The sequence below is a fragment of the Neolamprologus brichardi genome, chromosome 20 (assembly GCF_056152115.1).
Source record: "Neolamprologus brichardi isolate AB-2024 chromosome 20, ASM5615211v1, whole genome shotgun sequence".
Lineage (NCBI taxonomy): Eukaryota > Metazoa > Chordata > Actinopteri > Cichliformes > Cichlidae > Neolamprologus > Neolamprologus brichardi.
The window spans coordinates 3,728,375-3,850,000 of NC_142123.1; the positions used below are offsets into that span (position 1 = coordinate 3,728,375).

At 41.0% G+C, this 121,626-nt stretch overlaps 2 protein-coding genes across 3 annotated transcripts; one reads left to right on the plus strand and one right to left on the minus strand.

The window, feature by feature from the left end:
* Positions 1-382: 382 nt before the first annotated feature.
* cpne5a (copine Va) lies at positions 383-88,759 on the plus strand. 2 transcript variants are annotated; one of them, XM_087833717.1, is made up of 21 exons: positions 383-882; positions 13,636-13,676; positions 14,513-14,559; positions 22,462-22,565; positions 23,668-23,707; positions 24,640-24,654; positions 24,815-24,891; positions 42,402-42,465; positions 46,839-46,942; positions 47,221-47,325; positions 49,560-49,601; positions 49,754-49,829; positions 52,896-52,949; positions 53,497-53,558; positions 69,631-69,677; positions 72,833-73,014; positions 76,542-76,669; positions 79,990-80,092; positions 83,018-83,075; positions 83,326-83,399; positions 87,072-88,759. In XM_087833717.1, the coding sequence occupies exons 1-21, from the start codon at positions 773-775 to the stop codon at positions 87,255-87,257; spliced, it is 1,719 nt and encodes a 572-aa protein (XP_087689843.1). In that variant the 5' UTR covers positions 383-772; the 3' UTR covers positions 87,258-88,759. The 2 variants fall into 2 exon arrangements, with proteins under 2 accessions (XP_087689843.1, XP_087689844.1); XM_087833718.1 differs by lacking the exon at positions 24,640-24,654.
* Positions 88,760-110,590: 21,831 nt separating this feature from the next.
* Positions 110,591-115,632, minus strand: dclre1b (DNA cross-link repair 1B). The gene is made up of 4 exons (XM_006785580.2): positions 114,999-115,632; positions 113,464-113,629; positions 113,158-113,340; positions 110,591-112,446 (listed from the first exon to the last, which is right to left on the minus strand). Exons 1-4 carry the CDS (start codon positions 115,194-115,196, stop codon positions 111,233-111,235), a joined length of 1,761 nt encoding a protein of 586 aa, XP_006785643.2. The 5' UTR covers positions 115,197-115,632; the 3' UTR covers positions 110,591-111,232.
* Positions 115,633-121,626: the final 5,994 nt, after the last annotated feature.

Sequence of the window (121,626 nt, forward strand, 5' to 3'; positions counted from 1 at the left end):
TTGTTTTTATGAAGATAAATGAGGAAAGAGGCTGTGATTGAAGCTGCGGGAGTTTGAGGAGCTGTCCAGATGCTGAAGGAGCAACAAACAGCCTTCCAGTGAGAAATAAAAGCTGGTATCTCTGAAGGAACCCGTGTCCTTTTAACACTTGTCTTTGAACGTTTTACTTGGGTTTAATTTTCAAGCAGGGGTTTCATTTTTAGAACAGCCAAACAACCAAACACTCGAAACAAAAGGGAAATTTCACTCAATATATATATATCTATATCTCTCTATATATAGAATTCGAGGCTATTTGCGCCCTCCGGTGCTTATTTATTTTCTGTTACTCTATTTAAAAAGCAATCTGGACCAGAATAAAAGGCGTCCGCCACATATCTACAGCTCGAATCTGCAACGAGTGAGAGTGTAGTCGCAGCCCCGCGTGTAGGAGAATGCAGACAGAGGGGAGGAGTTCACGTCTTTTACTTTTCAAAGCTCCTCTGGCAGAAGAGCTCAGTCTTTGCCTGGAAAACCGCGGAGTTTGGCGCTGAGGCGTCCCGGGCACGTGACCCCCCCCCCCTTCAGCCAGATTAATCGCTTCACCGCTGCAGCCCCCGATTAAACTTTCCATGCTGTTGCCCGTCCGACGGACAGCACTTTGGAGGTTTGTGTGGACCGTGTTTGTTCCCGCTCGCTTGCCCGTCCGCCGCGCTCCGGCTCTCCACCCTCGGCTGTCCAGGTTCAAAGGGGCTCACGCGGCCAGTGGAGCTGGCCCGGGTCTCCAGCACGCATGGAGGGAGACGTTATGGACAAAGTGGAGGCCACGGCAACGGTCCGCGACTTCGACCCCATCAGCGGAAGCATCCCGGCCACCAAAGTGGAGATAACCGTGTCCTGCAGGTGAGTCCATCGCGGTGCTGATGCTGCCCCGTCTGCGTCAGGTTTGGGAAGCTTAGCGCGTCTTTTGGCTACATTTTTTCGTGAGAAGCACTTAAATTGGTAATTTTTTCATTTTCTTTTCATTTTTAAGGCGTCATTTACCTTTTTGATGTTTTTACTTTGTTATTTATTGTTTTTTTTTTTCATTTTTAATAACGCTGCTTAATATTCCCCCATTAAAAAGAAGCATAAACATGCTAAACAACAAAAAACTTTCCAGCCCACCAATAAACCCACAAGTAAAAAATATTTTTAAGCAGTTAAAAAAATATATCATTAGAAATTCACCCAGCGACTAATTAGAACTGCAGTGATGTCCTCCCCCGGTTACAGTGAGCGAAAGATGCTGCGATAGAAACCAGAGCGATGCAAACTTTTACGCATATTCCGCCCTAAGATTCGCACTTTGGTGTCTTATTTCCATAAATCAGGTCGGGTACGACGCTGTGTGCTGTGCACGCGCCCAGTCGCGTGCCTCGGGAGATGCCGAGCGTCGTGAAGTTATTATTGGCGTGCCCGAGAGGTTTCCCCCGAGGCAGCGTGTCATGTGTCAGCCTCTGCAACTGCTTGTCAGGCTCCCCCGAAACGACTGTAGTTTGTCACCGAGACGTAAAGATGAACACTAAACCGTTTTTTTCCTCCCAGCAGCCTTCAGCTGAATCCCAAAGCAGATGCAGCGGGAAAAATACCACTGATGTGACATTAGCCTGCTCGACTGGGTAGGGTGGGGCAGCGCTGGTTGCAGGTATACGCACAGTGTGTACAGTATGATGCTGAGACATATGAGAGCCTAAGCGTGCAGGAGGTGCAATTTCAATGAGAGCTGCTCATAAAATGTGATGTGAATCTGTGTTTCAATGGCCTCCCTCCAGCTTTCATTTTGCCCTGTTTCACAGTATTTAGCTCTTTTCACCTCCCGGCTACATGCATCGTTATGTGCATGTAAATGAAGTAAATAAAACCACAAGGGAGAGATTTATCAGCCAAACACCCCGCTGCCATTGTTTTCTTCCCTCGTCTGCAATATTTACTCAGTGAGTTGCCCGGAAGGAGAATTGACTGTCGATCTCGTTTAAAACTGTGATTTTTAATTTGAAATAGGCTTTGTAATCTTACCTTTGCGAGTTCAACAAACAGCTTAACAAAACCAACAAAGCCGTTAGCATGTAGCTGACCTTTTGTGACATTCTGGATATTAATTAGCCAGATTTCAAAAACGTGTCAGCTGACCTTTATTGGGCGGACAGGTGACGAGATGATGATTGATTTTTGTTTGAGGATGATGAGCCGCATGAAGCCCCGTGGGAGCATTCTGCTGTAGCCCTTGTTTATGCAACAAAAATAGTCAACTGTGTAAAACTGTGGTAAATTCGAGTGTGTGGGAAGATTGCGTTTGAGGCAGACATGGAGCTTAGGGTGGGTTTTATCCAGTGTGGGGCGTTTGGTACAGTAGCAGCTGGACTTGTGTTGCTTCCCTCTTGGAGCACGCTGTTGTTTTTTCCCTGCAGACATCCGAGCTCTAAGCCAGGGCTCTGTTGATGCCCCCAGGCTCTGTTGATCTGCCCTTGTCGTTAATTTCTCTCCAAACACTAGCTCTTGGACTCAGTTTGATGGAGAAGGAAAATTTATTCCTGCTTTCACTGGGGCCTTGAAGCATCGTCTGCTTTAGATGCAAAGGCTTCAGTTGCTGTCTGTTCTTCTTTGTGACTTGCGGGGATTGCTGCAGTCTGACCTCTGACAGCTGCTTCAGTGGACATCTCAAAAGTTGAACTCATGCAGAATACACACCAATGCACGCAGCTATTCTATCCACTTATCAGGAAGTGTATATTTTATCTATCCAGTGCAAGCAAACAGAAACAATTGGTGTTATATGAGGGGAGAAGCCCGGGCTCCACAACTCTGTGTAATTGATTTAGCAAGCCTGAGAGCTCTGAGATTGCAGCGCACATGGAATTGAACTGTGCCGTGCAGCCCTACAGGCATTCTCATAACCCTCTGCCAATATTGCAGCAAGCCCGTCTGACAAACTAGAGGGACTCAGGCAGACAACCGCTTATCAAAACAAGTGCATATCACCGTGATAGCACATTGTTCCCCGTCTATGGCTCTGATTGGCTTTGCTCACAGGTCAACCAGTGAGCCATACCCCGAGCATCTGCTTCTTAGCTGCGAGGACTGCACTTTAACTCAGTGATAAGATGGCTCTTCAAACTCAAGTAGCCTCTTTTCCTACATTTGCCTTTTATCAAACACAGTCAAGTGAATACATTTTACTGGATTAGGACCAGTTGTCCCCTGGTGCTTTTACAAGTTGACCCCTCCAAGTCTTATGTGACAGTAATAAATGTGTTGATTAGCTAATATTAAAGCAGCTCTGGTGAATGTTTTGTAAGTTGTTCGTGTGGTTTGCTTTAATTATGAGCAAAGGAGTAAATGTGAATCCTCGTGGACTGCAGAATGTGCCCTCTCTATATCTCAGCTTAGCAGGCTGTCTCAGAGTTTCCATGTACAATGACTTTAGGGAAACTGGGGCTTTAACTTTTAGGAATGAATGCTGGAAGAAATTTGCACACAGACAAAAAAAGCAAATAAAATCACCCCCCTAAAGGCTTGACACGCTGAACTTTATTTATGGAAGATTTTTTACTCCCAGTTTCTCGTTTGCTCATCAGAATGTGCATATAAATCCAGTAATGATTTGTAAATGTTGTGTTTACCCTTTACGCTTATGTGACCGTAACAAGGGAGAGGAATCGTTCTGATAAGCTCGACAAGCCTGACAAAGGTTTACAACAGTTATCAGAACACAGCGATGGAGGGGTGGTGGTGGGGATCCTGCTTCTGAATGATTACTGTTTTGGCTTCGCATTTTTTTATATAGTTAGAAATGACTGAATAATAAAACTATTTTGTTAAAACAAAAAAAAATGCACTTGTGAGTAGACAATTTTACTGCGCACTGTTTATGTGCAGCAAGGATGCTTGAGTGGTATCAAGGTCAGTTTTTAAAATACTTAATCAAAAGTTTCTTGCTATAAACTGAACATTTGGCTTCGTCTGTTATGCTTATATGAAAGCAAGTTGTGTAACAAAGTTGCACGAATGAGGGCTTTCATGTGGCTGTTTCAGAGGTGTAAACTCCTTTTTCTGATTGTTTTAGCAGCACAATAGACCAATGACATCACCAAACAGAAGGACAAATGTTTATTATTTATTTCCTTGCAATTTGCCAACATAGGCCCATTCTAGAAATTTACTGCTCCTCTTCGGCTTGTCAACGCACACCCAGGTAGGTGATTACAAGTAAAACTGGGTGACAGAGCTGCCTTCCCTTTCCACTGTGCTCCACCTCCCACCTGCCAGCTTGAACACAAACTTTATCAGCCCCCTTCACCTATTTCACAAAGACACCGAAAGCTCGTCCATCCCCTTTTGTTCCCTGCTGTTGCTTTAGTGCCTCCCTGTAACCATTCATTTGCTGTCATAGATTCGTTAGAGTAGCAATGCCTTCAATCGATGCATTCCATAGCTGGTGGGAGGGGGGGGTAACTCATCCGTGCCACTCATCACCCGAGGGATTCATTACCTGTTGAAACACACAGGGGCCACATGACTTCCAGCAGTCTTGCGACAAACCTGTGCAGGAGGGGTTCCCCTGGCGCACGGGGCCACTGATTGCTGTCCCCGCGAGGTCAGTCTGAAGACTTGAGGCATGTCTCTGGATCTGGTCTCTTCCCGAGACAATCATTGCGGCAGAGGCGTAATGAAATCATCAGGACGATTAGGATGTTTGGTGTCACTGCTCGATGCAGCAAGAGCTACTGCTCGAGCAGAGCAATTTGGACTCGAGCTGTGTAACCAACCGTTCGTTTATTTGAATGTGTTGGCATGGTGTGTAACTTCGCTGCTGTTGTTATGTTAATAGCTCTTATAGCTGCTACTCTCACTCAGTCTCGGATACCCATTTAGTAAAAGCTGTGACCTGGTTTTTCTGGTTGAATCATGCTTTTGTTTTGCTCTGGCAGGCAGCGAGTTTGAACTGAACCAGTTTGCATTGTGTAAGAACATAAAATATTAATAAAAGATCTCTCTGAGTAAGAGAGAAATTTCAATTTGCAGCGTTTTCCTTGTGCTTTTCATATTGTGATCTGGGTTAAGACTGACCTGAGGCGAGCTTGCAGCTTTTATCTTACTGGATGGCTTGTGTTTGTGGATGATGTGTCACATCTGTTTTGGTGATCAAGGCTAAACGACACCAGGGTGCCAAGAGGAGGCAGATTTTAATTTTTTTTTGCTTTTTTGTGGATGTTACATTGCAGCAGACGAGTCTCACAGGCCGATGAAGCGGATAATTATGCATGAACCCCTGACATAGTGAAAATGAATTTGGATCCCAGACACTTGGCTCGTGGTGGTGTCGGTGTTATTAATATATTCTCATTTGGGATGTATGACAGCAGAGGGGGATCCCGTGGAAGCACAATTGCAGTGCCATGCCAGAGGTTTATGACACTCTGCATGTTGCCTGCCTCATGTGAAAGTGTTGATTGGAATGACAGGAGAAGTCAAGAGTGTGTTGTAGCAATAAGAGATCAAAGCAGTCCCCAGTGGCTCGGAAATATCAAGCTGCTTTTGTCACTATTTTCAGAAAAACTTAAGGGTCAGCAGAGTATGTTGGAGGATTTGTCGTGAGGGCGTATTTGACCTAATATCACAGCGTGTCTGGAAAATGAGAGCTGGTGACAGATTTGCACAGTGTGACAGGTTACTCGGTGGAGATTTCTCCACACTGCGTTGCATATGTGGAAGGTCTTTCACTCGTTGGCAGTCTTAGCTGAAGGGCTAAACGAGCTACTCAGTGTCAGCTTATTGTCGTCTCTGAGGATTTATTCTGTTTCTGCATTAGAGTGGACATGTTATTCAGAGTGGACATGTTATTCAGAGTGGACATGTTATTCAGTAGCCATAAGCCATAACATGTGTGAGAATGTGTGCTTTTGGTAGCTATGCATAATTTTGTGCGTGTTTCTGTTTTTTTTATTACAAATATATTTAGTATTCTAAATTGGGAAATGGATTATAAGTCAAATTTTTACACGTTACCAAGCCAATGATTATAAGCTTGTGGAGGAATTCAGTCAAATTTTTTTATTTTTATTTATTTTTTATTTTTTTGCCTGTCCCATTTGGTTCTTTAGCCGTCAGAATTGTTGTCTGAAGACCAACAAGGATACCCAATGGATTTATTTTGCCAAATGGATCATCGTGGCATTGCAGTATTGGTCCATTTGATCGACCTTTGTTGTTATTATTTATTTTATTTCATTTTCAGTTGTTACAGACGGGACAGACATGAGTGAGGGATAGGAAAGGGAGAAAGAAAGAGGAAGGAAAAGAAAAACAGAAGGGGAGAGGGACAGTGAGAAAGGGGGAAAAAATCTCCTGGATCACCTGTTGAGAGAAAAAGAAGAGAAAACAAGCAAAAAAACCCCCAAAGCAACATACTAAACACAACACCATCGCATTAATCTAGCTAAGTGTAAACAGCAGTAAATACTAAATATTGAATGTTGTTGTGCAGCACGTGCGTGTTTCTTTTTTTTAAATTACAAATATATTTAGTAATCTCTATTGGGAAATGGATTATCAGTCACATTTTTACACGCTACCAAGCAAATGATTATAAGCTTGTGGAGGAATTCAGTCAAATTTTCACTGAATTCTATGTTAGAAGCTTTCAAACGGAACATGTAAGGTTGTAGTTTTTAAGCAGATTGATTAGGCTGAACCCATGTTCAAAGCCATAGGAAGTAAAAAGTTCTACAACAAAGTAACAAAAAAATCAATTGTTAAAAGATGTTTAAAATTTCAATTTATAAAGTCTTGAAAACTTGGATATGGGCCAGTGCACACATCTCTGATTTGTTTAAATAGATCTGCTGCTGTGCTATTGACTGCTTTTCTTCCCCAGGTGGAGAGGCAACTAATGAATCAGAGTTTAGGTATAAAGAAAGATTTCGTTGGGAATAAGAATGGGGATCCCGGCTTCCTTCAGTCCAACCGGCCACATTTATGAACAGTGATGTCATAAAAACAGTAATAAGTGTGGATTGGATGAAAAAGTTGACTTACAGAGATGAGATAAGGTTTGCTTATACAGGGTCGAGCCCATCAGAGCTTTTCTTCTATTTCTTTGTCTTCTTTCGTTGCTCTTTTTAGCAGTCAACACAGCGGATCATCTCCCTCCATCGCACCCATTTCACCAGTATCCTCTTGTCACACCAACCATCTGTGTCCTCCTTCACTACACACATGAATCTCTTCAGAGGTTTTCCTCTTTTCCTCCTGCCCAGCAGCTTCATATTCAACACCCTTTGCTCAGTATATCCGCTATCCCTCTTGTGCTAATGTCCAAAGTACCCATCTCAGCTTCATCTCTTCAGCTTTGTCTTCAAGCTGCTCAACCTGAGCTGTCCCTCTGATGCACTCACTTCTTTTCCTGTCCATTCTGGCCACTCCCAGTAAATAAATCTTGAAGTCTGTAGCGCAACCTTTTGTCTTTTTGTTAGGGCCATATACAGTATTAGCAGTTTGCTGAACTATCAGCATAAACATTTATAACAGCTGATAAATGAAAAATAAAAGTAAGGAACAGTTGGGAGAAACACCCTTCAACCATGTTCCGACTTGTCATTGCACAGTATGTCCACCAGAGGACAGTCGGCAACTTAACCATCAGCTGATCCGAGTGCAGTTAGGCAGAGCATAAACAGGCAAATAACTACTCGCAATAAACGTTTTTTTGTCTGAAAGTAAAAATATATTGTGTGCTATATCGGTGGGTACTGGTCTATAAACCCTACACTGTTCGGTCTCTAATATGGACATGCTTATTACAGCGTTTATCTCATAAAATTAAATAGAGGAAGATATTTGTTGGGAAACATGGAACACTTATTTCCAACCCAGTCAATTAGTGTGTGTTTGTGTTTGAGTGCATAGGCGTGTGTCACAAGTTGGTCTTACATCTTTTTTTAGTTAGCATTAGTGTTTCTCATTTCATGCTCATTACGGTTTACCACCACCCACCTGCTGTGTGTTGCTTTCACCTATTGATGCTCAACATGTGTCCACCACCAATTACGCAGCCACATTTCGCTATTTCCACACTATAAGGTGCGCTCGCAGCTCTCTGATGCTTCGCTAACCTCAATTAGCGATATCATTTCTTTGTAAATGATCATCATCACTTTTCTTTTCACTCCACACTTGGCAGAATGCATGCAGAGTGTCTTCTCTCTGTTTAAACGATCAGTTGCCAAAATATGCATGAGCTGATTCTTTACTGTGCCCAGTGTGGTGCCTAGAATACAATTCAGAGTGCTTTATATTGCCATTTTGTAGCTGATTTGGATAGTGCATGCCTGCAGCTTGGTGCTTTTTTTGGATTGCCGCAAGTTCACACTAGACTCAGTGCAAAGAGCTCTGCCAAGAGTTATAAGCCCTATAATATCAGTCTGTGTTTCCCTCCCCTTCTTGTAAAATGAATCTTTCTCTGCACAAACCCTGGGCTGTCACAGTATGCAATTAGCAACATTATTATTCCCAGATCGGACATTAGCAACATGGCAAAAGCCAACCCGATACAGGGATTTGCAGCGTATGTGCTTTCTCATTTATTACACGAGCAGAAGAGCAGGTTTATGACTGAGATCCTGTCACTGCCTGTGAGATGGCTGCCCAGGGAGCGCTCTGCTGCAGGTACTGTCGACCTGGAGAGATTCGAGGCAGAAACTGAATAATTAAACAGATGGAGGACAAGAAGACACCTGGTGCCATCACAGTGAAAGACAGCAGATGTGCGTTTCACTAATAAGGAGACCAGATTGTGTGTCTAATGTAACAGAGGGGAGGTTTTAGAGCTCTCGACAAACGCAACATTACCCTGTATCGCTGATCGTGATTCCAAATACAGACGAAATGCAGCAAAACAAAGCCACACATACATTTTCATCTGCTGTGTTTTCATTTTTGTTTCTGCTTAAATCTCAGAGAAGGTTCTCCTTTGTGTGCATGCTGTCTGATGAGCTTTGCTATATGGTATGCTATACATAATTTTTGCGCTATAAAAAATGAATTACCCTTAAGGAAAAGCTGAATATTTCACTGTACATAATGGGATTCCTCTTCTTTGTAGCACTATATACATTCCCCTTTTTGTTCTCTGACCTTTTGACCCTTTACATCTGCTCAAGGGCATGTTAGACAGGAAATAGTCCCACGGACGCCATGATCCGTAATGGAAAAGGCGAGGTCTGTCGTCTGTCAAAAGAGAGAGAGAGCCATGAGGCAGAATAGAAGACTTGAAATGCAAACCATCCTTCTGTTTGACCTCTCGGATCTCTCCGCCGTCTCTAATGTATTATGGAGAGTTTTCTTCCTGTAAATCAGTCTTACTTGACTTTCAGGCTCTCATTTGTCATGTCCTCGTAAAAACCAATGAGGCAGCAGCTCATTGGCCAGTTAGATTCAGGACAATTTTAAACCACTTTCCACTGAATTAGATACCATTTCTCCAACTTGCCAATTAGGACTTTGACAACTTTAAGGAAGCAGAGGAGACTAAAGGGACTGGTGACAATAAGGCACTGTGGGCACGGGAATTAAATTCTACATTTCTTAGTTTAATAATCAGCCCCTTGGACCATGGAGTTACTAAAATATCTCCAGGGATCTGACTGAGAGGGAGCGTTTTCCTAATATATTCTTTTTTAATTAGAGTTCAGCAGCCACCCATGCTTTAGAGGTCAAATCTCCTTCACACTGGGCATTCAGTGAAACCATTTATCAACTACAGCGCCTTTTGACACATTTATACCAGCAGAGAGAGTTTGCAGATTTGATTTAAGAGCTCGTGCATTTCTGGGCCGATGCTAATTCAGCGTTTACAGAAATTCCTGGTTGTGGCTTATTGTATTTATCAACTGAAGTGTGCATAACCAATAACTATGAGCTTAATTCACTGCCGAATAAACAAACATCACTTTGTGAGGGATGATTAGGCGGAGAAAAGAAAGCTATTAAGATTATATTCTGCTTTTTTTTTCTCCAGCGAAATTGAATTTATTCTTGTTAAACATCTAATAATGCACTGCTGACTCTTACTTCAGGCGCACTAAAATATGAAAAGCTTAAGTAAGAAAGGAGAGATTATTGCAATCAAAGTTTTAATGAAGGTGACGGGATCAAGAGCAATAGAGAAAAAAGGAGAGTTTGCTGTTTTCGTTACATGCTTTTTAAATGAGATGGCCACAGCGATCACAAAAGCGCCGCGATCTGAAAGCAGGCGGATACATGAAATGGTGTGAATGAAAAATAGCTGTATCTAATTACTTTTGTCCTACTTTCAATGAACTTCATCTTCATCAACAAACTTTTCCTACATCGGCTTGCGGGATAATGATCTTCTCTTATCCCACTGAGATTTGCAAAGAGAAGGAGTTAACTTTTGAAATAGGCAGCGTTACTTCAGTGAAAGCAGACGGATTATCTGAGATGTTAATACCCGTCCTACGGCACTGATGCGCACACTCTGGCCATGCGCACATTAAGCTCCTGGATTAATTTGTACAGGCGTATAAATCTGTATACTAATCATTTCTTTCTGGAATAAAAATGTTTGGCAAAAACAAATTAAGGCTTAGCCAGGTAAACGAAGGCTTGTGCTCTACAGGAACATGGAGCAAAACTAAAAGAGGATGTCATGTTTTCCACTCTTGTCTGCTCTGAGAGCAGGGATAAGGTGATGGACAAGCTAATTGTTTGAGGGTAATGGATGCCAGACAGTAACAGGTGGATACAAAGAGGCGGTTAGTCATGGATGGCTTTGTTACTTCCAATGATAATTGCACTGACAATCGTCCAACTGTAGTCAGGTCAGCCCAAGGCTAATACCCAATAACACCGCATCTGTCATTTCCCCACGTTTCCCTGTCACAGAAGATTTTGTGTCCAGGAACGGGGAATTACATGTACACGAACGATGCCCTGCTGCTTGGATTCAGTCCTGAACTCTCATCTATATTCATTGAAATTCTGCTGTCCCCTGAAGGGAAGAGGACTTTTCTGAATTGCGATCAAGTTATTTAGCGGCACAAGCTTTTGCACTTTACAGATATGCTAATGAGATCCCTGAAAACATTGGGAACACGTCTTCCATCTAAAATGGTAAATGATGATAGCGTTGCTTTATGTTGTAAAGGTGATGCCTACCTTATTAGAATTTGCACAGAGGGAACATATTAAGGGAAAACGTTCAGGGTTTTAGCTTAAAATAAGGATGACATGAATGATATTATTGCTGATTGCACCTCTTATCTGGATTGAGTCAATAAGCCAATCAGGGTGCGTGGCTGCTTGAAAAGGTGCCAGATGATGATGATCGGTGTTAGCAAACTGGATAGGTCTTTCACGAAAGCGTGAATGCTTTATTTAGAGAGTTTAGCGTGTGCAAAATGCTACAGGCCACCAGATAGTGATGGACTCATTCAGTCTAATGATATTGGTTTGAATGGTTAAATAAATTCTCATATGTAGTCTGTAGCTTGTTGGTTGCTGGCCCGAGTCACTTGGACACCTTACATTCACTCTGTTGCTGCGACAGAGCTGCTAGCTTGTTAATTGCCACACTATCTCCTCTGCGTTGTCGTGTACATATGAGGAAAGCTGGGTGCTGTGCTCAGTGTCAATAAAGGCTGCTCATTGGTTTGTACAGAAGCTGTGATCATGAATATTTTGGTCAGTGCTGAGATCTGGATTATTTAACATGATTATCTATTAACTTTTAAAACATCGGGCATTATTTGAACTTTGAGCACAAATTGTGTTATTTTTGTCACGGTTCTGGGTCGGTTCGACGCAGCATTTTGAGTTTATTATGTTTTGGTTTATGTTTCGAATGATCGTTTTGTTCCTCTTGTGCTTTGTCGATTATTATTAGAATTCTATCTTTCTGTTTATTTGTGGTCAGGATTTGTTGTCTCGTGTATTGTTTGGGTTTCATGTATTATTTTCTGCCTCTCTGTGTTGAGTCCGTGTCTTTGAGTGATTCATGTTTCCTGTTTTATTGTGAAAGTCTTTGTCTTATGTTTGTGTGTGCAGCTTTGCTCCCCCTGTCTCGTCAGCCCTGATCTCTCCCAGCTGTGTCTCCCTCCTGTTGCCCATTTCCTCATTACCACCCTTTGTATATAAGCCCTGTGTTTTCCCGTGCTCGGTGTTGCGTCGTACCTTTGGATTATGCCTGTGTGTTCATGTTCAGTACCATTGTGCAGTTTCTGCCAGTGAATATAGCTGAGGTTTTTTCGAGTTACTATTCAGTGTTCGAGTCCTGCATTTGGATCCTCCTCTCCACCTGCCCGCACACAGAGCCCTGACAACTTTTTGTGTCAGCATCTACTTTTCAGATTACTTGGAGCCAAAATATTTCCAAGCAGCTGTTTTATCCTCTCCCATTGCTCAAAGACTCTTTTTGTCCTTCGGGTTTGAGCTGAGCTAAAAATGCCTGCTCTCTAGGGCTTTTTTGTATTATAGGAATGGGTGCAGGCACAATTGTGGAGGGGAAGATGCACAGGATTTCTAAAACAAGACAAAAAGGAGCAAATTATTGTGAAACTTGATTATCTTATTTTAATAATCTTTGAAAGTTAAAACTGTGATTGAGTGTACAATTAAATATATTACCCAGCCATAAATATGTCTAGTTTGAACTGTTTATCTGTTTCTTGAACGTTTTTTTTATGCCACTTGTTTTTTTTGCATCATTTTTAGATTTACAGTTATCTACTAAACTTACACGAATAAAAGAAATCTGACATTTAATGTATGGTATTCTATCTTCAGGTGTTTTAAAAAATGTTTTTGTTTAATACTCACATTTCTGCATTTTTTATTTAAGGATTACATATTCTTAAAAGTGGTTAGCACTGTTGCCGCACAGCAAGAAGGTCCTGAGTTCAATTCCAACGTCAGGCCGGGGTCTTTCTGTGTGGAGTTTGCATGTTCTCCCCGTGTTTGCGTGGGTTCCCTCCGGGTACTCCGGCTTCCTCCCACCGTCCAAAGACATGCAGCTTGTGGGGATAGGTTAATTGGAAAATCCAAATTACCACTAGGTGTGAATGTGGGAGTGAATGTGAGTGCGAATGGTTGTCTGTCCCTGTGTATTGGCCTTGCGACAGACTGGCGACCTGTCCAGGGTGTACCCCGCCTCTCGCCCTATGACAGCTGGGATAGGCTCCAGCGCCCCCCCCCCCCTGTGAAAAGGAGAAGCGGAAGTGAATGGATGGATATTCTTAAAAGGATTTGCAGTTTCTGAGTGCACTGTAGAGGCAGGCTGCTTTTATAGGTAGTGTCCATACTTTGAAAGGCACCTCTGCCTGTTACTCTTTCCACTGCACGTTATTGTGCTCACATGGAAATGATATCCCACGGGGCGGTGTGGTTTGTGTGAAGTTGAGTATGGTTGTTGAATTACCGTGCAATTATGTTGTAGCTCTTTGCATATGGCATTCAGTGATTTCCCAGCATGAAAGAAGAAGCATTTGTGTATTGTGTACAGCTGTTGCCCTGCAGTCTTAAATGGAAATTGCATATAAACACACACATGCAGGACTCTGTTTTCACATTTTGATGTGCAACTCTTTTCTTCTCTTACAGGAATCTGTTGGACCGAGACACTTTCTCCAAATCTGACCCTTGTAAGTTCTCAGCTTTTACGATGATAATTGCAGCTTAGATTTTCCTGCGGGAGATTTTGCTCGGAATATGGTTCGCTGACACCTCGTCTCCATTTACAAAGCTTCACTTTTTATTTTTGCTGAGCTTAACTTTGATTCAGTTTACTGCGCTGTTTCAAAGTGTTCCTTCAATAACTGCATATCATTTGCACAATAATGTGACAACCTTTCCTTGCTGAGAGCTAAAGTACCTTAATGCATGCAGGGTGTAAACGCCAGCCTTTGAATACAAATGGCTATCTTTTGGTGAGACACATGGGGAAACGCCATAAAGGCATTTTCTTTGATACTCCCTGCAGGATAGAGAATGGAGGGGGAGACATTTAACATAATAGGGAGGAGGTAAAAGCCCTTTGTGTAAATAAGCTACTGGGAAAATAGCACTGACACCCTGTTTTGTATTTGCCTGAAGCTGAACCTCGGTATATATGACAGGTCATGTGGTATTCACCCGCCTCAGCTTCATTTAAAGTCGCCAGATCTAATGGGAATCAGGAGAATCCCACAATGAAGAAATTGTGTTTTGATTGCATGGGTGTCGCTGTGTTCAGCGGCTCTCTATCTTGATTTTCTTTTTTGATTGTGGACAGCATACCTAGAACAATCAAGCTTGGCAGTTCATTATGTTGTCAGGGCGTGGCAAGATAATTAATCATGAATGTCAGCAAAGAAGGAACAAAACAAACACAATTTGAAGAGGCAGGATTCTTGATCGAGATTGTTTGGTGACGTATTCTTCTGTTTTGCATTTTTCCTCTCTCTTCGCTGCTATCTCATCCTTCTCCATCACTTCTCAGTGGTTGTGTTGTACACCCAGGGCGTAGAGACCAAACAGTGGAGAGAGGTAAGCGATCACGCCGTTTCCCTGTCAACACTACTCAATCAGTCCGTCTCTTTTCCGTGACATCTTACTCTGTTTATCCCGCTTATCCCCGTCCCCACCCTCCTCTGTCTCAAGGTAAATGCTGTGAGTGCCAATCACTTGCAATTGACTGACCTTGTAAATGCTGGTGCTCTGGTCAGCACTGTGTTAGCTGTGACTGATTAAGGTGGCAGCTACATGTATCATTAAAGATTTTCCTCTGTGTCGCTGTCCCCTCTGGCTTCCCCTCTGATCAAAGCAGACAGAGGTTGCAGTAAGACATTAGGCCCGTCTGGAATTGTTATGTGACACTGTAATCACAAATTAAAAGCATACACTGAAGCTGCAACTTAAATTAAATCATTATTTTCATCTAAGGCAGTCGAACTAGTCTCTTTGCTTACACATTGAAATCGATTGGGATTGAACGGTGAGTGGTGTGACTTCAGATTTAAAATGGGAAAGATCTGATACCCCAATAAAAGCAAAACATATGGTTTTGTTGAGTTTTTGCTTCCAAAAAGGCAAAAATGCGTTTCAGTTGTACCGCACAGATTGATAACTGGGATTTCAGGATTCACTGGACAAATTAGTGGCTAAACAGTTAACCCTTTAAAACCGGTCAGAGCAGCACGCTCTGTTTTGCATAACTATTTTTAAATCCCGGTAGCTCTGCAACCACGTGAGCTAGCGCAATACTTTTTTTTGCATATGAAACCGGAGGAGTTGTACTTACATCTTATGCCATCAGCTTGTCCTCGGTCACGGTTTTCTTCCACATATAACTTTGCAAAAACTGCATAAAAAGCGCTTGCAGCAACAAAAACATAATATTCCAGAAGCACGCTTTGCCGATCCGATCAGCTGTTCATAACACTTCCTACATTGGATTAGACGTCAGCGCGAACTATCGCATGTCCGCCATTACCTGCCCGAAACCGGAAGTGACATCATTTCGCGGAAATGTAGTTTTTTTTTTACCATCAGGGCCTCATGAGCCTATACTGGTGTTTTTAAAAGTTATCTTTGACTTTATGACTTTCTGTGTCGTTTCTGGGATGCTTAGGACTCATATTGCACTGCTGGAAATAGTTTATTTTGATGCATATGCTGCTTTTTTGCAAATTTGCATTATAATATTTATTTTCGTTTTTCCTGCAGTGTATAAAAATTGGTGTATTTCAAAAATAAAACTATGAAGACACTCAAAATAAATTTCCTGTGGTGGGAAACTATTTTGTGCAACTTTTTTGTATTTACAGTTTTGAGGGATAAGCCTCTTAAATTTCTCTAACTAGAAATATATGTTAAAAAAACAAAAACGATTTTCAATTTTTTTGTAGTTTATTGCACTTTTTTACAATTTATGTAATTACTATACACTTAATGCAGACATATTATTAAAATTTAGGCTGTAATGGTTGTATTGATGTATAGCAACTTGAAATGTTCCCAAAAATGGCTCCACAGCATGTAAAAATATAATATAAGCTCTGGCGGACTTGGTTCTATGGTAGGTCTTAAAGGGTTAAAGTATCACCAAATTTTACTCTTTATTTCATAAAATATAACAGTATAAGCAGCAATGATCTCAGTTTGACTGTAAAACCTAAAGAATAATCTATACCTGTAGCCACTCTGCTTAGCTGCTGTGTGAACCTCAGTATAAATGGCTCCACTATTTTTACCTTGCTCTTTTTAGCTTAGAGAAACTACAAAGAAGAGATGTGAAATGAGTTCAGAGAAAAGGTCAAATGTTTATTTGAATCACAAATTACATCTTTTCACAAGTAGATTGGGAAATGCTCCATCAGCTCTGCATAGTTTGATTATATTGTCTAAAAATAAAAACAAAAACTGAAGTGAGAACAGAGGTAACACAAGCAGACCCAGAAAGATTACCAGCAGATTGGATAATATGAGTAAAATATGAGTACCACAAAGAACAGGTGAGAAATAACACGAGAAACCACCTCAGGGATCAACAAGAATTACCAGAAACAGTGTGGCAAACAGGCCATTTGAAAAAGCACTGTGGGCAAGGAGACAGGGTGATAAACCACCAAAAGCTCTTCCACTGCTCCAAAGCATACCATCTGCCTTTTTTAAATAATATTTTTCACTGTATGAATGACTCATCCAGGATCATAACCATAAAACACCCCCACAGGTGCCACGGACAAAATAAATTTAGCATTACTAAGAATTAGCCATTTGCAGGGTGAAAGATGGAGGAAATTTTCACTACATTCGAAACAGAAAATTGTCGATTCTATGCCCAAGTAGTCCTGTTCATTCATTACTGGTGGATCGCTAGAAAAATGGTGATGAGATGATGAGATGGTGCATTGCACCAGACATTTCCTCCACAGAGACATTGACGTTGGTGTTGCATTTTGAAGGAGGGGAAGTCGATATACAAGGTTGTAAAAGAAGTACAAACCTGGGCTCTACGCAGTGGCTGATCACAGTTTGAAGTGGATGTGAATGTCAGATTGTTGATCTCCAAAAGTGACAGATAATGTGTGACACAGACACCCCTTATCTGACTTCAGAGTGGTGCTGGCTTAGGGGGCTTCTGATGGTAGCAGACCATCTGACATGCAGTTTGGACAGATCATAAATCCTGCAGTGGCCCCCGTAGATGCAAGAAAATAAATCTTACCTTTGCATGACAACACACACACATACATTTGGTTTATATGTCTGAATACCAGACCTACCAAGTTTTAAAGAAACACATTGACATTTCAGCCTTTTTAAAGTAGAGCATTAGAAGGTCAATACTGCTCTTAATTGCCCGTCATCAACAATATTGCAGAAGTGGAAGCAGAGCAACTACGGACGAAAGTTTCGGCCTGTCTCAGCAATGCAAAGCCCCCAGCATCCAACATCACCATGGAGGAGAGAAAGGCACAACATTATCATCTTTCCGGCAGACAAGGGCAGGTGCACAGTATTGCTAAACCAGAAAGACTATCATGAAAAGATTTTGTCACTACTCAGTGATGAAAATACTTATGAGCCCCTGAAAAGAGACCCAGGAAGTGGCTACAGGAAGAGGGTGATAGACTGTCTGAAGCAGTTAGAACAAGACAAGGCTATTGACCGGACCTCATACCACAGGCTGTACCAGGGGAGTCTGCACCAAGTCTGTAAGGTTTACCGAAAATACATAAACAGGGTGCACCTTTAAGATTGTCTGCATGATCAACTCGGTCACCTATAACATCTCCAAGTTTCTGGCTTTGATCCTCAACCCGCTGGTGGGCAGCTCTGAACACCACATCCAGAACACGCTGGATTTTGTTGAGAAGGTGAGAGATGTCATTATGGAGGCAGATGAAACCATGGTCTCGTACGATGTTACATCTCTGTTCACTTGCATCCCAGTCACAGAATCGTTGGAGGTAGTTCGTAAGAGATTACAGGATGACACCAACCTCAGCAACAGGACCACTCTCAGCATCGACCAAGTGTGTTTGCTTTTGGAATTGTCTTCATTCCACCTACTTCACATACAGGGGTCAGTTCTACAGGCAGAAACATGGGTGTGCCATGGGCTCCCCAGTTTCACCTATCGTGACCAATTTGTACATGGAAGAAGTGGAAAAGAGGGCTTTGCTATCCTACCCTGGAACACCACCAAGCCATTGGTTCAGATATGTGGATGACACCTGGGTGAAAATCAAATCTCAGGATGTACTACATTTCACGGATCACATTAACTCGGTGGACCGACACATCAAATTCATCAGGGAGGATATGAAAAGTGGCAAGTTAGCCTTCTTAGACTGTGAGATTTCCATCAGTAATGGGGGACATCTAAAAGCTGACGTGTACCATAAACCTACACATACGGATCAGTATCTAAGGTTTGACTCTCATCATCCACTGGAGCACAAACTGGGCGTCATCAGGACGCTACAACACAGAGCGAACACCATCCCCACTGACACAGCGGCCAGGGAGGCAGAAGAACAGCACATCAAAAAGGCCCTGAGTAAATGTGGTTATCCCAGCTGGACTTTTGTTAAAGCTGGGAAGGCGCCAAAAGAAAGCTCCAGCCGATCCAGGAGAGAAGGACAACCGCTGCCCAAGCGAAAACCTGTAGTGATCCCATATGTGTCAGGAGTATCGGAGCAGTTGAGAAGCATTTTTTTCTAAACACCGGGTCTCTGTGGCTTTTAAACCCCAAAACACGGTGCGCCAAAATTGGTCCACCCCAAGGATCGGGTCCCCCGACACAAACAGAGTAACATAGTGTACGCTGTTAAGTGCAGGAGGATTGCCAGGATTTATACATCGGGTAAACCAAACAACCTCTGGCGAAGAGGATGTCACAACACAGAAGAGCTACCTCGTCAGGCCAGGACTCTGCAGTCTATTTACACCTACAGGCCAGTGGATTCTCTTTCAATGATGAGGATGTTCACATCCTGGACAGGGAGGAACGCTGGTTTGAGGGCGGAGTCAAGGAGGCCATTTACGTGAAAAGGGAAAGACCATCTCTGAATCGAGGAGGGGGCCTAAGGGTACATCTTTCGCCATCTTACAATGCTGTGATTGCAGCCATTCCCCAACTCTCTGTGAATGGTACTCATGGCCATTGATCAGTGGTCTTTGATCAGTGGGTTTTGGTCAGTGGTTGTTGATCAATGGTCATGAGAATTTGCATAATTATGATTAAGCTGAGACTGAAGAAGTCACTTGGATGAGTGACGAAACGTTTCTCCCACAAAACGCTACGTCCAGATGAACAGAATCAACTTTTGGAGATGCCGTCATCTTCAGCTCTCTCCCTTCTCCCTTCCCTTTTTTTGGTACTTCTATGCCGGAGTCTTAATGTTTCTTAGGGTTGTGATCGATTGCCGGCCAACCCTTTGACTCTGGAAAAAAGGTTGACTTTCATTCAAAGCCAGCAATGTTGGAAGAATCAGGTCAGGACACAGTCCAAAGTTGCCTTTATAACACCTAAGTGATTTCTCGCTACTTCTCGCTACTCGATACTCTTCGATTTAGGCAATGGTGCTGTCTGCACCGTGCATACACTTGTTTGCTGTAAATTCACTGGACAGCTACCTGCTCATGTTGATGCGTTTGAACATCAAACAGTTTTCATATTATGCTACAGGCACTTGCAATCTTATTGCCTTTGATACGGTTGCTTCGAACATGGAGACCTGGTCTGCGACTACTGCTGCCTTTAAGGTAGCTTTGGTGCATCCAGACGGCGATAAATACGGAGTTGGTCTGCTATGAGTTTGGGATCAAGTTGGCAATCGCATGCAATCTCTTTGTGATAATACCATGGTTACTCTGGTAAATCAGAAAAAAGCTGCTTATTGCTGTCTGTTTAATATATTTTGCCATTTATATACAAAGAAATTGACACTAAACAAAACCTCACCTATTTGAAACAGAGGTTTAGAAATTCCTCCACTAATAGTGACACAGGCACTCAGCAGCCTTGCTTTTATATACAAATATAACCAGAATACAGTTGAATTGAGTCTCTTATTGTAAAAAAAACTTAAAGGTAGCCCTCATTGGCATGGACTGACTCAGACTGATTGCAATGTGTTGGCAGTGTGTTTCCTAATGGCAAGGAGATCGACTTCCTGTTTTTACTCTACTGAGACTGAGCAATTTGGGAGGAGAAGCAGACTGGAGACTATTTACTGTCAACAGACATGCATTGCACATTTGCATTGCCAAGTGGATCTCAAAGAGAAGACGAAGAAGTCTGAGAAAGTTTTCTGCAGCCTTAACAACACTTGAGGTTGATGCTTGACAGTTTTTCCTCTTATGTCTCTGAACGAATGTCTGCCGGCCTTGACTCACAGAAAAGCAAGTCTTTGTACTGGTAGCAACACAGTAATATTCTGTTCCTAAGAAAGTACTTTTAACATTTTATCATGCAAATATGGATGAGCATCAAGTGTTGTGCTCATTCGTGATAAGCGTCCTACAGTTGTCACCTCGGGTTACAGTGCCCCACCTCGAGCGTACAAACTGCGGGTGCAGGCTGAATGCCTCTCCCTGAAGGAGATAGGCCTGTGTCTTCAGCTGCAGATGACAGCTGGCTTTGCGAGCAGCCGAGTCAAGCTGTGCAGAATTGATAAAGCGGAGTGCCTCTTTTGCCCCTCTGTCAGGTAATGTGTTTTTGTTCTCCTGGGAGTAAGTGTGGTTGGTAGCCAGTGTGCCACCAGCCATCTGTAATCCAATTACCCTTCTACGGGACAAGCTTCCCCATCAGCTGCTGGTCATCCACACACCAACATGAAAGCAGATGTTACACATGCATTGTGTTTTGCTTCCTAAGAAACCAGTGAGCTCTTAACTCACTTTTGGTCACAACATGAATCTGACAATCCATCATTTTCCTGCAGCATGACTTAAAGTCTTAATATCCAACTCCCTCATCAGTTATTACTCCAGGTGCCTGACAGATTTTCCCCTGTCTTGCACTTTCACTTACCTGAGCAGCTGACATAGTACAACCTGCATAAATTCCTTTCAAACTCCTTGACGTTAATCTTTTTACCAAGATAAATCTTCTAACGTTAGGGCTCACAATTTATTTCAGTACAGGGTTACTTAAGGGAAAGAAGTCACACTGCCAGCACCCGGATATCCCTGCAGGAAGGATCTTTTTTTTCTCTCTTGACAGTTAATTGTAGAGCTTTGCAACGTTGGCTTTACATGTACTTGCCAAGGTGGAGATAATGTGTGGAGTGGGAGATCTGTTATTTCCTCGGGTGGCTTTTTTAGCTGCTCTGGTGCTGATTCTTCTTCCTTTGTTATGTTTGGCGTGGCACCAAAGTGAATATGCTATAGCCCTCCCGCTGCCACATACACCTTCTGTCATTAAAAATAGGCTGCTGTTCGCTCGGGACAGATTTCACCTTCTTTGCGTTTGCTGGAGCAGAGCTCTCACATTTTTTGACAGGAAAAGCAGGAGAGGAGGTAGTGACACACACACACACATGCACACAGAGTAGTTAAACTTTTATAGACCTAGACACTCTTTTATACCTGATGGCAGGCTACACTTGAACAAACCCACACTCTTAGGCTGTCATAAGTTGCACACAATCCACCCCGACTGTCTTTGCATTAGCATCGGCGTCCATCCGTTCAACGTATTCTGCTCGCGTAGCGTGGCTTGTCTGCTTTCATGTTAGGACTCACTTTGAGTCTTAACCCCATTGGATGTAATCACAAAAGTGAGTCTGTAATCCCGCTGTTTCATCTCCTTAATAAGCCCTAACACTGCTATTATTAATTCACCGTGTCAGTTTATGGTTACTCTTTTTTACCGGCGATGTTTTATTTATGCAGCTCAACATCACTTCTCTGACTTTCTGACTGAATTATTCATGTCGGATAACAATTAATGCGTGTGTGCTCACGAGGAAGAGGGTGCAACTCTTTCCATTTTTGTTGATTTGTTTGTCAGCACATCACCTCATCACAGAGTCTTGCTGTGTAACACTGATGTAATGGTTTTTGGTGTCTGCCCTGGCAGCTTTACTTTTTCTTCCTTTTGCAGGAGTGTTGTTAGTTCCCCTTTGTAAAAGCAAATGTAAAAACGCCACTTGCCCTAGAAGTGGCTTTAGAGAAAGATGGAGGCGTGAATGTGGTATTAAAGAAAATTAGTGTAATTGGATTCAATAAAATGCCTTCTGCAAGCTTATGCATGCCCAGCACAATGTGAAAAGGTAAAGAAGAAGAAGATAGAACCTTCTGATTTTTTATTCCTGTTAATACTAATTCAGATGGCTGTTTGGTAGCATGATAGATAGGATGTTGTGAGGTAATAGAGCAGTAAATACAGATTCTCAAAGCTTCTTGTTCACGTCTACCTTGTCTTGTCTCTAGTTTGGGAGAACAGAGGTGATAGACAACACGCTAAACCCAGACTTTGTCAGGAAGTACATCCTGGACTACTTCTTCGAGGAGAAGCAGAATCTGCGCTTTGACGTGTGAGTTATTCTATTTGATCCATTTCGCTGAGGACACACACTGAGGTTTTTTTTTGTTATGCCACCCTCTTCTCCAGTTCTTCATTTATTTCCAACACAGCATCTTCTTAACATCCTCTCCCTTAGCGTGCTTCCTTGTCCCCCATCTATCTCATCATCCCCTCTCCCCTTTTTCCTGCCTGTCATTTTCTCTCAAAGTCACTCTTTTTCTATCTTCTCTTGCTCGTCATCAGCTTGAGTCTCTCCCAAGGAATTATTCATTGGTGCAGTGTCTCAGTAGTCATTCGTTGAGTGGAGATTGGTATAAGGTGATAAATATTTCATATAAAGTTTTATCCTTAATCTCCCCGCTGCTAAGAAAAGCAAATGTCTGAAAGCAAGTCCCATAAAACTCACAAAGGCCGCTGTCCTGGCGTTCCTCTGTTGAAAAGGCCTGACTAGTGAAAGGGTCAGGAAGGTGCAGCTTCATTTTGAGGTCTCTCAGAACAGAATCAGGATAATTTCTCCACCCCCCTTCTTCCTGCAGGATTGGAGATGTTCTTTCAAAAATCCATATCCGCCGAAGCATGAATTCCCTGGTGGACTTGTAGGATGTTTCCAGGACTGCATTGAAGGTCTCTGAGGAGTTTTAGACACTTAATGAATTAATTTGGTGCAAGACTGGGACAGTAAAGGAGGGACTGCACTCCCTCACAATCTGCGTTACTCATTTACATCTCTCTTTCATCACAGAGGTGGGAGGCAGGGCGTGCTCAGATTTAATTACTTTTCCATTAAGTTTGACTGGCAGATGCTCCAAACCTGCTCTCCTTTGGTGGATTGTTTCAGTACGTGCCCCCTGGCAGAGAGTGGAAATTACATTCATAAACTATAGAATGACTTCCTTAATTAACTGTCACATTACTGCTTACGTGTTTCTTCCCCCCTCCCCATTTTTTCTTTTTTTTTGGGCTAGGCGGCTCTCCCCCGGTGTGTGATCGACAGACAAAAAGTGTCCACGCCGCAGTCACTTTCCTTTAATTAGCACCAGCACAAAAAAAAATCTTCTGTTGTCATGCCCACGCGCTAACCTCTGCCTTTTGTGGTCTCTTTGTGCTTTCAGGTATGATATTGATTCTAAAAGTCCAGATCTGGCAAAGCACGTAAGTGAAAAACTTTTCTAAGAGTCGGGAGCTCAGCTTCACTTCATACACAACCCTTCAGTCGTCAGTGCATGTGATATTTAGGTTCTATGCAAACCAAAGTTTGTAGCATCTAAATGCTCAAATATATTCAGAAATAATGAGTGAATTGTGCTTCATCTGCCAAAATGTTGTTTGTTATTATTATGACTTTTTTTTTTAGCTAAAATGAGCTATATTATTCCTCTGGAGCGATAATAATCAAACTTTCATTTGCATCTGGCATAGACTCATTACTTTTTTTCTCTTTTAAATGAGAAATGAAGCATTGCACATCATTATCAAAGCTATTCAACACATTTCCCTGTGTGCGCCGTGGTGCTCTTTGCAGCTGCGAATTTTGATTTCCAAGACAGCCAATTTTTCTAAACAGTATCTATTTATTTTAAAATGGCAGGACTGTCTGAAAGGCGAGGTCCTTTGTTGTGCAGCATACATTCGAGAGAACAGCTCATTAAGGTGAATGTATGTTAGTGCCGCCTTTTATGCTGAAAGCTTTGATAGATAAACTCATACAATGCAGACACAAAACAATATATTTGCAGCACTTGGTTTGCATACTGCCAAAATGCTCATCATCAAATGTGTCACGTGACGCTTTGTTGTTGCGCTTTTGCATTGTATGATGTGTGTCTCCGTCACCTTCCTTCTTTTGCGCTCTTTCGCTCTCCTGTTCGCTTCCTGTGAGGCTCTGGGACTCTTTACCCTCTGCTGTTCTCATTCTGCCTCTCTGCTCTCTCGCATTTTCACTTTTGCTCTTCTTTCTCGCACTTTGTTGATGACAGTCTGGTATTTGAGTCATGTGTCTTCTGTTCCATGATATGCTCTGTTGTGTCACTGCTGCTGCCTGGTCTCTCTCTCTTCTTCCTCCTCCTCCTTCTTCACCCCGGAAGCCAACCGAATTTAACGTACGTGTCTGCCTCAGACGTCCTAATTAATAACTGTACAATGCTGACAATTATGCTAAACTCCTCACGGCCTCTCCTTGTTACCCCCCGTGATCCATTTGAATGTTCCCGTCCTACGTCTCTCTCTCGATCCCACTTTATGCCCTCCTCCCCATGGCAGGACTTCCTGGGACAGGTCTTCTGTACGCTGGGAGAGATCGTGGGCTCACCTGCCAGTCGCTTGGAGAAACCGCTCGGGTGAGTGGAGATTTCACAGTGTTCAGTTTGCAGAGTTGTGCGACAAGAATGGTAGGCTCTCAGTGTTTTTTAAATGGAAGTAGACAAAGAGCAGTTTTAATTTGGAAGTTTTCAGATACGAGATAATGAAAACTCAGTGCCACCTCTCAGCCTATTCAGTCACAGCATGGCTCTTCTGTTGGATTTCATCCATGCCAGCGAAGCTGCCATCTCCCTTCTAGAGCCATCTTTATTGTACATTACAGTGCGAGATTAGACCAATGTGCTTGGATGGGAATGGGTAATTGAACATGACCAGGGGCTTCCACAATACAATTACTGTCATTAGGGAGGTGATCTAGCTCTAAGAGTGGATTGAAGTCAGCAGGAGACACATGACACTATCAGCTCCTTAGTGTAAACTGGGAAATAAGAAAGCCTGAAGCACTTGGCACCCACAGACCTGTGTGCAGCTCTTTGAGTTATGTGTCTTTTTGAGAGTGCGAAGGAGGGTTTGACACACTGTGAAGCCTGTGGTGGTGTGTGAGACCATGAGTGCAAAATATATGCCTCTATGTGAAGTATGAGGCGGTGCTGGCCCCGGCAGCGGGGGGGTTTGTGAGAACAGCAGGGCTTTGGTGTCGACCACGAACTCAGCCAGGGACCGGGGGTTGGGGATTACAGAGCTCGGTGCCCTTCAGTGTTGAATAAGAGGATGAGCAGGATCAAGAGACAGTGTTCGCCAGTGTGCTGTAAACTAGGCTTCACACCTCACATCAGAGACAGGGAGGAGGATCAGGAGCCCCAGGCACACACGATGGAGAAAAGTATTGATTCCTCAACCTCAGCAGGGTACCTTGATCATTGCTGAGAGGGTGATGATGATCATAAGTTTGATGTTACAGTCCACAATTTATAAAATCAAGAAATGAGCCCCTGTGAAAACGTTCACTTGGGTTGCTATTAGCTGTCCCTGTCAAGTTTGGAAGTAACAATTCACGAAGCGCAAGAACAGTGAAGGTTTCTTTTGATTCTTTTCAACTCCATGACACTCAGTTAAGGGTGCAGTTTTCATCTGCCCTCTTTTTTTATTTGGATAGTTAAATAACGTGCATGAGAAACATAGTTTTTCTCCCCTCCTGTGATAGACGACATCCCAGAAGTTGTTTAATGGCTTTGTGCTCCATTTCCTTGTCATACATCCTAAAGTGACACTGTTTCTCTGCGCCATAGCTTTGAGGAACGGCTCCTGCAGGGACTGAGGAAATCTGTTAGTCATGCTTAAAGGAGCCCTCCCAAGGCACGCTGCATTCAATGACCTGCTTAAGAAGCACATCAGCACCCCTTTCCCTATTTTCCAGACTTCATCTTTCATTTATTCGTCTTCCTTCCATCTACCAGATTCTTTTCTTCTGGCTTGACCCCTTTTTTCTTCATCGTGTTCTTTATTCCTTTTGTTCTTCCCGACCTCTCCCTCTTTTTCTTTCTGCTCCAACCAGCACGCAAGCATAAATCAAAGCCTAAAACTTACCCAGAATTTTGATTTTAAATCTAAAGTCAATTCTAACTCCTCCGCCTCCCTTTTTAAAACTTTTTTAGGACCTAACTGTGTGTTTACAGATTCATATGCAATCAGCTTGGAAGATATGTGGCTTCAACTCTTTCCTCTACAGCTATACAATATACCAGTAGTATTTTCCTGGCTGGCAAGAGGATAGAGGCAAGCTATTTTGGCATTTTCACCCATGCTGACAGATAGTAGAGACAGATGGAAAATATGGATAGAGAGAGAACATTGACACTGGAGATGAGGAGCAAAGCTGGTTTGCCAGCCGTTGACATTTAGCCTCACTTTCCCAGTGTTTACATAGCTGAAAAACTATAGTCAGTCAGTTAGTATTCTGACAAAGATAGCAGGCTAATATACAGAGTGACCTCCTTAAAATGAGAAATATGAGATCTTATCTATAACTGAAAAAACTGCATATAGGTGCTTCACAGTTCAGTTAAATAAAATATAACATCACATCACATCCTTCCCTCCACTTGCCAAGGGTGCAAAACTCCCGCGAACACTTTTGGTTCCTTTCTCAGGGAGTGCTGCTAGCTTGAGAGACACACATATCTGAGCTAAGATTAGCACATTGATGCATGCTGCTTAAGTATAGAAAGAGAGTTTACAGAAAATCAAAATGCAAACACAGTAATATACCTTATGTGTCGTGTCCGTCATTCATGCTACTGCACACAGAGGTCCAACAACTCCTGTAAAGGCAATTGTATGGAACAGACCAGTGGTTCATTACAGACACAGTGGTACAAATACTTCCGTTTATAATCTGTTTTTAATGAGAGGCATGCATCAAAATTATTGGTGTAGGAAGAAATGTCAAGCTGAGTGACTGATGGGGTGAATGGCTTCTTTGAAAAAATAAACCCACATGGGTGCTGTGACACAGCTTTCTTCGCTTTGATTGTTTTTGTGTTGTTGTTGTTGTTGTTTTGCCTGCAGGAACAAATCACAATATAGTTGTGTAGGCACCATAATAATAGTGTTAATTTAAAAAAATAGCTGTAACCTTTCCTGTCAGTATGGTGAAATATACCACACACAGTACGTTTGTACAGCATATAAATGCAGCACAAGATTAGCATGCTAAACCCATTAGCCTACCCTTACTGTGCCCTTCTGCTGCATGCTTAAAGCTGGAAATGAAACATAAGGAAGAGTACGACTGCTGCGGGTGTGCCGATCAACCCACACAGGGAGGGAGGAAAGCTGGAAATATACAAAAATAACATATCAAAGGCATGCATGTGGAACTGAATAAATTGAGAGCTCACATAAAAGCTCACCTGACCTGTTTTCCTGTGGGAAAACCAACATCTTCAAAGGAATAATGATGTTTTTCCAGCACTGAATACAGAAGGATAACTGACAAAGAAAAAATAAACTTTACACCTTCTGATAGGTACAGTATATTGCACTTCTCATGCATTTCACACATGAATCTGTTCTGTGTTAGCTCCTCTTTCTAGCTGCAGTTATAAGGAAATGAATAAGCTCTCTATTCATTATAACTATTTAAGTAAAGACAGAGGTACTAAGTCAATTCAGTACTGTAACTCACTGTTTACATGTACTTACCATTAAAAGTTTAGCTTGAACTTGGCTCAATTATGACCGTCGAACTCTGACGATGTTCTTGATTTACCATAAATGTACTTATAGCCATGCTGCATACCTTTTAATGACTTTTTTTTTTGGCTAAACAGAGTGTGCATAAAAACATCAAAGTCAAAAGACAGGCAGAAATTACATTAAGTAATCCCATGGGAAGGGCTAAAAATATATCATTAAAAGAGAAAAGATGAAAGTGGAGTTAAACTGATAAATGTTCTCTTGAATTTTTACTTGTTTTGATGAAGATATAATTTGTTTTGAGCATCCTTTGATAAAAGAAAGTGTAGTACTTGATCAAAATCAAGAAGTTTGATCTCAGATTTGCTGATAATTAATTTGTTTTCTCTGCTGTGAGAACATGTGGCTTAATTAGTGCGGTGGCTAATGTGCCACACAACACATTCATGTCTAACCTGATTTGTGATGATAATAATTACAATTATTTGAAATAATCACCAATCATTCTCATATGGGAGGTGCAATGTCAAAGCTGTTATTGTTTTCCTCCCGTGAGTCAGAGTGTGTGCGTCATTGTGACGGTGCGGTAACTGGAGATACCTAGTTCGTTAGAAAACACCACAATGACAGTTTTACTTTGGCAGGCGTCTATGTGTCCGTTTGATTTTGGAAACAGGAAAGCATCTCAATCAGGACAGCTCAGCGTTTCTGCCCCCAGAGTTTTAATTACTGATGTTAAAGCAAATGCAACTCCTGTTCAGCAGCCTTGGGGACGAGTTCAGCGTTGCTTGTATTTGAGAGGCTCTACTATATCTGGACTCCAAAGATTCCTGGTTGGTATCAGCAGGCATCATGGTAGAGACAGGCAGGAAATGCAGAGCCCAGGAATGCCTGGAGGCATCAGAGTCCCAGCTGAAACACAAGCTTTTTGTGTTCGCGGTGGCATCTGGTCAGGCAAAGAACAAGTGCCATCAAAGAAGAGCGGAACAGCGTGATGGTGGACATGCAGCACCAGGTTACATGGATATGGTGGGAGCATACAGTGCAGAATGAGAGCTTGTTGACTGACAAAAACCCAAAAAGATCGACTCACATGCATATCCTCTTTGCTATGAAAGCAAGACCACATGCTAAAGACCATCACTGTCACCATCTCCAAAACCAAGAGCAAACATATCTGCCAGCAGAGACTTGGGAACTGCTACAATCTCAGCCTAAACCTGCAACGTGGCTGCTCACCTCTGGATCTGGAGAGATATAGAAACTTCAAAGAGGCCAGACACAGCACCTCTATCAGTCTCCTCCATGCAGTTGCTCCTATTAGAGCTCACAGTTCCCACATGGAGGAGGCAAATGAAAAAAAGAAATCCACATATCAGGAGCTGGTGGGGCTCTGCAGGAGGGGAGACTGGAAGGCATGCCGCAAGCTTATTGAAGTGGGGGGCAGAGGATTCACAGGTTGGTCACTGTGGAAGATCTACATGCTACTCCACATCACAGGGGCTGAGAAAACGTGAAAGAAAGAGCCTCCTGTTGGCTTTGGATTAGGAGGAATGTTCCATGCGTTAGTGCTGCTGGGACACAAGCCAGCGCCTCATCAACCCAGACTGGTTTGAGTGTATTTGATGTTGAATCACATCACTGAAGATATTCTAGGTCATGTTATTGCAAATGCAAAAAAAACTTCACCACAAATGTTAATCTGTCAATCAGTACCGACTGATCAAATTGCGTTTGTCACATGTTAAGTGATATCTGATCACAACAGCGCAGTGCAGATGTTGAAAGATAAGCAGTGAACGGAGAATATGTTTTTTTTAAATAAAGCTTAGTTCTGCTTTCATCAAATCAGCAATCCTTTAATTTACTGAGTTATCTCTCTGTCAAAACAAGTCAAAATTCAACATATCAAAACAACATTGTGTCAGTTCTCTAATTGAGTTTAGGACTGAACAGATAGTCAAGACAACAACAGCAATACACTGATGCAATCTAGCACAACAGCAATAAGATAAAAATCTTTCAAACTTCAAACTTTTCATATCTGTTGTGATCCGGTTTATGTTGTTTTATTTAATATTTAATAATATTGAATATTTTTTGTTTATTTTCAACAGGCTAATTTTCATCCGTAATCTCTGGTCAGATCTTAAAAACCAAGGTTTTTATTAGACTTATATTCCATCCTTCTGGTCACCGGGCATCAGTGCACGTTGGGGTGAAAAAACACTGCGCAGTTTTAAACTGTAACTGCAGTCCAACTTATCTCAGCGTGCTAAAAATCTCATCTTTGAGCAGAACTGTGTCACCTTGAAGTTCGATGAAGTTGTAGCTGATTATTATTTCACTGAAACAAATATGTTTGTAAGCAGTAGTCGTCGAGCCCCTTCTCTTAATTGCTTTGCAGTCTTATATGCACACAGGCTGTTTGCAATTATAAAAAAGGCAGATCGAGTGTTGAAATTGATAGTAATTTACTAAACAATGGGTCCTTGATTCACACAGAGATAGCCTCAAGCTGCATTACTCTCTCTGTGGGCTGCTCTGATCAGCAATAATGCTAAAAAGAGGACCAAACACTGAGGCAGACAATGTGAAAAATACTGGTAAAAGAACATAAAATAAAATAAAATAACAAAAATAAACAAAGAGATAAATAAACTTCAAAAATATCTAAAAACTGGTATCTAAAACAGTAAGTACTCTGCTCACCTCTTAATCTTTGAATTCACATGTTTTCTGTCCCATTGCCCAACGACTATAAAATCACGGCCCATTCAGTCTTCCTTTATAAACATTTATAAAGTGGAAGCGTTGGAACCATGTTAACCCTGCCATGAAGTGTCAGACCACATCAAGTTACAGAGAGGGTCTGTAACTTAACTCTGCGAAATCAATAATCTCCTCTCACATTAACATCAGCGCAATGACTGTGTGCCAGGCGCTTCATAGTACAGGTTTCCATGCCTGAGCAAGTCCTGTAGGTGTCCCAGTAATAATAATAATAATGGATTGGATTTATACAGCACTTTTCAAGGCACCCAAAGCACTTTACAATGCCACTATTCATTCACTCTTGCATTCACACACTGGTGGAGGCAAGCTGGGGGACAGAAGCGAGGCTGCCATATCGCGCCATCGGCCCCTCTGGCCATCACCAGTAGGGTAAAGTGTCTTGCCCAAGGACACAACGACCAGGACAGAGGATCGAACCGGCGACCTTCCGGTTACAGATACGCTTCCCAACCCCCTGAGCCACGGGGATTTTCATACTTGAACTTGAAATGGCTCCAACGCTCCAATAGCCAGCAGATATGTCTGTGAACCTCTGCTTGGCTCATCTGGTTTAGTGCTCTCTTTGTTGGAGGCGCCAATAAATAGCTTCCTATTCAGGTTGTCTCTGCATCCTAATGTCGTTATGACAATACGATCTCTGCTCGAGGGATGGATTGGGTGACGGGTCAGTTAGAGCGACAGATGAAATGGTTTCTAACAGGGTTCTTTTACATAAGCTAATTATGAAATGCAGCATTATATTGTATTCAAAGTTAACAGTTGAAATACTAAAAGATCAAATACGTAATGTCATGCCCGCAATATTATTTCAAACTGCTGTGTAAACTCGCAGAGTGCTATAACTTACCATAAATTTACTCAGGGAACGCTGAAACAAAAGGCATTACTTGTCTCATCTTGACTTCAGAGACTCACAGTTCTTTGAAAGTTGTTGGTTAATGTAGATGGCTGACGGCGGCGCTTCCTCTGAGATGAAATAAAATCACAGATTTAAATAATGAGTGGGAGTGAGAGAAGTTTATTTGTTAGTGAAACTGAAAATCCCTAATCCAATTATTCTTGACACTCTAGATGGGTACATGCAACCAGGTACAGTGTTTCTTTAACTTTTAGCCCCTTGTGTTTGTCTGTTTTACTTAATTGGGAGGTGAACTGTTCTAGACGGCTTATACTAATCAGCATTCTCTGCCTTGGAGCATCACACACAATTAGACCATTCTGCTGCCTTGCTAAATGCCAATTTGGGCTCTAAGGCTGAGCACTAACAAGAGTCCCTCTCTAATAATGCGTATTCCTGCTTAGATGTATAAAAACCCCAACTGTGCTGAGTGTACAAGAACCCTTTTTGTCCGATAAAACAGGGATTTATTAGATACCATTTTGCTTCCATAAGAAGCAAAAAGCCTCCCCTCTCTGCAGCGCAGCTCTCACAACAAACCGTTTGTTTGCCTTGCCTTCCCACTCATTCAGATAAATTGTCAGCTACATTGCTCTGTTTATGACTCTTCAAGGACTTTGGAAAATTTCTGCTTTGTGCCTCCGATGAAAGGAAACGGTTCATTTATATATATATATACTGTGCTTGTTATAAGTATTGTCTCTTAAAGCTCTGCAGGTAATAAGGCAATAGATTTTTGTCTTAACGCTACTAATCGAGGCCTCAAGTGCAAGCGCAGGCAAGGGCAGTGGAGGTTTTTACTCTTCCGATAAGCTTCGCTCATTTCTTTTGCAGTCAGAGCAGACGGTGTTAATTTCTGTTACGACCACAAGCTGTGTCTGCTGCAAAGGTGAGAGAGCAAACCGAAAGGCACTCTGTGTTGCTGATCTATCTATTCAGAGGCTGAAAACAATCTGTCGGTGCGCAGATTGCAATCAGAGGAGGTCAGGGCAACCCACTGCAACATCATATGAATTTCATTACATGTGCTCAGCGCTAGGTGAGGGGAGGGGGGGGCGAAAGGTGGCTCAACAGTAACACTGCAGGGAAAACAGAGGGCAGAATGAGCTGTGAGTTGATATTACCTACAGTCATGGTAAATAGAAAATACACCCTTAATAGTATGGTTTTAGTTATTGTGGAATAATAAGAGTAATCGACATATTTATTTTATGATTATTTATGTAACAAACTAAGTCAGAAGCAGGTGCTGCTAATTAAATTCACTTGTTTAATTGAAGGTCTGAAGCATTCAGGTGTGTGTTAACATGACTCCAACAGGAAAAGACGTCAGTAAAGGTCTTAAAGAAGCAATCGTTGCTGCCCATCAGCCTTGGAAGGTTTATAAGGGCATTTACAAAGAGATAAAGATTATTCACTAGTGGAAAATATTCAAGTCAATTATTATCCCTTCCATGAGTGGACATCCTAGAAATTTACCTCATGCAGTGCTCAGAAAAATTGCATTGAATTCAGTAGCTACATCAGGCCCCAGTTAGCATGTTATATGTCTCTAATTGAGTTTAAGTATAAGTTAATGACTTTAAAATTAACAACAAGTCTGGTTTGGGAGGGTTGCAGGAGAAAACCTCTTCTCTAAAATAAGAACATGGCAGCAGAGCTTAGGTTTGCAAAATATCATCTGAACAAACCACAAGGCTTCTGGTACAAAGTCCTATAGACAGATGAGACTGAAGTGGAGATGTCTGGCCACAATACGCAGTGACATGTATGGAGAAACCAAGCACAGCATTAACACTTTGTACCGACTGTAAAGCGTGTTGGTGGAGTGGTGATGATTTGAGCTTGTTTACCAAAGTATTCTAGAGTCAGATGTGAGGCAGTCTGACAGCTGGAGCTTGCCATAAATTGGGTCATACAACATGGCAATGGTCCCAAACACAGCAGCGAATCTATAACAGAAAAGGCGAAAAAGAAAAGAATCAAGATGTTGCAATGTCCAGACCGTAACCTGACCTTAAGAGAGCTGTGCATCCTCTAATGCGCACAGAGTGGGCCAGAATTTCTGCACAACAATGTGAAAGACTGATAAAGTCATACAGGAAATGATTACTTCAAGTTACTTAAAATTATCCCTGAAAAAATGATTCAATGCACTATTTGACCATGAGGTTTGCTTCGTTTTTTAATTGCGGCTTCTGCATTTTGGTTTAATTTTTGTTAAATAACTAATAACAGGGTGGAAACTGTCCTGTTTTGTGAAGTTGCATTTATCAAATCTTCAGACCTGGTTAGGATCAAATAATTTTTCATTATATCCTGATATGTAAAACCTTAGCACTGACAGATGGTGTACTTTCTTTTTTTCTGCCATGACAGTAGTTTAAAAGTGCAATAAAATGCATTCCAAGTATAAAAGCAATGGAAATTGGGAATCTTTCTTGGCGTTTCATATAGAGATGCTCTTTGCTTGCTAGGGGGAAATTGGAAATGACTCGTTATGCTCTCTTGAAGAGCTTCTGTTACTGGCAGAACACGGGGATTAGAGTGAGCTCGCCGACATGAACAGGTTTTGCCTTTAGACTGAGAGAGAAAGTTTCCGTCTGACTGACAGCTTCTTCTTCTCTTTTGCTGTCAAAACAAGCAATTTTTAGCTTGCAGGTGGTTGATGACAGCCTCATTTATTCAAAATCTCAATAAAGCAAAGATTGTTATAGTAATTAAAGCCTGCGCTGTTATTTATGCAATCAAAATGTCAACAACAATTTCATTACATCACTATACTCATAGAAGGGAATACAGTCTTAATTTAATCAAATTTCTTGTTTAATTAGTCACTACATAAATAACACGAGTAGCTCCATTGAGGGAGATTGTGGTGATGGTCATTACCCGTCAGTGGTACCCGGTGAATAACACGTGACTGGAGTAGTAATGGAACGAAGGATGGCAGGTTCGTGATAATGTTGTCTCGCACCATGCGCCTCGTTTCCATCGGTAAAAATGTAAACACATTCTTTCCTTGCGATGGTTTAATAATATCTATTAGACATTTTTCTGTGCCGCAGTTTTTGCCCTGTTTACCAGCTTTGTGCTCATTCTGACAGAGCCTCAAAAAGCTTAGCACAGGTAGCCTGTGGCTACCAGCCTTGAACACAAACAGCATCTCCTCCTGCAATACCTGTAGGAAGGAGCTCCTGTCTGAGAAATACAGCGGGTATTCCGGTGCCCTTTTGAATAAGCCGTTGCACTTTTCATCCTCTTAAAAAAATCTTGGGAAGGTGAAGGATTATGGATTCTTATCGGTATATGAAGATCAGAGGGATTAGTGGTATAATCCCATTTAAACCCACAAAGAGTTTTGGCAACCTTGGCTAATTCTGTTCAGCTATGATATGCCCACTGCCCCATATGGTTACAGTGGCACAAAGCCCGATTATCTGCCTTCCACCCATCTCTGCTAGCCTTCGACTCGACTGGAACTCGTTAGATTTGTTCATTTATATCAGTCCCCTTGTCATCCAGGCAGATTTACTCAATTCACTGACCTGGACAGTCGCAGTGAAATGCAGTTAAACCGATCCTTTTTTTCTTGCTGTGCTCGCCCCTAACCTTACTGAATAATTTGTTTTAAGTGATTAATTGCCATTTAGGTGTGAAATTGCAATATAACACTTCTTTGCACGATAGCAGTGCAGCCACTATGCGTCGCAGGAAAAAAAATATGCAGACCCACCCTGCAGAAACTGCAGTGTGAAAAAAACCGCTTTCTTCTTCTAGGACTCTCACTCATGTTGTTGAGCAGATAACCCTCTCTCACTCTCTTATGCGTGACACGTTGCGCTGTCGTTAAATATCAAGACCATCCCTCATCCTAATGACCTAATGTGAACGGCATCAACAATTGCTTCCTTCTCCCTCTTCGGACTTTAATCTCACCATCCTCCATCCACCCGACCTCCGCACAGATAGGTAATGGAGAATACAGGGATTGTGAATCACTATTTCATGACAGAAACTGCCTCTAGATGGGAAATTATAGAGGCCATACATTGAGCCTGAATATCCATATTATAATATGTCATGCCTAATAATCTCTGATGCTTGCGTTTTGGAGGAATAAATGCTTCGCATACATGGTTCCCTGGCAAATAGAGACACCCAGTGCTCTCATCGGTATTCTGCAGAACAGCAGTATCAAAAACTTTGGCCGAGTAATTGTAGTAATGTTGAAATATGCTGCTTGATCTCTCTCCATTCAGTTGATCAAACAGAGGTTCTGTCAAGGCAGCTGTAGCTAACCCTCTGTTTCAGAGCTAAGAGCATGACAGCACTTCTTGCCTCTGTTTCTTTCTGGGTAAAGGAAGCTGCTGTGCTTCAAGGCGCTATTTCATTTCTCTCTCTATTTGTTTCTCTTCATGAAGTTTTGTTTGATCCTGGGGGATTCTGTTGAAAAGGAGGAACAGCAGACATAATGCTTATCTAACTTTAAAAATTAGTCCTGCTGAGGTTTCAGCACTGGACTAGAATTTAGTTGGTCAGGCCCTTATGGCACTGTGTCTGCTGAGTGCCAAGGGAAGCCTGTAAGTGACTGGATGAATTATGGAGGACTAAGAATGGTGGAAAGGATCATCATACATACTTAGCATGCGGTTATTGCAGTCACTACTCACCTGTATTGCTATGCTGCAGGAATATTACCATATTGCATTAATCAGCCTTTTATATTAACAGGCTGCCAGCCTTCTCTGAACAAGTTGTCCACATTAAGACTTTCTGTAACTCAGAATTTAAATGCTGTTATTCCTTCTTTAAATTAGTTCTCTCTCTGCGTCATTCCCCATTGTTACAGTTTTGGTTACTAAGCCAACTATTTGACTTTTGCCATGTATCTAGAACAATCTCACCTCCAGGAATTACTGTAAAACAGAGCCATCTGTGTGCTAGAAAACATATTCAGGGCAATGCTGTGTATTGACATGCATATTCATGATAGTGTAACTTGAAACAATGAAGGTCTCAAATTGTTGCTGTGCTAAGCTGGGGATTGCCAGGCTGCGAAACATCACAAAATAGCTTCATCGTGTTGTACTGGACTCATTTAAAAATGTTACAAATGTGTTTTGCACTTACACGACCACCTTGATTAAATCCTGTTGGTTCCCGGCAGCTGACAGAATGTAGACTGTGTTCATTGCAGATTTACAGGAAAGAAGGACCACAGCCAAACATTTCACATAATTTCATCATCACAGCATTTTCCCCACTGAAAAACCATCAGTATATGAGTGCTGTGAGAATGAAGCCTCCTGATGCAGGACACTTTGCATCACCTGCAGTCACATCGCAGCACGGAGCAGAAAAATTTAGAGAAAAAAACCCCCAAAGTCACGTTTGACCGATAATTAGTCGGAACTGTATTTATCCATTCAGTGCTTGCTTGCTTGCTCTTCACGTTAACTAGTCATTGTCAGGGGAAATTGCAAACTCAATAATGCATACCTGATTTAAAAGACCATTGCCCTTTCGGTACCTGCTCTCTTCTCTGCTGCAGAGATTAGAGCAGGGTGGTGCATCTAAACGTGCCTGGAGCTGATACGTTACCAATTGCATATCTCATTTCCTGGTTTAATAGGAATATCTAACATTATTGTGACCTCAGGGAGATAATATGACCTGTGGAGCGTGCAGGGTTTACTGGCATCATTGGTTAGAGCTTTACTCGCTTTTCAGGGCGCCATGAAACTACACGGTGGTGACTTGGAGTAAAGCATCAATAATTCAAGGACAGTTAATTCACCCTGAGACGGGTCTCTGTTGACCTTAGAAAACTAAGCAGACCTGCTCCGTGAGAGTTCAGTTTTTCCTTTTGCCTCATGAAAGCAGATGCAGCAGCCACAGTTCAGGTACAGTACTGTATAAAACTCTCTCAGACCCTCATTTCTTTATATATTAGTACCCAGGAGCTGGACTTTTTTAAATGTAAAGAATTTTTAAAGTGGTCACGAGCAATAGTTGTCCAGGCTTGCTCAAGGTCTTTCAAAGTTGTTCTTTGAGCATTGGCTGCTTTTTCACTCATTTTCCATCTATTGCTTGTATCTGAGCACTTTTTTGACCTATGAATATTTCAAGCATGACAAAGGCGCCTAACTCAAGGGATGAACCAGTGTTGTCTTTACATCTTAGACAAATTGGCAAACAGACAATTTAAAATCTCATCTTTAGACACTTTGTTACTAACAGGCTTTTGTTCCTTTCTTTAGCTGAAAGGTGATTCCCAAAGAACCATTAGCTGAAAACTTTGCATATCTCTACTTTGCAGTGTCCTTATCTGTACCCAGTGTTGGGGAGTAACGGAATACATGTACCGCCGTTACGTATTTAAAATACAAAATATGAGTAACTGTATTCCGTTACAGTTACCGTTTAAAAAGGTGGTATTTAGAATACAGTTACTTTGTTGAAATAAATGGATTACACGGCGGTACTTTCCTGTTTCATATTGTGGCGGGTCAGGGCTGTTTGGGTTTTGTTTGACAGCTACGTTGTCGTTCCAGACGGCAGCGTTACGGTTGCCATGGTTACAGGGTGACGCTCTCTCTCTGCCTGTTTCCTGGGTGAGAGAGGCCTTTTTGTTGTTGTTGTGCTAAGCTAATAGGCAGAATGCTACCGGTATAGCTCTAAAGAATGTAGCATCATGGGCAGTGTAGTCCGTGCTGCAGGGAGAATGGACTGCCATACACGTTATGTGTCTGTGAGCGAGGGAGGGAGAAAAAGGAAAGGTACGAGCTGTCATCGAGCAAAAACGGGAGCTGGAAGCATGTAAATATAATAATAACCACTGCAGCCAAGAAGAGTGCCTGACGAGCCCAGCTGTAAGTAAGCTATTAAGACTCGACTGTACACCGTGTTCGTGTTTTCCTCCAAAAACAATAAGTTCCGTTGGAGCAGCCTTTCAACGCCTCTCTCTGTCTCTGCTAGCAAAGTTGACCCAGACAACAAAGTGAAGCTAGTTTTCGGCTATGAGCCCGACACAGAACCCACCGTATTAGCCAGAGGTCCCTTTACTACGGTTCGGAGCCGCGGACCTTCAGTAACAGTAATAAATCACAGCAATAGTACATTCACATAGTTGTAAACAGCATGTTAATATATTAAGTAATCCAAAGTATTCAGAATACGTTACTCTCATTGAGTAACGTAACGGAATACGTTACAGAATACATTTTGGGGCATGTATTCTGTATTCTGTAATGCAGACGTTCCCAAAGTGTGGGGCCCGCCCCCTAGGGGGGGCGCAGAGCCATTGCAGGGGGGGCGCAGCATGAAAAGGGGGAAAAAAACAACAACGCTTGGACACTGCTAGGACAGGCGCCCACACAAACGCAAAGCAGGAGATGAAGCATTGCTGAATATGTTTCCAAACCAACTTCATTCTAAGCCAAAGACTAGAAAATATGGTGAAGCATGTCTTCCCTTTGGTTTCACCTGCACAAGTGCCGAGGTAGGTCTCCCTGCAGGATTGGTTTTCCCTTAGTTGGGAGCAGCGCTGGGCTGTTTAAATCACGGACAAACAGTATCCTACATTCTTGATTTGTAGTTCACAAACACTTGTTGTAATGACTACTCCTGACATTTTGGAGATGTTAGCTCTTTATACAGTAAAGTTACAGTTACAGATACAAGGAAATAACATCAGGCTGATCCTGCCACAATTTGTTCCCCGGTTCAAATCACGGACAAACAGCATCCAACAGTTGTTTATGTTTTTGAACCCATTTTGCAGAGGGATTTTTTTTGATAGCAATGTTGAATATTATTACCTAGGAAAAAAAAACAACTACATGTAAAATAATTACACCGTGATGCCCCTGCCTTTCTAAATGGAGGGACAGTAACTGCATGTAAAACCTGCAGATAGTCAGATTAACAGTATTTCGTCTCTATCTGCCATTCTGCAATTCATCTCATGTAAACAATAACATGCACACAGCGTGACGTGAAAAAAGACACATACCTTTGACGTTGCATGAGGAACTCTGTATTCCTCATCCACACAAAAAAGGAGTTTTAAAAAATCTCCGTTCTCGGTGATTCGAAACGCCGTTTACATGTGGACGAAACAGCTGCATTTTCAAAAATACCCGTGTAGGTGTGGACGTAGTGTAAAAGACTTAGTAGTTTATTTTCTTACTACCTGTAATTTATTGCAGATTACTTGTATTTGCTTAATTGTTTACTAAATGTTTGAGGTGTGAAATAAACCGCAATGGAGCAAAATATGGGTGTGTGTGGTTGGAGGATGTGTTCGTGCGTGCGCGCGCGCGAGGGGGGGGGCGCGAACATTTTTCTTGTAAAACAAGGGGGGCCCAGCAAAAAAAGTTTGGGAACCACTGCTGTAATGGAATACATTTTAAAAGTAACCTTCCCAACACTGTCTGTACCTCAGATAAACAGCAAATCATATTCTTAGGAAATAAGAAAAATCTGGCAAAGACCTGAGAGGAACATTTCTAGTCTGAAATGTTCTTAGTGGAAGAGTGGCTAGATGTCCTTCAAGCACAAGAGAAGCCTGGAGAACTATTCCTCCACAGCATGACAACTGGTTTTATAGAGCTTTACTTCTTGTGATGCAGTCCTGGCAAACCTGATTGAGATGAATGGAAAACACCTCGTACCATACGTCCTAAAAACATTACAGAAATCTCCTATGCAGGCAGGCTCGGGTTCTCTGACATAATCCAGTTCTGAAAGTTCACTCAGGTTCGTGCTTGAGATTGATGTTATGAATAAAGGAACTTTTGCCATTATAGTCAAAGGCTGCCTCTTGCTTAGCAGTATGTATGTTGTAGTACTGATATTCAGATCAGCTATCACAGCTTGATGAACACGTCTGTCACAGCAAGTCTGACCTTCTAATGACTGGTCTCCAGCTAAGGCCACAGCAGGACACTCGTGTAATTTCCTTTTTTATCCAGAAGGATGATGGGAGCTGTAGCAGCTGGAATGCTATTGTATGATTGGAAAACAGACACGGTGTATTGCTCTGTGTTGGGTCGAATGGATTCTGCCTTCTTCTCACAGCTTCAGTGGATGCTGAGAGCTGGTTAGATTGGATATCAGGGGGAAAAAAAGTCATTTTGTTCTGCTTCAAAAAATACAGCCAAATAACATTTAGGACAAACTGTGACGCAGCGCTGTCTCTATTTTTGTTCGAATCAGCCACTGGATTGGCAGCTTAGTGAAGAGGTGATGTATGGAAACACAGACATGCAGAGAGTGCCTCTTGTGCTGCGATATGTCTTGATCATCTGCTGGAGCGTGAATCAGTGGTAAACAACTGCAGCTTTAAAGTCTCAATATGGCGCTGGCAATCGGGAATCGGAAGAGCTCGGCTTCTCAGCAGTCTGATATCACGCTGCTCTGAAAACTTGGGAGCCTATATTTATAACTTGTTTTTGATTCACTTAAGGTGGAGAAAAAGGAATAATGTGCTCATTAGAGCTGCCAAACTGTCATACTAAATTCTATATACTACTGAATTTAAAATACAATTGGACGTGAAAATAAGCCAGAAATGAAGCCTTATTGTACAATTCAAATTCAAATTTTATTTGTCACACACACACAACCATACACAGTATGACATGGGGGTGAAATGCTTGTAGCTGTACAATGCCCGCCCATTATATGACAGAAAAAAGTTTTACAGTATTTACAATTTACTACAAAATTTACAAATTAACTTAGGAATTTACAGTAAAAAAAATGCAAATAGCAGAAAGAGATTATCAAGATTATAAATTATAGGATTATAGGAAGAGTGTGGTGGTACGTGTGGTGATGTGATGTGTGGAGAGTCCAGTCCTACATCTGGTTCAGGGCCCGAATAGCCTGGGGGAAGAAGCTCCTCCTCATTCTCTCTGTTTTAGCCTTAAGGGAGCGGAAGCGCTTCCCAGACCTCAACAGTGAGAAGAGTCCATTGTTGGGATGGGAGAGGTCCATCATAATCTTCCTAGCTTTGGCCTTGCACCGCTTGGTGTAGATGGACAGCAGGTCAGGGAGCTCTGATTGAATGATGCGTTCGGCCGAGCGCACCACTCTTTGCAGATCTCGTCTGTCCTGCTTGGTGCTGTTCCCAAACCAGGTGCAGATGTTTGCCGTCAGGACGCTCTCGATGGTGCAGCAGTAGAATTTTAGAAACATAAATAGTTCTAATTATTGATACTTCTGTCTCTCAAAAAGGTTATTCTTCTATATATAGCTGGTTCCTTTAGGGGTTGCCACAGGAAATCATCTGCCTCTATCTCACCCTATCCCTAGTGTCCTGTTCTGCCACTCCAACCCTGTGCGTGTCCTCCTTCGCTACATCCATGAATCTTATCTGTGGTCTTTCCTCTTCTATCGCTCAGAAGGTGTGAAATCAAACTTGTAGAATAGAAAGACACAAGAAAGCATTTCAGCTCCACTTAGATGTTTCAACCCCTTTCCCAAAGATAACCGGACTCAGTGGAATTTACAAAAGAGGACGCTAGAACTGACAATTCTTGCTGTTTATTGGCATCATGGATTAGTATAGCAAAATGCAACACAATGCCTCTGATTGTTAACCTGCTAACATCTAAAAAATGGTCAAAATGGATCGCTGTGAAAGTTTTACTTGGATGAGAGAAGGATATGTGTTTGTTTTCACAGTGGTATACCCGGGAAGAAATGTGGAACTGTTATCTTGTCTGCGGAGGAGCTTGGAAACTGCCGAGTAAGTCCAAAAAGTTTTAACCATCATACTTTTTTTTTGTTTTTGTAACTGTTTACACTTTAAGTGTCAGAGTAAATGTTTTGCAGTGTTCACTTGTCTCATGTGAACTCGACCCTTAAAGCATCATTACGTCTGACTTTAAATGAGCGAATTGTTAAATTGTGACACGTCACTGTGAGATCGCCTGCGTTGCATGGAATTGCTCCATTATCCATGTTTAGCAATGTTCACGAGTCCGCTGAAGTGAAGTGGGATATTTAATATCCTTTACTCCAGCGAGATATATTGTGCCATAAGTGTCCTCATTAAACGAGCAGGATATGCCGTGTTACTTCGCAATTGCGTTTGCCATTTGGAACTTGTGTACATAGTGGATATGCTATGCGTTTGAATAGCTATTTAATGAGACCGCCTTCATTTCAATCACTAAAACAGGCACTTGCTCCTATGTAGTGTGCGTTAATCCATGAGTCTGCGTTAATAACCTGTGTCCACTAATGCCCATTGACTTTCTCTCCACACTGCTAAATGAAGATAGTAAATAATCACATTATACTGCTGCCAGTGGAGCAGGACTTATTGACCGGAACAACCGGCCTCCCTCAGAGGCTGAACAAAAAGGCTCTTGAGCTTCTCTGTAAATGTTTTATGATTCCCTAATACATGTAAGCAATGATTCGGTGGTTTCTAACTTCCTCACGTACTTGTTTAGCTTATAAAAGCACCTTGTTAAACAATCAGTGTACCTGACTAGGTGTTTTTTTTCTTATTGTTTATTCCCTGACAAATAAAGAGTCTCCTGTTAGAGTGAGACTGATAAGACATGCTGATAATGAAACCACCATGATAACCGTTACTGATTCTGCACTGCTGGATTGAAGTGTCAGTGCTCACAGTCATTGGAGGGCTGCTGTGAGTCATCAGGTGCATTGGATCTGCGAATGATAGGAGTTAGCATCATCAATGCAAAGCACCTCTTCAAGAGGCGATTCGGTAATATAAATGCAAATGATCGTTACTGGTACAAATGATGATTTCCCTTCTCCCAGACTCCATTAGAGAGACACCGACTAGACATGTCACCGCAGACCTGCCCTGTATACACAGAATTTAACCCCGAACAGAAACGTCTCAGGTTTGAGAAAAGAACAGGCAAATGAAAGCAACGACGTACTAAAAGCGTGACAGCGCTGTCGCCACACCTGCGAATTCTTACAGTCTGGATTGCCACCATCCATCTGCTTGTTGTTTATTCTATAATCCACCTGTGACCAATAAATGGAGGCAGCTGAGTTGCAGCATCGCCTGAGGTAAACACTGCAACTCTTGTTTGGGGAAAGTGAGACGAGCAGAGGGAGAATCGACTGGGGAAGTTCTGCAGGGACTGTGAATCGAGAACTGGGTTGGCTCTCACCTTCGTGGTGGATTTGCCAGGTATCATTAGACAGAGCAACAGCCTCTGCGTGGATCAAAGGCTTCCTCTTGGCTGTCGTTGCCTCTGGCACATAGGAGTGCAGAGCAGTGGCTGGCTCGCTTCACATCTTCCACACAGTCCAGCTCCAGCTCTGTCTGATTTAAATAAAAGTAAACCACACAACATTTAACATATGGAAGCAGCAAACCTCAGTCCTGGTTATCAGTTCGACTCACAATTGTTCACAAGGTGGCGATTTTGTTTATAAAACTTGACACCACAAGTTTTCTACAGAGAGGCTTTTTAGTCTGTACAAAACAGCCTCACGTCCTATGAATATGGAAAAAGTAATCAAGTAAATTAAATAAAATAAAATAAAAAACCTCTTGAATGAATTTAAACGAGCTCTGGTAACATTAAAACCCTGATTACACTAACATTTTTCATTTATCAAGCAAACGTTCATCACTTTATCACTGTAGTCGGAAAATTTCCTGTTCTTTTTTGAGCTTACGTAATGCTCATCCTTACATTGACAAAAATCCTTCACCTGAGGCTTACAGTCATAATAGACGAATGCCCGGATGAATGGAGTGATGCGCGAAGCTTATGATTCATTTTGTGATTCACTACAGTCTGCAATCCCAAGGATGTCATAAGCTTGTGTAACATGAATTCAGGCGCTGTGTGCATTGCTTTGTATCTCTTTGAATAGACCCACCCCACTCTCTGAAAGTGGCAGTGTGCATCGCTCTGCCACTTACCCCATGCGGTGATATCTTAGTAGAGCAGAGAAACGGGTAGGAGGATGTAGACTGAAGTCACTATTCCCCTGCTGCTCCTAAACCTCAGTGGCTGAAATGAGTGTTCTGCCTTTTCCTCGCTTAATGAGAGAACACTGCTAGGCTCCGATGTGGGTATGTGTTATCCATGCCTAATGAAGGCTTAGGGCACTGTGCTGCCATGATAGTGTAATTGTAGAAGCTGTGTCAGGGTTAAACAGGACAGTTATACTACGGATCTATTTTTTAAGGGCTTTTATATCTGACCTAAGCAAACTCTCCCAACATGATGTGTTAGTTTCAATGCACCAAACAGCACCTTGGAAAATTAAACGTTCTTGTGAAAAAACCACAGAGGGATAGCTTGACACACTGCAGGTAGAAAATGCAAAGATATTGCAGGCTGGATAGAAAAGTAGATAATAACCGAAAATGACAGTAGGAAATGAAAATGGATATATAGCAACCCATTCAGCTGCCAGCGCTGACTGTTTTAATCATAGCGTTACTCTTCACCTGCTTCAACATTTCCACCACAGTGAAAGGATTCAAACTGTGGTGTAATCAGATTAGCTCATTCTTTAAATTGTTCCAGCGCAACAATTTAATTCTTTTGCACTCTAAAGGAGTAACTGTATTATTTCAAATAGTTCAAAATAAGTTGTTTATTTAACATCGGACCTTGTTGAATACTCTTATTTAGTCCACTCTTCTTTTTAGCGAGCCCCTTGAACAATAGGCAGGTTGGAGTCCTGCATATACAGTTAAAAAAAGTACATAGCTTCCAGTGTGGAAATATGACGCCAGTGAAGTGTTATTCTATCTGAATGTCACTAAATAGAAATAGCTGTGGCTGCAAAGAGTCTTCTGGTCCTATAGAAGTCTATGAACATGATGTAGCCTCTGTAAATACTTTCCTGCTAAGTTTATGGACTCACTCAATCATTTTAGATCATACTGAATAGAAAATTAAGTCTATTATGAAAATCTTGGTCATACCGGGTTTTAAAATGTTAGATTATCTGCCGCATGAAACCCGCGCGCAGCTACGCCCACCTTTCATCCTCTTCTTTTATGCCATCTTTTGTACTGGCAGAAAATGAGGACAAGCATAATATCCCCCTCTTCAGGAGAAAACTGCAGGAGTTATTGTACTTTGAATTATATAGTAGCTCCGTGGTAGTGCTGTGTCCAAAGCAAAAAGTGATGTTTTTGGGGGTTAGCGAGAGGCAGGTCAGTGGCAGACCGTGTCCGACTGATGTGGGTCAAAGCAATCAATAGAGGCCCTGCACCATGCTGGTTTAGAGCTAACAGCGGCACTTCAAAACCTAAAAGCCCCGAAGACCAGCTGGGTAAAGACAGCTCCTCTTTTTGCTCCTTGAAAGCTTCAATGTCTTCTGGCATAAAACTTTAACAGACTCGAAGATGTGATAATAAGACCCCCGATTTACATATGTGGTACGTTTGGGGGGGTACAAAGCTGTTAAGAAGGTTTGAACATCATTCAGGTGAAGATGATGATTGAGATGCTGATGGAGAACACTTTGCAGAGCTTTTCTTCTGATGTGGACATTTACCTGTCCAGTGTGCCCATTATGCAGCGTCATTATTGTACTATATAGTGACCACAGGGAGCCAAACTGGAATCAAGAACATTATGGAGCATGCTCTTTGTCTTTGATGTGGCAGTACACATCGAAATGCTGCCTAAATGAGTATAATTATGATAATACCAGCCTTTCTAATGTATCATTAGCTGCACTCACACACCCCCACATGCTTTTGTACACAGGCCCCTCCCCTCTTTGTGTGCAGGGTGTTAGGATCCATTTATGTGCCTCTGTATGGTTACTCTTATTGTTATTTTATACAGCACAAGGTATTTTCATTTCCCGTGTCCCATCTACATTGTTATGCAGGTGTTGCATAATAAAGAAATGGTAATGAATGCATTTGCAGGTTTTTGAAACTAGAGCCCACTGTTTGGATTTGCTGTCCTCTTATTAAGATTCAGTCAGCACTTTGCTTTTAGTTGGTGCTTCAGTGCTTTTATATCCTGGCACACAGCATGTGGACACAAACATTGGGAGGCAAACACAGCCAGTAGCATGGATTTAAAGTGTCCTGTACTTTCCCGTCATTGCATTTCTCTGACTGGCTTCCTCCTTTGTCTGTAGGATTACGCCACCATGCAATTTTGTGCCAACAAACTGGATAAAAAGGACTTCTTTGGAAAGTCAGACCCCTTCATGGTCTTCTACAGAAGTAATGAGGATGGCACGTGAGTTTGTCTTTCGCATTTGCGCCTCTGTAAGTCTTCTGTTTTGGCGTATCAAAGCCGGGCTGGAGGGCACGAAGCTCCAAGAGGAAGGGGAGCAGGGTTGAGAAAATTGGAAATAAGATCGAGACCCCTTGAACTCAGCTGCATGCCGATGAATTCATGCAGACATGGTTTCAAGGCAAAGCAGTTTTCTGCTTCAGATGTGAGAAGATTTTATCACTGATTTTTTTAAGTGTTTGTTTATATTTTAGAGATGTTTGTTTGAACTGCATCTCCAGGTTCACTATCTGCCACAAGACCGAGGTGGTGAAGAACACACTGAACCCTGTGTGGGAGCCCTTCTCCATCCCTGTCAGAGCGCTCTGCAATGGAGACTATGACAGGTAGGTTGACTGATGATGTGCAGGTGAGTCTCAGGAAGACAAACAAATATTCCCACACACTCTGAGTTTGTTTTTCAAGGAGAAATTAAAGCGGTGCAGAGTTTTAATATGTGGTGTAGCTCTTACAAAGTGGATCAGGGCTATCAGATTTAGAGCAAATAGACAATTATTACAGGCCGACTAGCACTACATGCCACCTTGCCTGGCTCTTTATTGATTTCTCCACAATCACGAGAGCCTTTCAGAGCATTGCGGGGTTTCTGATTGGTTTCTCTGGTGGCAACTTCTAGCTTATCTGAATCTTTTCAGAGTGAAGGGCATTGCAGAATACCCGAGGAGCAGGAAGAGTTTTGGCAGGAAGATAAAATAACACGAGCGAAAAAAAAAGAGAGCGAGCGGAGAGGGAGAGCCGGTCTAAAGATGTTGACAGGTGGCTGGAACAACACAGGAGCCCTTCTATGTGTGTTTGTGTGCAGAAGCAGGAAAATGTTTAGACCCAGACAGCCGTGTGAGTGTGTAGAAGAACATGTCAAACCATGGCCTCCGCTACGCTGGGTGTCAGCGAAGGTTCGCTGCTTTCAATCCTGGCTCTGTTCACCTGCCCGGAGAAGCTAATTGGGTCAGACAGATGGAGCAGAAGCATGAAAGTATCCTGATTCCCTTTGAGGATTTTGATGACAAGAGAAATCTGCAGCCATTTAGGGTCTCTCGGCTTTTCTTTTAAAATATCTACAGTTTCCAAGATCTATGCAGGAGACCTGCTGCACGGCTGTTGCAATTTCTCAGTCTTTTCATTCAATACTTTTCAAATCATGACATTTTTATTTCTCTTTAAATTGTATAAGTAGAAATGGCCTGGTTTCTCCCCCACAGGCTTTTCTTTTGGACTCCAGTAAAATGCACAGACAGGCTGGTCTGTGCTGTATTTTCTGCACTACCGTCTTTCATTCTTGTTCCCTTTTCTCCTGCAAATACACAGCAAAATTTACAATATATTAATAATGATGTATCGACTATCTCTCTGCAGTCACATTTTTCACCCTCGCGAGAATCTGATAAATCTCCTGCAATCGTTTGTCTTCGATAGCGATCAGAAAGTGAAATCTCTCCCATTTCCACTCCAACACAACGCTGGTTTCAGAAACGAAAATGAAATTGATTCGAGGATCGAGCTGCCCCCAACTCTGCTGATTATAATGATGCTGAGTCATCACAGGCAAATCATCTGTCACAAGTGGCCCCGAGTGTCAAGAATCATTTGTTTTTTTCATACTAGTCGAGATTGCAAAGTTTTCTAACTCTGACTCTGAATGTCTGGTTGGTTTAGAGGGAGACAAGTGATGAGTTCATCACAGACCATTAGAGGAAATCTCCTTTCTTTGTGCAAAACACAATTTGGACATTTGTTAGCTGGGAAAAATAGTGCAGACACAATTAGTTCAGGTCAGGATAACAGAGTAGCCCGGATACTTATCCGCCTCTTGGATCCTCTGACAAGTGACTGACAGCAGCAGCTGATGGGAAGATGGGGGTGGCAAGCCACTAGTAGAAAAGACTAGAAAAGAGGCGGCATCTTCCTCATTCTGCCTATATTCTCTCAGGCTTGCTCATTTGTGTTTTCTCCTACCGACTTATTTTGAGAACTTGCAAAATATGCTATTTCCCAAGAGGTTATTTTTCTGTCTTATGCATGTGGGGAGAAAATGCTTCACCTAAGCTGTTGGTGTTGTCGCCCAGCTCTTTACTCTGTGAGATACACAAAAACAATTCATTTAAATATTTAATGCTAGTTTATTAATCCGCACCATATTTTGTTATACATAAATTAAGCAGACAGAAACCCAATAAGCTCTGTGAATTTGTATTATTGTCAGTCTTGCTTAAATGTTGGCAATTACTGAGACTGGCGCTTAATAATCAGCTAATACATTTTGAAAACCTAACATGACTCAGGCTGCCACGCAGTGTAGCTTCAAAGAGAAAACAAATGTTGTCACCATTAGATCTCCAGAAAGATGTTTGTGTCTTTTGCATGCAAAACACGGAGCATGCTCTCTTTGTTGGCTTTAATTCAGCTTTCACTAACAATTAATGAGCTTAAGTTGGTTTGTCACTTTCAGAATGCTCTTTTTAACATTTCTCCTCAAGAATATTAAGTTTGTAGCTCACGCAAGGCATTAATATGTTCACACAAGGAAACAAACACATTTTCTGCTCTTTGATGTGCTTCCTAGGACAATCAAGGTGGAGGTGTATGACTGGGACAGAGATGGGAGGTAACTGATACACAGAGGAGCGTGTGCACACACATGCACAAGATTTTCTGCACAAATTATAGTTACTTTTTTTCAGTACACATCGATGGTTATGTGCTTTTATCTTCCACCGGTCAAGGCTGTGATGACGCTTTTTGTCTCCTTTCCACCAGCCATGATTTCATCGGTGAATTCACCACGAGTTTCAAAGAGCTGTGTCGGGGTCAGAACCAGCTGAATGTGTATGAGGTGAGCGGAGATAAAATCGACCAATACCATCATCACCTTCAGAGCAGCGGACCTTTATGTAAAAGCTGCAAATGTTGACTGCTGTATGGGAGCTCGTTCGCTTTAAGCTGCTTCCAAGTAGAATGCAAATCACTTTCTGAAGCAGCCATTTAGTTGTGCTGGTCCACTATGGCAAACGCAGTTTCAAGTGAAATTCAGCACATGGAGCAGAATGTGACCGGCCAAAGCTACGTGTGAATTATTAATGAATGAACCTTGGAAGCACCTGTGCCAAAAAAACGATTCTGATGGCACAAAAAGAAACCTCGGCTTCGTTTGTGCATGCTGGTGTGAGAAACCCGCCTCAGTCTGAGAACAAATCAGCGTGCCCTTTATACTCAGCAAGGTCTTGTTTCATGACAGGAAGTTCTACAGGTCTCACTTGTTTGAGCAAAGTTGTGGCTGTTCAAGATTAACAACTAGCCTCGCCTGTTTGTCCTCACCCTGCCCGCTATTAAGCCTCTCAAAGGTTAAGTGGTGCCATAGATCGACTGGGGAAGAGTGCTTCTGCGGTGGGAATACAAATGGAAATGCGACAGAACTATGTTACTTATTCCTTCCTTTGGATCGCACTCAGAAAGTCTGAATAGGTCCCTGCTCATTAAAACAGTTGCCATATTACATTAGCCTCTGAATCAGTCATAGAAGCACTCTAAGAAAAGAACAAGGCCAGTAAAGGTAGAGAGTAAGGGAAAAGCTGATGAGTTAGGTTAGGAAAGACGGTGCCCTTTTACACTGCTGACACGGCATAAGGATGTGCATCCATTACCCTTCACCAAACCTTTCTATATATAAAGCGCAGGTAAGGTCAGAGACCTTAAAAAACTTTTGTGATGTGGACAAAAATGACATAACACCACCTTCTCATTATGGAGAAATAAAGAAATTCAGTATGTCACATGCCACATTTTTCAGCTCTTTGCATATTTTTGTATATTCAACGTGACGTGCAGAAAGCTCGTAGACATTAGACGACAGCAGGCTAATGCCAGTACAGGACGCTGTAACTGAATGTGATTCCTTTGTGATGTAATGTGAACCTTTGGCGGCTGAGTGATGGTCACAACGCTGTGAGGCATAATTTTTGGAAGATGAGTTCAGGGGGCGCTTTTAGAAAGTACAGAACCAGAAAGGAAGAGTAGAGAAGAGAGACTTTATTATTACTTTATTATCCTGCACAGCTTCCTCCAGGCTCATGCTTTGTGTTTGTGTGCAGACCTTTAGAATGAGCAGTGCAGATATTTGACCTTGTTTTTGGCTGCAAGCTCAAATGTAACTTTAATTGAATGCACTGAAGGCTGTAATCACTCTGCTCGCCTTGGATATCACTCATGTATTTCCCAATTTTTTGTTTTTAGTGAAGTCTATAGGTTTTTGCACAGTGTTGCACTCATGCCCTTGTAAACCACCACACAGGATTTGAAATGAAGCAGCCAATATCTAATTGAAGTGCAGCGTATAACCTCTAACCATACACCGGGTCACCAGAAAAGCAATCCAACTGTTTAGGAATTAGACTTTTTTTATTAGTCCCTCTATTTTCACAGCATATGTAGCTGGACAAAGTAATTTAATACAAAATGTCAGCTATATAAACATACCGAAGGCTACAGCCTATGCATATCAAAAAGTGCAATGTTTTCTCGCTTGAAATGCTCTGTCAGCCTCGCTCAGTCGCTGCTCATTAAGGGAGCGCTGCCTTTTTTCTTTTTGGCTAGTTTTGTGTTCAGTAAGTGAAAAACATGCTCACTTGGGATGGAATCAGGTGAAAGACTAGGTCATCTAAAAATATTTAATGTCTTTGCCAAAAAGCTCTTAAGCTGTTTTCACTGCGTGTTTCGGGTCATTGTCCACGTGCACTGTGAAGCGCTGTCTTGTCAGTTTTTCTTTATTTGGCTGAAACTGAGCAGAAAGTGCAGCTCTGTCGTCTCTGCTGCTTTTATCAGCAGTCACATCATCAATAAACACTAGTGACCCACTTCCACTGGCAGCCATGCATCCCCGTGCTAAAACACAGCCTCCACCATGTTTGACAGATGACGTGTTTTCCTTTAGATCACAAGCTGCTTCTTTCCTTGTCGGCGCTCTTAGTTAATTTTGGTTTCATCTGTCTCCAGAGACTTCTTGTTCCAGAGCTGGGCAAGATTTTCTAAGACATTTCCTAGCAAAGTGTAATCTGCTCTTTCTGTTCTTGAGTGCCACATGTGGTTTGCAGCTTGAGCTAAACCCTTTGTAGTTACATGAATGAAGACTTGTCGTGATTGCAGGCTCTGACACGCCTACTCCTGTTGAGGTGCTCTTGATTTGGCGAGAGGTTGTGAAAGGAATTCTGAGATCATTCAGTTTAAGTTATTTTTCATGGGCGTCCAGGCTTGAACTCACCAGCGCTTTCCTTCCTTTTAAGAATTAGCCAGATTGTTGTCTTGGCCACTCCTATATTTTCTGCTCTCTCTGATGGCTCGCCTTTGTTTTCTCAGACTAATTACCGAATGCAAATTTTGGAATCAACTGCATACCTTTTATCAGTTTCATTTACCAGTCAATTACTTTTGATGGCATGGGAATGGAGGGACTGCGCAGAAAAATTTGAAGCAATATTTTGAGCTTCATTTCCTTTCTTCCTCTGTGGTGGTACATAGAGGCAAAAGCACAAAAATCGTCACTATCCAAAAGCTTGGACCTGGCTGTATGCATCTGCCCCCACTGCACATAACTGTGCACTTGCACTCATTCTGTATGTGGTTATAAGCACCACAGCTGGCAGCATGCATGTGAAATTTACAGTAGACTGCTTATGCTTACAGAAATCCCTCTGAATTATCTGCACTTTGCTGGAAGGCATGATCAATGGTATCTCATTCTCACCTGCTACAGTTATTGGATTCACTCCCCATGCTCCATTACCCTTACAGACATAGAGTAGGAGGACAAAGATGTTTTTATTACTTGCCCAAGGGTGGATAAAAAGAATTGTGCTGCAAGTTTACATTATCATTATCCTTCGTTCCCATTCTACCTTCATACCAGGTGGTGAACGCCAAGAAGAAAATAAAGAAGAAGAGATACATCAACTCTGGGACGGTGAGTCTGAGATACTGTAAGAGCAAATCCTTGTGCACGCACACCCCTGCCTGCCTTCTCTTTTGTATTCAGCAAGAAGTTTCCACTAAGTGGATTGCATGAACTCTGTTAAATGTTTTTGTTCTATTCCCAGTCCCCGAGCTTATGATCCAGACAGTGAATTTAAGTAGACGGGAAAACATTCCCATGACCTCAAACGGGATGATTATTCAAGTCTGTAAAGCTAAATAAAAGAGACTCGTGTCTGTGTCCTTTCACTGAAGAATAGTGACAGAAGTTCATAAATGAGCGGCGGCTTTGCTGCAGCTCTTAGCGTATTCTGTGACTGTAATTAAAATTTGTGACTAGCTATCCATCAAGCTGATCATCCATCAGTCCACAGGCACACTGACGCTCAGTGATTGTAATTCTAAGGCGCTGCTTCGGCAACGCAATCATTTTGCATGGATAGGTCATTTTGAGAGGTCAGTGTTAATGTGTAGATTGGTAAATTTCGTTTAATTAAAAAGGACGAGTTAATCTTTCGGGGCCTTTTTTTCCCTCTCAGGTATCCTTGTTGTCATTCAGTGTAGAGTCAGAGCACACCTTCCTGGATTACATCAGAGGCGGGTGAGTCATGCATTTGTGTGCAAGTTACATTACTTTGTTTATGTACTCACGCTGTTTGTGTTTCACCTCTACGAGTGGCTCACAGAAACTATGACCACATAGTTTCATTTACTGCACATCTGCACTCAAAAATGAGATTTGCATACTGGAAGTTCACTGTTTGAATTTAATTGTGCACAATGATGGCTGTGCAGACTCCCCATTAGTATGAGTTTAACACATGTACAAGTAACATATTGCTTCCAGTAGTTCATCTGTCGAACGGACCTTTTAGTTCTCAAACACAGGTGTGACTAATTACATTGATTACCACTTGCATGCAGATAGAACAAAACCTTCATTAACATCATTAGAGACACCTGTGCTGTCCCACTTTGTCATGTCAAAATGAGTGCTGGGAAGAGGGGCTTTGGAAAATGTATTCATCATTTGGATTATTTGTTTATGAATTCCTAGACAAGCAATTGACTCTAATGATTCCTGTCAGAATATTTTATGCGTCCAAAATTTAATTTGACGGAGATTTTAAGTTTAAAAACAAATCTTGTTTTGCAGTTTATTACACATTTAAGTGTTAAGCACACTGATAACATAATATTAGCTAAGATATATAATTAGTTAATATAATAATTAGCGCTGTCAGTGTTAATCTCATTAAAATGAGGTTCACGCCATAACTGGGGCGATCGTGGCTCAAGAGTTGGGAGTTCGTCTTGTAATCGGAAGGTTGCCGGTTCAAACCCCGGCTCGGACAGTCTCGGTCATTGTGTCCTTGGGCAAGACACTTCACCTACCGCCTACTGGTGTTGGCCAGAAGGGCCGATGGCGCCATATGGCAGCCTCGCTTCTGTCAGTCTGCCCCAGGGCAGCTGTGGCTACAACTGTAGCTTGCCTCCACCAGTGTGTGAATGGGTGGATGACTGGGTGTGTAAAGCGCTTTGGGGTCCCTAGTGGGGACTAGTAAAAGCACTATACAAATACAGACCATTTACCATATAACTGCATTAACGTGGCAAATCTCCGTTAGCGAGTTACCGCAGATCGCCCCGTGCATGGGGCTGCACGGCATCAACACATTAGCACGGTTAGCTCGTTAATGGGCAGAGATTTGCCGCGTTAATGCAGTTATGGCGTTAACCTCATTTTAATGAGATTAATGCTGACAGCACTAATCATAATCATAATATCACTGTGACATCCATGCACAGCTGTTCTTGCATGGTGGTGAAATCTGCAGTGTTTAACCTCCTAAGACCCGAACTCTTCCACGGCATGCATTTTTAATTTCTCTTTGATATTTTGGCTAATTGGGGCCCGATGAATGTAAAAACAAATAATTACCAGATTTTTTCTTTTACCTTATTTTTGTTTTTAAGAAAAATGAGAGCCACATATGAGGATATTCGTTTAAAATTTTGATAGAACAGTAGCAGTATAATGTCCTCGTAAGTGGATATCAGGCCCTTGCAGAGCAAAATTGAGTATTTTGGTCTAAATAACCAAAAATGTGATGTCCACATATGTGGACGCCAGGTCCTAGGAGGTTAAAGATCATTCAGGTAACCACTGAACTAGAAAGCCATGGAAATAATGGAGTTAACTTTTGCTTGTTTGATCCAACGATAGCTTTATTTATTTTACTTTAACTACCAAGTACTGGATACCATCAGAGGTTGATCAGTACACTGGTCATTGCTGGATAATAAATTAAAGTAAACCCTATTATTATCAGGCCTTTCCAGCGAGCGGTTACCTGAATGTCTATAAACATTACAGATTTCACCACACTAACGCTTTAACTATGCATTAATGGTTGTGGGTGGGTGTCATTTCATGGGAATAAAACAGCAATACGATATTGCAGATGCTTGTATTGACAAGTAGGCTCAGTTTCAGGATTTTTATGCTAGCACTGATGCTATATTGTCAGTATAACACAGTACTTAATCATTATTATCATATGATCATTTACCACTCAATCCAGTATGTGAACACTTAACATCCATCCCAGTCTTTCCCATCCATCCATCACATTTCTCACTGTTAGCATACCAAGCCTGCCAAACACAACACGAACGCTTAATGCTACCCTTTAGCATCTGTGCAATAACCATAGGAGAGCCAGCACTCTGGCTGTTTGAGTGAGTCATCTGCTCAAGAAAAACAGCTGTTCTGTGTTCATGGTCATAGATAGTGGTGCTGCTGACTGCAAATAGTGATATGCTGAGCCTCAGCCTCTGTTTGCTTGTATTGTGTAACCACTGAATCAGGAGATGACAGTGGGATAGTGGTCTAGAGTGGTGTGGTGTGTGCAGAGCACCTGGGTTTGCTTGGACTTTTCTGATGTTTGCTCTCAGACATTTGCTGTCAAATGGAGGAAGAATAAAAGAAAAGAGGTCACAAAATAATTTAAATTCAAATTTATTTTCACCGTGCATAAATCTGGTAGAACAACAGTCAATAGTGAGTGTTAAAACTTTATACAGTGACAGCCATCGCTGTGACTAATACACGGAAATGAGTCAGGGCTGCGAGATTTAACACGGTAGTTTTAAAATGCATTACACTGCCTCCCCCTTTTTACTTTGTTTCCTGTTGTTGCTGCCCATGGCATAACAAGCACTCATCCATGTTTTCCTCAGTGTTATTGAGTGTGGTTACTGAGGTGCTTCTGATTTTTCACATAACAGCTCAAAGTGTGGCCCCGAAGGAAACGATCGTGTCCACAGCCACAACTCAGAGTGAATGAATATGAATGATTATGATAGAATATGGAGAAGATCTGAGGGCTTAATTAAGGGCGAACATCCTGTCACATATGGAAATGTTTCTCAGTGGCTGCCCTGGTTTTAGTTTTCTGCTGCTTTGCTGCTGGTGGCTGAGTGTCCCAGATCTGTCCCGTTGGTCTCTCTCCAGCTCTCCACAAACGGACACACATACTGTACCCTCACACACGGCACACATTCACTCACTGTCAAAACAGCAGTGTTTTCACCTTTTTCTACTTGTTCGACTCTGATCTAATTTGTCCTTGAGAAACCGAAGAAAAATGGAGGAAGAGGGGAAATGGGAAAACAATGAGGTTAGAAGTACTGATACGATAGATCAAACTATGTTGTGCTGTATTTACTCTCAGATTTTAGTTCTTCTGGGGTTTTTTTTTCTCTCATTTTTATGATGGGGCAACCTATCATCATTTTGGATTCACCAAACCAGATAAGCAATTATCCAAGTTCACAGCAACCTACTTATGAGAGCTGATACTTGGGGAACATGCACTGTCCTACTGCCTTTTTTCTAAACTGACATTTAGAATTTAAGGGGCCTGAAACCAAGCTGTGAGAGAGACTGCACTGACCTGTTTAAAATTGTGTGCATTTATTTATAAGTGTGCGTTGATTAATTAGTAGTAAACATGCTTATGTCTTGAAGTAAGATTAAAAAATGGTCTGTAAAGAATTTAGTGCACCATTGTTCTTGGATTTTGTCTTCATATACAGGAACTTGTGAATATGGACAGCTGTTTGATCCTCAGTGTCTCTGGTCTGCATGTGGAAATGCCCTTGAGCAAGAAGCTGAATCTTAATTGCTCTGATGCATCTATCAGTGTGTGTGTGTGTGTGTGTGTGTGTGTGTGCGCTAGATAAAGTGTTTAACTTGAATACAGTAGAATAAAAGTGCTTTAAGAGTGTGTGTGTTTGTAAATGGGAGAATGTGGCTTGTGTAAAAAGCACTTTGAGTGGTTAGGAATACTAGAAACCGCTTTATCAACCCCAAGCCATTTTCAAACTAAAGAGACGCTTTCTGTCAGACCTAAATATAGAGTAAAAGACACCACTCCAAAGATCTTCCATATAAGGGTTTAAAATGTCTATTTTTAGGTAGTTCCTTGTGATTTCCCTTTGTGCTTCCACGTTACACCTCCAACACCTCCTTCCAGCCCCCCCGCCCCGATGGCCAGCAGAGAACAGGGGTGTGTGAAGACTCCAAACCTCCCTCCTCTCGCTCATGTGTAGTGTTGCTGCGTGTTGTTCTGAGGTGCATTTAAAACACGGGAGAGCATGGTGCTGCTGCCAGAGAGCAGCAGGTGTTAGCACGGCCCCTCCCGAGAACCCTCAATGTCTACATGGATTTAAAATTGAGAGGTGGGCACCGGCGCCAGAGGTGGGGTTGAATACACAGACGTTAACGTGCCCACCCTCAAGGCCCTATGTGTTATGAGAGTGTGAGTAATGTGGATGTCTAAGTTGTGGAATAAAATTGAGGCACAGGTGGCCAGAAGGGGACAGGGGGGGGGAATGCCTCCCCCAAGGCCCTACTTGTGTGGGTGGGTGTGTTGGAGGGAGGCAGCTGGGGATGGGGAGGAAAAGAAGGGAGGAGCAAGATGCCCAGCTCCCCCGCTGACCCCAGTAGGCACCCTCGTCCTTCGGCACCCACCAAGGTAAGGGAGCCCAGGCCCATCCAGACCGGTGCCTACGGCAGCAGGACCGCCCAGCCCCACAAGACCCGGGGGAGCCCACCCGACCCCACCGCAGAGGAAACTGTATCCACCCTAACATTCAATCATCTCCCAGACTGCACAAGACAGTAGACACCCAGGTTAAGTTTATTCTCCACCTCTCCTGTGACTCTCCCCCACCTGCAGAGTGGACTCCTGCAAGGATGGAACAAACTCCCTGTCAATCGAAGAGCCCCCTAGTTGGCCGATGTGCCAGAGGCGGAGCCCCCGTGCACCCACCCTCCCACAACCTCGGCGACACACCAACAAGGACCGAAGCCCCCAAGGCCCAGCCAGAGCCCTAGCACGGAGGCGAAGCACCCCCGAACCCCAAGCCCCCACGCCTGCCCCAGATCCACTCAGGGGCAGCCAGGCTACCAGGCCAGTAACCTACGTCCGCCAGCACAGACCCTCCCCCAGGTCTGCTGCACGCAGCCACAAGGAGAACACCCTCTAAGAGCAACCAGAGCCACTAACCAGGTTATGACCACAACCCCTGAGTTAAGCCCTCCAGGGATAACGTCCCTAGGGATTCTCCAGACGCCCTAAGCCCGTCCCAACCTCCACATCAACCACAATGGCGAAGGCGGGACCAAACCACGACCCCCCCACCCCCGCTAGGTGATGGAGCCGATCATTCTGAATCTTGCACTCAGAATTATCCAGACACCACACACATTTATCCACGCTCTACAGCAATTTCGTACAGAACCTGCCCATATATCAAAACTCAGCGTTTCCCAGCTGCAGGTAATTGATCTGAACTGCCACAATGTTTCCAGAGAGGAGCACGTGCACAACACTTGTGCGTACACTGACTTATTTTGCTTGGCACATTACTTGCTCTGTCATCAGGTCTGATGGTTTGTGACCTGCTAATTTGTGTTGCTCTTGGTAGAATACCTGTCATTAGCAAGAACTGGCTGCATCTTTGTTTATAAATTAGCACAATGCTAGTAGATGACCCACACACCTTTTAAATCCCATTGGTGCATTTATTTTAGTTGCAACCTTACTCTGATTTGCTCTGTGTAAGAAATCTGGTGTTTGGACCCAAGAACACGAACATGTTTGTTTCTGTTACAGAGGATTTATTGAATGATTTGAAATCTATGCAAATCTTACTGGTGCTACTATGAATTGCATCCACCTAAATCTCTTTTCATTACGTTTTTAAAACATTGAGTTTTATTTCGAAGCTTGAAACAGCTTTTGATTCATCCTGTGGTAATTTTCACATAAAAGTCTTTCAGGCAGAAGTTAAAGAGATGATCCCATTAATTAATGTGACCCAGGCAATATGTGGAGTGGTACTTCATCTTTTCGTTATAACCTATTTAGAGACGTTAGAAGCCCATCGTGTCTGTGAGAAAGGCTGATGACAAAGGCTTCTGCTTTAAAAAGATGTGGCAGCTTTGAAAAAAACATGGGATCTCTGCAGGAAAATCTCTGCAGCATCTGTGCACTTATTTTTTCTCTTGAGGTTTTTTACATCATCATGAAAGACTTGCCTCTGTCCCTCCTGTTGTCTCCCCAGTGATTTCTTTGAGAAATACTGTTAACAATGGCGGTGCTTGTGTATTTAAATTCTCCTGGAAGAGTCGTCTAGAAGAAACTACTTAAAATACGACACTTAAATACAGGCTGCAGAAAGTCTCAGTATTTCGGTTTCATATCTTCTTCTCTAAGTCAAGGCTTTTGTCCCCTTTTTGTTTCTGTTCAGAATAAAGCTCTGCAAGTTGTCAGCAAGTTGTTTATGTGCCAAATCATCTGAGAGGTAGAGAGCAGATGTAAAGTATGTAGATGTATTCTGGATGTCATTAGACTCAGCTGTCAAAAATAATTTGAGAATGATAAATTGAAGTCAATATCCCACGTGTAACACAACATTAATTCTTACTTAGCATGTTAATGAATAATGTTGTACCCAAACCACTACTACTTTTTAATGCGTAGGATGGCAAGAATCCAGAAATGAACTCGTGTATTCCTTAACAGTTTTTATCAGTAAAACATTTAAGGTATTGCAAATTTTTGTTTTTAAGTTTATTAATTATTTCACTTATTGAATTTATCATCAGCAAAAAAAAAAAGAGTTGATAAACAACAAATTATAAAGCACTTTGTTTTAGTATTACATCTGAATTGTGCAGATTTTAACACCTATTGAAAGGTAAATACATTTGGTTAGAGACTGATGCACGACTAAAATTGTTGCAACTGTGTGCAGTGAACTTGCAATCTTGTTGCTTTTGAAATGTTCTGCAACCACTTGCCTGCAGTTGCTACCTTTAAACTGATTCTGATGCTTCTCTCAAGACAGCGATAAAATGGCAAAAATCAGGTTGTGGTAACCCAAGCAAAATCACATTAGTGCCTGGGAACCTTGCTATATACAACCTATACAACCTGGAAACCTATAATACAACAAGTTGCATAACCGTCTGAGTGCACTGCTCGTGTCAATTTCCACTCAATGATGCAGACTGACACAGGTTGATTGACACAGATGGCAATTATTTGCAAACCTTTGTCAAACTTTTTGAGAGTGATTGCAGTTAGAGCGCGATTGGAAATGGGCGACCTGTGCACTCACCTTGCAGTTGAAAGTTGTTGCTCAGAGCATGATGACATTGGATGTTTAACCTCTGGGCAACTTGTTGGTTGCTGTACCTACTTGCAAACAGTCACCAAATGCAAAAAAAAGTCATTGCAATCCCTGGTTAACCATCATTTTTTTCCTAGTTGCAAGAAGGCCGCTATTCTATTTTTAAGGCCCTTTCACATAGGAAGCAGCAAATTCTGCGCCAACCACTAGTTTGATCCAATAACTCAAAATTTGTGTTGAGTTCATAGTATGTCACTTTTTGCTGCTGCCCATGGCCTTCACACCTACTACAATATATATGCCATCTTCTTATCTGCACTTTTATAGGTTGCACAGATGTACGTCATTGTGGTGCAGGTGAATGCTCCCCGGCCTTGTGCCTATGCTGCACTTTGCTCAGAGCAGCAGGAAACCATTATTGCTCTGTGCAAGTCAGAGAAACAAGGAGTTTCAGCGCAGTGCATGTCACTTCCTATGTGACTGGGCCATAAAACAGCCTTAGTACAGTTTGATACAACATCAGTTTCCAAGAACTAGTAGTTTTTAGACTACTACTATAATCAGAGATATTTTGATACATATGGGAAAAGAGTGAGGAACAAGCCTTTGCTGTTCAAAAAGAAAATTGGCGACACATAAGGAAAGCCCAAGCTTGCTTTGAATAATTTGTTTTGGACAGGCAAATCAAAGATTGAGCTGTTCAGTCACAGTGACAGTAAACATGTTTGGCACAGACCAAGTAGCAGAATCTCTTAACCAGTGTGGCGCATGGTGATGAAAATGTTATAAGTTGGGATTGCTGCTTTGGGACTGGGCAGCCTGCAGCTTGATTAAACTATGTGCTCAGCATTATAGCAAAGAAAGCTCCAAGTTACTGTGAAGGCATACGTTTGAAAGGTGAAGTGTGCTGAATCCTAAAGACATTGTAAGTAAAAACTGAGCGTCACTGAAAGACCTGGTTAAGATGTAGAAAGGCCATATTTGAAACCCACTGAAATAAATAATTGAAACTGGGAGTTTTTGCAAGAAATCCCATAAACATCTTGCTGTGGAAGATTTTTTGCATGGATACTACAGAAGATCTCCTACAAGAAGTTACTTCTGTTAAAGGATGAAGTCGTAGCTTTTGAGGGCAGAGACTAGTATTACAATAAATCTATTAATATTGTTGTTGAATGAATGATTGAGGAGGTATTTTTCTTTGCTGTGCTCTGTTCAGTGCAAGATGCAATGAAAAACTGCACTTGATCTAAATTTGGCTTGTTCTGCCCTTTAAAACTGTCTCCTCGTGCAGTGATACACTGTTCCTGCTGCCCTATTTGGAACACTCATTGGAAGTCCTGTCAGTGCATCAGGCAGCATCTCTGATGGATACTGGATCACCTCCAGTGTGTTAAAATCCTAATCCTTCCACTTTAGTTACATTTTGGGGAAGAGGAAGAATATCTGGTGAGAAGTTGTGAGCACTGAAGTAAAACATGGTGTTGACAGTCTGACCCTGGGGACAGATTTTCAGTGCACAGCACCCCTGAGTGAGAGAAAGTGATGAGCATGCTCTAGGTCATGCTTCTGACAGAAGGCTGCTGTTTGTTCTCTGGGCAGTGGCAGTGCATCCTATTCTTATCACACTGATAATCATGAAGGTTGGCTAATCTCTTGCCTGCTGATGGAGATCCTTTCACACTTTAATACTGTGCTGCTCCTTCTCAGAAGTCAAGCGTCTTGCATGCTATGGTTGGGGGTGAAGTTTGTCTGAAACGTGACAAATAAGAATTTAAAGATGCCAGTCTTCAAGGAAAGTCCCCGTGGAAGTTCTCCAGTAGCAGTCTTTCTGTAAAATCATCTTCCCTGGCTAATTTCTTTTCTGCTCTCCCATATATATATATTTATAATATAAGTTTCCCATTGCAGATTTCCCAATGTTGACACAGGCTTTGATGTCTGCTCTTTGGGGTTTCTGCAAAACGCTCTGGTCCTGTTGTCAATCATGCGACACACGCTGCTGCCCGTGCTGTGCTGCTTTCAGACACAACAGGAACAGTCCTGGATATCCTTTATGTATAGACACAGTATAAGAGAGGTTTGCATGTCAAAATATCCCATCATAAAACAAATCTCCATAGGATCTATTTACTTTTCCACCCGACTGTCAAATTACCACAATCGTAAAAAATTGATCAAATAAGAAAAGGTGGATAAAAACTGGTGCTTTGAACAGACTGTCGATTTGAAGCAGATTGCATAGCAGACTGATGAAGAAAATAAATCAGAGCTGAAAGAAAAACAACGACCATGTTGCTTATCCATGATGGGAAAGATTAACTGTATCGTTGAAAATTGATACCTCACGATACACATGAAGAGACTGCCAGTTTGGAGGACTGGAAACAACTTAAGACAACTGCAAACACTTGTCATCACTAAGTTAGATGATATTTAGTTATATTATTTTGTCAAATGTGTGTCTCAAAATGTTTTGCATTAGCCATATTATGAAAATTAACTTCACTTATTTAGCCTCAACCTTTAAATGGGTGTTGAGAAACACTGGCAAACTGCTAATGGGGGTTTGGGAGCATTTGAAATGAGAAGTACACAGTTTGACAGCTACATTATGTGCACTTTTATGCTGTTTTATTTAATTACATAGCATGTGAAAAATAAAGATGCTTAGAGAAACAAGAGGTTAGCTGTGTGAGAACTAAGTCAGAAATGAGGTATATTTCCTACATATATTTAGTACAAAAACATTTTTACTGTGAACAAATACCACAGTTTTGTGATATTATGGAAAAATACAAATATGTAAAAGTTGAATAAGATTACATTGGAAAGTTACTGTGCATTATGCAAGTTTCTTCTAATCACTAGAAGAAACTTGCAAGATTTATTTTTGGCTTTATTTTTGTTTTGATGTGTTCTCGTTCGCAAGAACAAAAAAATGCAGTTCGTGGATTCAGGCACAGAACACTCTGTGTTTGTCCCGTGGATCGCTTAGCTTTGATTTGGCATCTGTACTTGCCTAGTGAAAGAGATTAGTTTTCTTCAACTGATGCAAAAGATTCTACTTGAACGCGTGCCAACACCGTCATTCAGACAGATGATGAGAAATGTGAGTAGGAGCCTGAGCAGCAGGCTGTATACAACAGATCTGATATCAGATTTGATATTTTAGATCGCTGCTATTGATTTCTCTCCTTTCATGTGTGTTTGCTTTGCTGGTCCGTTTCTAACAGGTGATAACTAGCACGGTGCATTTTGGATGATATGTGAGGCAGAGGGGGGAAAAAGCAATTTCTTTTCAAGACCCACCAATGCACTCTGACTGGTTTCGCAGTGAATTGGTTTTTCATTCATTTTCATTAACCTCCAGTTGTGGCAGAGATATAGTCAAATAGAGGTAATTATAGTCCAAAAGCCACATGCTGCTTTGAGAGGCTAATGAAAGATTTATATTCTTTTCATCACATATTGAAATGTTTCTTTTTAAATTAAATCTCTAGTGAGATTGGTCATATAAAGGCTGGTGGGAGCTTCTATTGTGTTGAGATCTTATTAAGGTTTAATAGTTTCATCCCAAAATATCCTGAGAAATTGATACTGGTTTTTTTTTTTTATTGGATTTAGGTTAGCTTTGTGGTCAGACTGCAAAATCGCACTGCACAGAAACATACAATTTCTTTTCGTCTGCTTCTTTTACTGGCCTTTGCTATTTGCTGACTTTTGAAAGAGAGGTGTTTCTCAGCTGTGACACTCAGTCTTCTGCAAGGTTATTTTTGTGATGCAGTGTTGTTTGTTATCTGTCAGCAGCTGCAACAGCATCGTGTTCTCTTTATGTGTATCTGCATGTGTTTGTCTGTCATGGCAAAATGTGGTCATGGACTATAAACTTCATCAAAGCACTTTCACATGATAACTAAACAAGATGTACTGATGCTAAACCCTTACAGATATTTCTGGTCTGCTAGGCTGTGCAGTCTGGTGATTTGTTGTGATCATACAGAAGTTTGAGTTTACAGTCACCAGAGACAGAACAGTTCACTTTGAATTCTTTAAATTTATGTATTACAAAGATATACGTTTTGTCCAGGGAATCGGCACAGCTAGAAACAGCAATGACAGTTTCCAGCAGTGTTAGTGCAGCTACTCTTTTCTACTGCCACATGCTGAATATTCATGGATATTCATGGGGTCTATGCTGTTTTCCAGTTTTACATTCACCCACTTAGCTTTGTAATTTTTTTTAGCTTGTTGCTCTTTTGAAAGTCCGGCTGAATGTCGTTCTCACAGTGTACAGCTATTGCTCGATAACCCCAATACTTTACAATCATGTCCCATGCAGTTTTTTAAGTTTCTAAATATGCAGTATATAGAGAAGTAGTGGGCTACCTAACATTACACCTTCTGGAGCTGTTCGGCTTTGGAAACCCATACCACAAAGCTCCCAGCACAGTTTTTCTGCTGATGTCAACGCCACAGGAGGTTTGGAACTCTGCAGCTATTGAGTCAGCAAAGTGTTGGCAACTTTTACACACTATGCATCTTGACAGTGGCGATCATGCTCTGTAACTTCGTAGCTAAGTTGCTGTGATTCCTAAATGCTTCCACTTTGCATTAATGCCACTTTCAGTTAAAGATGGTAAATGGCCTGTATTTGTATAGTGCTTTACTAGTCCCTAAGGACCCCAAAGCACTTTACACAACCAGTCATCCACCCATTCACACACTGGTGACGGCAGCTACATTGTAGCCACAGCCACCCTGGGGCGCACTGACAGAGGCAGGCTGCCGGACACTGGCGCCACCGGGCCCTCTGACCACCACCAGTAGGCAACAGGTGAAGTGTCTCGCCCAAGGACACAACGACCGAGACTGTCCAAGCCGGGGCTCGAACCGGCAACCTTCTGATTACAAGGCAAACTCCCAACTCTTGAGCCACAATTGCCCCAAGATCTAGGAGGAAGAAATTTTATAAACTGACTTGTTTTAGTGGTGGCATCCTGTTACAGTACTACGCTCGAATACAGTGAACTCTATCATTTACAAATGTCTGAGGTGCTTTTTAAAATCTAGCTTAGCACTGCTATAAATGGACAAAGTAATAAAGAAACCCCTGTCAATATAACAGTTAGACTGCATTATGTATTTATACTTTGCTAGTAAAATTGGAAAAAAGGGCAGCGGTTTATTGAAACATATGCAATAGAATGGAAATGCAGCATATAAGGCAAAAAACAGTAATTCTAAGAGCTTGAAAGTAAATATTTGGTATGACGTCCGCATATTCAAAGCTCTTATTTGGATGTTGGCTGCCTTTTGTTCCATTCTTTGTGAAGATGAACATACACTGCTTCAGTATTGTTGAGGTCCAGGCTCTGGGGAGGCCAATCCATGACTTAGTGTTCCACTGTGTATTTTTCAATCCAGGTATGGTGTTTGGGATCATTGTGATGCTGAAAAATTCATCTCTTGCCAGTCAGATGCTTTCCAGATGGTGTTGGATTAATACCATGGCTGGTGAAGCAAAACATAGTGGCGCTGATGGTGCTTTTTTACCTTCAACATCCATCAGTTTTGAAATGTTCCCCAACACCATTGGCTTAAATGTTTCCCAAAGGTTCTACCTCTCTCCTGACCCCCTTGGGAAAGTTTGAGCCAAGTATTTCAAATTTTGATTCATTAATTTCCAGTTCTTGTGTAATTTGGCATACTGCAGCTGTTTCCTCGCCATTTCCTTTGTTAACAATGGCTTCTTGATGTCCTGTGAACTAATTTCTGATGTGGATTCAGTGAATAGTAGGTGGATTAACGGAAAGGCCAGTTAATCCATGACAGGTCTTTGCTGGGTTTTTAAAAAGTTGTTAAGGACATGACTTTCAGATACTGTTCATCTGCAGTTGATAGGCTTTATTTAGTCGTGAACTTTTTCTTTTGCCCTCCACTCTTCCAGTTTCCTCATATTTGTTAAGGAAGCATTGCGCACAATGCTGAGATAGTTCTTTGGAAATCCCCTTGTTGGTACAAAAATACAATGTTATGAATGTCTAACTGTGTATATTTTACAGATTTAACGAATAAAATGGGGAAAAATGTGTTTTTGCAGCAGACTGCACATAACAAACCTGAGATAGGTGCCTTTTAATGCTTGAAATATTCACAGGTCAGTGTCAAGAGGCTTAACAGACAAAAAAGCATTCCTCTGAAAATGGTCAGGTATGAGAACTGGATTGAAAATTTATGAAAAAATAGCCAATATCCTGTCAAAAACCTTTGAGAATTTTTGCTCACGACCATTAAAAAAACATTATGAGAGAGTCTGGCTCATTGGAAGCAAAATATTAAAATAATCAGAGGTAGTGTAGGTGCACTAATGAGGTGGCAGTGGATTGTTAATCATCTTTACTGTTGTGGCAGTTTGTTCACTGGTGTAGTTTATGTTTCCAGAGCATACTGATGAGACTGTAAATTAACTGTAGGTACATTGTTTGTTCCCGGTTTTGCATTACATACAATAACCCACCCTGCTCAGATTGCTTAGTCTGCAGGCATTTCACATTATAGGCCCTTGCCATATGGTGTTTGTCTAACTGGAAGGGTAAAGTCAATATGACACCGATACATTTCTGCCTGTTTTATACTGTTGCAGTAATTCAAGGTGATCCACAAACTGTTTGGGGAACCGTCATTTTAGCTTGGAACAAAACTGAAAGGAGAGGAGACACTGAGTGGCAGAGTGAAAGGACAAACCGGTGCCAAGAGGGAATTGTCGGACTACCTGTGCTGAAAGATTTGTGTTGAATTAGATTGTATGAGGCCATTTAAAGGCTGATGTCAGATTTAAAAACGCCTGGTGAAATAGAGGAAATGGTGAGGGTACGTTAATTTGTCCACTGAGTGATACATTGCTCGAAGAGGAGCGTAAAAGTAAAAAAAAAAAAGACATGCAACCACACAACTGAGATACTTAGGTAATATTCATTTGGTCTTTTGTCTTATGTTTACGTTATGCTCTAAAGCTTCTGTGATCATAAGTTAACTAATTTGATATTTTGAGTTTACCTGTTTTGCATGACAGCACTAAGCTATAGCCCAAATGATGGCATAGACTTTGCTTTGCATTGTTCGTTATTTTATATAGGTATATGTTATATTGATTATATTTCTGCTCTTTCTGAGTTACCTGACCTCCGCTCCAGTCCTTCCTGGCTTGGCTGAAAGAGGAGGCTGAGGGTGGAGCTGGTTTAAATGCAGAAGCCAATAAAGTGGATTGGACCATCTATTGTGATCGTGCAGGGGGAATGGGGTTCTTCTTGAATGATGGTTAGCTGTTACCTCTTTAGTTTTCACCTTTGGTGTATATAATGGTTTATTCATTTGCTATATAACTGGAGCTGTTTCTCATTTGGGCAGGTCAGTTTGTTGAGTTATGTTTTTGTTAAGTGACTTTTGAGTAGCGTTCTGTTAAGTTAACCTCTTTTATGGGCCCACTTGGTTCTTAAAAACTTTATTTTTGTTATTTTGAATTTTTGTACTCATCTTGTCCTTTTTGGGGGTATAATAAAACCCATTTTTTTGAAGATTACATTTGTGCCTGTGTGTTCCTGGCTGCTTGGATCATGACAGACAGAAAAATTACCAGCTGTCAAGGACAAGGATAAAAATAACATCTCCGGATCAGCCATTGGTTGTTTGCCAAAACTGGCAATATTACAGCATCAGTCAACATGAATACATATTGATTTTTTTTGTCCCAAGAACATAGGCATGCAGTGCTGTCCAGAGGTTTTAGGTACTTTAAGGTGTTTTCTTCCTTCCTATACACAGTATCGATTTGGAGACATTTAGAGAGCACAAAACTGAACTATTCATTTACAAATATGATGCAAGGTAATGCTATGTGATGCAAAAAAAAAACACTTCAGAATTTGAACCATGTTGTGGGTTATTTTAGGTCAGAGTTCAGCAATTAATGTTTAAGTATGAAACTGTTCATAATGATCCGACAGACAATTTGAATAACATGCCCAGAGTCTACTGTCCTGTAGTATTAATGCTAACCCACCATCTAGCTTTTCTAGCCAAACATTCAAACTAACCACAGAAATCAGACTTTCAAATCGAGGCAACATGCCACCGCAACAATTCCCCTTTGTCAGCTGAATGCTCGGCTCAATGCTGATTAATGAGCTGAGGTCAGAGCCTCCCCAGGAGGACGGTGCCATTATCTACAATACTGTGCTCGTGGGAATTTCTGAATGGAGGTGAAGCTAGGAAAAGGCAATCAGTGTTAATCACAATGAAAGAGCACGCACTTTGATCTACGCCCTTCTTCCTTTCGCTCCCTTCGTTTCTCTCTCTCGGGAAATAAACAGATCCAGCAGAGACTAGTTAGGCCATGTTTAGTTTCTTTTCAAGGTTTTGGCTATCATTATGGGCTCATGAATAAAAAATAGTAGTTTTTGACTTCTTTTTTTTGGCTGTAGGTTGCTTTTTCAGCCTGGGTGCAGTGAATGAAACTGAGTTACTTTATTCAGATGCTTTGTTCATCCCCATATCTTTCCTGATGTTTCATTAAGCCAGCTGCAGCGACTCATTATGTGTTTGTACAAATCACTGGTGAAATGGCTGTGCTCTTATCAGGTTTTCTGCTTTTTATGGTCTTGTAGTTGTGCTGTTAAATCTTTAAGTAATGTAATCATTAAAAGGCTAGAACAGTCCTCTGGATGCAGTATAGCAATACATAATTTATGTATGTATCTCCTTCACTGTTTTAAAAATTAAACTAGTAAAGCCTGACTCCAGAAGATATATTGTCAACACTGTTTGTGGTTCAGTTTTGTCGCAGCTCTTCTCAAATAAGACCACAGAGGATGCTGAAACCTGCGAGAGCTTCATTAAACTGCAGCATCGAGTTTTCCTGCCTCGCTTTTGTTAATAGCATCCTTTCCCCTATTCATCTGTTTCAGGACTCAGATTCACTTCACAGTGGCCATTGATTTCACAGCATCAAATGGTGAGTGTTTCAACAACCATCGCCCTGCTCTGCCTCCATTTGTCATCTCATGTATAACTACAAGATTTGCTATTATTCAAAGAGCGGCTGGAGTTTCCTCTCTGCCTGTGATCTCCCTTTTTATTTCAAGGTGTTCACATGTCAGACACTATTAAGCGCTTCTGCCAGCCTGCAATATATAAAAAGAAAAATCATATTAGTGATAATTTAAAAAGATGGTAGCTGTAGTATATATACCAAAACATGTACAAATATAGAAATACACAAAATCGAACATCTTCAGTGGCCGGAGACCGTGGTATGAATAAAATTTGTGCGCTCGTGTACAATGAACTTGTGATCTTGTTGCCTGTGTGACGATTACTTCAAATGCAGCGACTGGGTTTGCAGCTGCTTGCAGTCAGTTGCCCTTTTTAAAGTGACTGGTGCATTAAGACAGCGATAAAGCGGCAATAAGCTGGAGTCAGTCGCTATCAGTATGAAACTGAAGGGGTTCAAGTTGTAATTACATGCAATGTTTATGATATTAATGTGATTAACTGTGATAAATCCAGAAAGGTTGCAAATGTGTCACCATCTGTTGCCGTTTACATACCCAGAAATTCACATTTACTGCTAACATTCAGTCAGAATCTCCGAACGCCACAGATTTGATACAGAAATTCAGAAATTTCACCACAAATAGTGACAAAATTACTTCAGGATGTTGATTTAACTGCAAAATGACATAGACGCTCTGCAGGTTGCTCTTATTTAGGAATACAACCAGAGTACAACCAGCTCAGTTGAGTTCCTGATGTGTCATAGACAGAGATGGGTAACGCGTTACTGTAATCTGATTACTTTTTTCAAGTAACGAGTAAAGTAAGGGATTTCTATTGCAAAAACGGTAAATAGATTACCGTTACTTTCCCGTAGGAACGCTGCGTTACTGCGTTACTAAAACTCTGATGGGTTTCGTGATTTTTTTGCGAGAATGTCTCATGACACTGACATAAGCGAGTGCGACGTTTGTGACAACAGCTGTGTGCAGATCAACAGTGGATCATATATCGAGTGCGGGAGAGAGTATGAGCGTGCAGCGTTTAAAGCGTGGAAGTACTGACCTTACTTTGAGTTTGATTCCATAAAAAGTGACAAAAACATTAGCATCCATTGTGCGTGGGAAGAAAACGTCTTTTTACACCGAAAAAAACCCCTAAACTTCCAAACAAGCTCCGAGTAGCTACGACGTAATGGGAAACTCACAGAGAAACTCGCGGATTCATCCACTGACCGCTGCGGCACACCTGCACCAGGGTAAACCTCTGCCTCCCCTACTCCTGCTTTACAGGTGAAAATAGAGCAACAGGACCACTAGTCTTTGATGTTATTTATTTTCTGCTGTGTTTTACTTGCATCTATTTGAAAGACTGAGTGTAAACACAAAAAAAATTTATTTTATGAGCTGGAATGTGCAGAAAATAGGTTTAAATGTTAAACTAATTTCTTCAAGTCAGAGAATGTTGCATATAATTTAATTTTTGCTTGATGCATAAAGTTAAAAGATTAAAACTAATAAAACAAGTTTTAAAAAAGAGATGTTTCCATTTGATTACATTTTGTATGATGGATTATGTAGAAAAAGTAAAATTGGCTGAAAGATCTATCGCTTTATCACCTATTCAGGTTGTAAATCGTGTTTTTAAAAAGTAACTAAGTAACTAAGTAATTAATTACTTTTGAAAATAAGTAATCAGTAAAGTAACAGGATTACTTTTTTTTGGGAAGTAATCAGTAATTAGTTACTGATTACTTTTTTCAAGTAACTTGACCAACACTGGTCATAGATGTCTTGTGGTGCAGACTGACCGCATTTTGAGAGCAATCTGTCCGTGTTATAAATTAGTTCAACTCAATTCACTTGAATGTTATTTATATACTGCCAATTCACATCAACAATTGTCTCGAAGTCCTTTTATATTCTAGGTCAAAGATCCTGCAATAATAGAGAGAAAATCCCAACAATAAGTTGTACCATGTTCATAAGTGATTAAACTTCTGTTAAAAACGCCACTAGGTTTGCAAGAAACCTTAGATCACTCACAATCCTCAAAGCATTATTGCCACAGGCTTAGGGGGCAATTGCCAACATCACTAAGAGGGTAAATTTCACTGGCTGACTGGCCAGGTTGCACTCCCAGGTGTGTTGAGTCAGGGTTTTCCCCTCCCAAGCAAGAGGTTTCCAGGATGTGGATTTGAGGCAACACAGCGTGTTGGTTAAATAGCAGTTTATGCGAAAGTAACTGCTCAATAAACAACATTTTCCACACATAGTTTTGAGAGATATTTGCAGAGAGTGAAGTTAAAATAACAAACAGTTGAAATTTTGGAAAGTCTGTCTGTTCCTGATTGCTTGGCCGCTTGCGTGCACAGCTGGGATTCTTAGTTTCTTGGGCTGGCTTTTCCCATAGTGCCTCACACATCCTATGGCCTTCACTGTCACCAGATGTCAGCATAACTAAATACCAAGGGTAGATTTTAAACCAACGTGCTTCACGGCACCATCTGCTCCACCATCGCTAACAAAATACCAAGGGAATATCTTTTGGAAGAGCAATTTTTCATCCCTCCAGTAGAACTAACACCAAGGCACACAGAAGACACTTTATACCAGTGTTTATTTTAATTAGTTATCTGTCTCTGCATCATGTTTAATGGCATTTAAGCTTTAAAATATAAAAGTAGATGACCAGTCAAGCACAGATGCCAAATCCTCTCAGCTGAAGCGTCTTTTTTAGTCAAACACAAGCATTTATTGTGTTTCTGACGAACACTCATTAAATCCATCTGGGATAAGTTGTAATAAAAATAAGAGATAAATATATTCAGTGGTATCATTAATCTGTTTAATAATATTATCCAGCTACTAAATCAGCAAACATATTAATTCTGTGAGATAATAAGGGCTCTTATTATCTGGCGGGAAGCCTTATAGTGCAAAATAAATAGACATCAAGTTTTACAGTTATTTTCAATAAGGCAGTCCTTTCCTCAAACCCAAATCTTTAGTTTAGCTTTAGTTTGCTCTTGTTTCCCCTGCCTCGGCTTGGCTGTCAGTTTCCTCTCAGTCTGATGGTCTGCATCAGTGACTCTGACTTCTCTCTTCTTAAAAGGAAATCCATCACAGTCCACTTCACTACACTACATGAACCCATACCAGATGAATGCCTATGCCATGGCCCTGAAGGCAGTTGGAGAGATCATCCAGGACTATGACAGTGATAAGATGTTCCCTGCCCTAGGATTCGGTGCTAAGCTGCCCCCTGATTGGAGGGTTTCCCACGAGTTTCCACTGGTGAGTAAACTACGGGATTATTTTAGACACTAATGTTATATTTCGGCATCTGGTTCATTGACTTAATCTGAATCAGAGGGAAGATGATTTTGGCCCTCCCACTGGAGGTGATCCCAGGGAGTGCTCATTTGTGTGTTTATTTTCTACGTGTGGGTAAGCATGTTGAATGTGCAGTGTAGATGTGTGCATTTTGAGATAAAAGCAGCTACATCTCTGACATGCGGAGCTCAGGCTGAATTCCATTTACCTTTTATAGTGCAAATTAGGTTCTGTAAGGCTGACGGCTTCTTAAATCAATTTAGCTTCACTCAGTAATGTGCTCTGGCTGCTGCATAGTACAGCCTAATGAGGACTGTGTCTACAGGGTAATGTCTGCATCACTCCATGTTTCCATTAAAACTTGTGAATTAAGATTCATCTCAGCATATAATTGAAGTCTCTCTTTTTTTCTTGCCATACTCATGTAAGTGGGTTTAAAAGTAAAGTTAAGTCTTGAGTGAAATGTTTCTTATACTGTGTATGTTTGCTTTGGACTGTGCCTTAATGGGCAAAGACGCTAACCTTTGAAGCTAAGTTGACAAAAAGATGTCTGTCGGCTAAAACCGTGTTTTCAAAATGCCATTCAGCCCTCAACTCCACACCAGTATTTTAGAAGTACCCGTGGTACTTAAGACCACATACAGTTTAGAGGTGGGAATCACCATACAACCCATGATACGATATTATCACAATACTTAACGCACGATACGATATTATTGTAATTTTTTAAAATATTTTGCAATATTCAGATTCTGTACATAAAGGTAAACTTTATCAATATTCATTTTATCTAATATCAAAGTCTCACACTCAGTCTTTCTCTCATTTCAGTTTTATTGTTGACAAACTGAACGGTTTGTATTACAGTCTAGTCCAACTTAACTGAACGCAACCATCTGGTACAATTATAGCTATTCTGAACTATGCAGTTTATGAAAACTATGCAGCCCCTTCAGCAACTGAAGAATTTGAAAGTAAATTAAAACAAAATATAATTTTACATTAAATAAAAAAGTTTTAAACTTAAAATAAAACATGTCTTAAATTAAAATAAGTAAACTGTCATGTTTATTGCTGCCAAAAACAAGTTAAACACATTTGGACAGTGAAGGAATGTCAGGATTCTTGCTCAGAAAAAGGATCAACATGCTCTGAAGTCAGAGCACAAAAACCTTTTTTGTAACAAAATATCGATTTCTGCTGTCCCTGTATCCATACATTATTAGCAAACAAAATATCACCATACTACACAGTATCGATTTTCCCCCCCACCCCTAATACAGTTACTGCATCACTATTGTTATAATATTATTTACAATATTGATTAGCTTTGACCAAATTACAACCTGAAGTTCCTCGACTCTCCATGCACAGTTATAAAGCAAGTGAGTCTTTTGATCTTGTTATTATTTCTACATTTCCAAACTCCAGAACATGCAAATCTAAAGAGCTATTGGCTTACAGTAAAGAGGGTTGCAAGATTGATCGTAAAAGACATGAAAGTAGCAGAAACCTGTGATGCTTCAGTGTCAACATGTTGTCCTGAGGTACAAACTACCAAGTGCACAGACAGAAAACATGCCCACCACTAAAATTACTTAGACTTAGATCCTCCCGCGCCGATCGGCGCATCGGGCGACAAGAGAACGCCATCGACTCGGTCTATCACGGCAGTTGTTGCTTCATCCCATGACAGTTCGACTGAACGTAAATCTTCAAGGAAAGTCCTCCTCCATGTTATTTTAGGTCTTCCTCGCCGTCTCTTTCCATTCTTTGGGTTCCACAGAACCGCGACACGGGCAGGTCTCGGGTCCGGTAGCCGAAGGATGTGACCGGCAAATCCACTAAAATAACATTCACAAATTTCATATTTGAGATTAGGCCAGGAAATGTATGAAGACAGAGTTTTTTAAAGGTTTTAGAACCGGTGAAATGAGAGTGCCTCTAGATGGAGAAGATGGATGTGCGTGGCTGGATCACTTATAGATATCAGACACCACTTCACCACTGGCGCCAGCACAGTGGTGAAGGTTCTGGTATGGACTGTGCTCATTAAGGATGAGCAAGTTGGAGCTTTTATACAACTCCCAGACCTTCTGCCAGCTATCGGAAGATACCACACAACACTGCAGCATTCAAGAGGGCGATGCATTTTATGTAGGACAATACTCAAGCATCAGAGCAGCTTAAGAGCTCAAGAATGACTGAATAATGACTTGTGAACCTGTCTCAGTGGTGAGCTTTACAGACAGTGCAGGGGAGTCTGTTTTCTTCTTCATTAAAAATTTATTGCAAAAATTGGAATAGCTGTTAGACCGCTGGTTATATTGGACACTGAATATTTTTAAAAGGCCTAAATGTTGTTTAATTAAATTTTCTGTTGCATTTGTTAAATTTGTAACATACAAACTTCCTTAAGCCTTTTCTTTGCTAAATATTTTTGATTTGTAGTTGAGTAAAATTGACTGAGAGCACTGCTTTTAAAAAATGTAATAAATGTAGTCCTAAATAAATAATTTTGTCTCTTAGCTGAGCACGCGGTGGATATGGTTCAGTTTGTGGCTATGATTGGCACAAAACACAACTTTAAATGAAGCTCTGTATGAATATTTGATTCTTTAATGTGTTAAGTAATTTTTTAACTACTTTTGTTTGTTTGAGGAAATCTGGCCATCCTGCCCATGCAGAAAAAGACATTTTAACCACTACCATTCACAATTAAAAGTTATGTTGTATTGTTTTAGTCATGAATGGTTTTCATACATGCACCGCTGACCGATGGGACCTGAAATGATCCTTAACCTGCTAGTCCCCTTCACATGAACTTTACTGTACAGCATAAAGATGTTTGATTTCACAGATGTGCAGGTAATGGTCTAGTAAATTGTTCTACTCGAGTAACCCTGGTGTCTAAATCAGAGTAATTTAAGTAGCATCACTCTGACGATTGGTGGCTTAAGCCCTCTTCTTCGGTTTCACCATCATCACACACTCAGCTTATTAAAACACTAGCAGCTCTTGCTGGATGTTTCCTAGAGGTTTTTTTTTAAGCAAGTTGTGTTTTTTAAAAATTATTTATAGTCTGTCTTGATATATTTATATTATATAAATAATTTTATGTTATTTTCTGTAGTGTTACCTTTATGTTAGTAAATCTCTGTAGCAGGGAGGGTAGAAAGTGGTGTCGCGATGTGGTTGCTGCTAAACTTAATACAAACACAGAGCTTTAAAACAGGTAAGCTAAGCTTTCCAGTCTGGTTTGGTCCAACATGCTGCTGCTTATAAGCATAGTGACCTTCCAGCTAGTAAACATACTGGAGTATTTAGCACATCCACTTGTATTCATCTGAAAATCGAATAAATCACTTTAACAGTTTAACACTTTAACACGAGATTAATTTTAACAGGTTAAATGCATTTTTGTTGATTGTTTGACTCGGCCATTGTTGTAGTTTTTGTACCATTTATGTCTTGTTGTTTTTCCTCAGAATGGCAACGTCGACAACCCGTACTGTAATGGTATGGAGGGGATTCTTGAAGCGTACCATCAAAGCCTTAAGACAGTTCAGCTATATGGACCCACCAACTTCGCTCCTGTTGTTAATCATGTGGCAAGGTACCAACGCAAACATCTGTCCCAGTGGATATATGACTGAGCGCAGTCGCCCTTTCTTTGAAAGTCAGTCTGTAAATAATCTTCAGCAGGCAGCCATGCCATCAGAGGCATTAGGACAGTGAGTGATGGTTTCTCTGTGAATTGAGTAGAAATAATGAAGGGAAAATAAACAATCAGCTGCCAGGCTAAGACAAATAGAAATGGTAATCAGGGATTTGTGGTGCCAGACGTTTATTTTGCAGACATATAACGTGATGAACGTGGGGAGGTAAGGCGGCGTCTCTGGGAGGGAACTTGTAAATGGTCATGCAGCCTTTCGTGACATGTATCGATGAGCCACGCTTAATGAGTTTTACTGTAAATGAGGCATGGCATTAATTCACCATTACAAACTCCTTGTCACTGCAAATAGAGTAAGTGCACAAAGTGAATTAAAAAGCTGTGTCTACAAACCGGCAGCAGTACATTAAACACACAGAAGACATAATGTGCTGTTTGCAGCTAAAAACAGTTGTGATATTACTATATTAAGTCCCACGTATATAACGTGTCCCTGTGACCTGTGTTTCATTACTCCACTCCCCCTCTGTCCCTAAATTAAGTGTATTTGTTAATATTTTCCCCATAAAGATTAATCTTGTAGTAGATTAATAGAGCTTATGCAAAAAGATTTATTCAATAAAACGACGCGCAAAATTTAAACTAACAAAATGTAACATATGTATCTATATATATATATATATATATATATATATATATATATATATATATATATATATGCCCTGCCCACCTCCTACAGCTGACAGAAGGTTAATCAAATCAAATCAAATCAAGATTTATTTATATAGCACATATTAAAACAACAGTGTTGACCATAGTGCTTCACAGTCAGTAAAAGCATGAGACAGTTAAAACAAACAATAAAAGAGGACAACAAACAATAGGTAACAACACAACAAGCTAGACCAGCCAACTAGACAGAATCAAAAGCCAAAGTAAAAAGTAAAAAGTTTTAAGACGTGGAGTAGTTCAGAAAGATAGCTGGGCGCTAAATTATTCATAATATTAAAAGTGAACAAAAGAATTTTAAAATCTATACGATACTTAACAGGGAGCCAATGTAGTTTGGCTAAAATGGGAGTTATGTGTTCATGGATTCTCGTACCTGTTAAAAGACGCGCAGCTGCATTTTGAATTAACTGAAGCCGGCAAAGAGAGGAGTGTTGGAGGCCCGAGTAGAGGGAGTTACAGTCGTCCAATCTGGATGTGATAAATGCGTGGATAAGCTTTTAAGGTCCTTTAAAGGAAGGAACGGCTTTGCTTTGGAAATCTGACGCAACTGGTAAAAGCTGTTTTTTACCACAGTGGACACCTGTTTCTCAAGTTTAAAAGAGCCATCCAGGAACACTCCGAGGTTTCTTACAGTGGGCGAGAGATGGCTAGCGAGAGGGCCTAGGGCATCAGCTAACTGGTCTAGTGGAGTGTGACTACCAAAGACTATGATTTCGGTCTTATTCTCGGTTAAAGGACTTCATATCCATCCTTACGTAATTACAAATTATTATAGTGCTAAAACAGAGCTTTTTCCTATCTGCTAGTAAGTAAATCATCTATATTTAATCAAAAAAATAAATCAAAATACAAATGTGATCAATGTATTAACAGAGAAATGTAGTCTGAGCAGTGAAAATGTGTAACTTGTTTTCATCTGAAGGGCTTTTATGTCAACTTTTGTTTCAGTATTAGTTTTGCAGGTTTCATGTAGATAATATTTGCTTTTCTCTCTCTTATTGGTTTGTATAATAACAGTTATAAACTGTGAAGAATCCTTTTCCCCAGTGATGTTGTAGAGTGGGAGGAGCTATTTCAAGCCTGGAATCATCCAGTCTTAGAGCTTAAAATCCTGTTATATGCCTCACTAACAACTGGCAGAAGCTAAAGATTAGGGTGTTGAGATAACTGAAAGCACAAACTGCAACTTAAATTAATTTAATTTAAAACCCACCAAAGAAAACATTCCCCTGCAGACCTTTATACATAAAAAAAAAGAATAAATAAAAGTCTCAGAAGGATGTCCAATTTAAAACTGATGATAACATAACTATTTGCATAACCAGGAAATGATCTAAACAATGCAGTTCATTTGAGTAGTTGTGTTTAATGTGCATGTTCAACTTTTCCATCCACCACAAGCAGAAAGCTGATAAATTATTGAAGTCAGGAAATGTTGGTAAAAGGGGGAAAGATGTTCATGCATGATGCATAATGTATAGTAAATGTACGATGTTGAGTTGTTAATGTTTTAGCCAGTTTAAGGATCTCATCTGTGTAGGAATCTACAAATTGAGTTTGACTCTGCTGTTAGTACTCTGCTAATACGCTCAACAGTCTCCAGTGAGTGTGGCCTACACTGTTGTAAGTCAGCTAAGGAAGACAAATGTAACTTTAATCGCTTTTGCTGTTGTCACAGTCAGGGCACGCTCTTTGATTAAACTGCCGGTGCCTCACAGTCAATTTGACCAAGCAGGATGCAAAGAGTGAAGCTTCACCTCTGACCTGTCCTTGGCTCTTGCAATGATCTGCCACATTTCTCCCTCTTTTTTTTTGCTCATCAAGTCTAGTAAGATGAATGCAAGGCAATCAATAATGTTCCAGAAGAATAAGACTGCTGCACTTGCATAAACAGTTTAATAAATTATTCATAGAGCAGCCAGCGATGGGCGATTGAATCTAGGCCACACTCACTGTGGTGTCTCTGATGGGTTTCGTAATAGTGTCTAGATAGACCTCTGAGACGTGAAGAGCTATGCAACATATTTTTCTTCTTTACGTGTCTATATTAAGCTCTTGTGTCGCACACTGTGCGGAGAGGGAGTTTGTTTCTGAGGAATATATTTTTTAATGTATTTTTTATCTCTCACACAGTTGTTTTCTGCTCCTCTAAGAGTTTCTCTCTGGTTGCTCCTGCATGCGCGCTTTTCAGAACTTTTTTTTTCCTAACATGAGCTGTTGTTCTTAAATCATTCTGTCACAGTCAGTTTCACGATCGTGGCTTAAGAGTTGGGAGTTCGTCTTGTAATCGGAAGGTTGCCGGTTCAAGCCCCGGCTTGGACAGTCTCGGTTGTTGTGTCCTTGGTGGTGTCCGGCAGCCTCACCTCTGTCAGTGCGCCCCAGGGTGGCTGTGGCTACAATGTAGCTTGTCTTCACCTGTGTGTGAATCGGTGGATGACTGATTGTGTAAAGCGCTTTGGGGTCCTTAGGGGCTACTAAAGTGCTTTACAAATACAGGCCATTTACCACTTACCATTTCTTGCACTCAGGTATGCAGCAGCAGTGCAGGACGGATCTCAGTACTTTGTCCTGCTCATCATCACCGATGGAGTGATTTCGGACATGGCTCAGACCAAGGAGGCCATAGTGAATGTAAGTGCTGATTTAACACTAGCCTGAGGATATTAACCTCTCTCCATTCTTCTCCACTCTGCGGGACATTGGTTTTGCAGGTGCTTTAAGCTTCCTGTGGCACTGTTCTCAGGCTTCCTGTTACTTTGAGGGTTTATAAGCCAGTAGCACTGGATTTGAGGATTTATGGGATGTTTTCTACCCCACTTCTTAGAGGCTCAGTTTGTCCAATATTTTTATTTCTTTCCGAGACCCTCAGGAGGCTCAGCTGAGATTCAACTTCTGTGCTACAGATGCATTGTCTGATCTGAGATCTGAGGCAACAGTTTTGCCATTTTATTTTAAAGTTTCATTGTGTTTGTTTTGTCCCATACTGCCTGCTGCATATTTCACGTGTCTTGGCAACGCTGCAGCTCACCTTTGGCTGGAATCTGCCCACAGAGGTAAGGCTGACGATCAGTCATCGTCGAGCGGGTAGAGCCTCACAGGAACACAGTGTTCAGACCCCCAGCAGACTGGGTTTAAAGGGAATTTGCGACTGTTAATCAAACCATTCGAACAGCCACACCTTCCTTTTAAGATCTTGTCTGCTGCTCTGCGCTCTGCTCAACCTGCCACATCCTGCTGCCACTGGACCTGACTTCACTCTCTTTGGATGGAAGAGCTTCATTAGGTATTCAGCCTTTGCCCTGGAACGATGAATCATAAACAAGTAGCTGTGTCCAACACTCATCTCTGCAATTTTTTTCTTTCTTCCAGGCTGTGCTGTGTCATGACAGCTAATTTAAAATACTGTACAGAGCAAATATTGACTGGTAATTTTACTGCTAATGGCCACACTGTATGGTACTGTATTTTAAACAGTTTAGCCTTCAGGGATTGATATCCACTTATCTGACAGAACAGCCTCAGAGGTAAATACAGTCTGCAACTCTTTTCCTTTGATGTTTTTCCCTGAAACTGAAAATTTCATTTTAATAAAATTGTAAAGCAGAGCCTGTTTTTAGCCCGAGAGGAACAGACATAAATTAATTTGTATGCGAAATTTAGATTATATCTGCAGTTGGGTGAGACTGACTCAGGAACCTCATAAAACCGTGGATATTTTCCTGTTAGGGAGATTAATTTGGGTCTTCATCTTCGAGCTTCGGTGAGATGGAGTGTTGTGGAAGTTTTCCACTTAAATAAAGCCTGCAGACGAGCAGTGAGCGGTAGCTATCATTCTTTTATCCAAACACACAAAGAACAGACAACCAAGCTTGATGGAGCCCCTGCATGTCCGCGGGACAGACGGTCAGCAGAGTTCTCACTGAGCCTAGCATGGCTCTCAGTTAAATACCTTCTCCAGGAACAAAAGGCAGTACACAGCTGTTTCACACCTTAAGGTTCACACTCCCTTGCTACCTCCCAGAGTCCTCAAAGAGACAAAAGACTGGTCCTGTGGAGTTCCTGTTTCCCCCAACATCCTTACTACACCCCCTCTTAACGTATGAGTGTCACACATGTTAAAATCCAGTGGCACCAAGGCATCATACAATAATGTGATTAATACATGAGTGAAAGAAATTCCTATACAGGAGCAACCTGATACAGAATACGTAACAGTGTTGGTACAGAATCAAATGAAAGCTACTGCAGAGGCAATGTACATATTTAGATTTTGTGGTAAAAGTTTTGTGAAGAATTAAATTCATGGGCATGATTGAAACATGGTGGCGCCATTCTTCCTGTCCCAAAATATTTCTGTAGTCCTTTATTGTTAAATGAAACTGCTGATATCAGAGCTTTATATTTATTGTGGTTCTCTGCAGTGAAAGTGAAGCATCAGAAAAACTGGAGGAGTGACACTTTACAGTACACGCAAAGTAACAAATGGTGTAAACTGAATAATGCAGCTCAAGCAACAGTATCAGCTCTGGCAAGTATATACCTGGGGGTTTTGGTCTGCTGGAAACTGGGAAAATAGAATATATAGGCTATTTTGTGCGAGAGCAAGAGGTCATGAGGAAAAACACTAGTGGAGGAAAGAAATAAATCAGGAATAGAGACTGAGGGAGAAAAACGGTAGAGACCATGAAAGGGGAGGTCCACCTCAGTCTATTTACTCCTATCTGTGACAGGCCTCTCCCCTTGAGAGGTTTTTCCAGGAAAGCTGACCTACTTTTGCCCCCGTGAATGCATTTCTACCACAAGCATATATCATTCATTCATTCGTGCCAGGGCTTTCACGTTCTGCACACCAATGCCATGGTCTGAATTCATGCAGTGCAGTAACCTCTACACCACAAACCGTGGAGAAGATGCCCCCTTTCATCTTGTAGATTTAGGATTTGTTTTGACTGTAGTTTAAATAGACACAACATGTGGAACTTTTCTGTTCTGATATTAAAGGCATTTGAATTATTTCTATAATCAAACTTGAATAAATGGTTTTATACTGAGTGGTGTTTGCAGGATTTCTGCAAACTGCAAGAACATTGCATAACCTTATGTTTTTTAACTACCCTGAGATTGTGATTGTGTGTATATTGGTTAGCTAACAAATTCTGTGCGTGCTGACAGTTGTATCCACCTTGAAGGCCCTGGTTTGAATAATGCATTTTGCGTTTTTCCCTTGGCTCCTTTGGGAACAAAACTATACAACACAGTGTGATGTGTAACATAGTCAAGACAACGTTCTTATGCTATTTCTAATTTATATTTGTCTTATTTTATCTTACCCATTATTATTTATGTCTTCTCTGGGGAACTGTGCATGTCGGTTCATACTGACTGTTTTAATGAGATGTGTGTTGGTGGATAAATAAACGAAATTGGAAATGTAACCCTTTCATGCTCTGCGAAAAACTTTGATGGCTTTGGTTCTTTTTTGTTTTTTTGAAAGAAAATATTGTATTCCTGGCATGTGACTGACAACTGACTGTTTCTTCTTCTTGTTTATGACAGGCAGCCAAACTCCCCATGTCTATCATCATTGTTGGAGTTGGCCAGGCTGAGTTTGATGGTGAGAATACTAACTCAACACAAAATATGTGGAAAGCACTTTGTTGCCTCTTCGGATTAGGGATGGTTTGTTTTATTAAACCAGCTCAGACTTTCTGCAATGAATAATAAACATTGTAAATGACTTCACAGAATGAAGACATATTTGCTCTGGAAAGTTTTCATGATGAACTAAAAAAAGAGTGTATACATAATTTTGATGCTGAGGTTTACTAGAGATTTGTTTAAAAGTCCATTTTTGTTCTCTGTAGCAATGGTTGAGCTGGATGGTGATGATGTCAGAATCTCCTCACGGGGGAAGGTGGCAGAGAGAGACATTGTACAGGTGAGACGTCTCGGCTTGTCACGGGAAGGAACAGCTCGTTTTCTATAGGCATAAAAACATTAGGCAACAGCGACCTTATTTTTTGTTTTTTATTCCAGTGCAAAATATCTCTTAAAGTATGGCATACATTTATCAATTTCAGTCATATTGGTGATCTCTTTATCTTCCAGCTGCTTTATTCATACATTCAATTCAATTCAATTCAATTTTATTTATATAGTGCCAAATCACAACAAAAGTCGCCTCAAGGCGCTTCATAGATACAGAGAAAAACCCAACAATCATATGACCCCCTATGAGCAAGCACTTTGGCGACAGTGGGAAGGAAAAACTCCCTTTTAACAGGAAGAAACCTCCAGCAGAACCAGGCTCAGGGAGGGGCGGGGCCATCTGCTGTGATTGGTTGGGGTGAGAGAAGGAAGAATCTAGAGGTTAATAACAGATATGATTCAATGCAGAGAAGTCCATTAATACATAGTGAGTGAGAAAGGTGACTGGAAAGGAAAAACATGGGAATCCCCCGGCAGCCTACGTGTATTGCAGCATAACTAAGGGAGGATTCAGGGTCACCTGGTCCAGCCCTAACTATATGCTTTAGCAAAAAGGAAAGTTTTAAGCCTAATCTTAAAAGTAGAGATAGTGTCTGTCTCCCGAATCCAAACTGGAAGCTGGTTCCACAGAAGAGGGGCCTGAAAACTGAAGGCTCTGCCTCCCATTCTACTTTTAAATACTCTAGGAACAACAAGTAGGCCTGCAGAGCGAGAGCGAAGGGCTCTAATAGGGTGATATGGTACTACAAGGTCATTAAGATAAGATGGGGCCTGATTATTTAAGACCTTGTATGTGAGGAGCAGGATTTTGAATTCAATTCTGGATTTAACAGGAAGCCAATGAAGGGAAGCCAAAACAGGAGAAATCTGCTCTCTCTTTCTAGTCCCTGTCAGTACTCTTGCTGCAGCATTTTGGATTAGCTGAAGGCTTTTCAGTGAGTTTTTTGGACATCCTGATAATAATGAATTGCAGTAGTCCAGCCTGGAAGTAATAAATGCATGAACTAGTTTTTCAGCATCACTCTGAGACAGGATATTTCTAACTTTAGAGATGTTGCACAAATGGAAGAAAGCAGTCTTACATATTTGTTTAATATGTGCATTGAAGGACATATCCTGGTCAAAAATGACTCCAAGGTTCCTCACAGTGTTACTGGAGGCCAAGGTGATACATACAGTCAGCATTTGTTTATGCACAGATGCAGGTACCGCTGCAGCATTTCAGGCAGGCTGAGTTCTGGACTTTGACTGGGTCATTGCTACATCTGGATTCTTTCTTTTTTAGCTATTCTCTTTATATTTGCTACTGTGATTGGGATCGTTGTCCTGTTGCATCACCTAGTTTTAGCCAGGTTTCATACTTTGGACAGATACCCTACATTTGAATATTTTGGTAGGAGTTCACGGTTCACTCTATGACCAAAAGGTGCCCAGGTCCTGTGGCTGCAAAACAAGCCTAAATTACCACAGTGCTCGACAGCTGGTATGAGGTTTTGTGCTGAAATGCTGTGATTGATTTTGTCCAGATGTGGTGTTGTGCATTATGATCTCATCTCTCATTGTTACAGCAATGTGATTTTTTCAGATGCAACACTTTCTCCTGGAAACCCTTCCAAACAAGCCATACTTATTCAGTCTTTTCATATTGTACTGTTATGAACATTAATGTTTAATATGCTAACTGAAGTCTGTAGAGTATTGCACAGTCTGAGCTTGAGGTGAATTTGCTGGAAATGTGTTAAAACACATGTGAATGCTTTAGACCAGCAACTTGCCAAAAGCTCTTATTTAATAGAGGTGCTCACACTGGCTGAGGATGATTCCAAGTGCATTTGATTAGCAGCACCTCGGTGCTCCTTAAGCTTAGCCTTAACTCCCATGGAAGCAGTAAGGGTGTCTTTCACAGCACATCTTCTAGTTGTGAGAAAACTTGATTTTTTTTCCACATGACTGTATGCACATCAATCTACCACTGTGGAGTCTTGCAATAACAGGACCATAAACTTAGCAGAAAATTGTTTGCAGAATTTATGAATTAACCGAAAACTAAATTTATTTTCTACGGAGCCCCGCAGGGGACATGAGAGAGAAAAAAATAAGACGGATTTTGCGAGACCTCGCAAAACTAACTCGGGATCTCGCAAAAGTTGAATTCCAACAATGGCGGCAGCTACTTAGTTGTAATATTACTCTTTCTGGGTCACAAAATACACTTTTAAGATATTTTGAGGCGTGAATGTAGTTGTGTAAACGTCAGATATCTGCTCGGTTTACACGACATCACATATTTGCAAAAGAGCTCCGACGTTTGCGGAAATCTGACACCCACTAGCTCGAAGCTAACGGGAGGTCGAGACCTACTACAGCCAGGAGGAACACCGCTTTCCCGGCACATCGTGCCTCGACCTCCCGGTCGGCTTCAAGCTGGTGGCCTCCGAAGAATGCGGCTAAAACTTTTGCGAGATCCCGAGTTTGTTATGCGAGATCTCGCAAAAGTCCGTCTTAATCTTTTTTTTTCTCCCATGTGCCCTTGTCGCTACCCGATCCGTACCGGAAACCCGATCGGTACCCCGCATGCGCGAAAGGTGTCTACTTCCGGTCGTAGCGTTTTACGATAGTTATGGGTCAGAGTATCGGTTAAGATGTTAAGAATAATAAGTATATCTTAAAATGTTTGCAATAATGAAGCATTTCAGTACAATGTAGACAAAAACGAAAAATAAAAAGATAGTTACGGATCGGGACTCCCCGATCCTTACTGCGCATGTGCAAAGTCGGACCGTACAAATCGGGTCTACCCGATCCGTACCGCGCATGTGCAGATGTTTTCTTCTTCTTCTGTTGGTTTAATGGCAGTGTACTCCCCAGTGTACGAGGATACTGCCACCTGCTGACCGAGCGAATGAACCCCATTGTAAAATGAATTGTCGTCATTACAAACGTGTGTTAAATTTGATTTAGTGATAGTCGAGTGTGTTTATGCTTGTCTGTGTTGAGAGGATTGACTGGAATAGTGATGATGATGTCCGCTATCACTGTCAATTGTCAGTAAACACTTAATCTGGCTGATGAATCTTCACGTGACACATTGCTAAATCAATATTATTAAGTCTGTAATTAGGCGCCATTCTTCTTATTTTATGGCGCTGTTGTTCAATCGGGGAAGGCTCTCTGTTGAGGAGAAAAGCATGACTTTGTTTGTATACGGATTATCCATTGTTTAAATGTCCCGGGCAGTCGAAAAGGAGGCAGAGCTGTTGAGAAATGCTAGGAGCTAACTGGGCGCTAACCGTATCATTCAAATATATTGAATGTCGCAATGTTGGCAAAGAGAGGAAGTGACGTAAGATTTGCGCATGCGGGGTACCGATCGGGTTTCCGGTACGGATCGGGTAGTGACAGCCCTGCGGGGCTCCGTAATTTTCTTATTGACCTACATGGCTTATAAAATTCTCTCTGTAATCAGAGGAGTCGCCCCCTTCTGGACATTACAAAGAATTTTCAAACCTTGGTGTTCCTTTGATTCATCATTTCAGTGAACCAGCCAGGAAACCAGGAAAACATTGCCAGTTTGATTCGGGGATTTTTAAAAGTAATGTGTTTCTTTCCCATGTCACAACAGTTTGTACCATTCAGAGACTACATGGACCGCACAGGTAACCACGTGCTGAGCATGGCTCGACTGGCTAAAGACGTACTGGCTGAGATCCCTGACCAGCTGATCTCCTACATGAAGAGCAGAGCCATTAAACCCAACCCTGTGCCAGTGTATTCGCCCAGTGATGAGCCGCCGACCAACCCCGTGTGAGCCCCTCCCCGCCCACACACACAAAGCTCTGCGTCGGGCAGAGCAAGGTTGAGATTGATGGGAACCCGTCTCCACCAACACTTCTTTGAAGCAAAAATGCTTTTGAGGCCCTTCCGTAAATATTAATCCAGCGTAACACAAAGATGATGAGACTCCATTGTGGTTTGGAGCGGTGAGACTGCAGAGGGGAACCTGCTATGATGAGGGAGCTTACTCTCTTTGAGTGCTTGAGGACCGGAGCGCTGAGAGACCGCTATGAAAGGAGCTTTCAGTTGTTCACTGTCTAACCTGACAAAATGGTGATGTAATGGATAGCAAGTGAGCCCATAAAGAGGGCCTGTTTGAAGGCATAAATATATTAGGATGTGCCAGTGTGTATCATGCTTGTGATACCTTTTGTAATCAATGTGTGTAAACTAGGAAATCATGTGTATAATAATTTATTTATTTATCGCAGGAATGATCTGTTCATTTTAGGGGGTATTAAAGTCATATTTCCCCAGAAGTTTTCCACCTTATATTTTGTGACCAGTATAATAAAAATGACCCCCATTTCTACTTTGATAAGGACTGTAATATAAGAGCATGTGACAAAACCCATTCAGCAGTTTATTAACCATGTTCACCTATGAATAATCTTTAATTGCAAGCTATAAAGTAGAGCTCCTCCTGCGAGCTGTTGCTATATAGATATTTTAGCACCATGTCTTATACATCTTTCTTATATTTATATTTACAGAATGCACTAAATATTGTCCAAATAAAAAGCACAAAGGCAATAGTGGTGATAAGCTAAAACAAAACCTCTTATTTTGAAAGGACTAGCCACAATGACAATAATGGAAAGGGCCCTGAATTTTTTTTGACAGTCTTTTTTTATTTTAAATAGGATTATCACTACTATTATACTGATATTTAAATTAACTTGTATCTATCATAAAAACAAGCACATACTCACTTTTCCATGTAGTATGCAAGGAAATGTAGATAAAACTATTCTCATGCTGCCATCATTTTCCATCTTGCTACTTCTTTCCATTATGTTTGTTGTGGTGACAGTTTAATATCTGAGATTTAGTTCAGTATTTTTAAAGGAGACTTCAAATACGATATACTTTTGAAAGACTGATGTCAACTAACAGCCATTTCTCTCCTCATTAAATTTGATTTGTTTGATTTTCCCCAGAATGAAGATTGAACAATCATAAATCTTGCAACAGAGTAAAAATATATTTAGGCACTGAGTGTTTTTTTAAGTGACTGCACAAAACAAAAACAGACCTTTTTTTTTTTTTTTTTAATTCCATCCTGTCTGCTGTCCTCTGTCTCTCGACTGTTCTTAGATCATTTTGTTTTATACTAATGCACAATGGCCCATTTTTATAACTCATCGGGATGCTATTTAAATGCTTAAAAACACAATTGCACAATTCTGTTTTAAGATTTAGTTTAAACTTGTTAATATATCTATATATATATATCTATATATCTATATCTATCTATCTATCTATCTATCTATCTATCTATCTATCTATCTATATATATATATATATATATATATATATATATATAGATACAGATATATAGATTTATATATATAGATATATATCTATATCTATCTTTATGGCGACTGTGTATAAATTGTGTAAAAAAAAAAAAAAAGACAGTTGTGGCCCAGTTGTGTACATCAAGTTATCCATATATAATGGCCATTTTCACATAGTCACTCGATATCTTGATCCAGATGTGCCTATTTATATGGAAACATATCCAAATTTAGTTACCCAGGTGTGATTCTGCCAGCATGTTTTAAGATGTACACACAGAAAATGTTGGAGATAATAAAACACTTGTGAGATTAGGACTATTTCAGCCAAAGGAGCTGGTACACACTGTCTCCGCCACTGCTCTGCACTTTTTTATACTTACAGCTCTTCACTAAGAATCTTTGAAGTAATAAATGCTACCAGTGTCATCGAGCCTTGTTGTACAATATTCAAAGTCAAGACTTGTTTACAATTCAGCTGTGGCATTTACATGGCCTCAAGGAAAAAGTAAACATTCATGGGTTTTATTAAGAAATTCCTTTCTGTTTTGTTAGCACATTATTCAGTGTTTCAAAATGACTTCACTCAATGAAACGGGAGAACTAACGTTTACAAAGATTTTTTTTGTGTTGTTCTCTGTGAATGTGAATCTCGGTTGTGTTTTCTTTTGTGTTCGGAGTTAAATGTGTTTGCATAATTCATGTTGCTTTAGAGTTTTTGTTTGTTGTTCTTTGACTCCCATGGCTGTGTTGCTCTCAGAGAGCAGAACGAGTCTGATGATACTGCAGAAAGTCAGTCCTGAGGTGCTGAACTCCTTCTGTCATGAGTCCAGCCCCATATTTGGGTTTCTTTCCTTTAAATGTTTTCATTAGTGATGACATTTCCCTCTCAGAAGACAAAGCAGGGTTTAATCTGCTCACCGATTTCTTGGTTCATCACATTTCAAATTAGGCTGAGTTACATAATGGTCAAAAATACCAGTATGCCTCTACAGAAAGCCATTTAACACGATGATAAAAAAATCTATAAAAGCGGAAAATGTCCCGATAAGTCTTTTTTTTCTTTTACAGAAGTTTTTGGGCATTTCTATAAATGTCAAATGATAAAATTCAGTGTATGGTTGAAAATATGGGAAAACAACCCCCGAAAATGAATACGGATATTGTTTGTTTTAAAATGCTACATACTGTGCTGTATTTTTCAGTGAATCTAAGGGAAATAATTTGTACTGAACACATTTATCATAAGATGAAGTATGAACTCAATAACTTAGAAATATCAGTAATATAAATACATGCAGGCCTGCACTGCTTTTTGAAATGCTTCATTCAGTATTTAATGATGACTCAAAAATATTGTACGTGACACACAAAACAAACGCTAAGCGAGAACAACCATCGCATTTGCAGGGAGACAATGAAAAAAGCATAATGTGAAAATCCAAAAAATTGGGATTTGTAATAAATCTTTAAAAAAATCTTTTAGATATTAGAAATGCTTTAATGCTTTATCGAAAGTTTCATTCAGATTGTCCCACTCATTAAGGAGGGAATAGGATACATGCAAACATAATACATACATATACTGTGCTCGTTAAACCTGAAACGCATGCAAATTTCCAAACTTTGTCTGTGCAGTTTTAAATAATAATTTAAAAAAGTAGCACTGAACGGTTTTATGCTGTTTTTCTGAGATAATAATAACAATTTCCCCCAGTGAAATCAGGAAACTTCAATCCTTAGTAATATAGGGAAAAAAGCTAAATAAATAATCAATAACACCTCTGACACCTCTGAATTTTATTGCTCAGTATAAACGATGTCTTTTGCAGCAACAGAATTATTCCGTTTCTCTTGGTGGAAATGGCTTTGTTTCTTTTTTCCCACTTCCTTTCAAATTCTGTTTGAGGCTGAACTCTAATTATGTACATAGGCCCCGCATAAAGAACATTCAGTGCCAACGTGTGTTCAGTAGTTGAACTTGGCCTCTTTAGAAAACGTGCATGTTTGTGCCAAAGTGGCAGGAAGTTTGGTAGTTTGCCATCATTTCACCTGATTAGTGCATCTGCCAGTGCGTCATTATCGTTACTTAGGATGTATTTGGAGATAAACAGCCACATCCAGCATGTTGCATCTATCGTTTCTTTCATTCTGTTCCTATGAGACACATACTGTATGGGTTCTTCTTGCCACTACTCCTGTTTTATCCCAGGTTGTTTACATACCTCTCTTGGTCTTTGACTTGCATGCTGAATATTTCCAAACCAGGTGTTGGACATGATATTGTCGTCATACTGTGGTTTGTGAAATGCTTTGTAATGGATTGCCTTAAGATTAATAAAATATTGACAACTTTGGCAGAATACCAGTTGGATTTTTAATGAATGAATGAGAAATTCTTTATTATTTAATGTATATTTGTGATTTTTTTCTAGATGAAATAATAACAATAATAACATCTGGCAGATGACTCTCTTCCAGACAGATTAAAGATGGTGATGAGCATGCGGTGTGAAAGATGCCTTGTATCTCTCCTTGTGGCAGTGGATCCAAAAAGGAGATTTCAAATGAGGGATTACTTGAGTAACTGCTCTGCTGCCTGTCTAAGCGGTGCAGAGAGGTGGTCAGGATTATACATGATTGATAACAGTTCGTTCAGTGACCTCCTCTCTACCACAACTTCAAAAGTGTGCAGTTTGCAGCCAGTCACAGCCTTCCGATCAGTTTATTCATTCTGTTGGTGTCTCCAGCGCCGATGCTGCTCCCCCATCAAAGTTCACTGTGCTTGCCACAAATGAGTGATAGAAAATCTCCATTATTTTGCTGCACACAGAAAAAGTAGCGCCTGTTCATCTCCTCTTTCTTTACAGCCTCTGTGTTAGTCTTCTGGTTCGGCCTGTTGTCAGTGTTCATGCCCAGATCAACCATTTCAAGGACACAAGTCACACAGCCGTCTTCTTTCTTCTGAAGTCAATTACAATCCCTCCGGTCTTATTTACATTCAGAAGCAGACGATTTCTCCTAGACCACACCCCACAAAATCATCCACTAGTGCTTTATACTTCTGACCCTGCTCATCACTAATACAGCCAACCGCTACAGAGAGGTCGGAGTATTTCTGTAGGTATCGTAACACAGATGGAAGGAAGACAGCACAGTTCTCATGCCTCACTCGAATAACTTGCACAGTGCAATAACTATTCCCAGTAAGTTGTGAACATAAATTGATATGCAGTCTAATGTTTTGAGTGAGGACTTTATAAACAGTTTGTTCATGACAGCTAAGTCCAGTATTCAATCTTTCAAAGTTATGTTTTCGTATACCTCAAACCACTGGCAGGCATGCCTGGAGGCCTAACGTTTTCCTGGATGTCAGCATGTAACTGTAACAAAAGTTCTTCAAATTTGATACAAACATTCACTTGGCCTCAAAGATGAACTGATTAGATTTTGGCTGTGAAAGTAACATTTATTTGAAGTGTATGGAGAGAATTTGATCCCATCTGGTGCACACGCTTATTTGGACTCAAGGATGAACTGATTAGAATTTGATAAGGAAAGCAGTAGAAGGTCACTGTGATCTCACAAATATGCTTTTGGTAGCAACTCTTAAATAAATGTTAAATATACAGATATTTTAACACTAATGTCTAATACAGGGATTAGTAAACTTTACTATCAGTAGAAACATGTATGCCTTTTTATTTAAGCTGTTGGTGAAATGTTTGTTTTGTCAAAAAAAAGTAAAACTGCTCTAACAAAAGAATTTACCAACTTTGAGAGAAAGTATATTTGATCCTCTTTCATTTTACGGTTACAAGGTATATTAAGTATAACTGAGCCTATCAACATTGCTAATAGATGTAACATTACTCTACAGTGGAGTATTAATGATTATTTAGTACTTCAGCTTTGCAGTTTTATTACAATGCCATTAACACCATGCTGTTGCTAAATATATAGAATCAGAGTGTCGATAGCTAAAACCGTTTTCTTCTTCTTATTATTACAAAACAAAATTGAGCAATCGTGAAGTGGAAAGAAAGTGGCCTGCAGCTTTATAGCTACTTTGAGTCCTACATGCATTCTTATAAATCAAACAAATAAAAAGCTTCAAATATAATAAGGGTAATGAAATTAATAAAGGTTTTATTTTGGCTAATGTGCAGAAAACACATCTGTCTATGCACAGTTAAATTCTCCAATTTTCTCCATGGCTTGTTTTTTAGGGATTTTGAGTCCATAGCTAAGGGGACTTCATGACTAACCATTTATGTGTATAGATTTAACAATTAAGGTTAAGTTTCTATTATTAATTATTTTATATTAATGTAGCTTTTTGCAAAGGGGAGCCTCTACAGATGAGCTAAAGAGCTGCAAGTAGCAGCTGGAGTTGTGGGTTTGAGAGACTAATATGTAGATGTTATGACATTTCATATCCAAAGTTCAAGTCTGCACAGACGGGGATGTCAGCTTGAACTTGGCTGGCTGGCAGATGTGATGCATGCAGCTGCTAAGAAAGAAAAAGTTCTTGTTGGCACCATCTCTAAAATATCTGCTCTTTCTGCTGAGCAGGTAGGTACTATAACTAGCTAGTCACCAAGGTTTCATGAAAATGGATCACATGCGATTGTAACATTTTCACTGACTTAAAGTTAAAGAAGTTAAAAGTGCTATAATCCCAAATAGCATCAGCAAAATATTGCAGTCTCTCAGGGATGGTCTATTTACAGTATACTGCTCAGCTCACAGCAGAGAAAGGGGGGGTGTCACAGGCCTAAAAATTGGTAAAACAGCGCATGTTGCCTCATGTTCTCTCACACTAATGATGTGAGAAACAGAAAAGTGAAGTTTAGACTCACTTATCATTCAAAGCTGTGCTGTGATCCCATGAGCATTTTGTTTTTATAGGAAATTATGAACAGGCATAAATACAGACACTGAGTTGGGGGGCACTAGTTTAGGTAGGTTAAGCATTAGGTTACTAATAGTGTTGGGAAGGTTACTTTTAAAATGTATTCCATTACAGATTACAGAATACATGCCCCAAAATGTATTCTGTAACGTATTCCGTTACGTTACTCAATGAGAGTAACGTATTCTGAATACTTTGGATTACTTAATATATTATCATGCTGTTTACAACTACATGAATGTACTATTGCTGTGATTTATTACTGTTACTGAAGGTCCGCGGCTCCGAACCGTAGTAAAGGGACCTCTGGCTAATACGGTGGGTTCTGTGTCGGGCTCATAGCCGAAAACTAGCTTTACTTTGTTGTCTGGGTCAACTTTGCTAGCGAGAGACAGAGAGAGGTGTTGAAAGGCTGCTGCAACGGAACTTATTGTTTCGGAGGAAAACACGAACACAGCGTACAGTCGAGTCTTAGAGCTATACCTGCAGCATTCTGCCTATTAGCTTAGCACAACAACAAAAAGGCCTCTCTCACCCAGGAAACGCAGCGAGAGAGCGTCACCCTGTAACCATGGCAACCGTAACGCTGGAACAACAGAACGTAGCTGTCAAACAAAACCCAAACAGTCCTGACCCGCCACACTATGAAACAGGAAAGTACCGCCGTGTAATCCATTTATTTCAACAAAGTAACTGTATTCTAAATACCACCTTTTTAAACGGTAACTGTAACGGAATACAGTTACTCATATTTTGTATTTTAAATACGTAACGGCGGTACATGTATTCCGTTACTCCCCAACACTGGTTACTAATACTAGCTGAGTGAAAAAATATTCATAATAGATAATGAATATATTTCAAGTGTATTTTGCTTGTGGCAACTTTATTAAATAACATCATGTAAAAATAATGAGTAGATGATGTTAGTAAATTTCAGTATGACTTTATACTAATATATAATAGGAAGGGGTGATTTGACAAGGCTAAGAGATTTATGCAAAAACTAAAACCAAGTGTGTATTTGTCATGCAGCCCAGAGTTTATTATACTGAATTTCATAATAATAAGCATCAAACTAATAAGTTATTATTATCTCTCAGTGTCTGCCTGTCTCAGTGTTCTTTGCTTTTCTAAGCAATCGTTTATTTGTGCTGCTTCACACTTGGCAGGTGTGTTCCTGCGAATACACAAGAAAGTGTTTGGAAGAGGAGTTCTCATATTTCAGCTAAAAGATTGCCCTAGGCTCCACTATGAGTGTGAGGAGATGGGTTTACACACACATACACGGAGGAGAAGAGAAACTGCTGTGACATGGACATGACAGGAAAAGAGTTACACTGATACACGCGGGCACCCCGCCGCGAGCGCTGGAACATTTCCTGGTGGTCTGAGGGTGACAGTGCCCTGCCATCAACAGTTAACCACTGTAAACTGTATATGTATAAACTTAAAATACATGTTCTTATGTTTGGTCCTGATTTGCTGCATTTTTATAATGCATTGCAGTACAGATTAAAAATGTAATTAGTCTATGGGTATTTATTAGAGAATATTTAGGCAATAATGTTAATTTCACTCAGATTGGCCCACAAAGTGAAATTTCTTAATATTTTCTGCTGCTCAAACTGACCTGAAATAGTTTCACTTTAGTCATTCTGGGTAAGTTATTTTCATGTTTGCATATGAACCCTGGAAGTGCATCGCCTCTGCAGGTGTGTGGCTATCTGGCCAGGCTAATATCTCCATCAGGAATTACTTTATTTTCTGTTTGTTCACTTGGGTGCCTAGTGATTGAACAAGTTACTTTACATGCCAAGAGTACTGTGCCTTAGGGCCTTGCAGTCAGGCCCATCTGATGTTGTTATATCCACTCTTAATGTGATATCTGGCTATGCTTCTGGATTATAGTGGCTTTTTAGAGCTCCGCTGAAAACAGCTGCCTGCTGTGGGAGAAAACAAAGCAATGAGAGCAGGGACAGCGAACCAAAAATATTGTGGCCTTGGCTACTGAAAATGAGATGAAACTCACAATAAAGCTGCAAAAAGGCAACAGGAGCTGCAGATTCTGGCTATATTTCTCTGTTGGTTCACATTAGGCCCCTTTTTAAATATATATTATGCAATTATACCTGTTTTAACTTAGCTCTTACATCAGAAACAACTTAGCAGATTACATATAAACTCCATCTCAGTCTCATTTATTTTCAAAATACACTCACTGGTCACTACAATGCACAGGTACTGGTTTGGACCCAATTTTTGCTTTCAGAACCACCTTAATTGGGGGGAATCTCAGGTTTCACGACATCCTGAGGTGCTCTACTGTATTGAGACACTATGATCATGAAAAGAGGGACCTGGTCAGCAACAATACTCATCCCCCACACCGTTACACCACCAGCAGCCTGAATCATTAATAGCAGGCAGGATGGGTCCATGCTCTCATGTTAATAAAGCCAAATTCTGACCCTGCCATCCAAATGTTATAATAGAAATCAATCCTCATCAAACCAGCTGATGCTTTTCCAATATTCTGTTGTGTAATTTGAACTGTAGCTGCAGTTTCCTGTTCGTAGTCACAGGAGCGGCACCTGGTGTGGTCTTCTGCTGCTGTAGCCTTTTCGTCCACAGAGCTGCTGCTCACTGGATATTTTTTGTTTTCAGATCGTTCTCTGTAGACCGTAGAGATGTTTATGTCAGAAAACCGCAGCATTTTTTTGAACACTCAGACTACTCCATCAGGCATCAACAATCATGCCACTTTCAAAGTCACTTAAATCACCTTTCTTCCTCATTCTGATGCTTGGTTTGAATTTCACAAGGCTGTCTTGACCGTACCTAAATGCACCGAGTTGCTGCTATTTTAAGACAAATAGAAATTTCAGTGTGTATCATAGATTAGAAACAAAAAGACACTTTCCTCACATTTATGTTTTTTTCCTCCATTTTATTTACTTATTTATTTATTTTTATCAGGCTCCCTAATTTGTATCTACACATCTATTCCTTTGAGAAACTGTTGTCCAATCAGGGATGAGTGCCGTCCTTTCATAGACTCTGCCTCCCTCAGAAATGTGTTTTTCTCTTCCTAATTAGATGCACTGCTGAGGAATCAAGCTGTCCACCTGGGGAGAGGGAGACAGCAGCTGGAGTCATAAATTACCAGCCTAAGATAGAGGCAACACCTCCCTTGCCCACCCACTTACTGCTTGAACAATAACCACCAAGCAGCAGCAGCAAAGAGGGAAATCAACAGCTAATGACATAGAATTACACCGTACTTACAGTGCATGTAACATTTTACATGTATAATATAGAAAAAAGCACTCATATGAGAGCTGTGCTCAGAAGATTTTACACCAATTAGCTATTCGGGATTTCTGGCAGATAACACGATCCCCCCACAAAGAAAAAAAGATATTTAAACATCGAGTAACTACACTTAGAGGAACAGTTTACTTCTTTACTTTTCTACCAGCAGACAGTTTGCTCAAAACCATTTGCTTGACCATAACAAGATCAGCACATCTTTACTCTAATGCAAACACGTATTAACTCATTTTGTTCATTCAAAATTAAATTTATATTCAGAACCAAAGATTGACCATCATAACAGACATCCAGTCAAAATGTGGGGAAAGAACAATGAACAATGAATTTTCTCTAAATTCCAGCCATAGCTGTATAAACATATAATCTATATGAATATAAGTGGAGGACAACAAACTAAAACTATGTGGTCAAAAGGCTTTCTGTCCTTAAATGAGAAGTGATCAAGTGAACGTGATCAGGACAATCAGGGGTGACAGAAGTGAAATAGGGAAAAAAATGTGAAGAAATTCAGAACAAGCTAAGAAACTATGGATCTTCTGTACACTTGTCCTCAGAACTAGTGCTGCCCCACGCCGTAACTCGCTCACGGAGATTTTCCGCATTAATGCGGTTATGGCGTTAACGTCATTTTAACGAGATTAACGCTGACAGCACTACTCAGAACTAAAAAACTCCCCTTTCCCCTCTTTGAGCTGTGGGCTTCTTATTTGAGGGCCTCAAATGCTGCTGTGATTACTGGTTTTCTTTTAGTGCCTGTCACGTCCAGTGTGGCAGACGTGTGGAGTTGTAGGAAGGACCAAAAAGGCGGCAGCTCTGGTGCAGGTGAGTGTTTATTTACAGGAGTGGGTACAAACAGCAATGGTGGGTGAACATGAAACTGGAAAACCTAAACTGGGCAGAGCTAAGAAAACAAACCAGAACGAAGATGCAGGGAGGTCCGGGGAAATACATACGGAGAGACGCAGGGAGACCGAGGGGAAACAACACAGACGAACCAGCAACTACTACGACAGAAGACACGACTTAAATACACTCAGAGAAACACAGGGAGATTACACAAACTGAAAACACTCAATTAAGACGCAGACCTTCACAATAAAACAGGAACTTACACATGGAAGGACACAAACTAAGAAACGCGGACTTGATACAGGAACACACGGGCAGAACAGAGTAAACACTAATCAGAGGAAGAACAGAACCAACAATCACACTAATAGAAAACACAAAACGCTGGGTCAAAAGGACCCAGGACCATGACAGTGCCAGTGAAAGCCAATGCTTAGGTTTAGAAAGAGATGGTTTGGCTTAGATGCCTCTGGAAAATATGCTGACCCAATGTGTTGGCATGTAAGGTCAAGGGGTCGTTGACAAGGATCCGTATATTATGAACTGGGAATGAGACCCTTCCTACTGTTACTGCCAGCTGTACTTGATACGGAGTGGAACTATTTCTTTAACACGGCTAAATTAAACATTGGTAACATCTATTTAGTTTGTTAATATGTGTTCATCAGTCTTGGACAGAGCTGTAGTACATTGTCAAATGATGACGTTGGCACAGTAAAAAAAAAAGTCAACATATTCACTGCTGAAAATATAAAACTGAGCCAAAATAAATACTAAAAGTTTCACCTTTTATATTAAGAAATGACAGCGTTTCATTTCTGACATAAACAAATTAACTCTGGGTGCATAATGAGGTCAGAGGTCAGTGTGGTCAAGAGGTAATACTGCTCAGACTGTTTTTAATTTGCTCATCAGGGTGAGGAGAGAGGTGTGCAGATGCTTTACCCACTCTAATAAGAGATCAGGGTGGACTGCAGCTTCAGCATTGACCTGGAAACCAACCAGAACCAGATGTCTTCATACTATGTCATCACAGAACTGCCAGCTTTTCCCAATTAAAACAGCCTCTCTGTGGTAGCGAGGTGAGCTGCCTTCATGTCTGGCAGTGGTGGGTGGAACCACATCCATCAATGCGTAGAGCTCAGGTCAGCTGCAAACACATTTCTTTTCAGATTCGGACTCCGAATCATTTCTCCCACTAACTGCACACCTCTTTGTAAGCTTTCTGCTCTGCTATTCAAAACAAACTCCTCTCACCTCGGGGCGACAACTCAGGTCTCGCTCAACAGCACAAACCCACTCACCACCACAATTCTCTAGACGTTCTCCTATGGGCTATAAATCATCATTAGGCTTCCGATAAGGAATGATATTATAAAAGAAAGTGCATTTTCAGAGCACTGTAATGAAGCGAGAGTGGAGCAGTGGGTGGTTTCCCATTACCACCTATATGAGATAATGTGTTGGAGACTTGTCAGCTGAGATAGCCGTCCACTCACAAAACAAACGTGATTGATAATCTAAATTATTGCATCAAATTTACTGTAAAGAAAAAGAACAATTTCATATTTGCATTACCTGTTTGTTTTAGGGTTAAACTAACGAACACAGTGGCGATTTAACCTTGAGGCATTGTGAAAATGTGAAAAAACACCATGAGCATTAAAAACATCAACAAATACAAAATGCAGATGAGCTGAGTGCCCACAGAATGATAGTACTGCCTTCTCAGGGGGGAGTCCGGTGTACTGAATATCATTATATCCTTGCAGAGGGAGCCTTATTTACTGTTTGCTTCATGCTGGAACAGCCTGTTCCTAATAAAAATGCATTTCCATCACAGACAAAAACAACTCGAAATTGAAACTGTCAGGGGTATTTTGCTGATTTTATTTGATTCTATATGGCAGTGCAAAATACAAAGACTGAGAAGATAAATAACCCAGTCTACAACTAATAAAACTAGCGACTGTGCAGTTTAACTGCCTGTACACTAAAGTGACAACTGCCTAACCTAGAGAAAAAGGCTCGGGCCACCCGACATTCCTTTATATTTTATTTCCAAGGAGTTCGACATAATAATGTCATTTTGTCGTAGCACTGCGCTCTCAGTCATTTTACTCATTTTCATTGCATTTCTTGACCCTGAACATTTTCATATGAATGTTTAATAATCCACTTAACATTAACCTACTATTCATTAAAAAAGCACACATACACATAACAGACTACACCAAAAAAACTGATTTAAATCGTATCTTCAGGCACTTTGGCACTAGCAGCCTTATCCCGTTCCTTAATTAATGCATCTACTGTTCACTTACGTGCTGTTCAGAAAAAACATTTTAAAATAAGAAGCCAAAAGGGTTCAAGCAGACCTTTTTATGGATGGGAGAAAAGCCTGGTGTGAGCCAAATTACACAAGAACTAGAGTGAAAATCAACAGAAACAGGTTTGATGGAGAGAAGAATACAAAATGTAAATTTTTAAAATTTAAATCATTATATATGTATGGATATTTGGGTCTGTTTGAGGCTGCGTTTTACCCAGTGACGTTGGGGATGTTGTCAGAATTGATGGAACTGGGGGAATTAGGAACGCAGAAACCATCTGGAAAGTATCTGATTTGGCAATGACTGTATTTGTCAGCATGACAAAGATCCAAAATGCACTGTCAAAGCAATACAAACATAGAAAAACATCATCTTGATGGAACAAAAGGCAGCCAAAATCCAAAGAAGAGCTCCGATTGTCCTTAAAGAAACCTGGAGAACTTGAAGACTGCTTAAAGAAAATAAAAGAAAACTTTGGCTGTGTTGAAGAATACAGGTGGTCATATCAAACACTGACTTTCAAGCTCATTATAATACTTTTATACTGTATTTCCATCCATATACAGTGGGGCAAAAAAGTATTTAGTCAGCCACCGATTGTGCAAGTTCCCCCACTTAAAATGATGACAGAGGTCAGTAATTTGCACCAGAGGTACACTTCAACTGTGAGAGACAGAATGTGAAAAAAAAATCCATGAATTCACATGGTAGGATTTGTAAAGAATTTATTCGTAAATCAGGGTGGAAAATAAGTATTTGGTCAATAACAAAAATACAACTCAATACTTTGTAACATAACCTTTGTTGGCAATAACAGAGGTCAAACGTTTACTATAGGTCTTTACCAGGTTTGCACACACAGTAGCTGGTATTTTGGCCCATTCCTCCATGCAGATCTTCTCAAGAGCAGTGATGTTTTGGGGCTGTCGCCGAGCAACACGGACTTTCAACTCCCGCCACAGATTTTCTATGGGGTTGAGGTCTGGAGACTGGCGAGGCCACTCCAGGACTTTCAAATGCTTCTTACGGAGCCACTCCTTTGTTGCCCGGGCGGTGTGTTTTGGATCATTGTCATGTTGGAAGACCCAGCCTCGTTTCATCTTCAAAGTTCTCACTGATGGAAGGAGGTTTTGGCTCAAAATCTCACGATACTTGGCCCCATTCATTCTGTCCTTAACACGGATCAGTCGTCCTGTCCCCTTGGCAGAAAAACAGCCCCATAGCATGATGTTTCCACCCCCATGCTTCACAGTAGGTATGGTGTTCTTGGGATGCAACTCAGTATTCTTCTTCCTCCAAACACGACGAGTTGAGTTTATACCAAAAAGTTCTACTTTGGTTTCATCTGACCACATGACATTCTCCCAATCCTCTGCTGTATCATCCATGTGCTCTCTGGCAAACTTCAGACGGGCCTGGACATGCACTGGCTTCAGCAGCGGAACACGTCTGGCACTGCAGGATTTGATTCCCTGCCGTTGTAGTGTGTTACTGATGGTGACCTTTGTTACTTTGGTCCCAGCTCTCTGCAGGTCATTCACCAGGTCCCCCCGTGTGGTTCTGGGATCTTTGCTCACCGTTCTCATGATCATTTTGACCCCACGGGATGAGATCTTGCGTGGAGCCCCAGATCGAGGGAGATTATCAGTGGTCTTGTATATCTTCCATTTTCTGATGATTGCTCCCACAGTTGATTTTTTTCGCACCAAGCTGCTTGCCTATTGTAGATTCACTCTTCCCAGTCTGGTGCAGGTCTACAATTCTTTTCCTGGTGTCCTTCGAAAGCTCTTTGGTCTTGGCCATGGCGGAGTTTGGAGTCTGACTGGTTGAGGCTGTGGACAGGTGTCTTTTATACAGATGATGAGGTCAAACAGGTGCCATTCATACAGGTAACGAGTGGGGGACAGAAAAGCTTCTTACAGAAGACGTTACAGGTCTGTGAGAGCCAGGGATTTTCCTTGTTTGAGGTGACCAAATACTTATTTTCCACCCTGATTTACGAATAAATTCTTTACAAATCCTACCATGTGAATTCATGGATTTTTTTTTCACATTCTGTCTCTCACAGTTGAAGTGTACCTCTGGTGCAAATTACTGACCTCTGTCATCATTTTAAGTGGGGGAACTTGCACAATCGGTGGCTGACTAAATACTTTTTTGCCCCACTGTATGTGCATGTTTCCCAGCAAAATATAAAGAAATGAAGAGTGACTCAAGACTTTTGCACACTACTGCATTTCACACCATAATTAGAGGCTAAACTGGCTCATTAATTGATAAATCAGCCAGCAGCAACTGTGATGAGCCATTAATAACTAAACCTGTAGCACAATAATAACAATAAACCTTAACAGCCTTATGAATAATATATAAATGAATCTGATTCATTTATATATTATTCATTTATAAATGTATAAGCGAGGCTCAGACAAATGAATTTCCAGCCACAGTTTTATATGTTGTTCTCGAGGACGCGGACAAACAACATCATATTTATGACCCTGCGGGCAAATTGCCCAGGGTTGAAAAATGCATCTCTAAAACTGCTCATATTTATAACTCTATCTTTCAGCCATATCATGGCACATGTGACACCCATTTTGGTGTAACTATTCTGATCTCTTGATGCATACAATAAATCTCACAAGAGAAGGCTGATTTAAAGACACTCTGATCCAAATAAAAAGGCTGCTGCATTTCTGAGAGCTTTCAGCAGCCATAAACTATTTCAGTAGTGAGAATCAGTGTGTGGTTTGCGTGTGCCATTTAGCATCGAACTGAAAAGTCCACAGCTGTCGACTTGACCGGCCTGTCATGCAGTAAAAGGCTTTGGAGATTTCAAATAAATCAAAGTAGGTGGTAGTTTTCACGTAGTGCTTGGATAATCATTCCCACACTGACAGCCGCTTTGTCTGCTGCTTTCTCTGCAGTGCACTCTAAATGTATTTACTATACACCTTAGATTACCTCTACAGTGATCTGGGGCCGGTCTAATCTCTGCGACTGAGAAGAGAGAAAATATAGAGGGGAGGAGATGATCAAGGGGAGGAAGGTGAGCGGTGAGTTTAAAGAGGAGCACTGGAAGGATAGAAAAGCTGTCAGGTGAAGAAAGGACAGAGGGAGGGTGGGGGGGCTGCAATATTGAGCAAAGGAGATTAGAGACAGCACGGGGGAGGGAGAACAGAACAGCAGGAGAGAGCATGGGAGTACAGTAGGAGTGAGGAGAGGAAGACAGAGCCCGCCACAGGGAAGCACTATCCTATGAGTCATTCACAAATAGCTGGATCAGAGCCTGTGCAAGCCTGAGACTCCCTACTATGGTCTGGGGGATTTTAACAAAGAGAGATTGATCACTGACTTCTCTCTGGAAGAAAAAAAAAAGAAATAAAGAGAATAAAGTCTCTCTTAGTAAAGCCAAGGCTGTCTCATTGAAGCTCTTTTAAAGTGAAATATTGCAACGAGCGAATCAGTCCATGCACTGCAGTGCAGCGTTTTTTGATGACGCTCAGAAGCTCGCATGCTGACAACCCTGAACAATATTTAATGATTTTGTTTTGCACAAGTGACACAGCATGGCGTCTTTTTAAAATGTTGAAAAACTCATAATTTTAATGAACATTTGACTGGAAAAGAGAATCGTAAAACTATACAGTTCTCAAAATAATTGCCTTTATTTGTGTTTGAGTTTGGAAGCTTTTTACCTCTCCTCCCCAAATCCTTCTTTTCTGCCATTCTCTCCAGTCAACAAAGATGTTTTGCAACCACAGGGCTCAGTCTCATCCCTCTTACTCCCGCTCATCCTTGTGTGTTCACCCCCCTCCGAACACGCTCAGACACGTGCACTGCCATACCGCCACATGCAGAAACACTGGCACGGGCAACAGAAATAGCAGTAGACTGTGAGCGAAAAGATAACAGCCTCTGCTGCTGTGTGGGTGTGACACAGCTCTGCTTCATCATTCCAACTCTCTGCGACAGTCAGGGAAAAAGGGACTGAGAGAAATCACTATAAAGTGCAGAAACCAGTGGCTTTCTTATTTACTGTCTTGCTCTGCTGAAAGACTTGCAGTACTCTTCTGATGTCACCTATGCTGAGCTCCGAGTCTTTGAAGAGCTCCGGAAAACTGACAGATTCAGCATTTGAGACATTAAAGTGGAAATGAAATAAGGGCTACAAAATTTTTTCCGGAGGAGTCAGTTAAAAGGCCATCTTGTTGCTCACTGCTTTTGCCTGGAGGAAAGCCCTGTGTCAAGTCAAGCGGTCTGTCAAGCTGATAGGTTTGGTTTTACTTTCCTCTCCTCTGCTTCAGACATGAGCAGTCAAGTTGTAATGCTTGAGTGGGGAAGAGGGCTACCTCTGCATCATGGATGAACGCTTCTTTAAACCCACCAAAACCCAGTTTTGTGGAAAATGCATTCATTTTCATGTTAGCAATATTTCCTACTTCCATAGAAACAAGATAAGGAAAAAAAACTGCCTCCGATTATAAAAATTTAAGGCTCATTTTCTATTCGGGGAAGACTGAGAGGGCTGGATTCCACTGGGTGCTGTCCGTGGTGCTGAAAAGCAGCCACATACATAATGAGGTTGTCTAAGACTGTGATTTGCAACCAGAGTTATTTTTGCAGATGCCAAAAATATATCCACAGTGTGTGAGTACTATTTAGTGAGCAGGCATAAAAAACAAAACAACAGCAAAAATCAGCTGAAAGTAATGAATAACCTGCCTAAAATTAAGAAATGATTGAATATGCAGTTCAGCTAGTAAGGCTAAATGGAAAATTTGACAAGATCCACGCATATTTAATAACAAGCAATAAATAAGATCCACAATAGGTGGAAGAAGAGGTGTTAGATGTCAACGGAGAGGTCTAAAGGAGAACATCAGGCAAATCTTTGAAACGACAGCTGCAATCTAGAGCTGGCAGTCAAAACTGGAGCTCTCCTGCACCAGAGAGAAGCATTAAAAACAGCTGTATTACCTGCTGGCAAAGATCCCAGTAAAGCTCAGAAACCTTGGTGAACCTGGAAGCCCACACACACACACACACACACACACACACACACACACACACACACACACACACACACACACCAAAACAATGTTAACACTCCTGTCTGGTTCAAAGATTTCCCTCTACAACTGCAGCAGAGAGTCTGCAGGCAACAGATTCCTGTGATTTAGTGCTTTGATACTTAAAAACCAAAGTTGGGTGTACTAGCCGTCATGTACATTAACTTTTTTTTATTTGTGGGTCCTGAGGGTAAGTGGATTTTAGTGCCTGGTAAGAGTTGAAGAATGTACAAGGAGCGCTTGCTATAAATTACACAGCTGGATCATTCTTCTTTTCAGCACACAAAGAAAGGTTAAATACTCAAAGCCACGTTGTGATTCTGGGTGAACGACCTGGATCAGCAATTATTTCTGTATGTAAAAGAGACTATAGAGACTATGAACTAACCAGAGACGGTGCTAATCGGATTATTACTCTTAGTGAAATCATTGATTTGAAGGTGGGGCTGAGTGAATTGCAGAGGCCATGTCATTCTATTTTACTTGTGGTAAGAGAGCTTGGCCTTGCAGGTGGCAGTGTCTTCATGCTTTCCACTTTGAAGTAATGGTGTGTGTGAGGAATCCATTACTTTAGCTCTAATGCCCTGCTGCGATGTTTGTGGGGGTACGTGACACTCCATTTCCTTTCATTTCCTGGTCTCACTGCCAGAGGTTCAGATTCACAGTGTAAAAAAAAGTAAAAAATAAAGACAAAAAAACCCCGCTCCCTTCTTCTCCTTGGCCCAAATTATTGTTAGGATTTTAGTCACAAACATGTTTTTTACTATTTTGATATTTTGACCAGCGCACAGTCTTAAAATAGCATTGGTGCTGCAAGTGGGAGAAAAACAGGTTCACGTTAAATATGCAGAAATCTTGTGTTGTCTTGTCCTGATTGCATTTCAACCAATCTTAGGAGGACACAACTCTGCCCCCCTTACTGCCATGAAAAACTGCAAATGGCTACGAGCCAAGGCACTATAAGAGCTCGACAAAACAATCTGTTTCTCTCTGAATTTCTGGGAGTCCCCACGGGGCAGGTTGCATCCTGGTTATCCACAGAAAACTCATTCAGTGGTGCTGTGTTCCTCCTCTGTCAGCGGTGTAGCCAGCACTGATGGTGAGCTGTAAGCTCTGTGTACATTTACTTAACTACTGACCCACACTATGAATTTAAGGTTGATCATATACCTCGACAGAAAATAATTATTATACTTCTTTATTAAATTAAACTGATGTGAGTACTGTGACATGAAGACATTAAAAATTTAAATGATTATTTTGATTTTGACATATAATTCTGATTTTTTAAACTAACAAATCAGTTTATTTTGAAATCAACCAGGAGATTATCGTATGTAAAAAAACATAACCAGATTAGTTGCCTTGTTGAAAACAATTATGATAACCTAATGATGCAGAACAGCCCAGAGTGTTAGCATTTGAATAGCTGCAATCTTTGCTCTTCTTTCTTAACACGTTGCCACACTGAATTTGAAACCAAACAAAAGATACTACACTAAAGTGAAAAATGTCAGCTTTTACATAAACAGATTTTACACCAGTATAGGAGGAACACACGGTGCCTTTTAACACAGCAAGCCACTGGTTAGAGGTGCAATAGTCCCTGGAGAAATATTTTTTTGTCAAAGAAAATGATTAAATGAAAAATTCTGTGAGAAATATGTAGAGTCTGGGCTTTAAAAAATAGTTTTAAATTGGCAGCGCAACACCAAATTAAATTTATATGTTTTCCTCTGCCCCGCAGTGCTGTTTTCCCATCTAGATTATTTTGATGTGAGTTTCCAAAAATCCATTTGGTTATGAAAACAAATACATCCACCAACATGGTTGTGAGCAGCTTCATGCAGGAAAGTACGCTGCCCGCCCTTATCAGTTTAGAAGGAAAGGAAACTTTGACAGATTGACAGGAGGCAAACGTCAATGGCATCCCACTTGGCTGAGCTGTAATGTTAGTTAACTGCATGTGATGCATTTTCATACCTGAAAATATTCACAAGATGACTTTTTTTTTCTTTTAAATTATGATTAAAAATCGTAACTTTTTGGTTCTTTGAGCAAATGGCATCTAGTTCAATGCATTGAAGAGAGGGCACGCATTCTGCTTTTGGCTCCTCCTTTTAAGGGTCACAGTAGATCATCTGTTTTTATGCCAGATGCCCCTCCTGAAATAGATTCTCATGTATCTTGAATAAGAAAGTGCACTGGAGTGCACTGTTTTAGGACCCCTTGTGACTAGGTTACAAACATTTCTGCAGCTGATGTCGCCAAAACAGGGAAACTTACTGCAAAACAATGTAAACATTTAGAGGAAAGACATGCAAGTTTAGCTTTTTGGGGTGAACTGTCCCTTTAAAGTCACAGAGTACAGGACCTTTAAATATGATAGTAATCCAAGTGGAGAGAATTTTTATACTGCTGTATTAATACTTTTACTTAAATAAAGGATGTGCACAATCAGCTAGTGGTCGTAATAAACATCTATCTGCACACAGTAAGGCCCGAGCGGCCCTCCCTCCTCCACACATGCTGCTAAACACCATGCAGGAGCTGGTCATTCATCCTTTTTGAGCACATGAGGAGACTCCTGTTGGCTGCTCATGTCAGCCTGACAACCCGCTGATGGTGACTTTACGATGTCGCAGTGTGACACCTCAGAGATTTCTGAACTTCACACAGAGACGACATTTTATAAGGCACTTTTTTTCAAAGTCAGCCTAATGGGACGTGTTAGTGTCACAGCCAACAACAACAAGAAAAAAGAAATGTTGATATAACTGGATAGGATGCACTTTTTTTTTGAGCTATTGCACTGCTCATTGTGCTGTGCTGCAGAGTTTGAAGAACACTGCATCACACTTTTTATTTTGAGTTTTTGTTCCTTTTCTGTGTTCTTTGGCAGTTTTATATGTGGTCATGTAAATATTACTGTGGTTTCAGTTTAACACAAACCAGCCTCTTGGAGAGTGGATTTTGGTTCAGCTGAAGTTTCTTTAGTCGATGTCTTCCCTGTGTTATAGAGAAAAAAGACAACAACAACAAAACAGATAGGCCTCCAAGACACCATTGTGTTTGGTACTTAAAAGGAAGGACATCTAGTCCTTCTCTGCAGTCAGTGCAGTGTGCAAGCTTCTCTGTAGGAACATGGAAAGGACTGAAACTAGTCGAGATTTGGCTTTCACAATAAGAGCGCTGCAGGAATCTGGTATCTTTTAGAGAAATGGTCTGAATGCCAACTGCAGTCAAATATTTTTTGTGACTATCAAACTTAATGCTCATTAATATAAAACAGAGAGTGAAAATTGGGATTTTGTTCAAAAACACAATTCTATTCATTTTAATATATAAATTAAAAAACCTTCAAACCACGTTTAAATGACATAAAGTAAAAACAGCTGTTTTTTTTTTAACAAACTACTGCCATCTTAGGGAAGAATAAGAGCACTGCAGCAAGAAACAGCTGGGGAATATTTAGCCTACATTTACACATAATGCTGAAAATCTTTGTGCTACAGTTTGTGTAGTAAGTTATCTTAAAAAGTGCAAATTAACATGTGCTCAGTGAATAACAACTTTAAATAATTTTGATATTAACAAAGAGATTTACATTAGACAACAGAAGACAAAAATTGTGTTGAATCAACAGAAATGGAATCTTGTGTAAATATTTTATTAGTATTATTTTGTGGCTTTATTAGCAAAAATTAAGTGAGGAGGAAATTATGACATTCACAAAAAAAACAAACAAATAAATTTGTTTTTCTCCTGATGTAGTTACATCCATAACTGGAGTTCCTTTGACTTTATTTCACAAGAAAACAACCTCTCTAAAGATAAATGCTTTCCTTTATCAAACATGTGGTTTTAATACATGTTTGGTTTTTTTTGCATGAGCCCCAAAGGTTGATTCTGTTCATGTGGATGTAGTGTTTTCAGTGGGAGAAATGTTTTGTCACCCATGCAAGTGACTTCTTCAGTCTCAGCGCACTGCAGGTGCCGTATAAACCGTTCATTGCATAATGACAAACTAGCCCACCGAATGAACAGTGAGCTGTGAGGCCAGTTCTTCGATCATTAGTATGCAAATTGTCATGACCTCTGATCAAACAATCACTGACAAGTTAGCTCTTCTGTGTTGTGCCTTTCGCTTCGCCAGAGGAAATGGAAATCCTCCTGTCACTTAACAGCGTACGCTACATTACTCCCTTTGCGTCAGGGGACCCGATCTTTAGGGTGGACCAGTTTTTGGCGCAGAGTGTTTTAGGGTTTAAAAACTATGGAGACGCTGTGTTTAGAAAAAATGCGCCTCAACTGTTCCGATACTCCTGTCACATGAGGGATCACTAAGGGTTTCTGCTTAGGCAGCGGTTGTCCTTCTCTCCTGGATCAGGAATTTATTGAACTGATTATTCTGGCACGTGGACATTTTGGTCCACAAAGATGACATTTTATTAAACCTTGTGTTACTTTTTCACAGCTTTTGTATTGCTAAAATGTTACTGTTCGCTTATCACTCAGGCAGGCTGATTGATCAGAGTCAGATTTGACCTTTAACATTGCAACTTATGTTCAGAAAACACACGGTGCAGGGTACAGCCAAATTATGAACCAGAGAAAGCCTTTTAAGCCTCTATGGTTCAAAGTTTCTGCCTAAAACACAAACCATATTATATTTACTATTTAAGCTCAAGAGATTCATCATTTCTGTTCTCTTAAAGGTTGCTTCACTGTCAGAGTGGGCTGTTGAACGGTCACAGGAGGTGACTATAACGTACACAGCTTGTTTATTGTTGCAAACAGTGCTGCTAACTTGCTTTGTTAATTGAGTTGATCATTTTCTAAAGTGTTGGGGTGAAAATGGATTCCTTATGTCACCTGATAGGACGTTAAATTAAACATAAAACAGAAGCTTAAATAAAAAAAATGAATCTGGTATCAAATTCTCTCACATGTAATTCTAATCCTGAGACTTAAAACTAATTTTCCAGCAAAATCCACAAACTGTACAGATTAGGGCTGCTCGATTATGGCAAAAATGATAATCACGATTATTTTCACTGAAATTGAGATCTCGATTATTTGACGATATTTATTTAACAATAACAATGTATTGAATAATGACTTTAAAGATTGTCAAAAAATAATATAGTGTGCAAATACTGATAACAGCCCTAGTACAGATTGAATAAAGATTTGCTTGTGCTACCAAAAACATTAAAAAAACAAAAAACAGTAACTAATACATGTTCACATTTAGAAAAAATGTTTATTCACATGGATGTTAAGTTGCATCACGCAGCATCGGTGGTATCCACGAGCAATAATTAAACTAAATTGGGATGCATACCAAAAAAAGGGAAAAAAAGTGCTCAGTAAGCAATAACATGTGGCTGATATCTTAATTTACAAACAAGGACACAGGAGTGAAACTAAACTATAAACAGTGGTGTTTACAGAGAAACTGAGAGTGGCCCATGGTGCAGTGCGGTTTCTTAACACACATCCACAGTTTGGTATAGATGAAGCACATACACCCAAAGAGTGAAAATGACCAACACATAATACTGAGAATGTGCCTCAGCTTTGTCCATACAAAAAGTCACTGATTAGTTTTCCCGACCAACAAACAGATAAAACGTCTTCCAAATGAGAAATAATTATTTTCTGTCAATCTTATACAGAAAAATGCAAACGTGAGGGCAAAGCTTACAGAAACAAAACAAAAACCATCACTTCACTGTTCCTGCTCAATAGTCCAGGCCACACCAACAACAACAAAAAAAGAATAGAAATAGCACAAGGACTTAAAGCGCAGGAACAAGTAGGATAACTGCTTTAAAGTGCTTATGATGACACAAAAATACAAAAAGGCCTCTAAAAGAAGGCAAAAGCTTCAACCTCAAAATCACCACAAACAAAAATCAGTCTGAGAGGTCATTGTCTTTTGAACACTGTAAAGGTGAAGGGGTAAACTGCTGCACAAAACTTTTCTGCAGGAGGCCGCAGCTCTTAAAGTCCTCCTCTGAGAAGGGGAGGTTCTTTAAAAGTCTGTTTTCAAGCTCCTCTATATACGCATAGTTCAGCAAAGCCAGTGGGCTGGATGAAGCACGGGAATCATTATCAGGGCTGTTCTGAAATAATGTCACGCTGTCGTTCTGATCAATCCCGCAGTGCTGACTCATGGCATTCTCAATTGGCAACGTGTGGTTGTTCTCACACCCACTGTGCTGGTTATTGATTATTTTGGCACTTGTTTCCAAAGACAACGTTGTGGTCACACTGGGCTTCAAGCAGGCATTGGTGTTTGCCAGAATCTCCACTGGAGAGAAGCGGCTCGGTGCGATTTCGCTCAGTGGCGTCGACCCTTCCCTCGCTCTTTCTTCTCTGACTGTCTGGACGATGTTGAGGTTCCACACATCTCCAGCCCCTGTTCCATTTCTGCTGGGAGTGAGCTCTTTGCTCAGGTCCAGGAGAATAGAGTTAGAATCCTTTTCACTACTTTCTGTTTCTGTCTCTTCCCCAGATCCATCCAGCTCCACACACTCTGCCTCCCAGGCTTCTTCACATGACGTCCCAGATCCCCTTACAGGAGACTCAAATACCACTCCTTTAGGAACAAGAGGATGGAAGTGTTTGCGGCGAAGGCTAGTGTATGCTGATGAGCAGAGTTGGCTCTCTGGCTCTCTCGACATGTAGTGTCGGACTGACTCTGGCACCAGGATTTCATGGCGTTTTTTGTGAGGGAGTAAGGCAGAAAGACTTCCAGGTACACATTTCCCTACAATGGGTATAAGGCAGGTAGGTTTAAGTGCTGAGACAAAATCCTCCAGCTCTTGGTAGGAGGAGTGATCTGAATAGGGTACTACATGGACATAAGGGTGGAAAGAGATCAGCGGCCTGCTGGTGGGCAAGATGGCCAACGTTGGTTGTTCTTTGTTCCACTGGTGCAAAGCAGAGGCACAAATCTCTGACTGGTCCACAGCTCTGATACGGCCGGCCCCTGGCTCAGTAGTGAAGACATCAGGCAGCTCCAGAGCTTTAAGGGTGTCCATTCTCTCAAAGCTCACCTCAATCCAGGTTTTAAATTCCATCGCCAGCTCCAATAGCAGGGACTCTTTACCTAAGGAATAAAGGCCTGCAAGATGGAATAATAAGAATAACAAGAAAACTTTAGACCTGCAATAACTGACCTTTTTTTAGCTACTGAGAATCAGCAGGAACAAGCTGTGAACACAGGAATGACAAATCATCACCTTCTAAGCTGAGGGTGTGAATTAATAGCTTTGAAAGTGAGACAATGGGTTTATCAGAAATCTGAGGAAGAGCTTTGTGTTCAAAATATCGCACAGCTACAAAAATAAATCCTTCTTTTCAGTCCCAACATTGATACTGATATTGCTGTTTTTGTTAATTTTACATGTACTGTTGTCAGACACACCCTTTGGCAAAGATGCGACTCTTGTGTATGTAACATCAGCTTTTGTCCCCTAATGGTGGTGGTGAGGCTAAGGTTCCTATTAGTGCTGTCAGCGTTAATACGACGTTAACACCACAACATTAACGCGGCAAATCCCCGTTAGAGAGTTAACATGGATCGGCCCTGGCGAGGGCTGCACGGCATCAACACACGTGCAGCCCTCGACGGGGCCGATCAGTGTTAACTCTCTAACGGGGATTTGCCGTGTTAATGTTGTGGTGTTAACGTCGTATTAACAAGATTAATAATTAATTAATTATTTAATCTTTGTCAGCATATACACCCAATAAAAAAAAAACCCAAAAAAGTCATTTATGCACAGTCACAATACAGTAACTGACAGGGCTGCAGCAAGCTGTTTAAACTGACCTATGATAACATTGTGGCTGGGGTGGCTGCGAATAATCTCCTTAATCTGTTGAGTGGCTCGCTGTCTTGATGGCAGGGTACGGTTGGGGTCACAGTTAGTGTTGTCCAGGTACAGCACATCTATAGTGGCGTAGGTCCTTAAGCACGGCTCACGCAGCATTGAAGGAGTGTATCTGAAGTCGCCTGAAATAAATCGGCGCGGAATGTTAATTTACGTGATACCAAAAACTTGAGAAATTAAATCCAACAGGACACAACTTGAGAAATTGCATTTTTCTATGTCTGAGAAGCGTCAGAGAAACAGACCAGTGTATAGAATGGAGCCAAAGTAGCCTTCGAATAGAAACATGACAGCCCCTGGACAGTGGTTGGCATCTATCAGTGTCACCGTGAGCCTCTCCTTGCCAATATCATCCAGTGGGAGTAGGTATGGCTCACCCACTTCTAAAGGATGGATCCACTGTTCTTTCACCTAAGCAAAAATGGAAACATTCAGAGGAAAACCAAAAAACATCAAAACCTTATAAAAGACTTTGGTGCAACAGAATATCTACTGCTCCAGATTACGGTCAGATTTAGTCTGAAATACAAAATTATCCACAGGTTACACTACTCAACGGAAAGACTTCACATAATGTACCCAGACTGCTCCCCCCTCTGTGAAAAATGTATGATACATTATGGAAATCTGTTACATTGTTTTGCACTTTGAGGTTTTTGGTGTGACATTTTTACTTACTTGTCTAATATTTTTAAGAGTAAGATTGAGCCAAATCCGATAGTAATTATCTTTGGGATCTCCAAAGAAACACAAAATTTACAACACTCTCAAAAAAGGTTTATGTCATATGCATTGATTATTGCAAAGAAACTGATCCTGCAGCTTTGGAAAGGCAAAGAGACCCCTGTATTAAAGACGTGGCTTACAGAACTTACAAATACTCTTCATCTTGAAAAAATAAGATATACCATGAATGATAATGTAAAAGACTTTGAATTAATCTGGCACCCTTTACTTATATACCTTGGGAAAATATAAACTTTCCTTTTTTCTGGCAGTCGGGGGATTGGGGCCCATAGTGTTTTTTTTTGTTGTTGTTTGTTTGTTTGTTTTGTTGTTGTTTATTTGTTTGTTTTGTTAGCTTAGAGAAAAAAGGGGCATACGCTCTATCAATTTGTAACAACCATGATACTTGCTCCTAATAATAAAAGATATTTGAGATTTAGCCTGAAACACGTTTAAGGTTGATAAAAGATCAAAGTTTGGAAACTATAGAAATAACACACCACTGTTATTGTATATTTTGTGTAGGGTTGACATGTTGTGCACTCAGATCAGACATGCTTGTGTTTATAACCTGGCAGTATTGAATGTTTATGTGAGTTACTGTTGCCTCCTATAAGTGTGAAACTCCTCTGACATCAGCAAGGCATTTTTGCCCAGAGAACTGCCGCTCACTTAATGTTTTCTATAAGTGTGCATACTATAGCTGTCCACTGCAGGGCTGAGGGTTTGACACTTCATCTGTCAAAGTGTCCTTGGTACAGAACATCTGCCTTTTTACCTGCTGCTTCTGCTTCTGTGTCGGGCTCTACAGTAGCCAAACACCGTTACCGTTCTTTATGTTCCAGATATTTCATGACCAAAACTCCAGCTTCTTGGCTATAGAAAATCATGTAGCTGGATAATCATTAATCATACCTGTGCTGTACCTCCGGTGTGTTTGGCCGAGCCAATAGCTCTAATTCAATAATTAAACGTTTTAGATCCCGTGCAGCACTGCTGCTACACTCAAACATGCATTTGTTTCTTTATTTTTAATGACTACACCCTCCCTTACCTGCAGCTTGAGTTTCAACAAAGTGGCGGTTGTGGGTGAGCAGTAGATGGGGCGATTGCTCCACGTGGACGTCAAACCTGTCGTGTGGTCGCTGTGCATGTGGGACAGAAAAAACAGCCGGGTACCCGGACACTTCCGCACATGCCAGAAGTCCACGGCCAGCGGCGTGTGGGGAATGACTTTCCCGTTTGCGGGCATTGTTATTGCCACCGCTCGAGGTCATCCAGCTGTGTGGTCAGTCGATAGATGTCACGAGTTTTTCGGCTGTGGCCAGCTGTTAGAGACTAATTAAGGTAATAGTTGGGAGATTGACGGACAGTTAAGGTTGTCACAGAGCAAACTGCGTATTAAAATGTCAGCAGAAACACAACAGCGTGCTGACATAAACAAAAAAACAAAACCCTTCACTGGCGTCTGGCTAACGGAATCGCTAAATACAAATTTAACACTCGTTACTAAAGGCTACATACTTTTTTTTTTCGTATTGACCTCTGATTTTAGGTTCAGAAAATCTTCAGCCCAACCTTGAGCACCTTAAACAGCTGGCCGGTCGTTACATTTTCACAGTTGTGGTGCTAACAGCAGCTGTTAAGCCCCGCCATTTCTGTTTTCAATTTAACGCTCAACGCCTCCTTTTCCTTCTTCTTCTTTGTTTTTTTTATTGTAGCAATCATGCTGCATATCTACAATACTGCCACCAAAAGGCGGCACTCGGCTGGATCCATATAAAAAAATAGAAACACCCAACCCCCCTCCAGCAATAGCAGTCACCTCAATATGCTTTATGATGTAAGGCAAACACTAAAAACTTACAATGTTAAAGAGAAAAACCTCATCGAGCAGCACTTGGGGACAGTGGAAAGAAAAAAATAATGAAATTCCTTTTTATAGGAAGAAACCAAGGATGTAGCAAATCAATTTCAACAATATCCATCTTTAAAACTGTATTTGTAAATCCCTAAAAATATATATTCAATACAGGAGGCTACCAGAAATACACAAAGTAAGTAAACTGTTGTAGTATCCACAAGATGGCGCCAATAGAGAGGAAACAGTCGCTTCATGGCAACCTTGCAGGGCATTTATTGTGTTTCTCATATTTTACGAGATTATAAATTGATAGAGAAGAGCGCTTGATTATTTCCTAAATATATTAAAGCTTTAAACAATTCTAGCGAAAAAAAAAAGAAAAAAGAGAGAGATATACTGAAGAGTGTTTGGATGATGGATTGATTCCCCTCTGAAACCTTCGAGACTTACTTACTGTATCTAATGTATGACTATATATATGTAACACTCATAAAAATCATCATCCCAATATGCATTATTTGTTATATACATTGAGAAGGGGGTACTACTAAATGGGGTCATTGCTATGGTGATGATAGGAATCCACTGTAGCGCCCCACCCCCCGCACCTCTCCACCCTTTTCCTTTGCACGCTGTTCACTTTTCAGGATAATACCTGGGACTGCTGCGCATTCCTCTCTTATCACGCGGCGTGAGTTCTCTTCCCATACAGGAGCGCATTAATCACATGCTGCTTTACAGTTAATTATATCGCCCCCAAATGCACACCGGCGCACGCATGCGCCCACTCTGCAAGGATTCAGTGGAACCCCTGTTACTATTCACTTCACATCTTTGTGATGGTTCCACAGCGGGAAACTGTAACTAATAAAGATTTTGTCCCTGATGCGCAATAGATGTGTTTATTTTGGGGTTAATGCTGCTCTACGTTCACACCTCCAGCTGCAGTGTTAAAACAGTGTCCAGAGACAAGTAAAATATTGATAACAGGACAAATATTTCTCATAGATATTCTAAGTATAATTATGCAGCTGTGCATAAATAAACAGCAACGCACATAATTAAATACCTTAAATAACGCTAGAACATGCACAAAACCACCGTGCCTTGTTGTGATTCTTCAGATATTATAGGAATGTCAGTGCAGGAAGAAGATTAAAATCAGCAGCTGTTTACATGTATCAAGCCAAAGGTTGCTGAGGTCAGCAGGAGCTGTCTTTCCTGTCATGGTGTTCTGCAAGAAGAAGAAAAAACCAAACAAACAAAAAAAACAAAAGTGCTGTCAGACAGTACCAGTGATGCTTCAAAAGCAGATGGCTGCACAGTCTGCGATCTGCCACTGCTGTTTTTAAAAGGAATGCTTTACATCTAACACATTCTCTTGGCTAATTTCAGTGTGCAAATGTCCCCACATCCTTTATTCCTCTCTAGCAAATGCTACTTAGATTACTTAAATTAATACAGATAAAAAGATGTAAACCAACGTGATGTTTTTTGGCAATGACAACGATGATTAAATGAGATTCGGTGGTCCCATAAAAGTTTTTCTCTTAATTCTCTAGTTTTTTTCCTAAATATATAACCATCCCCACCGGAATAAAGACCAGTGTGATCTATTTTTATTACCCCCATTCATCTGAGTCAACAAATTTGTACAGTCAGACTCAGTGGCGATGGCGGCTTATGTCTCTTTCCCTTCTGGGATGATGCAGTGGTGCTGCACACACACTCTCCCTGCTGCAGAGATATTTACAGACATGTGTGATGAGCTAAAAATGTCCCTCGGGGGCTAAGAACAAGTTGCAGGCTAGAAGAAGCTGGTGAGGACACATATCCTCATTTTGGCAGCCTCTCTCACTTATTCCATCTGTCTTTCTCTGTTTATCTCTCACCGTCTCCCTCCTCCAGTCTCTGCGCTCTTTGTTTCATTTTCTCTGCTTCAGCCTCTGCCATTCCATCATCAATGGGGTTTCAAGGGTCACACCTTTTATGCTGTCATTGTGTGACATAAAAACAGTGTCATGATACCACAGTACAGTAGCGTGATTGCTGTCTAGTCCTCTTTACCCTGTGTGTTGAGCACTACCTTCTTATCCACACTGCTGTATAACACCTATAGAGGTGGAGAAGCTGCACCACAAAAGCACTATTGTTTCTCCCCTCATGTGAATCGATCAGTTCAGTTTATTGGACTTTCAGGAGTGAGCTGAGAGGTGTGGCATGTAGTCAGCATGGTGGAAATCACCCACGGATCAGCTAAGGGTGCAGTTTTAGGGCCGCATAATGCACAGCCGTGATTCGTAGCTTACTGTCATTGCAATGCTGCATACAGAGAGAAAAATGACTCTAATTTTCATCCCAGAGAGCTCCAAGTGTTTTAAAATGTCTTTTTATATGATGCAGGGATATGAAAAAATCCTCAGCAGTGAGGATTAATATACAGTGGGGCAAAAAAGTATTTAGTCAGCCACCGACTGTGCAAGTTCCCCCACTTAAAATGATGACAGAGGTCAGTAATTTGCACCAGAGGTACACTTCAACTGTGAGAGACAGAATGTGAAAAAAAAATCCATGAATTCACATGGTAGGATTTGTAAAGAATTTATTCGTAAATCAGGGTGGAAAATAAGTATTTGGTCAATAACAAAAATACAACTCAATACTTTGTAACATAACCTTTGTTGGCAATAACAGAGGTCAAACGTTTACTATAGGTCTTTACCAGGTTTGCACACACAGTAGCTGGTATTTTGGCCCATTCCTCCATGCAGATCTTCTCAAGAGCAGTGATGTTTTGGGGCTGTCGCCGAGCAACACGGACTTTCAACTCCCGCCACAGATTTTCTATGGGGTTGAGGTCTGGAGACTGGCTAGGCCACTCCAGGACTTTCAAATGCTTCTTACGGAGCCACTCCTTTGTTGCCCGGGCGGTGTGTTTTGGATCATTGTCATGTTGGAAGACCCAGCCTCGTTTCATCTTCAAAGTTCTCACTGATGGAAGGAGGTTTTGGCTCAAAATCTCACGATACTTGGCCCCATTCATTCTGTCCTTAACACGGATCAGTCGTCCTGTCCCCTTGGCAGAAAAACAGCCCCATAGCATGATGTTTCCACCCCCATGCTTCACAGTAGGTATGGTGTTCTTGGGATGCAACTCAGTATTCTTCTTCCTCCAAACACGACGAGTTGAGTTTATACCAAAAAGTTCTACTTTGGTTTCATCTGACCACATGACATTCTCCCAATCCTCTGCTGTATCATCCATGTGCTCTCTGGCAAACTTCAGACGGGCCTGGACATGCACTGGCTTCAGCAGCGGAACACGTCTGGCACTGCGGGATTTGATTCCCTGCCGTTGTAGTGTGTTACTGATGGTGACCTTTGTTACTTTGGTCCCAGCTCTCTGCAGGTCATTCACCAGGTCCCCCCGTGTGGTTCTGGGATCTTTGCTCACCGTTCTCATGATCATTTTGACCCCACGGGATGAGATCTTGCGTGGAGCCCCAGATCGAGGGAGATTATCAGTGGTCTTGTATGTCTTCCATTTTCTGATGATTGCTCCCACAGTTGATTTTTTCACACCAAGCTGCTTGCCTATTGTAGATTCACTCTTCCCAGTCTGGTGCAGGTCTACAATTCTTTTCCTGGTGTCCTTCGAAAGCTCTTTGGTCTTGGCCATGGCGGAGTTTGGAGTCTGACTGGTTGAGGCTGTGGACAGGTGTCTTTTATACAGATGATGAGGTCAAACAGGTGCCATTCATACAGGTAACGAGTGGGGGACAGAAAAGCTTCTTACAGAAGACGTTACAGGTCTGTGAGAGCCAGGGATTTTCCTTGTTTGAGGTGACCAAATACTTATTTTCCACCCTGATTTACGAATAAATTCTTTAAAAATCCTACCATGTGAATTCATGGATTTTTTTTTCACATTCTGTCTCTCACAGTTGAAGTGTACCTCTGGTGCAAATTACTGACCTCTGTCATCATTTTAAGTGGGGGAACTTGCACAATCGGTGGCTGACTAAATACTTTTTTGCCCCACTGTAGGTAACATGCAAGCTGCAGGGCTGAAAACCCTCATTAATTGTCTATCAGGAGAAGCTGGGACATGGTCAATATGTCAGCCATACTAGAATTTAATCAAAACAGCATTTTTTTCCCCTGAAAAGGGAACAAACAGATACGGGGGCTAAAGAAAGAATAAGAATACGAGCCGTTTGATAAATGCACAAGAAACATGCTGTAACGCCAACGTGCTTTTAGACTCGTTTTATTGTGCACAGCCCCCACATGCACCCGACTAAATACTTGAGAGCGGTTTAAGATGGTGGTGAGATGAGTCAAGCATTGTTTACTACACTGACGCTGCAGTTCCTTCTTTGTGCTGTACTGAATTTGTGTAATGTTGCGTGTAATAGGCTATTTCTCCTTACTACCAGCACATCAAGTGTTTATGCACTGAGCAATAAGCGAAAGATTGAATGATAAAATGAGAGTTTAAAGATTTGGCACAATTTATGCAGAAGTAGACAGATTTGTTTGATGGAGAGATCCTCTTGTTGTCCCACAGGAAGATTAACACTGACAACTGACTGTCAGCTCCTCAAAAATACACAGCCAACGAACACATAATTTTTCTCCACAGGATGAAGACGAGTGTGATCATTCAGGAATCTGATTTATATACACAGCAACATGTTCCGCATGACCGGCTTGCTGCTGAGATGACAGATTTTCAATTGCTTCCAAGTCAGCGCTGTTGACTCCCAATATTATGCCTCTCATGTAAATTGGGACAAGATTTCATAGATTTCCTGTTTAGGTTAAATTGTCCTGTGGATATCAAGAAAAAAAGGGATTTTCTTTTTGGAAGCTCTTTTCCTTCCTGCGTTGGAGAACTATTATTGTAGGTAATTTACTGAAATGGCTTATGCATCAAATGATGGGTGTGAAGCAAATTTGCAGTAAAAGCATAATTTACTCGCAAGGGGGAAAAAAACAATCGTACACAAGCACAAGAAACTGGATTTAAAGTGAGAAGCTTCAGAGAAAGGTGAGTTCAGAGACCATCATTCTGAATTAGTTTAATGGACATGAATGTAACTTTTACTCTTCACAGATGTCTCAGCTCTAAAGATGGGCTTTTCTTTGCCAGTGGTGCCCTGCACACCAAACCATAATAAAAGACATGATAAATAATTGATCAAAAAGGCCCCAAAGAAACTTCAATCACAGGGCTGCCATATACTTTAGTGAATCAATGTGCAAGACAAATGGGGTGTTTGCTCGTGATTTAGCAAAGTGCTTCCCATGTGCATAATGCATGTATGGCACAGTATAGCACAGAAAGGGCTGAATTTACTGCTCATCCAGCACTGAGCAATGTTTGCAGTAATTCTGCCCAGTGGGAATAGACAGAAGAAGGACTCTGTTGTGATTGCTGTGTTTGTGCCTGCAGAACTGGGGTGTTTTGTTGATTATTTGCTTAGAGAAACTTCAGAGGAACTGGCACTGAGCAGCTGCAGAAAATGGGGTTAACCTTGTTTATACCTATTACTACAGTCAGGCTGGTAAAGCATGCAAACGTCAGAACAATACTTTACCCTGCTGGTAATGAGGCACCAGAGCGTGCACGCGAACATGCACACGCACACACAATCACAGTGGGCCTGAAGCTCAGTCAAGTGTGTTAAGTTGATGTGAGTATCCCTGTGACAGGAGCTTAGTATACAGTTTACTGAGAGATGAAAAACACCCGGTTGGTAAAAATCCAGGAGCCAGTGTTTCAGTCTATAAGGCTGTGAGTAACTACTCCTCA

Bases quoted from the DNA above. Each gene is read 5' to 3' on its own strand.
- cpne5a (XM_087833717.1), top strand. From the start codon at position 773: ATGGAGGGAGACGTTATGGACAAAGTGGAGGCCACGGCAACGGTCCGC. The intron at 24,892-42,401 runs GTGAGTGGAGAT...TTGTTTTCACAG, and splicing joins CGCTTGGAGAAACCGCTCGG to TGGTATACCCGGGAAGAAAT. The intron at 46,943-47,220 runs GTGAGTTTGTCT...CTGCATCTCCAG, and splicing joins AGAAGTAATGAGGATGGCAC to GTTCACTATCTGCCACAAGA.
- dclre1b (XM_006785580.2), bottom strand. From the start codon at position 115,196: ATGCCCGCAAACGGGAAAGTCATTCCCCACACGCCGCTGGCCGTGGAC. The intron at 113,630-114,998 runs GTAAGGGAGGGT...ATTTTTGCTTAG, and splicing joins TGTTGAAACTCAAGCTGCAG to GTGAAAGAACAGTGGATCCA. The intron at 113,341-113,463 runs GTCTGTTTCTCT...GATTTATTTCAG, and splicing joins TGGCTCCATTCTATACACTG to GCGACTTCAGATACACTCCT.